The sequence below is a fragment of the Dipodomys spectabilis genome, unplaced genomic scaffold (genome assembly GCF_019054845.1).
Source record: "Dipodomys spectabilis isolate Male_0828 unplaced genomic scaffold, ASM1905484v1 ptg000118l, whole genome shotgun sequence".
Classification (NCBI taxonomy): Eukaryota; Metazoa; Chordata; class Mammalia; order Rodentia; family Heteromyidae; genus Dipodomys; species Dipodomys spectabilis.
In genome coordinates this window covers 2371545-2514488 of record NW_024870795.1, presented here as the reverse complement: position 1 = coordinate 2514488, position 142944 = coordinate 2371545, and the positions used below count along the sequence as shown (strand labels likewise).

Sequence of the window (142944 nt, the reverse complement as noted above, 5' to 3'; positions counted from 1 at the left end):
ATCTTGGGCAACTTCCTCCAGTACCCTGAACTTCCGATGGGCAATATAAGGTACTAAGGACTTCTGGTAGGGTCAAAGGCAGTATGCAAGCACACCTCCAGCCCTGGTCTCTGATACACCATAGGATGCTCAGGGAACAGAACTCCCTGTATCTCTGGAGGGCTGCTTCTCTCCCTCTCCCTTCCACTCCCTACCCCACCCCCCTCACAGGGGCTTCAGGGACAGGCATGAGCTGTCTGAAATGTCCCCATTGAAAGGCAGAGCTGTCCTCTGAGAAGGTAGGTCCCATGTTGTCAAAGGTTCTCCTTTTGAGAGAAACTGGGCTCCTGCTCCTCGTGTGAAAACTCCAGGTCTTACAATGCTGTCAGCACACACCAAGGCCCTTTACAACACCAGGAGAACCAAGCAAAACATTTTGACACATAAGTCATGGGCAGCTTCTGGTTTGAGCAGAGAATCAGCTAGAGGATTCGGCAGTCCATTTAATCCCTCGCTCCTGATTCCCTGATGCTACTCACCTGCCCCCCTGCCTCCCTGTGCCATCCCCTATGATGCTCAGGTACAGATGAAGAAACTGAGGCTTGGCGAGGTGAAGCAGTCTGCCAGGGCTAGAAACAATTACAGGTTTCCTAGAGAACTCGAAAGTTCCTCTAAGTTTTTTCAAGAGTCTGTAGGGAGTCAATGCCAGCCTCAGAAAGGAAAAGGGACTTATCATGGGCTATACAAACATAAACTGTTCAACTAGGGCTGACCAGGCCTCCTATTCTCTTCCTGGTCAGGGTGGACAGTTTTGTAAGGAACCTTTGTGCCAATCTGCCCAATCAAGGATGAACAGTGGGATCAACTTCCCAGGGCTGTGGCCAGAGGGAAACAGTGACCAGAGGACTGGGGGTGTGGCTTGGTGATATTGCTTTTGCTAGGCCCTGCATTTATCCCAAGCCCAGCACACAAAAAGTTAATAGAGACAAAGCCCTTGGGACCTTGGCTGGGGCTGATATTAAAGAGCTAGCAGCAATTGAATTTTTATGCTAATTTGTTTTTAGATCTTCATGGTCGGATTGGTCTTGAACGTTCCAATTGTGCATTTCCTCGGAGACTCCCAATAAGACTTTCCACTGACTCAGCCCAAGGGCCCTCCTCTCCTTATCACAGATCGGGCCAGCCCGGGCTCCAGAGCCCTCCCTCCCAGCACAGCAAGCCTCGTTCCAGCTCACAGGGCCCACTGCTTCCTGTGCATCATTGCCCAGCAACCCCAGAGAAGAAGATAGGAGCCAGGAAATATGGTCTCACCTGATGGATATGGACATCGAAGCCCCTGTCTCCTCCCAAAGGTCAGGCTCCTGTACATAAGAGCAGAGGGTTGGTCAGGAGCTCCTGAATCCCCGGGCCACCACATTCTATGAAGTAGAGAAATTACAGCACGTTGCCTTCTAGACCTGTTGCAAGGCTCCCATGAGAGAAAGCATCAAGTACTGAGAACAATTCTGGCATGCAGGGCTGAATATGGCAGCAGAACAGGACATCTTAGGTTGCCTGGCACAGTGTGGTTTATGCTTAATTCACACACACACACACACACACACACACACACACACACACACACGCACACACAGAGCAAACCTGGTTAGGGTCCCCCAATACTCTTTAAAATGTCCTGATTTGAGTTAGAGGTACAGCTTAGTGGTAGAGCACTTGCCTAGCATGCACAAGGCCCTGCATTCCATTCTTAGCACACACACATACACACACACACACACACACACACACACACACACACATGTCCTGATTTGGAAGGAAATTATGTGGTCACTCTGAGATAACTGCCTACTGCTGTTTAAACTATTGTCATTAATATAATAATAATAATTATTATTATTATTTCTTTGCCATCCACACCGAGTTTCCAGGAAGTGAATAGTTTGGCTCAAAATGGCTCCATAATTCTGTAACCCTTGGTGATAGTGGCCAGTCTCTAGAGATCCCACATCTCAGAATATTTTCCAACTAATATCTCATTACAAGAAGATACCATGGGTCCTGGAGCTTGTGTCCCCTCCCAAGGATACTCTAGGTATCCAAGATGCATGTGTCTCTCCCATAAATCCAGCCCTTGAGAACAGGTTACCCATTGGTGAGCCCAGCCCATAGGCTGAGGAACTGCCAGGGGGCAGATCTCGCGTGGGTAGAGGGCTCAGCAGGAGGTCAGAGGTTAGACTTGCAAGTTGAGATATTCCCCTGTGAGCCCAAGAGCCCTGGGAGACAAAGAGGAGAAAGGATGAGGGACCCAGACTGAGCTCTCTCTCTCTCTCTCTCTCTCTCTCTCTCTCTCCCTCTCTTCCCCCCCTCTCTCTCTCTGCCAAGATCCTTCATGCACGACCCGCAGAGACTGAAAACCCTACACTCCAAGCAAGCTTTCCATGTTGTTATGAAAGTCTGTTTGTCAAAGTCGAACATATTTTATTCCGCATTTTGTTAGCTTGATTTATAACCTGCAAATATTTAGACATATGGTCCGTGAACTTCCATCTGTACTGTTGCTGGGTTCCCCCATTCCCAGCTACCCTCTCTCTGCCTGGTCTCAACTGCCAAATGCTTTCCCGGGGCCCCTCCTGCGAGCCAAGCCCAGCGACTACAGAGGCACAGCCTGCCATCATGCTTCCGAAAACAGTGGGGAGCAGCAGATCAGGGTGAGGACCGACGCCCGCTGTTTGCCTCGGTCCCCTAGCCTAGCCGGGTGGGGTAGGTCCCTGCCCCCCCCGGGGGGGGCTGGGGGCAGGGGGAGCCTCTGCTTTCCCCTGGGAGATGAAATTCCCTTAGGTCTGAGCAGCTTGGGGGGGGGGGTGTTTGCAGACTTGGATAGGATGAGGAGGGACCTGATTAAATCAGTGGTTGGGGAAAGGGGGGTGGGGGGGCTGGCCAGACAACTCCTGTGGGTTATCTCGTGTGGAATGGCGCTCAGGGCTTCACAGAGATTCCATACCATTCATTGAGTCCACTAACGTGGCGGCCACCCCTGCCCCACCCACTATGTCAGACACGGAGCTGCGGGCTGAGTTTGGAGCCTAGAGAAGAAATAAAAACCAGCGCACAGAAAACCAAAGCGCAAACCAAGAGTCGGTGAGCGTCCTCCACAGAGAACTGCCCGGGCTGCTTGCAACCATCCCAGCCCCAGGGTGGAACGTCCACTTCTCCAGAAACCAGCCTCAGAAAGGTAGGGGGCTTAATCCGGCCCGTGCTGCCTCCGGAGCGCCCAGAATCTGCGGCTAACCAGATGCGAGGTTTCGGATTCCCCCAAGGCTCCGGGCCGCTGCCCCAACCGCCCGGAGCTGGGAGGCCGCGTCCAGCTCCCGGAAGGCTGCAGGGAGGTGAGTGCCAGGGAGGGCCAGGCCCGAGGGCTGGCCGGCCAAAGGCCGGGCGGGGCCGGGCCGAGTGGCCGGAGCTGGTCGGGTGCGCAGCCCCGGAGAGCCCGGAGCGCTAGCGCCTGGGTGCGCGCGCGAGCGGCGGCCGCGCTCGGGTCGGGCCAAGATCGGGCGCCGGCGCGGGGCGGGGGGCGCAGCGAGGGCGGCGCTGCAGTGCCCGGCGCGGCGGGCTGGGGGAGCTGTGCCCGCGGGTCCCTACGGCCCAGGCTGGGGACCGGGCAGCTGGGTGGCCGCGCCTGTAGCCCAGCCGGACTCGGCGGCGCGCGGCCAGGCGTGCCGGGGCGGGCTTGGGTCCCGAGTCTGACCAGCCAGTGAGGCCCGGGGTGGGGGGCGGGGGGGTGGAGAAGAAGCGCAGACCCGCGGGCCAGGACTGCCACCAGCCTGCCGCCGCCGCCGCCGCCGCCCCCGCCGCCGCTCCGGCCCGCCTCCGGGGAGGGTGTCCCGGGCCGCTGGGCCCGCCCAGGTAACCCCATCCTCGGCCCGCCCTCGGCCCGCCCCCCCGCCGCCCGCCCGCCCGCCTCCACCGCCGCCGCATCCCGGCTCCGGGGCGGCGCTGACAGTCTGGTCCGCGCCGGGCAGCGGGCGCAGCAGCGCGCAGGGCGGCCGGCAGGCACGGAGGCAGAGCCCCGCCGCGCGCGCCCCGGCCCGCGCCCGGCGCCGCGCCCCAGCCCGTCCGCGGGGCGCCCACCTGCCGCCCCGACGGGAGGCCCTCCGGGGCCGCAGCCGCCGCCCGGGGGCCGAGCGCCCGCCGCCGCACCATGAGTCCCCGCTCGTGCCTGCGATCGCTGCGCCTGCTCGTCTTCGCCGTCTTCTCCGCCGCCGCGAGCAACTGGCTGTAAGTTGGGCCGGGACCCGGCGGGGCCGGGCGGGGCGGGGCGGGGCAGCCCCTGGGGGCAGCGGCCGGTGCCAGGCGGCGCGGGGCAGCGGGCGCGGGGGGCGCCCGGCAGGTGTCTCGGCGGCCGGACGGGAGGCTCGCTCGCTCGCTCGCTCTTCCTCCGCCCAGAGCCTCCCTCTGGGGACCCCAGCTCCACTTCTGCTGGAGTCCGGCTTAGCAGCACCCACACGCTACCCTGGGCACCCGAGAGCGCAAAGGGGTGCGAGGAGCGGGGCGTCGGGCGCAGCCCAGCGGGGCTCCGGGACATAATAGCAGGTTAATCCCGAGGAGTCGGGGCGCGAGCTCCCCGCGCCCCGACGCGCCGCGCCGCCGGCCGCGCTGGAGACATGCAGGGACCTGTTTCAGCCTGGGGGGGACCCGAGCCAGGCGGAGGAGGAGGGAAGGGACCGGGACACCGAGCCTCTGAGAGCCCGCGGCTGTGCTCTAACCGGCGGAAGAAACTCCTTCTAGCCCCTGAGAAAGACAACAGCCCGAGCCACCTCCTGGCCGGTCTTGCCCACAAGGAGGGAGGGGGTGAGCGCTGGAGACCCGTCTTTCTCCTGGGCTGGAGCTGCGCTCAAGGCTCCCCGAATAGGGGTGCCGAGGTGGGAGGTGGGCGGGGGGTGGGTGGGGTGGGGGGGAGCGGGTTGCAGGTATGAGCTACAGAGCTGGGTGAGCTGGGAGCAAGAGGACGCTGCACTCCTTCATTGCTCGGCTGTGACACTTCCCCGTGCCCCAAGCTTAACCCTGGCCCCAACTTCTCCTGCCCAGGGCTCTGCCCCCATCCTCTGTGGGCAGCCAGTGGGGAGCCAGGCTTCCAATATTGATCTGAAAAGCACCGAGGTGGGAAGGGGGGGGATAGCCCACAGTGTAGCGGAGTTACCATGGAGACAGCGGGACAGGGGGGAAAAAATCTCTGCATCAAGACCAAAGAACAAATATCTCCCATGAAATTGCCCCGAGTACCAATGGCTGTTGCTCTGAGGTCATTGTGGCCAGCCAGGGCCCTGCACGCTGGAAGGAAGGCAGTATGTCGGTTGGGGTCTGAGCCACCCAGAGCTTGGGGGACTGGAGGTGATGTGGAATTCTCCCAGCTGTTCCGAGAGTGAGCCCAAAGTGGCTGGGGAGCTTTTGTTTTTCTTGGAGCCTTAATTTGATTAACACTTCAAGAGCAGTGGCAGAGCGTACAGAAACCAGGGCACCCACACCTCCTCCTCTGCCCACCCCCACCCCCCCAGTAGAGTCTGGGTTGCCTGAGAATTGGAGCTGGTTTGTACTTGATTGAGAAAGGGAGGTGTCCCTAGAGCTGGCTCTGAAATGCATGGGCTCGTTGCTGGCTGTCTCTCCAAGGCAGGTTGGGGAGGAACAAGAATTAGGTCTGACTTCCCGGGCATCCAGGGCAGTTGGCACGTATGACCCAGGCCTTCTAGGAACTCGCTAACATCTGTAGTAGAAGGGCTTTCAGGAGAAGCTCCAGTTCTTTGGCTCCCTGTACAAATGGGGAAACTGAGGCCCAGGGAGAAGAAACAACTTGTGAAACTCAGAGTTGAAGGTTGACCCCAGACAGGAGTATTTCCCCTTCCCTGAAGCTATTCCAAAGTTGAATCAGTAGGTAGAATGACCACCCACCTTCAGCCACATCCATGCCCAAGGCCCCCAGGTAAGCAGCCCCAGTGTTGAGGCTTCTGGGCTGGATTGCAAAGCACAGGAAGTTCCAGCTCAGCTCAGGAAGTTGGAGACTATGCCATGAGTGGGGGGGCAGGAGGGAGGGGAGAGGTTGGCAAACCTGTTCTCAAAACTGCAATGGTTCAGGATGTCCCAGCTTACCCTAACTTGGCTTTGAGCAAAGGTCTCTGCCCAGCCCAAGGCAGGAGGAACAGGGGCTTCCCAGGACCCTACCCAGCCAGAGAGACTCTGGAGGGAATGAGACCCTGGACACAGTCCACCCCCCACCCCCAGTCATAGCCACTTCCTTATGCTTAACCTGCCTTCATCTCCTCCATTTTCCCCTGGCCCAAAACTGGGGAAATTGGCATCAACCTAGCTCCCAGGAGCCAAAGGTCTAGGTATAAGGACAGGATAGAAGCAAGAGCTGGAATGAATGAGTGACCATGTGTGTGCCTCTTAATTGGCAGGTGACAGAAAACTGCCCTGGGCCCTGTTGGGACTGTCCCAGATCAGACTGGAAAACTCCCACCCAAGAGATGGACTTGGACTAAAGGCTAGAGAGTCATGACAAAAACAATTATCATAGTGACTCCTACTGCCAGACACAGGTGGCTTATACTTATAATCCTAGCAACTTGGGAGGCTGAGATCTGAGGATCACAATTCAAAGCCAACCTGGGCAGGAAAATCCTTGAGACTCATGTCTGATTAACCCTCCAAAAAAATAATCCAGAAGTGGAGCTGGGGCTCAAGTGGTAGAGCACTAGCCTTGGGCAAAAAAGCTTAGGGATAGCACCCAGGCCCTGAGTTCAAGCCCCAAGGCCAGAAAAAGAAAAAACCTACTATAGTGGTTTCAAATTCCACATTATAGATTGAAATTCCACATTATAGACAACATTGAAATTCCACATTATAGATGAGATGATTGAGAGTCACAGGAAGTCTTACCCAAAGCCACCAAGATGGTAAATGGCAGGGATGTCTGACCTAAAGCTGCCTCTAGAGGGATCAGCTTCAGACAGACAGGCAGCTGTCCATTTAGACACCATGATGGCCTTGTGTCTTGTTGAGGGTAAGCCCAGCTAGAGGCCTGGCCCCCAGAGGATGTCTGGCAAGGGACAAGGCCTGGGTGTCCCTGGACCTGGAGAAAGGCTTCCGTCCAGGGTAGATCCGCTGGCCAGTTTGCAGAAGCCAGGACTGCCTTTTGTCTTAGAGGGGTACTGGGCTGGCAGGGGGGCCAGGTGCCCTGCAGCCTGCAGCTGTTGGGCAGGACAGCACCTGGAGCTGGAAGGGCTCAGGAGCCTGAGGCTGGGCAAGCCCAGAAAAGCTGGCTGCTGTTGATTAGGCTCATGTCTGGCACCTGGAGTGAGCTGACAGCTTGTAGCAGCTCCATTGGCCCAGAGGGGAGGGATAAGGGATGCACAGTCCATGGTAGAAGGCCTGGCCTTGGCCCTGCCATGGATCCCAGCTCAGAACTGTTTCTGAATCATCCCTCCCACACTGGGGCTACAACCAGGAGTTAGGAGACTTGAGCTCCAGCCCTGTGCTACATGCTAAATTGCCTTGGAGAGAGAAGGTGGGAGCTCTTCTGTCCTCTAGGTCCTAGTCCTTAGCAGTTTGTTCTGAACCCCAAATGGAAGTTCAATGCTGAGATTTCAGCATTGAATGTTTGCAAAAAAGGTCAGAGGTGTGTTGAGTAGGGACCCAGTAGGAGAGGAGAAGGAGTCTCTGTCACATTTCCAGACAGGCTAGAAATGTGGCTTGAAGCTGGGTCTCTGGGACAGACAGCTCAGCTACTGCCACTGCCCAGCTGAGTGGCCTTGAGCTCTTGGAGCCTCAGATACTGCACCTGAAAAAAAATGGTACCCATTAGTGCAAATGGGCCATGGAAATCGGGAGGGAAGAGGGAACCCACGCAAGCAGCATGCTGGGCACAGTGCCAGGCACACCAATAGAAACAGCAGCCCTTGGCAGCTGCTGGGTGCTGAAGGCTGTAGTCCCCTCCCTGTCTATAGGGATGGTGGAGAGACATTGATAGGATTTGTTCTAAATGGCCCTGTCTGAATCCTGCTCTTCAATAAGAAACCCAGCAGGAGCCTCACTGAGCCAGAGAAATCCAGCATGGCTCACAGTCAAATCCTGCTGGCCAGAGAGATTGTTATATGGCACTCTCTTAAGTGCCACCAGAAGAGGCAAAAGAGACATCAGGCACCTTACTGGCTCCGATCCCTACAGGTATACATGGTCCGGCCAAGTTCCCGTATGCCTGCTTGCACAGGAACTATGCAACCCTTCTGGTCCTGGGGGAAAATAAGGCTCAGCATCAAGGGCACAATTCACAGGTCTGAGTGTGGGCATAGCCAGGCCAAATGTGTAGCACCAGTCCCCAAGGAAAGCTGTGGCCCCGTTTCCCCCAGAAAACACCTCATTAATTCCCAGCTGGAAAAAAAAAAACCTCTCCCTCCCCTCTGAATGGTCAAGATCTAGCTCCTCCTCAGAGCCCCTGCATGGCTTAGACAGTAACACCTCCAGTCGTTGACACCAAGATTTCTCCCTGGGAAAGGTCGGAAGGTGGCTTAGAGGAAGAGTGCCCACCTAGCATGCATGAAGCTCTGGGTTCAATTCCTCAGTACCACATAAACAAAAGGCTGGAAGTGGTGCTGTGGCTCAAGTGGTAGAGCTCTAGCCTTGAGCACAAGAAGCTCAGGGACAGTGCTCAGGCCCTGAGTTCAAGCCCCAGGACTACCAAAAAAAAAAAAAAAGACTTCTCCTGACTGTGGCTCCATATCTTTCTTCATCATGGGTCTGTCCTGTGCATTGTAGGGTGTTTTGCAGTATCCCAGGCCCCTGTCCACTGGATGCCAGTGACACACACACACACACATACACACACACACACACACACAGATGGCAATCAAAAATGTCTAAAGAAAACTGGGTGCTGGTGGCTTCCACCTGTAATCCTAGCTACTCAAGAGGGTGAGATCTGAGGATCAAGGTTCAAAGTTAGCCGAGGCAGTAAAGTAGAGCTATGACTCAAGTGGTAGAGTGCTAGCCTTGAGAGAAAAAAAAGTCCCGATAGCCCCAGTCCCTGAATTTTTAAGCCCCCAGACCAGCAAGGGGTGGGGTAGGGGATGCGGTGAGGGAATCTACAGAAAGCCAGTCCCTAGTGGCTCACACCTGTCATGCTACCTACTCAAGAGGCTGGGAGCTAAGGACTGAAGTTCAAAGTTAGCCTAGGGAGAAAGGTCCATGAGACTCTTACCTACGGTTAACCACCAAAATGCAAAAGGTAGAGCTGTGGCTCAAATGGTAGAATTCCAGCCTTGAGTGAAAAAGCTAAGAGACAGTGCCCAGGCCCTGAGTTCAAGCTCAGTACTAACATTTTAAAAAATGTCTACAGGCATTTCCAAATGTCCCAAACCATCATGGAGAATGAAGACTTGACAGGACGCCCATGGGCTGCTGACCTATCAGAGCCACACAACCATCCCTGCTACCGCCAGAGGAGGGGGCTGTGTATTCCTTCAGCCCCACTTCAGAGGTCCCAAGGGAGCCGGACTTGAACTTGACTTGCCGTCCCATGTTTGCATGCTCCGCCTGTAGAGATTCCTACTAACATAGCTCGGCAATGTGGCTGCTGCTCTCCGTGAGACTGTCACACACTGACCTCCCAGGGTCCCTGCTCACACCTGCCAGGTCCCAGGTGCTCATCCACATTGGGTAGATGCATTAAAGAAGGGATCTGTCTCTCCAGCCTTGGCAAATGGTGACCCATCTGCAAAGGCCTCAGGTAGGAAGGAGGGTCTGCCTCTCTGCTCTAGGCCCTGGTGATACTGAAATGCACTGTGGTGTTGACACAAAATACATCCCCCTCCCCATCCTCCAGCCAGGGCAGACCCTGGAGCCAGCCTGAGTCTTGCTCCCCCTTCCACTGTGGGGGCTAGGGGACCCGGGAGCAGGCACTGCCCCCCTGGGGGGGGGAATGGTTTGCTCAGGCAGCAGCTACCCAGCTGTCTACTACAGTTTGACTTCTTCCCTCAGCCCTGGCTTAGCAATTGAGCAACTCAGCAGGCATCTGACAAGACAGGGTTTCCCAAACCTGTCGAAACTCGCCTAACTCAGCCCCTGTGGGCACGTTTGGGAAGCTGAGTATTTGCACCCAGCCTCCTCCTCCTCTTGTTCCTCCTCTCGAGGAGGAAGAGATGGATCTGAGCCAACAGGGCACAGATTGGCCAGGGTGGGGGTGACAGCACCCGCCATTAGCCCCTCCGGGTCACCCCTCCGCTTGCAAGAGCGGCTTGCTGCTCTGCTCTGCAAACGCAGCTGGAAGGCGGAGCTGCGACCCGAGGTTGCTTCCCAGATTTCCACAGGAGTTGCCAGGTTTTATCTCTGAGTCCTGAGCTCCATCTTCTGTGATTCAGCCAGCCCCAAGAAGCCTCGCTCCCTGCGGTGACCTCCCCAGCACCCTCTTCCCCTGCAACCCCTCTCCACCTCCCCCATCTCCTGGCAAACACAAAACCAAACTCTGTCTTCAGAGTTCCCCACAACTCAGAACCCCTACAGCGGAGGGGACCTGGTCTTGAGAGAGGAAGGGAGGCAGGAGGGAGGGAGGGAGGCGCCCTGTCCGGTCCTCCCCACAGCTCACTCACGTGTATCCTTCTAGGGGCCCCTTTGCAGCCAGGGATTACCAGTGGCCTAAAGGGGCCTCCTTCTTGCTGGGACTCGAAACTGTCCTTCAGAGGCCATTTTTTTCTTTTCCTTTTTCTTTTCTTCAGCTTCATTTTACTCAAGGCTAGCACTCTACCACTCGAGCCACTTTTGGCTCTTTCTGAGCGGTTTCTTGTAGATAAGAATCTCACCAACTTTCCTGCCTGGACTAGCTTCAAACCCTGATCCTCAGATCTCAGCCTCCTGAGCAGCTAGGGTGACAGGCATGAGCCACCAGCCCTGGGCATAGATGCCACTTCTCACCGTTCCTAACATCAGCCTTGTGATCCCAGGATGAGGTCCTGGGAATTCATCCCAGGAAGAGCAAGCTGGAGAGAGCAGATTTTCCCCTCCCACTTGGGGTCCTCCCATCCTAGGATTCCAGACAAGTCACAGACACTACTAGAGGTGGGTGGAGGTGTAGGGAGGGAGGTCTGGGGACTCTGAGCCCCCTTATGCTGGACATCTACTGGGTACTCTGCTGGGGTCTGTGGGGGAGCCAAGAACTCCATCCTGGGTCTCTTGTGTCTTTCCAGAACTTTCCTGTAGCAGATGAAAGCAGACTTGCAGCCCCACACTACTACCCTTGTGTTCTGTGCAGGAGAGGATGAGCAACAGGGGCCAGGGAGGAGCCAGGAGCAGCCCACCAGCCCCATCAGGTGGAGCCACCAGACGCTAGGCAGGGTTGGCTGGTGATAGATGTCTCAGCTGGGGTGTTTACCCTTCCCTTTGTTTGTGCCAGTACCAGGCTTGAAATCAAGGCCTAGGTGCTATCCTTTAGCTTCTTCACTCAAGGCTGGCACTCTACCACTTGAGCCACACTTTTTTTGGTGGAGGGGGTGCTTAATTGAAGATAAGAGTCCGATGGACTTTTCTGTCCGGGCTGGCTTTGAACCTCAGTCCTCAGATCTCAGCCTCCTGAGCAGCTAGAATTACAGGCATGAGCCACCAGTATCCTGGCAGCTTGTCCTGCCTTCCATCTCACCCCAGACCCCTCCACCAGCTGGGGAGGACATTTCATTAGGTCAGAAGCCTCAAGGCATGAAAGGATCTCTGAGTTGGTCTGGGCAAAAGAAACGCTAGTTGCTGCCAAAATAGAGGGCAAGGTGAGTTCAGGAAGCACCTTAACCCTTTGACCCCCACTCACCCTGCAGAGACGCCCGGCTCTGGGAGAGAAGGAAAATTCCTACCTCCTGTGCCAGGGCTCAGGCCCTGCATTCCCAGGTCTGAGCAGCTTCTTGGCCCTGCACCAGTCCCCTGAGCTGGGAGTTAGGAAAAGGGAAGGGGGAGAGGTGCTCCCAAATAGGAAAAGCCCTCAGGTGCAGAAGGGCTGCCTTGAGAGCACAGGGAATCACAGCAGTGGGAGGAGGAGGAGGAGGAGGAGGAGGAGGAGGAGGAGGAGGTGGAAATGGGGGTGCTGAGCTGTCTGAGTAAAGGAGGCTAGGACTCCAAGGGAACATGGAGAGGGGAAGACGCCCTAAGTGCTGACACATGCAGGGCTGGAGAAGGCCTTGTAGTCCTCCACGGCTGAGGGAAGCACAGAGAGCCTTGGGGAGTTGACCTGGGTGTTGAAAGCCCCCAGCCAGACTCCTGCTAAGGCTAGGAGATGTGGGGGAGAGGCACTCCAATGCCCCATAAACCCACAGCCCACCACGTGACCACCAACAGCTGCTCCCCCTCCCCCAGGGGTTCAGGCTGGTGGTGGCATCTCCTTCCATGGCCCCAGAGCCACAGAGACCACAGGCCTAGGTGACTGTCCCTGCAGCCACAGGACCACCAAGATATCCCCCTCCCCTGTACTCCCTCACTCCTAAAAGTACCCCATAATTCAAAACATTTGAGCCACCTTGCCCAGATCAGTGTCTGGGGACACCAAACTGTACTGACCTCAGGGTCAAGGGTCACCTTTGGAGCTTGAGCACTCAGGTCCCCGAGCCCAGGAGCCAGAATACCAAAATGGGAGCCACTCCTGACTGCCTGTGCCACCTGTAGTGCACATCTCTTGAGCCCGGCTGCCCTCATGTATAAAGGGAAGAGACCACACACACACACACACATACACACACACACACACACACACACACACACACACACACACACAGGCCCAGCCACCCCTGGACTGCGGTATTGCAGATGGGTTGGTGCCTGTGCCTGCCGCCGCCTGAGGCTTCTGGTGATCTCTTATTCCCCAGATGGCAACAGTGTCCCCTTCTTGTCACCCCTTATCTCCCCGGTTCTCAAAGGGTTGGATCAAAATGGGTCCAAAGCTCCAAAAACCTGTTGCTTAACTCTGCAGACTTGCTTGGAGATTCTCTTTAAAGATCTGCAGTTTGAGGCAGAAGCTGAAGTGGCCCCCTAGGAGTGCCCAGCTGAGGAAAAGTGGTCTAAGAGGGCTGAGAGGGCCTTGCCAGGGATGGCAGGGGAATGGGGGGGGGGGGTACAGAGCCAGGCTGGAGGGCTGGCTGGGGCCCAGCAGAGGGTGCTGCGTGATAGACGGAGGGAGGGGAGGTGGACAGGATGCCCACCACGGGAGAACAGCTGGACAGCCAGTAACCCAGAAAGACCAAGACCCCGGACAGAGGAGCAGCGTCTCGCTCTCCATGGTACAGATAAACACGTGGAAACCCCAAGTTTGCATCGGGTGACGCAGAGATGAGACCTGAGCCCAGGCAATCATTCCACGCCTCGCATGCCCCTACCGCGAGGGATAAGAGACACCAAAGGGAACACAGCCACTCAGACTGTGGGTAAGGAAGCGTTCAGAGAGCTGACATGACCAGGGGATGGGATGGGTTCTGGGAGGTGAAAACCCCTCCTGTTCCCCAAGAATACCACCCTTGGTGCGGGCGGGGGAGGGTCCATCTGCTTCCACCTGCCCATGTCCCCCAGGCAGTCATCTGGTGCAGAAACCCCAGTTCCTCTGCCTCCCCCTCCTGCCTGCTTGGCCTCCTTCCTCCCTGAACTACAGGCACAGCCTTTCCTGAGGAGGCTCTAAATGTGGCCCAGGCAGGCAAGGAGGCCAGAAGGAGGGGGCAAGAGAGGCCTGGGCTGGTGTCCCAGCCCCCACCTGGATATCTGTAGAGCCAGGACCAATGGCCAGGACACTGACCCAGCTCTTCCCCTGCCTTCTTCTCTCTCCACACAGAGCCTAGGAAGAGCCACAGAGGTGCAGATTCTCCTCTAGGAATTTGTATATTTTATTTAAAAAAAAAAAAAAAAAGGCAAGCAAACCTGGAAAAGCTTGGGACAAGCCCAGCTAATTTTAGTTTCTAATGAAAACAGCAGGTGGCCAAGAGGATCTGATCTCCCTGGCAGGGCCAGGCCCTCCAGCCTCTCAGGCTGCAGGCACGGGTGGCTGGGGAGGGCCTCCTGGGAGGAGCTTGGAGGACCTGCAGCCCCTGGTAGAGAAGCCAGGCGGGCACAAGCTGGCAGCAGCAAGCAGCAGCAGGGGCGGCCTGCGCTGGTAGGGAGATCTGATTAATGGTATGGTCATGGCTAGAGTCCTGGGTGGCCGAGGCAGCAGATGGCCAATTGCTAAGCCTATACTCAGCAGTGGCAGGAAGAAGCCTAAACGCGACAGAGCAACCAGGACCTGAGAAGAAGCAGGCATAATCAGGGCCTCCAGAGCAGGCCCGGCCCAAAGGCAGTCATCACCCATGAGGCCCTGGCTCTCTCCCCCAGAAATGGCTTGTGCAGCCGATATTTGAGCCTGGCCCAGCTCCCAGGTCAACGAGTGGCACACGTGTCTCTGGGGGAAAGGTTGAGCCACTGTCAGGCACTGCGAGTGGATTCCAGAAGCCTTCAGGAGCTGTTGGGCTCAGCCCCAACTGCCTCCAAGCCCTCAGCAGCCCCATCCAACTCCTCACCCCTACTCCTTCCTGCCCTGAGGACTTACCTAGCAGCAAGTATTTATGTTCCGTGCACTGGGCAAGGACAAACTCGATTCGGGACAAGATGTCAGACCCTTAGCTGCCCAGAGCTGAGAGTCCTTGCTGATGGCTGCTTGCTAACTGTGGGACATTGGACAAGTCTTCTCCTCTCTGTGGACCTCAGCTTGCTAATCTCTAAGATGAAGCCAGGCACTAAGCAGCTACCAGGAAAGCCAGTAGACACGGGACAGGCAGAGCAAGTCCCCCACCCCAGCCCAGCCCATGCCAGCACTTCTTCAGCACTAGGCCGGAGTCCCTCAACCCCCAGAAAAGCCCCTTGGGTCTAGAAGGGAGAGGAGGAGGGGAGGTCAGGCCTCCTGTGCATGGGAGGGTAGCTGTTGTACCAGGGGAAAGCAGGGCTGGATGGCAAGCATTGGTGCCACCAGAGGCCATTTCTCATCTTCCCAGACTTGGACCCAGTGGTTCACAGCCACACTGGGGCAGCAACAACCCCGCACGCCTGCTTTGGTCATGCCAACCTGCCTCCAGGTGTGTTTCCGAGCCCAGGGCTCCTTAGAGCCATCTCCCTCCTTCAGTGGCAAAGGCACTAACTATCAGCCTGCCATAGGACCCACAATCTTGCTCTGCCAGTAGAAAGAGGAGCACCAGCTCCAACAGCAAGAAAGGCCACAAGTATTCCCATTCGTGGTGCCCATGACAAACAGGCTCTGGGTAGCTGGGGCTTGCACCAGGTCACAGTAGGCTGCTAGCTCCACCGGGCCTCCCACCCTGATCCTTCTGCCGATGGACCCTGCCATGAATGTCTGCCTCCATCAGGAGCCAGGGTCCAGCACACCAGACCCCGCCATTGGCGGGGAACACAGGCCTAGTTAGGGACAGGCTCATGCTGTGCTTCTGCATCAGAGGGAAAAAGCCCCCATCCAGTTCCCAGAGTCCACACCCAAGGAGGGGAGGAAAGGACCCACATTCACCTCAATCCCTGTCCCCTCACCAAAGGACACCAGGGCCTCATAAACGTGGACCTGGCCCACCGCCAGTAGCTGAGCTCTTGGCGCCCCCTGCAGGCCGAGCCCAACAGGTGGGACTGGCTCCATAGGCGGTCCCTTCCCTACAGCCAGAGCAGGGGTTCCCAGGCAGGGCTGAAGAACAGGGGCTCCCTCTTCCACATGCACCCTTCTACCTCACCCACCATCCTCCCGTGCCATCTCCCTTCTGAGAGGCTCACGTGACCTCTGAGGGGCCTGTCCAGGGCTCTACCAATCCTTGTACATCCTTTGTGTTGGACCTTTGTGTTGGACCTTTGTGTAGGGATTAAAGAGGGGAAAAGGGAGGTCTAGGAGACAAGAACACAGGGACAAGTTGAGCTTGGACTACTTTGTCTGTGATCACCCACCTCCTGGTGGCCCATCTGAGCTACCAGGGAAACCTCCACGGCTGTGACCAGCCAAGAGTCCAGTGCCCGGCCATACCCAATCATGGAGACCTCTGCCCCACCCCTCACTGTATGGAAAGCCACACTTGGTCCCACAGGCAGGTGGTGGAGGTGACCTATCTGGGGCCTGATGCCACCTTTAGGACAACAGGGATATGGTAGGTTGAGTCCCTCCGGCTCACCATGGACACTTATTCAAGACCCTTCACGCTTCTCAGCGGGGCCTGGGTCCCTTTTGTCCCAAACTCAGATGCACACCAAACCCCACCTGAAGTAGGGTCCAGGCATGCTCTTCCTGAAAACCCTGTAGATATTTCCAAGGAACAGTCGGATGCCAGAATCATCTGTTGGTCCAATCCACATGGCTGCTTCTGGCATACTTCCAGGGCTAGCTGGTGGGCCACCGAATGCACCTAGGCCAAGTTTCTTCAGTGGAATAAACTCGGTTCCTGGGGCTTCTGCCCTCAGTGTCAGCTCTAGTCCTTGACCCACATAAAAAAAATTCTGCTGCCACCTAAGGCCAGGACCTCAGACAAAGCCTGTCTTCCTCACCTGTTACTAGCTGTGACCTTTACACAAGGCAAACTGTTTGTCTAGGCCTCTTTCTCTTTAAAATGGGACTTCAAGCCAAGCACTGTTGGCTCATGCCTGTAAACCTAGCTACTTAGGAGGCTGAGATATGAGGATCTCAGTTCAAAGCCAATTTGAGCAGAAAGTCTGTGAGACTTTTTTTTTTGGTAGGTTATGGGGCTTGAACTCGGGGCCTGGGCACAGTTCCTGAACCTCTTTGTGCTCAATGATAGTGCTCTACCACTTGAGCCATAGCACTACTTCCAGCTTTTGGGTGGTTAATTGGAGACAAGAGTCTCACGCGGACTTTTCTGCCCATGCTGGCTTCGCAATCCTCAGATCTCAGCCTCCTGAGTAGCTAGGATTACAGGTGTGAGCTACCAGTACCTGGCTGGTGAGACTCATACCTCAAACTCATCATCAAAAAGCTGGAGATCGAAGCCGGGCTCTGGTGGCTCACACCTGTAATCCTAGCTATTCAGGAGGCTGAGATCTGAGGACTGTGGTTCAAGCCCAGGCAGGAAAGTCCATGAGACTCTTATCTCCAATTAACCACCAGAAAACTGGAAGTAGTATTGTGGCTCAAGTGGTAGAGTGCTCACCTTTAGTTGAAGAGCACAGGGACAGTGCCCTGGCCCAGAGTTCAAGCCTCATGACCAACAACAACAAAAAAAGCTGTAGGTTGAGTTGTGATTCAAGTGGTAGAGCACCAGCCATGAGTTTAAAAAAAAAAAACACCTGAGGGACAGAGCCTAGGCTCTGAATTCAAGCTCCAGGATCAGAACTAAGGATTAAATGCAATCATGTCAAGTATTTAAACACAATCCCGATGAAGTTTCTTAGAAGTTAGTTCTTATTATCATTATCATAAAAATTTCCTCTTTTTAGTAGAACTTTACTAATTTCTTTCTTGTTCATCACCAACCACTAATGACTAAATTTAAAAAACAAATATGGGTTCTTGCCTCATACCTCAGGATCCCCAGCTCCTGAGAGCCAGGAAGCTTCGGGGGCACAGGCCTGTCCCCTACACCAGAGGGAAGTCGAAGCCAGGACCAGCCGATAGGCATAAATAGGCTCCCTGAGACGTGGGTGTTACCCAAGTAACATGCAAAGCGGAGGTGGGCACAAGGCAGGGGAGACAGCTCTGCATGGCGCTCCTCTCCCTCTCCCCAGGTACCTGGCCAAGTTGTCCTCGGTGGGGAGCATCTCCGAGGAGGAGACCTGCGAGAAGCTCAAGGGCCTGATCCTGAGGCAGGTGCAGATGTGCAAGCGGAACCTGGAGGTGATGGACTCCGTGCGCCGCGGCGCCCAGCTGGCCATTGAGGAGTGCCAGTACCAGTTCCGGAACCGGCGCTGGAACTGCTCCACCCTCGACTCCCTGCCCGTCTTCGGCAAGGTGGTGACACAAGGTGAGCAGGGCTCAGGAGCAGTCCCGTGCAGCAGGCGGGGGAGTAGGGGCAGAAGCTGCCCTCATTTTACACCCGAAGAAGCAGAGGCTCATGTAGTGGACAGGACTTACCTGCCCCGGGCTTCTCAGAGAGTGAAGGACAAAGTCAGGCTTCCAACCCAGCTGGTGCTCTTCCCCCTTTCATACTCAGCTTTGGGTGTGGGATCCATCTCATGGACATGGACTTGTATGTTTAGTAATATACAGGGCACCTTGTCTCATGCCTGTAATCCTAGCTACTTGGGAGGCTGAGATCTGAGGACTGAGCCAGCCCAGGCAGAAAAGTCTATGAGACGCTTATCTCCAATTAACCAACCCCCCAAAATCCAGAAATAGAGCTGCCCTCCCTCAAGTGATAGAGCACTAGCTTTGAGCAAAAAAGCACAAGGACAGTGCGCAGGCCCTGAGTTCAAGCCCCAGGACTGGCACATGCCATGTGTACACACACACACACACACACACACACACACACACACAATGATGGGACAGCTCCAGCTCCCATCCTCTCTAGTTTACAATCCAGTGGGGGACAGTCATCCATAAGAGGAGTGGCTTACATGTATAGAAGAGTATGTGCCACATGTGGACCAGATGGTGTTTTAAAAGTTGTCATCAGCCCTTTGAGACAGGCTTCCATCCTGCAACTGAAGAATGAGAGGCACACAAAGGTCACATCCCACTTTCGCCCAAGGTTGCAGAAGTGGAAAGTGGCAGAGCTGAGCCCTGAGCCCAGAGGCAATATGCGGTGTGGGCTGTGCACACTCACAAGGAGGAAACACCACGGGAGACGTTTGGATGCCTCCCCTGGCCAGCACCGAGGAGGTGCTCAGGGAAGGCTTTCCCACGGAGGCAGGCCCTCAGCAGAGACGAGCAACATGGAAAGGCATTAAGCCAAAGGGAGGTGGGCCAAGCATAGAGGCTCTCCGGCACTTCCTTGAGAGGTACCAGGTCACTGGCCTGAGGCAGTGCCACAAGCCAGGTGCCTCTCCTCCTATTTCCTGAGCACGAAGCTGACCCTTCAGAGCCACCAGAGTCCAGAAGGTCCTTTGACTTGCTTAGGTAGCGAGAAGGGGTGGCCTGGGCCAACCTTTGTCTTGGCACCTGTAGGCCTGGATGGCCAAGGAGCCTGGCAAACCATTTGGATGTTGTTGGAAACCAGCTATGATACAAATCTGGAAGCCGTTCTCCTGGGAGCTGGCAAGGGCCAAAAAGGCACGGCCATGCCTTGCATTGCTGAACTTCACTGCTCTTGAAAAGCAGCAGAGAACATACCAGAAGCAGAGAATCTCCCAGGATGATAGTACCCAGGGATGCCTGGTGGGCAAGGCTCCAAGAGCTAACTTCAAATATATATATATATATATATATATATATATATATATATATATATACTGTGAGCATGGGAAGCCCATTGTGCAGAGTGGGTATGCAGCAGGGTTTTCTAAACCAGGTTGGTCATACCTCTGGGCCTTTGCACATCCTTTGTGTACTCAGTCCATTCTTAACCAGCTCAGTGGTTCCCTCTGCCCTTCCCCAACCCTAAACCTGTATGTCTTTTTTTTGAGATAGAGTCACCATGATAGCCCAGGCTGCCCTTTTCAATCCTCTGGCCTCAGCCTCGCAAGTGCTGATATTATAGGTACATACCACCATGCCTACTCTACCAGGCTGTGTGTGTGTGTGTGTGTGTGTGTGTGTGTGTGTGTGCACATGTACATGCATGTCAGTCCTCAGAGTCTGGGCACTGTCCCAGAGCTTTTTTGCTCAAGGTTACCACTCTACCACTTGAGCCAGAGCTCCACTTTATTTTAGGTGTCAGTCCTGGGCCTTGAACTCAAGGCCTGGTGCTGTCCCTGAGCTTTTTTCTCAAGGCTGGTGCTCTACCACTTGAGCCACAGCTCTACTTCTGTTTTTTTTTTGTTTTTTTTTGTAGTTTATTGGAGATAAGAGTCTCACAGATTATCCTGTTCAGGCTGGCTTCAAACCATTATCCTTAGATCTCAGCCTCTTGAATAGCTAGGAATATAGGCATGAGCCACCAGCACCAGCTTTTTGGTGGCTAATTGCAGAAAAGAGACCTAACTGCCCACAGACTTAACTGCTCACAGACTTAACTTCCCAGGTTGGCTTTGAACTGCAATCCTCATATCTCAGCCTCCTGATCAGCTAGGATTATAGGCACAGCTCTGAATTCTTACTGTGAGGAGTGGGGTCCTCTCTCTCTCTCTCTCTTTCTCTCACACACACATACACACACATACTTTTTTTTTTGCCACTTTCTGTTTTTATTTCAAACCTAGAGAAAAGTGGCAACAAATAGTACAAGGAATTGTATATACTCCAATCTCCAACCATTTTCATCTTAACACATGTACTTACTGTTTTACTTAGATATAGATACACATGCACTCCTTTGTGCAAGCCAGGAACATGCACTGTGTTTCAGTACCCCTGGACTGTAGTGTATAAAGTCTCCCTGCCTAACCCCACTCCTCCCCCATTCCCAGAAAGGCTTTTTGTGGGGACATTATTGGCTAGAGCACTACCATTTGAGCCACTCCCCCAACACGCCCCCCCCCCCCAGAGTCTTGATCTCTTCCCAGGCAAGGTGACAGCTCACAGGGCTGAAGGCTGGGGGGAGGACAGTCAGTGGACATCATCTAGTGACAGAAAGCAGGAGGGTCTGAGAATAAAAGGGGAAGTGTGATCAACACCAGCCCTCAGGACCCTGTGGACAGGTGCGTTTGTCACCTGTGGCAGGGGCTAGGAGAGGTCTACCCCATCAGCAAATTCTAGAAGCACTGTGGAGAGTCTGAGGTGGCTGAGTCAAGCTCCTGGGAGCTGAGACTGGGCTGGTCATCTCTTCCCAATAACTCTCCTCCTTCCTCTTAAAAAATCTTCAAAGATCTCCACTGAGCAATAGGAAAAGAATTCCATCCAGCCCAAAACCTGAGAAAGCCCCAGAGTGGTTAACGAGGCTTCTCTGAGCCTGTCCCCACTTGTCCCAGGACACCTCACAGTGCTGTCCCCAAGGCACAGTGACATAATGGGTGGGAAGTACCTGTGTAGGTGTTGACCCATTCTCACAGCTGACTATTGCGCTGGGCAGGCCTCTTGTCCTGAGCTCTCAGGAGGGAATCTGGTGTGTGCACACGCGTGCACGCACACACACACACACACACACACACACACGCAAACACTCATTGCCTGGCTGGGGAGGTGTGGCCTCAGCATGGAAGAGAGCAGAGCTGACAGATTCCTTGGGTCCAAGCCAGGGGTTACTTAGAGAAAGAAGAACAGGAGCCCAGTTGGTCGAGGGCCTGTCAGATCACCTAACAGATCACAGCTCTGAGCTGGGGATCCTGTTCCCCGCCTAGCTGAGAAAAGAACAGACAGGACCAAGACCCTGGCTTTACTAGTGATTGACTATGAGATCTTGGGCAAGGTCCACACATCTGGCACCAACCCTGTGAGGATTCAGGGAAACCGACTCTCATAGGTAAAGGGTTAATTGACACTCACAGGGCTTGGGGTGGGGCATCTACCATTGCTAGCATTTCCAGAGGTGTCCCAGCCCCCAACTGTAGCTCCCCCCACAAGCAGAGAGTCCACCCTTGTTCCAGTAAGCTGAGTGTGTGCTCCAGGCGAGAAGATAGACCATCTTTGGGATAGGTGGAATAGAGGGCAACGGGAAAGTGGTGGGTCTTGGCTAAACAGACATGAAGGGCCAAACGAGGGCTGGCCCTCAAGTTTTAGCTTCTGCCTAAGCCTTGTGCTTTGACCAGCACCTACCTACCTGCATGTGTGTGTGTGTGTGTGTGTGTGTGTACAGGATGGGGGATGGTTGGGGTACAAAGAGTCAAAGGTATGCTGACTGGCCTGAGCCAGATGGAGCGGGGGGGGGGGGGGGTCGGGGGCTGACAAAAACTCTCTTGCTTTCTTCCATCTTGAAGCAGTATCAGGCCTCTCTGTGACCTCCATCAAATCCCTTGTCCTCAAAGAGACCTCCGAGGACTGATATCCCTGCAGGCGGAATGGCTACATTGGAAAGCAGTGTAACACACTGTCCATCTGTCCACCCCAACTGCCCGTCATACTAGGCTGGACTGAAACATCCTGGCCATATGGCCACAGCCATTTACTTTTTGTTTTTGTTTCAGTACTGAGGTTTGAACTTAAGGCCTCACACTTGCTAGGCAGGCGCTCTACCACTTACGCCATGTCTCCAGCCCCTTTCTGGACTGGTGATTTTCAAAGTCAAGTCTCATTTGACAGCCAGGCTGGCCTGGGCTGGGATCTTCCTACTGGTGTTCCCTGCATTGCCTTGGATACATCACTATGGCTGGCCGTTAATAGGCATACACTGCACCCAACCTTAGCTAAGATGGAGTTCACATTCCTTTACACCTAATTGGCTTCCAACTACAATTCCTTGATCTCTGCCTCCTAAGTAGCTAAGAGTACTTGAGTCACTGTACCAGGCTCCTGGTCACCTTCTGATGTCATCAAATAAGTTGCAGGAGCTCTGGGGAAGCATACCTCAAGGGAAATCTCCAGGGTGCAAGTCCCCGGAGACCACAGAGACCACACATAGAAGACAACTGGAAGATAAAACTGCCTGGACAGTGTGAGACAAGCAGATCAGTGGACAGGCCTGGAGTCCCCGTAGTATGATGGCCGGAACCGGCGGTGGGGGTCTCCCTGCAGAGAGAGTCCAGTTGTCCCCATGTTAGAGGAAGGAGACAAGACTCAGAGAGGAAGGCCATGCTGCGTATGAATCTTAACAGGGATATGGCCCCCAATACTTTACTGCTCCCAGGTGCCCCACTGTCCCTTCAAGCCCAAAAGGCTGCCTGCAGACCCCATCACCTAACACTCTCCCTGAGTCAGCCTAGGAAATATCGGAGCTGTGATCATTCCCTGACCTCCACCAGACCCCGACCCACCTGGTGCTTGGGGATGGCCAGGCCTGGAGCTTCCTTTCTAGTCCATCTCAGCCTCAGCTAAATCGCTGAGCGCTCCTTCCTGCCTCACTGGGACAGGCAGACAGACAGACAGACAGGCCCCAGTTCCAGCTTCCACTTGGCCATTTGCTATGCTAAGGAACCCAGGCAAGCGCCCCGAGCTGACCTTTGCGTCTCTAGAATAGAGCTGACTGCCAAGGTTGTCTTGAGCCCTGGACAGCACGTGGAAAGGCCCTGGCACACATTGGGACCTCAGGAATAACAGCTATCACGTCTGCAGGATTGCTCTGAAGCCCTTGCCTGCCTTGGCCCCTTGAAAAGGATGCCATTGAGGCTAAACCCAGAGGACACACAAGAGAACTGGGAAGAAAAAGCTAGCAAGAAGAGCTGGGTGTGGAGAGGGTAGAAGCCTGTGGGAAGAGAAAAGGGCTGCAGGGCAGTGGCGGCTCTTGAGAGCTCTGCCTTCCCCTAGCCAAGACAATGCCGGCTTTCCTGCAGCTGGAGCACAAGTTCCTTGCCCAGGTGTAGTCTACCTACCATCTTGCTGGCAATGGCAGGCCCACCACACGCTTCCCTATGAGAAATCTCAGAGGAGAGCAGGCTTTGCTAGGTCCCCCGATAGACAACAAGCCTCCAGCCTGGGCACCTGGGAAGGAAGGAAGAACCCCAGCAGTCCAGGGGCTGGACCTCGGGCCGGTGGGAGAAGACTGGAGAGCCACTACCATTTGGGCAGAGTGACATGCCCACATCCTCCAGGTCCCCTGGGCCTCCTGCACGGAGCACAGAAATCACCTGCCCCCCACCCCTAGCAAAGAATCCAAGGAGCAAAGTGAGCCTATGCTGCAGCAGGTGAGGCTTAGGGTAGAGCCTAAGGAAACCCTTCTGGAGGTAGGAGGTGATGGATTGCATGCATGTCCCTGGTGCTCAAGGCCTTGGTCAAAGAGAAAGCTTTAGAGTCAGGATGCCTGAGTTCAGATTCTGATCCTGCCACTTCCTAGCTGAATGTGCCTCAGTTTCTTCATATATAAACCAATGGCTGCAAGTATTCGCTTTCTAGGGTGCTGTGAGGAGTATATAGACTACTAGATGGGCATGCGCAGTGCTGGTACACAGCTTTGTGGAAGATTCAATGATTATCTTCCCTTGAGTCTTTCTTTGGGACCATCCTCGAGCTGAAGACCACCCCAAACATCCTTGTTCCCTGAGGCTAAGGCAAAGGGAACCTGGAGTCCTACAGATGGGTGTTAGGTTAGGGAATGAGGCGGGGTGGGGGGGTCTCCCTCAACAACCTCACAAGGAAGAGAGCACCCCCAAAAGCCTTTACACAGCCCAGAGTGGGGCTGGGCCAAGGACAGCCCGAGAGTCAGGAGAAGCTGAGGAGGAGGGACCCCGCAGCGGGGAGGGCAGAGACAGCCCACCAGGCCCTTCAGTCCTGTCTCCTGCTTTAACTACCCTTCCCCCTTGGTCTTTGGGGCAAAGATTTGTGCTGGTTCAGGCCTGGAAATGCCAGAAATACCAGAGACTGAAGTCGTCTCTCTTTGGGCGGCCACAGTATAAAACCAACCAACATGAGCCTGCTATTAACCTCCATTAACTTGGAGAAGATTCCATCCCAGGCTGTCGAGGCCCCGTGGCTCCAGCCAAGCCCCTCGATGCTAGCCCAAAAAGGCCAAGCAGAGAGTAGGCAGTGGAGCGGGTGATGGGTGGTATCCCCAGCTTAAGGACAGCACCGAGAACAAGGAGTCCTGAGAGTTGGGGTCCAGCTGCCGCCCACCTCGGTGCCCAGCCTCAGCTGCCTCTGTCCACAGACAGGCACAGAGAGGCCGATTGTTCCCAGCTGACCACGGTGACTGCTCCCCAGGCAGCTGGGAGCACAGGCCTGGGTGTCACAGAGGTAATTGCCAGCCATGGGGCTGAAGCCTGCCCCCACCACTCCTGCGGATACAGACCCTGTAGCAAGACACAGAAGGACAGTCAGGACACACAGAGGCCCCCACAGGGCCTGGGAGAGGAGCAGGGTCTGCTGTCTGCTTGTACACACAACCCCACCTCACCCCCAGAAAGAGACTCCACAACAGCTACACCCCCCCCCCCCGCACCGTTCCTAGGAGGATAAAAACATCCATTCAGGCAGGGGAGGAGGGCCCACCCCAAAATAGCATCACTGAGCAGCCATGGTGAGGACAGAATCGCCGCAGTGGAGGCGGGTGGACCTGTGCTGGACCGAGGCCCTCTTCGGTGGCCTCCTGGCCCTGTGGTGGAGACCAAACCCTTCCTCTCTCTGAACCTGAATGTGGCTGTCGATACCCTGGGGGGGATCAATCTGGGGGCGGGGGGAGGGGAGGGGCAGAGGATGTGAGTACAGTAGACTCCCCTACCCACAGTAGAGTTAAGTAGTAGGAGCTGCTGTTATAATTCGCTGGATTTGATATTCAGCCATTTTCAGCAGTGGGCCCAGCTTGGAAGAAGAACCAAGGTGGGGGAGTCATAAAAGAGGTGCACCCCTCTGAGCCTGGAGAGCCAGCAGGCAGGCTGCAGTGTGGCCTCACAGCTCTGTAGCATCAGGGGCTAACTCACCTCCTGAGCTGGCTTGGACTCTCCTAAGATGGCCTGATTGTCACTCTTCTTCAGGAGCTGAGTGGGTGCAGGCCAGCTGCCAGCCCAGCCACATATAGCATGACAACCCACCAAACGTCGCTCTAAACCGGGGCCCACTGTGGGGAAGGCGCTCCGATCTGTATGTGTGGCGGTGTGGGCAGTGCCCGGGGCACAGGAAGTAGGTCTGGCTCTTGGGGGCATCAGCAGAAGCATCTACTCAGTCCCTGGCTTGTGGCTTCTGCCTGCTGGTTCCTCCCCTTCCCCCTTCCACCCTCTACCCCCACCCCTCCGTCTCCAGCACACAGCAGGCCCCAAAGACCCTTCCTTCTCCAGAAAGGAGGGTGTGGAGGAGCCCAGGACCCAGCCCTGCCCTCCTCTGCCTCCCACAGGGACTCGGGAAGCGGCCTTCGTGTACGCCATCTCTTCAGCAGGTGTGGCCTTTGCGGTGACCCGGGCGTGCAGCAGTGGGGAGCTGGAGAAGTGCGGCTGCGACCGGACGGTGCACGGGGTGAGCCCGCAGGGTAAGCACAGGAGGCGGTCAGGGGGCGCTGCGTGGGCCTTGGGCCCTGGTCCATACTCACCACTCCCTGTGGCTCTCACACCCTAGGCTTCCAGTGGTCAGGGTGCTCAGACAACATCGCCTACGGCGTCGCCTTCTCCCAGTCCTTCGTGGACGTGCGAGAGAGAAGCAAGGGGGCCTCGTCCAGCCGGGCTCTCATGAACCTCCACAACAACGAGGCCGGCAGGAAGGTAGGGGAGCCCTAGCCCCCCATGGCACGGGCACCGGGCACCTCCCTCCAGGGGCTGGGTGGGAGCAGGTATGACAGGAGTTAGGGGGTGGCGTTCTTAAGGGGTAATGGGCGTGCAGCCCTTCTCACACACATTTAAGCAGCAGAGCCAGGACTCCAACCCTTCTGTCACCCCAAAGCCTGCCCCACAGCATCATGTCTTCCAACACGGTGACACGGGGGTGTCCCCTCGGTCACGTCACACGTCACTCATGGGACAATGCCCTTCAGTGTTTCTCCTCCGTCAACTCAAGTGCCCCAGGGGTGGGACACTCATCTGTCCCCAGCCCTGCCTCCCAGGCCAGCATGGCATCCCATGAACCCTTCTGGTCCTGCAGCACCAGCCCTCAGGGTTCCCAAGGCCGTGGTGTCCCCTGATCCACACGTCCCCTCCCCGGCCTCCGCTGCCTCTTCCTGATGGCCCGTCTCCCCACTCTCTCCCCTCAGGCCATCCTGACACACATGCGGGTAGAGTGCAAGTGCCACGGCGTGTCGGGCTCCTGCGAGGTAAAGACGTGCTGGCGAGCCGTGCCACCCTTCCGCCAGGTGGGCCACGCCCTGAAGGAGAAGTTTGACGGCGCCACCGAAGTGGAACCACGCCGCGTGGGCTCCTCCAGGGCACTGGTGCCCCGTAACGCACAGTTCAAGCCGCACACAGACGAGGACCTGGTGTATCTGGAGCCCAGCCCAGACTTCTGTGAGCAGGACATGCGCAGTGGCGTGCTAGGCACGAGAGGCCGCACGTGCAACAAGACGTCCAAGGCCATTGATGGCTGTGAGCTGCTGTGCTGCGGCCGTGGCTTCCACACAGCGCAGGTAGAGCTGGCTGAGCGCTGCAGCTGCAAATTCCACTGGTGCTGCTTCGTCAAGTGCCGGCAGTGCCAGCGCCTCGTAGAGCTACACACGTGCCGGTGACTGCATCCAGCCCGCGCCCAGCAGTCACCCAACTGGCCCCGGGGAAAGGCCGATAATTTAAACAGTCTCCTACCACCTACCCCAAGAGATACTGGTTGTATTTTTGTTTGTTTTGGTTTGGTTTTTGGGTCCTCATGTTATTTATTGCCGAAATCAGGCAGGAGACCCCAAGGGCACCAACTGGGGCTTTCCCCAAAGTCTCAGCCTGTGTGGCTGCCACTGACCAAAGGGACTCTGCGCTTACCTCTGGCAGCCCCCATGGCCACGGCCAATCACTCAGCTGTTCACTCAGCTATGGAACCCACCAACTAGGGAGAGCAGGTGCCATCTTGATGGAAGATCACCTGGGGAAAATGGAGCTCAACACTCCACCCCACACATACCCAGGGACCCCTGGAAACTTGAGCCTGGTAACTTTGTCCCTCAGACTCCCTGGGAAGGGAAGGAATGGGCAAAGGCTCGTTTCAGCTCTCACCGGCAGCTGGAATCCAACCTCTGTGGCACCTTCCAGGCAGGAAGTGCAGCTGAGGCAAAGGGAAGCAGTCTCACCCCACAGCCCAGCCCACCCCAGCGCCCCCTCCTCCCACTCCCCAGACCCTCCTAGGTGTGAGGTTAGGCTGCCATCCTGGTTCACAGGTCCCAGCCCTGTGTGAGTCACCCCTCACAGTGCTGTCCTCTGTAAGGCAGAATGGAAATCTCACAGACAGACAGGAAAGGGCTGTGTACAGTCCTCCCTCCCATATCTCACTCACTTAACAAATTTATTGAGCAAATACTGTGTCACAGGCCCTGTACTGGGGCATCTCCCTTGATAGTCCCAGCAATCCTAGCAGCACACAAACACACCCTGTTTGTGGCAGGGGCCATGCTTGCTGGACCCCCATCCTGAGATGGGCAGAGGCCACTCAGGCTCATCCTTGGCCCTGTATCCAAAGACACAGTCACTGTAGGTCTTCTGAGGTTTGAACCGTCTTAGCCAAAAGAAAGGACCAGGGAAGCCAGAGGCCACAGGCTGGGCCAGAGCCCACATGGCCACAGAGGAAGGCAGGCTACGAGGGAAGAGGCGAACAGCTGGAAGGTGGCCTAGTGAAATCTTAGCAGCTGGGCCACTGTCACCTTCAGGACCTCCAGTTCTCTGGGGCCCCAGACACCGTGAATACTGCAAGAGATTCACCAACGGATAGCCCTAGCAGCCAGGACCTGGCCCTAGACACCTGCCAACTGAGGTGTGCCAGCCCAGCCTTCTGGGAACAGGACACACAGACTCAACTGCTACTTAGTTGGGCTCCCAACCAAGGAACTTGCTGCCAGCCTGGTCTCCAAGCTGCCTACCCACTGGGAGTCCCAGGCTCCAGGGCAGGGGTCTTCTTGAGCTCCAGAATCCCCTTTGGAGCTCTGAGACACCCCTGTCCCCCCGCCCCCACACACACACAAAGCTCTTGAAGGTGGGCTCTTGAACTCAGTGTTTGAACACCAAGTCCCAGATTCAGAAAATGGGCTCAGTCCTGCACAAACTCTCCTCTAGGCCTGGTTTGCGCATCCTGGGGTTTAGCTCCCTTACAGACAGGCCCTCATCCCCCAACCAAGCTCTCTGCTCATTGTCCATCCAAGGAGGCCAAAACCAAGAGAGATGCTGGGGCCACATCTGATGTGGGGAGAACCTTGGGCAGGCTGGCTCTGATATGGATGAAAGTTGAACTGACCAAGGGTTCCCACAGCTGCCCGGCTGAGCCCACCGTTCCTCTGATGGATTCAGTCCAGCTGCCTGCTTGGCATCAAGGAAAATATGAACCTTCACTGGCAGGGCCAAACCTGGACAGAGGGAACAATGGAGCTGCCCCCTTGGGGCCAGTATGGAGCACTCTCCTGGGAGTCCAGGCTGCTTGCTGGTCTGATGGGCACTGTCCCAGGAAGAAGTGAGAGGTGTGTGTCCAAGCACAGGCTTCCCTGCCTGCCTGCCAGGGAGCTCCTGGAAGCTGGTCCTCCAGGGGTTCTGAATGCTGTAACCACCTTCTAGGAACCGCTGCTGAGCCATCCTGCCTCTGCTGCCCAGGACAAAGAATCCACAGCCACAGGAAACGGGAGCTTCAGTGCACTTGCCCGGGTCCAAGCTGTCTCAAAGGAAGAACTGAAATAGGTCTGACAGAGCCCACACTCCTGGTTACACAGGAGCCTTGGAAACTGGCCGGAGGATCCACGTCCTGGCCCAGCTACTCTCCACCATTCTTGCTCCAAGGCGAATGTGATAACTTCTGAGGCCTAGAGCTGGATAATGCCAGCTCTGGGTGCTGCTACCCCCATGCCGCAGTCCCACCCCACCCTCTAATTTTTATACAAGGCTCCTTGCCATGTGACAGCCCATGACATAGTCTGATGCACGATAAAACGATTATTTCTTTATCTGGCAATTGTGGCAGTGACTTTATTATTTTTTACTAGAACAGGGTAAAAAGAAAGACACACAAAAAAATGAGTATTTACTAAATATATTCTTATAAAACACTGTTGCCTGTGTATGCTGGTAGCTCAGGCCTGTAATCCTAGCTACTCAGGAAGCTGAGATCTAAGGATTGCAGTGTGATGCCAACCCAGCCAGGAAAGTCAGTAAGACTCTTATCTCCAGTTAACCACCAAACAGCGGGAAGTAGACATGTGGCTCAAGTGGTAAATCACCAGCCTTTAGCAAAAAAATCTCAGAGACAGAGCTCAGGCCCTAGGTCTAAGCTCCAGGAACAGCACAAAAACAAAATAAGCAGAACCATTACCAAGCACATTCTAGACATGGAGACCTCCTTGTTTCTTTTGAACTGGTTTAAGGCCCACAAGGACTACATAGCTGCTCTCTGAAATTCCCCCATGAACATACAGCTGTTCTGTTTTTCTGAGCTGACATGACCAGCTATTTCAACCTTGGCCTTTCCAGGAGTACTGATGTGGAAAGGAGGATCTGGTGAAGTGGGTGTTGACAAAGGAAGTTGGAGTCAATGGAAAAGAACTAAGTTGTGCCCCGGGTCAAAGGAATCAAGGTCTGTCGCTGATGGTATGAATGGAACCAGCCAGAATAAGGACTTGGGTAGAGAACTATTTATAACCAAGCAAAAGCACCAGCCTAGGCTCCCTGCTGAAGAGACCCAGGAGCCCTCCTTCAAGTGTGTGAGCTCCTCCTTGCTAAGGGAGCAGGGGCCTGTCCCCACTCTCACCGCAGCCAGTGCACACAGTCCAGGAGCAGTTAAGAACTGTACTTGGCTTTCCAAACACTGAGTGAGTGACAGGAGAGCTGGAGGAAAGTGTTCTCAGTACAGCAGGGCACACATAGTTCTGTGCAGACGTGGTAGGAGGTGGTCTTCCTAAGGGTTGGTGGAAAAGCACACTGCATGCTCCAGTCAGGAACAGAGGTGGGAAGATCAGGAAGATGGCACCAAGAAGTGAAGGTGTCTGTGCTAGGCATTTTCTTTTTTTTTTTTTTTTTTTGGTCAGTCATGGGGCTTGAACTCTGGGCCTGAGTACGTTTCTGGGCTTTTTTTGCTCAAGACCACCACTTTAAGCCACAGCACCACTTCCGATTTTCTAGTGGTTAATTGGAGATTAGAGTCACACACGTTCCAGCCCAGGCTGGCTCTGAATCATGATCCTCAGATCTCAGCCTCCTGAGAAGCTAGGAGTACAGGTGAGAGCCACCAGCACCCAGCTCATGCCAGCCATTTTCTAGATTTCAAAAAGGTCTCAGATGTTGAAATCAGACCTGGGTTTGAATCCTACCCAATGCTTCCAATCTCTCGCTTGTGGATCCTTCATTAATTCATTCTTGGCCTCTCTGGAACATGTTTATCCATCTGTAGCATGGGGCTTCCCCCAACCACATGCTTCAAATGGAACTAAATTAAAAAAGAAATTTCTTGGGGGTAGTAAGATAACCTAAGTAAAGCTAAACAAATGGCAACCTTTATTATAGCAGTTATGGTTGCTATCAGATGATGAAGGGGCTAGAAGAGGGGATTAAATGGTGGGGGTGGGCAGAGACAGTGTGGACAGGCAAGGAGCGGAAGCAGACACCTGGCCTTGGCCCCAAGTCAGGTCGATCTAGAAGAGTCCCAGGTAGCAGAGGCTCACTGAGGCCAGGAGGCTGCCTCAGCAAGGTCAGGGCAGTGCTGACCCAAGCACCAGCTGGAGGAGCTAAGCTGAGGTGGACAGTGGGCAAAGAACAGGGCCAAAGGGTGCACCAGGAGTGGAGGGAAGAAGGTTTTCAGCACCCAGGCTGGGTTGGTGGTGGAAAGGCTGTGTCTATACTGCATCCTGGCACCTGCCCTGGGAGCTCAGGCCTGAACGTCTCTGGGAGAGGTGTGAAATACAGAGATGCCTGTTCCTGAACAGGCCTAAGGTTAACTCTAGCCTGCACAAGGGCAAGAACACAGGAACACAGGTAGAAGGGAAGTAAAGAAAGCAGGCAACTGACTGGAGCTAAGAAGGGCTAGAAAGTAAGTGAGGAAAAGACAGGATGGGAGGACACATAGAGGAACAGAGAGCAAGACACAGGAGGGACCAGTCGGGTGGGCAGTGGCTGAGTAAAGAGTAGAAAGTGGCAGGCTTCAGAAGGCCTCAGATTCAGAGGGGGAGGTGGGAGGTGCCTAAGAATAGGGGGATGGGGAGAGCGTGGCCTGGCCCAGGCAATGACTTCATAGGCATCTCCCTTCATTCCTTCCTGAGCTGCCAATCCTGGTGACCCCCTGCCCACATCTCAAGGGTCTAGGCCAAGCAGGCGCTGACAGGGGAAAGAGGGGGCCCTTCTGGGCCAGGCCCCTAAGGCTGGCATGGTGCCTGCTGGGGGAGGAGGGGACCAGAGGCCCAGCCGTTGTCAGCATCACCGGCCAGCACTTCGGAGGCAATTAGCAGCCCAGCTGAGCTAATCCCCCGCCTGGCGAGGCCAACACAAACAGGCCCAGGCCGGGTGCACACTCGCCTCCCTGTTTGCAGAGGGGCCCAGTGGTCCGCCAAGAACAACACCAGTAACCCAGGGCCTTCTCTGGGTTAAGAGCAGGACCAGAGTTTGCTGAAGGGCTGGCAGTGCCCAACAGAGCATGCTCTGGCCAGGTGCCCTGGCTGCCCCAAAAAGGCAGCCACTGTTCCCAAGCCTTGGGCCAGCCAGCAAGAAGAAGCTGGACATAAGGAGCCATGCATTCTGTTCCACACCCCACCCCCACTCCACCCATGCCACCTGTGAGGGAGAAGGCCCAGCTCAGGCCTGGGCCACCTCCACCAGCCTAACAACGAAGGCCAGGAGAGGCCGGTCCTAGGTTACTGGCTCCATGCTGGATACACAAGCTGAGAGCCAACTGACACCTGGGTCCCACTCTCAAGGAGCTGTCTACCGAGGGAACAGACCTTGGGGCAGGGCCCTGAGTACCCTCCAGAGCTGGTGGGGCTGAAGTAGAGCCCCATAACAAAAAAGACCAAGGGTATACTGCAAGAGAAGAAACAACCTGAGGCCTACACATTGACAAACTGGGAGGTGGTGCCAAGGAGGGCAGAAGGGACCTAGGGCAGAAGGGCCTCGTCACAAACTAGCCCTGGACCAGGAAGTGGCAACTCTCAGGGCTTGGCAAATTCAAATGAACCAACTCTAGGAGAGGACAGGTCACAGACAAGGCCTTCTCTCCATCCCCCTCCTCTGGGTTCCAGATCTATTTCATCAGACCTAGCCAGGCCTGGGAACACCTTCTCTGAAAGCCACCTACCCAGGGACCCCTTCTCTGCACGCTCCTAGCCCTCATAGTCTTGGCCAGTGACAAAGGGTACAAATGGACTGTACAGCAAACGACAGAATCCCTGAGTGGGCCGGGAGCAGCCGGGACATGGAACTGATGGTAACACTCAATGCTGTCCCATCTTTGGAGCACATCATCAACTGTAGGTCAGGCCCACACTAAGGCACTTAGTGGCATTATCTCAGGTGGGAGGCAAGAGCTAATGGCTGAACGTAAGTATTTGTTTCCTGGTGGCTAAGACAGCTAAACATCAGGTGTATGATTTATCTGCACTTTGGGATGAGGCTGGAAAGACTTCCTGAAGGATGAAGGATTCTGGTCAGGATGCAGTATGTCACTAGAGCCCACAAGTCTCCACTTCCCTCATCTGCCTTTGATGCTTCCTGGCCAGAGGGCTGCCAGCCTGGAGTTATCCCCTCCCAGCAAAACAGCAGCATCTATCCTTGTCTGGGCAGGGCTGGGCTGACCACCCGCCCTGCCTAGGACCTATAGTTGCTCTGCACACAGCTTTCTCTTTAGGCAGAGAGTGTGAGGGAGGCTGGAGTTGTACCCGTAGGGCTGACAAAGCCATAGTAGGAAACAGCGTCCATCCCCATAACCCCCTCCCCAGCCCCAATTGGTACAGTGAACACTAGGCCCATCTCCAAGCCTGACAGGTGGATTGTCAGGTTCCTGCCCAAAGCTGAAACCCCTTCTGGGCTATGCCACAGCTGGCTTTAGAGCAGCCAGCCTGACCCAAGGTACAGAGGAGGTGATTAGTCCTTTCCCCTTCAGTTCAGCCAAACAGGGAAGAAATTTTCAAAAGATCTTTTCCTTGGAAACTAAAGGAAAACAAATAGATCATACGCACACAGAAACAAGCAATCCCTCAGCCAGACCTTAACCAGCACCAAACCAGGGCCTTCTAGAGAGATGCTCATTTTCTTCCCTTCTTCAGGGAGCCTACTTTCAGCCCCAGGGCTGGCAGCCTGGAGCCTAAAGCAAGCCAGCAATCTCATCTGCAAAATCAGATACAAAGGTAGCCCCAAGCCAGGCTGGACCAGTGAATCTAAAACCTCAGCTCCCTATGTCATCCTCAGCCACACACCCACATTCTGTCTGTGGGAAGACCAAGTGAGCTGAGACACAGAGGAGCGTGCTCTGCAGACGAAGAAGGGCCACTAAGGATGCTGACAGTCAGGCTGGGAAGGTGGCTCAGTGGTAGAGCACTTGCCTTGCATGCTTGAGGCCCTGGGTTCGATTCCTCAGCACCACATAAGCAGGAAAAAAAATGGCGGAAGTGGTGCTGTGGCTCAAGTGGTAGAGTGTTAGCCTTAAGCTGAAGAGCTGAGGGACAGCGCCCAGGCCCAGAGTTCAAGCCCCACGACCGGACCCAAAAAAAAAAAAAAAAAGGATGCTGACAGTGACCTCTGCCAGAGCCCTGCCCCCTTCACTAGGAGTGAGGGAACACAGACAGACATGTGGGTGTGTGGAGTGCCACTGCAGGTTCCTGTCTCGCAGGTTTGGGCTGACACTAGGATCTGCTGGTTCTCCCTTCATCAGTTTTCTTTCTTTTCTTTTCTTTTCTTTTTTTGTCAGTCGTGGGGCCTGAACTCTGGGCCTGGGCGCTGTCCCTCAGCTTCTCAGCTCAAGGCTAGTGCTCTACCACTTGAGCCACAGTGCCACTTCCGGCTTTTTCTGCTTACGTGGTGCTGAGGAATCGAACCCAGGGCCTCATGCATGTGAGGCAAGCGCTCTACCACTGAGCCACCTTCCCAGCCCCCCTTCCTCAGTTTTCTAGAGCCACCTCCTCCTCCCTCTTTCCAGCACCTCCTGCAGCTCAGGCTTCCTCCTCCCATCCCCTTCTGGGACAGCAGCTGGAGCCACCTGGGAAGCTTCAGGAAGGGTGATGGTTATCACAGTCAGGACAGGATGAGTGGCTGCCCCTCTGATTCATCAAAGAATTAGGATGGATCCAGAGAAGTGATCAGGAGGATGTGGGATTGCTATGAATTCAGGCTGCTCCAATGCACAAAGAGAGACTGAGAGAAAGGCAGCACACTCCTTCAAATCAGAAGGGGCAGATCTTAAACCTCTGTGGGAGAAATCTCAGAGCTAAAGCTGCACAGATCTGAGTGGCACCCTTTCCTGACCCTCCCTGCCAGGTGGCCTCTGACAGGTTATCCCACAGAAGTATCAGTGGACCCATCTAGAGTGTCTCAGAGACTCCACTGAGACATGAACCACAGTGCAGGGAAGTGTCATGAAGTTCCCTTCACTTCTGACCTAGGTCAGAGGCCACAGCCAAATGTTTGATAGTGACACTCAAACCCAGGCATACCAACGCTCTCCTCTCAGAACCTAGGATGCACTCAGTACAGTGTGAGACTGCTGAGAGACTCCCATTCTGAACCATAACAGACCTCAGCTTTGCTAGGAAGATGGGAATGGTGAGCAACTCTCTCCAGTAAGTCCTGGACAGCTTACCAGTGCTCCTTAAGCAAGCAAGGGGTTCCCCACACACACCTGTGGCCCTGTGTACAAAACCTCTTACTTGTTCATCCTGGCATTTCAAAGTACATCTTGTGAATAAAAATAAATCAAAAGCTGGGTACTTGTGGCTCATGCCTGTAATCCTAGCTACTCAGGAGGCTGAGATACAAGGATCACAGTTAAAAGCCAGCCCAGACAGGAAAGTTTGTTAGACTTTTATCTCCAATTAGCCACCAGAAAAACAGAAGTGGCACTGTGTCTCAAAGTGGTAGAGCACTAGCCTTGAGCAAAAAAAAAAAACTCAAGGATAGCATCCAGGCCCTGAGTTCAAGCCTCAGGACCAAAAAAAAAAAAAAAAAAAAAGCAACATAATTTTAAAAGAGGCATTCTGAACTATACATACCTTGGTGCAACAGCTGATCTACTGCTCTCCTAAAATCTAGATTTTTCTGGAGTCAAATATTCCTAACTCTACCACTTCCTTGAGTTGTTCAGTTATAAACCAGAGAGCCATGTGAAGCTAAAACAAGGCAAAGCCTCAGCACACTGCCTGTCCCACAGCCTGGGCTACGACCACTGCTGCTAACATGAACAAATGTTCTTGTGAATCCTGCACCAACAGATGCCTGATCTAGACCCAAACTTCAGCTGGACAGAAGACACCCTTTGCAGACGAAAGGACTGGGTCCTGTCACAGGTCTATGCTTCCCACGGCACATGCCACATGCTCTCTCTCTCTCTCTCCCCCCTACACACACACACACTGTTGCTTACATGTTCATATCCCCAAACTATACAAACTATACTCTTTCAGGCTGGAATGTGGAGCTTCTATTTCCTCAGGGTTTTTTTTGGGGGGGGGGGGTGTGAATGGGGGGACAAAAGAAGTGGTGAATAAAGTTCGGATGAATTGAATACTGCAGGCTTAGGTGGGGAGGAGGGAATGGAGTACCACCATGTGTGAACATTAGACAAGTACAACACTGACTCCCTGGTGGACTACAAAACAGTGTGCGCATCCCTTAAAGTTGCAAAATGCTCCATCGCTGTGACTGCTAACTCTGAACCCCTCCTGAAGCCATTTCTACTCACTACTCTCCCTGAACTTCAGGAAGATGATTCCCCTTTTCAGGGCCCCAGAAGAGAGCCTTGGCCTGGTCTGTGACCCCTGGTTACTGCACAAGACCTCCTTGGAGAGCCAGCCCACACGGCTCTGTTATAAATGATGCCCTGGACGGTCATCTGACCCACTGTCTCTTGGTCTCCCCATCTCCAAGTTCCTGAAGTTTCAGCCAAAGACAACAGTGCAGACTCATTTCTTTGGGGCCCAGAATGGAAGGTTCCCCAGCACCTGGGAGCAGCTGGATGCTGGAACTCAAGGACTCATCGCCGCCGGTCTCTCCAATCCATGCCAAGTGCATCTGTAAACAAGCCTTCTCTGGGCTCCCTGCAGCTGCTCCCAAAGGGGTCTGAGAGAAACCGACTAGAATCAGGGCAGCCTACAGCTTGCTAGAGATCTGAGCCAATGGAGCCTGTCCTCAAAGATGGCTCCTGGGTACCACCAGGCTTGCACTCCTGGCCTTGTGCCCAGGACCTTGTTTGGGTTCACCAATGCCTAGGACTGCTGCCCTGTGCCAGGCTGCTGGGACCTCATGAACCATGAGGCTTGTGTCACACTGCTGTAGGTCCCACTTTTTTACAAGTTGGCAAAGAATGAGCTCGCTGGGGCGGAGATGCCTGGATGCCGGACTGTTGTGCGTGATCCTGTTTGCTATAAAACAGCCAGACATTCCTAGGACCTGGAATCACGCCGAGGCCATGGAGCTAGCCTTCCCAGCCATATATCTCCAGGCAGGGGACAGGCCTGAGACATCTGAGATAATAAAGACATGATTGTCTCAGCCCTGGGGCTTGTCTCCCTTTTGTCCCAGGGCTCAGCAGCCAGCAAGACGTTTGAAGACATCCTCCCCCTTCTCCTGGGAAAGTACAATTCATCAGATTCTACAGCCCCTGGGGTGACATTCCCAAGAACTCACCCTGGGCTGGGACTCCTACTCTCAGCTCATCAGAGAAGGTAACCAGGACTGTCCCTCAGCAGCACACGGGAAACAGTGTGGACAGCCGCCATGTGAGCACCACCAGAGTGAGCACTCCCATCACTCCATTCCCCAGGCACACACCTCTAGCTCTCACCTGCCCCATTAGGCATGCAGGGATTACTTAATCTAGAGATGAAGAAATTAAAGATCAGAGAGGGTAAAGGACTCTTCAAGTGACACCTATCAAGATGGGTGACATACAGAAATTACGTTTTACTGTAACTTCCAAGGTATAGGGAAAGCTTTCCCCCAGCCCCAATGTTCCTTCTTCCCTACTTTGAGTTTCTCCACTCCAAGCAGGAAAGGGATGTTTCCCTTTAACATCTGACAGGAAAAATTCACATGAGAAAGGCAAATTCAGATTTCTGAATCTAGAAGCCAAAGCCAAGGCTGCCAGCCTGGCCTCCTGTGAGTCACTTCTACCTCAGTCTGACCAAGTGATGGCAACAGCCTGTCACCAGCGTGTAACTTCACTGAGGATACACAGGGACATGAGAGGAGATAAGAATGAACTGGCCCAACCTGAGAATTAGTGGAAGGTTAATCCTGCCCAGTCTTAGACCCCACTGGCTGGGAAGGGACATCATCCATCCAAAAGTAAAGGAAGCACTAGACTTAAAACCAAAGGCTCTGGTTCGGCTATGACATCTTGTAAGAAGCCCTCTCTAAACCCATTTTCTCACCTTTAAAATAAGCACCTGGTCTGTGTACTGGTCTCATAGGCCTTTATGAAGATAAATAAGAAAGCATTTTATCACAGCTTTATAAAGAGATGGTATTATGATGCACGCAAGCTTTTTCCCTGTGGATCTCTCATTCCTCATGCCTCCTTCTCTCTGCCTTTCTTCTCTTCAAACAGCGGAACTCAGGACAGGATCAACACCATGCTGGATGCAAAGAGAGGCTCAACCTTCACATACCCTAGAGTACAATCCCCAGCACCAGAAAGAAACAAGAAAGGAAGAAAATGCCAAGAGGAGACTGAAACCCTATTAGGAAAATTACTGCTGTAAGATCATCAGAAAACAGGAGCCAGGAAGACCTGATTCCCAGTTCTTTGCAGGGCCAGACCTTCTAAGGCAGGAGGAAAACGGGGTTCCATTCACTTTTCTAAGCTTTTGACATGCCCAAGGCCTGGCAGCCCAGCAGCCAGGCAGCAGAACCTCAGCATGCATATTTCCCTCATTCAGCCAATCTTCCAAGGCTAATTCCAGCCTTGGATCTGGTAGGGCCACTAACTTCCATGCTTTTTCTATCTTCTACTCCTCAGGTCTAAAAACTAGGAAGGACAAAAGGATGCGGAAGACAAAAGGGCACTGAGAGAATTCAAACTCTAAGATATCTTCTGAAAGGCCCAAGGAAAAACTAAACATTCCCTTACTTCCCCCTTGTGGCAATCTTGGCTCAGAACCATGAGAATGTGGAAGCTGGTAGAGGATCCCAACACACATAGTCCAACCAATCAAAACTTGTCTATAGCCCTAAAATAAACTGATTGACTCTAAACCTCATCCCACACATGGACATTTTGCTGTTTCCTGACAGCCCAAGTTCAGTGCTGTGTGCATCGCAACAGCGCATGTCTGTCTACAACAAAGGATGTTTTGGTTTACAAATTCCCCAGGTATGGGCCAAAGTTTGTCTTATTAATTAATTTAAATAGCAGCTAAGGCGGATTTTGCCTAAGGTAGACAGCTTCATGAAAAGCCAGCGGGGTCTAGGGAGTAGGTAGCAATTACTAGAGAAATGGGAAACAAGAGCATGAGTTTGGGATGGTAGCAGACACTTGCAGAAGTGAAAATACAAGCTGCAGATGTAGGATGATGACACTCTGTGGACAGTGGCTCTCACCTTAGAATTTTTGAAGTCCTCTCAGGGCACTAAGAAAAACAAACTCAGGAAACCTCACTAAATCCCAGGTACGCGACCAGTCAATTGTCTTGCCATTTGTCTGCCACCTAGTGGCTGATAGGGATCATTACAAGCCCATCATTTTTTTTGGTCCATGGTACCATTTAAACAGCCAGGGGTACTGCTGGGTATTCACCCATTGCCAGTCTTCACAATGTTGAAAGTAGGCGGACTCCAGTTGTGTGTGATTACAGGTCCTGGAATTTGAACTCAAGGTCTGGGTGTGGTCTCTGAGCTTTAGCTCCAGCTTTTTATTTTTTTGGTAGTTTCACCGATTTTCCTGCCCAAGCTACCTTCGAACCATGATCCTCAAACCTCAGCCTCCTGAGTAGCTAGGCTTACAATTGTGGGCCACCAGCACCAAGCAGATTCTATTTTTTTAATGGAAAACAAAGGCATTCAAAAGCCACTTGGAAAGTGTCAACAGAAAATGTGATACTAAAGTCCTCTCACATATCACTGTGGGAAGGTAAAGAAAGCCTTAAAACTAAAGGTAATTTCAAAGTTTTCTATAAATCCCTACATACTCTAAATGGCTAGTGACCAACCTAGTCAAGCAGGTAACAGCAGAGCTTCCTCCAGCCCCAGGATACATGATACACAAATCACCCCATTCAGTTTCCCCAACTGAAAATTGGGAGCACACACATATGCACATGCATATGCACACACGTGTGTATCTGAATGTTCACTGAAACAAAGAGCCAAAAGATGGAAACAACTTGTGTTCATCACTAATAAGCAAAATGTGATATTTTCATATAATGGAGTGCTATTTAGCCATGAAAAAGAAGGAAGTGGTGGCAAATGCTACAATATAGTGAGTCTTCAAAACATGAGGGAAACAAGCCAGACATAGAAGATCATATATTTTATCACTGTTTACATGCTATATCCCAAATGAGCAAATCTATAGTGACAGAAGGTAGATCAGGGTTTTAAGACTAGAGGAAGAGATCAGGGAGTTTATGGGTACAATGTAAAGAAAATATTTTAAAGTTTATCATGGTGATAATTTTACAAACTAAAATCCACTGGCTTCTATGTATGTATGGTTTGTTTACTGATGATACTGAGGCTGGAACTCAAGGCCTCACAATTTGCTAGGCAGGTGCTCTATCACTTCAGCCACACCTGCAGCCAACTAGTATGTATCATGTAAGGAAGGTACTTCAATCATAGCTCCAGTAAAGCTAGTATACTTATCCTAGCTATCCAAAGCAAGAGGGCTGCTCTAAATGATCTCTAACAGCCCTTCTAGCTCTTTTTAGCGAAGTAAATCACCTAATCCTTGTGATTTCCAGCATTGCTAACTTGGCTGCAAGGGACTCAAAGCGGTGCTAAACCATCAGAGTAACTGCTCCCTCCCCACCCCCACCAAGCCCATATACTTTCCTTTTTTGGGGTTGGTTGTGAGACTTGAACTTGGGGCCTGGTGCTGTCTCTGAGCCTCTTAGTGCCCAAGATAGCACTCTACTACTTAAGCCACAGCACCACTTCCTGTTTGTAAGTACTTTACTGGAGGTAAGAGTCTCACGGGGACTTTTCTGCTTAGGCTGGCTTCAAACCGCACTCCTCAGATCTCAGCCTCCTGAAGTGCTAGGATTACAAGTATGAGCCACCGGCACCAGGACCATCTACTCTCAAGAAATGCAAGCCCTCCCTTCGCAGACATTCACACACTCGCTGACTCCAGGTGGCAAACAAGACAGATCTCTAAGTCTAACTTCCAATAAAATGGTTATGAACAAGCTCTCCCACCACTGTTACAGGGACTCTACTTGGCAGGCCAACCCCACTTACTGAGCCAGACATTCGCACCACAGCCTCCCCCCTGAATCCAGCTCTAGAACTCTCCTATTCCACTGGCTCAGTTTTCCCTCACTTTTCTGTCTTCCAAGAACTTGGTAGGCACTAGGTGGCCAACAATCTGGGGAGACCACAGGGAAAGAAGAGAGAGAACTGTTCGGTGCCTACAGAGCTCCTGTTTTCCTATAACGTGGTTTAACACTAGGTTCTATTATTCACCTAGAATAAAACTGAATTTCTTTCTATAGTAACTAAGTCCTAGCCTGTGTAGACAGTCCAGGCTGGCTCTACCAAATGAGCTTTATGTGACTTTGAGCAAGGAGCCTTCCTGCTCCATGTGCTACATGGTAGTGACCCCTAGATCACTGGTGAGCCCTTGGTTACCCCATAAGAATACCTAAGGCCCTTTATCAAAGCAGAATAGGAGGCTGCCATAAAGAACAAAGGCCTAATATGAAGAGAAGTATAGTTACCAGACAGCTGTGCAGACCTAAGCAAACTGGTTCCCTTCTCAGAATTCATGCCCCCATTTAAGTGTGATGAACTCCCAGCCCTGCTACTAGCTGGGAAGCTGTGGGGACATGCTGAAAGGGAGGACAGTACTGTACAAATGGAAACTCCACTCAATTGTCACACACAGAGCACACACTTCAGTGGCAACTGGGGTCTTAGCAGAGAGACTTAAAGGGTAGTAGAAGGCTGCTGGGACTACCTGGCAGACTACTGCCCTGGGCCCTGCCCAGGGAAACTGTGAAAAGTCAGTTTCTAGCAAGTGTGGGATCCAAACATATCTGTAATTGAAGTTGGCTCCCCTCAAGGTAATCCTCAACAGCACTTCCTACGTGTGTGTCCACTGAATCCTCACCAAAACTCTAACAGGCATATACCGGGAAAAGGCAAACAGAAAGTCTGTGCAATTGCTAATCAGTGGGCAGGACTCCAACCTGGCCCTGCATACTAGGACCATACTCCATAATGCCTCCTGTCCAACACACAAGCCATGGAGTAGTGTCCCTGATAAGCCAGGGGACCCAGGCCTGAACCCAATAACATCTATAGAAGTAGATGCTCTTCTAAGAGAAGTCCCTTCTGTCTAACTGGGGGATGCCATATGCCAAAGGTTAATAGGCATTAGTGCCATTAGTAGAAGATTCAAAAGCTAAAGTACTTTGCTAGTTAACAAAGCCAGGTCCAAATTTAGGTCCTTCTATACCAAAGTACGTATACTTTTTTCTACTATTTGGTACTGTTTCCTTCAAAATTAAGAAGCTCCAGCCATGTGCCTGTGGCTCACACCTGTAACACTGGCTATTCAGCTGAGATCTGAGGATTGCTGTTCAAAGCTAGCCTGAACAGGAAAGTCTGTGAGACTCTCATCTCCAATTACCCACCAAAAACAGCCAGAAATAGAGCTGTGGCTCAAGTAGTAAATTACTGGCATTGAGCAAAAAAGTTCAAGGACAGCACCTAGACTCTGAGTTCAAGCCCCAGGACTGGCACACACATAAAAAAGTTCCACAAAGAGCTGACAAAAAAATGACACTTGAAATGAATCACCACAGCAAAGTACTACCTACTTGATATAAATTATAAGAAGACCAAGATACTTAAAAGAAACATGTAAAAGGACCTAGTTTCACCATGGAACATCCTACTGAAATTTCCAAAAGGAAGTAATCTGTAAACTAGAGAAATATGTTGTCTGCTACTATTACAAAGCCTCCAGGCAAAAACCAAGTCAGCCTTTACTGAACACTACAATATATAAAACACTAAAAGTTGAACCAAACTCAGAGCTAAATCACTATCAATAAAAATCTAAATGTTGGTCAGGTGCTGGTGACTCACGCCTGCCCCCTAGCTACTCAGGAGGTGAGATGTGAGGATCATAGTTTGAAACCAGCCTAGGCAGGAAAGTCCATGAGACTCTTATCTCCAATTAACCACCCACAAACTGGAAGTGGAGCTGTGGTTCAAAGTGGTAGAGTGCCAGCCTTGAGCAAAAAAGCTCAGGAACAGCACCCAGGTTCAAACCCTATTACCTACCCCCCTACACACCCAAGAAAAAGTAAATACTGGGCAGAGGATGTGACATAGCGGTAGAATAAATGCTTAGTATTCATAAGGCCCCACATTCAATCCCTAGCACCCACAACCAAGAAAAATAAATAAAATCTAAATTCATCAAGAAAATCACTAAGCAAATAATCACAAAATTCATCAAGACTCAACAGATAGTTGTCCATGCCTATAATCCTAGCAATGCAGAAGGCTGAGATCTGAGAATCATGGTTTGAAGCCAGCCCAGGCAGGTAAGCCCATGACATTTTTATCTCCCATTAGCCAGCAAAAGCCAAAAGTGGAGGTATGACTCGAGTGGTTAAGCTGCTGAGTGCAAGGCCCAGTTGTAGCACAACAATCTAGTTTGTATAAATTTCTTTTAAAATATCTGTCAATGACTTGCAAGAACTTCCTAGGAGCTATAAGAAACTAGAGTGGACCCTGGACTGGTGGCATTCGATCTCTTGGTAGTCCCAGAGGAACCCATGGGCTCACAAAGCTCATTATTTGCTTGGGACAAGAATGCAATGATGAAGAGAAACTTTCAGGCCTGCATCAACTGTTACAGCTGTTTCATAGTAGCTGGTTTCTATTACAGGATTCTATGTCAGGTTTTGTTTAATCAAAATGAGGCACAAATCATTGGGGAAACTAAGGCCCAATAAAACCTTGGTGCCTCCACTAGACCTGGATCTAGAGCTCTTTCTAGCAGTGTTATTACTACCATAGGAAAAAATAAAGAGAGAAGACCAAACATCTTAATACAAGCAAAAAAAAGCAGAAACAAAGTTTAGCAAATCCCATCATATTTACAGATCTCATGGCCCATCGGGGACTAAGGGAAGAGTGGTCTCAGGATGAACTGGCATCCAAGGTGAAGAGATTTAAGAGCAGCAGAGGATACAAGTGCAAAGCCCTTACTCTGTGAAGTCATTCTCACAAGATGTCAGTGAGGAAGCCACAAGTGCTGCCACCCTGGACACGCTGCCAAAGGAGGCTCTAACTCTCCAATACCTCTGTATCTAAACATGAATTCTAGTCCTCACGGACAGAGGAAGAAAAGGCTCCAAGTCCCTTAGGATCTCATTAGACCAGTGCACCAGATGCTTCACACAGGGATGAGAAGCTGGCAGCAGGCTTCCATGGTGTGTCTAGAACTCTAGACACAGTTCTTACCTTATCAGAATTGTTTAGTGATAAGCTGCAAGGGCCTTACCCTACTCTTGGCAATGAGCTGAGGGACACTCACTCATCTAGCAACCTACATCCTAGAAACCAACAGGATTCCCTAATCTCGGTTTGACCTAAGCCAGCTATGATAATGAAAGTGAGAACACCTACTACTCTATCCATCCACCCTAAATGTGGGGCAAGCCAATGGGAGAGTCAGGTTTTAGAGCTGGCTTCCATTCCCCAGTCTTGGATACTCATCCAGGCCTCGCCTGCACACCAAACAAATGGCTCTGCCAATTCACTGGGCTGCGCTAATGAAAACAAGGGCAGCTGGGCACTGACTCTAGGTGCAGACTCCAAATTCCAATCCTAGTTCCCTCATTTGTCTCTGAAGCCTTGAACAAATTACTTAACTCACCTGGAAAATGAGGACTGCTGTATGGACTGGTTCACACAAAGGCTTAGGAGCCCAGAATAAACTTTTGTTGTTGTTGCTGTTCACTTTGTTTTTGGTGGTACTAGGGCTTAACTCAGGGCTTATTGTTTGCTAGGTAGGTGCTAGTTACCAGATCAGCCATTTCTCTGATCCTTTCTGCTTTACTTTTCAGATAGGGCATCACTTCGTCCAGGTCTTCCTGAATCATGATCCTCCTCTTCATGCTTCTAATGTAGCAGAGATGGGGAGGGGTCTCGCTAACTTTTTGCCCAGACTTGCCTCCCATTACAATGCTCCCAATCTTGGCCTCAAGTAGTTTAGATTACAGGTGTGAGCCACAAAGCCTGGTCTATTTTTTAAAAGATCAAATAACAACAAAGACACCTCCTTAAGATATTCTAAATGCTGTTTGTGGTGCTGGGGATCAAACTCAGGACCTTGAACATGTCAGGAATGTGCTCTGCTATTGAACTCTATCCCCAGACTTTTCAATGTAAGGGTGTGTTATTCTCTAATGATACAATTGATTCTAAAGCTCCCTCACCAAATGCTGCTACTTATTTATCCTTGCACATGAAACCTTTTTGAGTGCTTTTATTTTCTTGGCAACTGGGAGGTGCTCAAGCTGTAACTTCAGGCTTTATAATTAGCCACATTTTTTTTTTGTGACCAAGCCCATTACCCCTATCCTCATGTAATGGTGGTGTGTATGCACATGTGTCTGTATGTTAGGCACTGCTGGAGGAAGAACCAAGGGCCCAGTGCTTGCTAAGCACTCTACCACTGAGCTACAATTCCAGACCTAAAATGTCACCTTTTTAAGAAGCCTCATTCTGATTCCTCATCTCCCCATCCCTAAATAAATGCATATTTAGCCATGTGTGTGTGTTCAGAAACTTCCTCCTTATTAAACTACATTGATCTAGGTTGTTATCCAACAAAGGATCTGGGAACAAGGGAAAGCACACAATTGGCCTGATTTCCAGAAGTATCTTGTATCCTCAGAAGATAAAAGTAATTCCAAAGGGGAAGCATTTGGAGCTTTTTACAATGTACTGTGCACAGAAAGTACTTCTATGAAATTGGTTCTTCTTAAAGGAAGCTGTAAACTATGTTGAGCTGTAACATTCTAGTTCTCAAAAACACTGAATCTGGCTAGAACACTTCCCAGCCACGCTACCATTCAGTGATAGAATGCTTGCCTTGCATGCATGAGGCCCTGGTTCCATTCCTTAGCACCACATGAACAGAAAAAGCTGGAAGTGGTGCTGTGGCTCAAGTGGTAGCACACTAGCCTTGAGCTGAAGAGCTGAGGGACAGTGCCCAGACCCAGAGTTCAAGCCCCACAACTAATCAAAAACAAACAAGCAAACAAAAAACAACAACACTAAATCTACATTCCTGAAATGAACTAAAGAATACACAAAATCTCTTACAAACACCTAAGAGCACATCACAATGTCAGAACTTCTTCACATATAACCTAGTCTTTCCATTGCAATGTAAATATGATGCTAAATCTTATATGTTAATGCTGCATAGCATTGTTGTTTATTTTTTAAAAATCTCAGACATATGATATGTTACCATGATTCCTAATTCAGTGATGTAGCAGCTCTGTGGACAGTCACAGACATTTTCAAGATTATAAAGCTAATAAGTAGAATCAGGGCAATTACTTCCCTGGGGCAAATGCTACCTTAGATTTTAAATTTCCATCGTCTGTGACTCTCCAGACTAACTCTTAACATTTCCTGAATAACCCAGTGGTCTCCCTGGTCCACCAAGGTATGGGCTCAATCTCTGTTTCTTTCTGCCATTGACCTAGACCCTGTAAGGTGTCCACATTTAAACAGAGTGCACCTTGGATAGAATCACCAAAGTTCTAACTTAAAATTCATCACTAGGCCAGGTTGGTGGGACATGCCTGTAAATCCCACATACTCTAAAAGCAGAGATAGAAGTTCTCAGTTTGAGGCCAATCTGAGCAGACTAGCGTGGGCAGAAATTTAGCCAGATCCTATCTCAATAACAAATAGATGTGGTGCCACACAACTATTGTCCCAGCTACTCAGGGAATGGAGGTAAAAAGGATCATGGTCTAAGGCTGATCCCAACAAAAGTTTAAGACCATACCAGGAATGAAGGATCCCTCAAGTAATGGACCATCTGCTAAACAAAACTGAGGTGAGAATTCAATCCCTAGTACAATTTCTTTTAAATCACCATCAGATGGAGATAATCTTAATTATCCAAGAAGCTCATAGGCTATGTCACTGAGAAAAAAAAAAAACCCACAAAGGAGTCAAGTTTAAAATTAGCTCTTTTAAAATAAGCAAGATCTAGGCACCAATGGCTCATTCCTGTAATCCTAGCTACTCAGGAGGCTGAGATCTGAGGATCACAGTTCAAAACCAGGTTATGCAGGAAAGTCCATGAGACTATTTTCTCCAATTAACCACCAAAAGCCATAAGTAGAACTGTGGCTCAAGTGGTAGAGTACTAGCCTTGAGCAAAAGGAATAGTGCCCAAGCCCTGAGTTCAAGCCTCAGGCCCAACATAAAAAATTTTAAATAAATAACCTAGTATTGACCAGGTTTTCCATCTTCATAAGCTATGTTCCAAAGTCCATAATCAAACAGTAAGAAAATGTGATTCAAGGCTAAAGTTTAATAATACCAAGTATATGTTTTTGTTTTGTGCTCATACTGGGGCTTCAACTGAACCTCACATTCTCACTTGGCTTCTTCATTCAAGACTAGCCAGGTGCCGGTGGCTCATGCCTGTAATCCTAGCTACTCATGAGGTTGAGATCTGAGGATCGTGGTTCAAAGCCAGCCTGGGCAGAGAAGTCTATGAGACTCTTATCTCCAATAAACCACTCAGAAAACCGTAAGTGTGCTGTGGCTCAAGTGGTAGAGCACTAGCCTGAGCTGAAGAGCTGAGGGACAGTGCTCAGGCTGAGTTCAAGCCCCATGACCACCAAAAAAATAAATAAACAAATACTCGCACTCTGTCATTTGAGCCACACTTCCACTTCCAGCTTTTTGCTTAATTGGAATTAAAAGACTCACTGTATTTTCTGCCCAACCTGGCTTCAAACTCCCATCTTCAGATCTCAGCTTCTTGGAGTTACAGGTGTGAGCCACCAGCAACACTATTTGTAAACCCCCTCAGGCACACACTCTCCAGTTCTTGCCTCTGAGAAGACTGGCCATGTGAACACACCAGTTTATAGCTATACCACAAATCAAGACATAGAAACTAAACTACTCAATCAAATGCTAATTCATCATTAGCAGGCTAATCAACAGAAGCAGCAGCTACATGTTTAATCATTCAGACTTAAAAATCAATCTAAAATTACACATCCACTGAAGAAACGAACCATAAAAAAATTAAATAATTGGCTGGGAAATGTGGCTCAATGATAGAGTACTTGCCCAGCATGGTATGAAGCCCGAGCTCGATTTCTCAGTACCACATAAACAGAAAAAAGCCTGAAGTGGTGCTGTGGCACTAGCCTTGAGCCAAAGAAGCTGAGAGACAGAACCCAGGCCCTGAGTTCAAGCCCGATGACAGGGAAAAAAAATTAAATAAATGCCTAACACCCTGCCCAAAACTGACAGAAAAGGACTCCCTCTCCATGCATAGTCAAACAATCTGTAGCAAAGAAACAAAGTAGCCCTGTGTTTAGGTTAGTAAGAGACTTCATTTCCCAGAAGACTAATTTACTGTTGGAATTGATTCAATTTAACATTCATTTTTAGCACTAACTTACACGACTTGGAATCTGATCCTGTTTACTTTTCTGGATGAATTAAAATATACCTGAGTAGAAAAGACACCTGTCTCTAAGGAAACCTATATAGTACACTTGTCTTAAAGTTATTTGGGAAATAAAGCTTTCTTCTATATTCTAGCTTTGCCATGAAACCTTAGCCGACCCCAGCAGTTCACAATCCTGCACTCTCTCAAATGCTCCCTAAGTAATTCTAATATTTAGGAGTCTACCCAACTATCTCAGTGCCCGATACCAGGAAGATTACTCAGTGCCCTTTGTAAACCAGCTTTCTGATTGAGAAGTCAAGAACTGGACATTGGCTTAGAACTACAAATTTTGGAAACCTAAGTTCTCAAAAGTAATGCTTCAGAATTGCTCTAAAATTCACGTCAGCTATAAAAGAAGTCTGAAGACATCATCCAGTGCCATAGTTCTCAAGCCTAAAATCACATTTAAAACAGGTGGTGGGTCTTAAAGAAGTGATATGCTGCCAAATTACTTGCTTAGTTTGTTTTGTGGAACTGGGGGTTGAATTTAGGGTCCTAAGCACACACTCAATTTTTCCTCAGCCCCTTCCCTCAAAATAATTTTTATTAAAAGTTAAGTGAAGCCGGGAGCCGGTGGCTCATGCCTGTAATCCTACTCAGGAAGCTGAGATCTGAGGATCAGAGTTCAAAGCCAGCCCAGGCAAAGTCCATGAGATTCTTTTTTTTTTTTTTTTTTGGGGGGGGGGGGTCCCATCGTGGGCCTGAACTCTGGGCCTGGGCGCTGTCCCTCAGCTCTTCAGCTCAAGGCTAGCGCTCTACCACTTGAGCCACAGCACCACTTCCAGCTTTTTTCTTTTTGCTTATGTGGTGCTGAGGAATCGAACCCAGGGCCTCATGCATGCAAGGCAATCACTCTACCACTGAGCCACCCCAGCCCTCCATGAGATTCTTATCTCCAATAAACCAGTCGAAAACCAGAAGTGGCAGAAGTGGCACTGTGGCTCAAACGGTAGAGAGCTTGCTTTGGGCTGAATAGTGCAAGGACAGCACCCAAGCCCAGAGTTCAATCCCCACGACTGACAAAAAAAAAAAAAAAAAAAGGTTAAGTGAAGCTAGGCACCAGTGGCTCACAGCTTAATCCTAAGCTACTGAGGAGGGTGAGATCTGAGGATCATGGTTCAAAGCCAGCCCCAGGAGGAAAGTCCATGAGACTCTTTCTTTTCTCCAAATAACCACGAGAAAATGTAAGTGGCACTGTGGCTCAAAGTGGTATTGCACTAGCCTTGAGCAAAAGAGCTCAGGAACAGTGCCTAGGCCCTGAGTTCAAGCCCTACAACCAACGGAAAAAAAAGTTAAGTGATACCCAGACATCCCATATACAAACACTGACTAAAACTAACCCCAAGTTTTATCTTCCTATCTAAAAATTATGTTCCCTAGGCGACATTCAGACAAACTTTTTGAAAGTATAAGAGTTCTATCACAAGTGTGTACAATGGTCTGCAAACACAGTTATCCCAAAGTCCTACCTGAGAAGCTTTTAAAAACCTGAGTCGGGTGTGGTGGTATACACTTGTAATCTCAGTACTTGAGAGGCTGAAGTAAGATGATGGAGTTTTGGGATATGGCTCAAGTGGTAGAGCACCAGCCTTGCAAGCATGGAGACCTGAGGTCAAACCCCAATAATGCCTTGAAGAGGAGGTGGAAGAAGAGGAAGAAAAGAAAGAAAAGGAGGAAGAAGTAGTAGAGGAAAATGGGGGGGAGGAGGAGGAAGAAGAGGAGGGGGAGGGGGAGGAGAAATAAGCCGCAGCAGCACTGCAAATTTCAGCACTATAAAGCAGTGGGCAATTATGCTGAAGTCTCCTGATATCAACCTCAGAGACTGAGACTCAGAGAATTCCACAATACAATATCCTACCTGGTGACTGACAGCTGTCTACAGCTCGTTCAATAGAATGCAACTAATTATGGTGCTGTACTCTAGTTCAGTAACTAAGAAGATGAATGCTTAGCTTTGTCTTAAAAATCCACCATTTTGCCAGGTAGTGGTAGCTCACATCTGTAATCCTAGCTACACAGGAGGCTGAGATCTGAGGTTCTCAGTTTGAAACCAACTTAGGCAGCAAAGTCTATGAAACTTTATCTCCAATTAAACACCAGAAAACCAAAGTGGAGCTGTAATTCAAGTGGAAGAGTGCTAGCCTTGAGCAAAAAAGCTCAGGGACAGCGCCTAGGCACTGAGTTCACGCCCTAGGGACCAGCACAAAGGAAAAAAAAATCATTCTACTTCAGAAAAAAAATGCAATGAATGACCCAAAGTCTACAACTATGACATTGCATTAATTTTAGGGCTTCTCTTACATTTTGGCCTCAATAATCTGAAAAGTAATTTTAAACGCCCCATGCATCCTTTGTTAGATATATTTCACATTTCTCTGCAACACAGGGCTTTAATGGGTCATTGGATGGATGTAGCACCTGTAATAGGCAAGTATCTACTTTCACAAAAACTTAACAGTTCTGTCAAAAAGATAGTTGTGCTGTTCAAATACCTGAAAGAAACAGGACAAATGTGAAGAGAAAAAAAAAAAAAACCCTAGAAGAGGTACATACAGCAGGAAGGCTTTGGAGACCAGAACAGAGCGCCAAAGTGCAAACCTAGGCCAAGTTAGACAGCACCACACACCAGAAAGGGGAAGTCAGGGACATGGACACAGTGTTTCCACCATACACGTGTGCAGTCCACCATACACGTGTGCAGTAACAGCCAAATCGCCCAATTTCCTCACTTTACCTCACCAAGTGCAAAATTAAGGGGCTACAACAGAAGCTATTCCATGATTACAGCCTGAGGACTATAGGCGTACAAATGGGCCCTGCCCAGTTGTTCTTCTGAGCTTATTTTAAACCCCAATTGCTAAGTATGATGTGTAATAACTCACCTCCACAACTGTGCAAATGTGCATTAAACAAGAACACTACATCTAAGGCAATAGTACTAACCTAGTCAAAGTAGTTGTGCATTTACTGTGATAATCATAGCAAAAGACAGCCAAATGTTCTTTTTAAAAAAAACCTGGAATATCACTATAACATGTAAATGTCTCTGAATGCTTTCCTAACTGGTACAATGGTTTCATGGGCTCCAGTGGCCCAGATGCCCACTAGGGGCTTCAGTGACCATCTATAATGTAGCACGTGGGCCTGAAATACAATGGAAAGAGTCCCCAGTGGAATATTTAAATGAAAGTCCTTACCTCTATGCATGCTTACATCCGCACTGCTTGAAACTGTTAATTTTCTCCAATGTCTCCAATGCCCAGTACAGAAGGTGCTCAATAACTGACAACTGAGTATATGTCACTCACTGTAGGTACACACAGCAAGCCTTTGGCTCTCTTCGAGCACTTCAAAGTAGGATGAGACAACACAGTTATTCAAGGAGTAGCTATCAAAATCATAAGAAAAAGAAAATTCCTTCTAGAAGTCAGGAGAATCTACTTTACTCTCTGCTAAATCTTTAGTACCATAAATGCTTAAAAATATTTAACATTATTAGCTGGGAACCAGTGGCTCACCCCTATACTCCTAGCTACTCAGGAGACTGAGATCTGAGCATCTCAGTTCAAAGTACATCTGTAAGGCTTTTATCTCCAATTAAGCACCAAAAAAGCCAGAGCTGTGGCTCAATTGGTAGAACACTAGCCTTGAGCAAGAAAGCTCAGACAGTGCCCAAACCCTGAGTTCAAGCTCCAGGGCTGGTACAAAGGAAGAAAAAAAATTATTAAAATTACCAAGTGACTATAAAAATGACTGAATGGCACTAAGACTTACACCTATAATTCTTGCCTTTTGATATCCTTTGGGCAATTCAATATGAGAAATTTTCGACATGCTTGATCTTTTCCTCCCATGCTTTTCAGGCAGCTGCTGCTTCCTGCAGGGAAGCTCCAGAAACACAGGTCCACCAGGCACCAGTGGCTCATGCCTGTAATTCTAGCTACTCAGGAGGCTGAGACCTGAGGATCACAGTTCAAAGCCAGCCCAGGCAGGAAAGCCCATGAGACTCTTATCACCATTAAAACACCAGAAAACTGGAAGCGGCACTATGACTCAAGTGGTCAAGCAATCACCATGAGCTGAAGAGCTGAGGGACAGCGCACAGGCCCAGAGTTCAAGCCCCACAACCAACCAAAACAAAAACAGGTCCCCAATGAGCCCAATCTGAAGCCCAAAGGCATACCTAACTAATCAGAAGTGAGAAAAATAAATGTTTAATGTAGTTAAGGTACTCTCCATATGGTTTCTAATGTATCGTTATTAGAGCAATAGCTAATAAAATGAAGCTTAAAAAAAAAATAGTGGAGGCACTATGGAAGACTCAAGGCAATACTTAAAAGTATTCAAATGGTCCTTAAAACAGGATGGTTTAGTGAAATCTTCTATATAATTATATCACTATGTTCCAAAGTTGGGTGATTTCAGGATAAGACTTACAGAGAACAAGGAAGCTCAAATAGGAGTGACTAAAAGTCACTTTCCTCATATAACCAATCAGAAACACTCTCATCAGCTCTTCCTGATAGTAAGCTGCTACTTCAGGTGGGATGCTAAGGCTTTTGCCCACTGTTACATGACAAATTTCCACCAAGAACTAAGTTTCTTTCAATCCTTCTTGAGTGGGGCTGTTGTATACTGAGTTTCTTAGCACCTAGAACCCAAATAGCCACCAAAAATCAGGGGAAAAGTGCTATTTTATCCATTCTGTGAAAATAACAATTATACAATCAATTCAATGATGAGATTATTTAGAGAAAAAATGCTCCAACTTCAAATGTACACAAATTGAAGGTATTGATTATATGAAAACATGAGAAAAAACACCTTAAAATCAAGGAAATACTACATTTTTTTCCTTGTACTATCTTTTCCTTGTACTTGAAACAAATATACTCCTCAAATGGCAAAGTACTCTAAGACTGAAGCCTTAAGCAAGGTTCCAGAGGCTCACTCACTAGTTACTCACTCCTAGGTACTCAGATTTGAGATCTGCCAACCTGGATAGAAAGTCTATCAAGACTCTTATCTCCAATTAATTATCAAAAAGATGGAGCTAGAGGAGTGGATCAAGTGGCAAAGCCCCCTTTGAGTATAAAAAAGCAAAGGGAGGGCTCAAGATGCTAAGTTCAAGCCTCTGTACCAACGTGCCCACGTACAAGCACATGCAAGTGCGCGCGCGCGCGCGCGCGCACACACACACACACACACACACACACACACACGGCTTTAATAAATTAACAGTGCCTACTTCGAAGATCTTCATGTAAAACACATTTTAGAGCAGTAGTTAAATACTAATACTGTACTCAACTAAGTTTTGTATTATTTTTCCCAATCCTGGGCCTGGGCACTGTCCCTGAGCCTCTCTGTGCTCAAGGCTAGCACTCTACCACTTGAGCCACAACACCACTTCCAGCTTTTTCTATTTATTATTACTGAGGAATCAAACCCAGGGCTTCATGTATGCTAGGCAAGCACTCTACCACTAAGCTACATTCCTAGCCCAGTACTGTAAATCTGGCCACCACAAGCCAAGTATCATCACACTATCTGGACAGTATCTGTCATCTGCTAAGCCAAGACTATAAATAAACTTGCTCAATGGGGGGGGGGGGGGGGAGAAACAAATAGAAAATCATGTTGCCATCATCAATTTGCTACCTACCTGTTTTTCAGATAAGTAGAAGTCAAATTAAAAGTATTTCAGTAGAAAATGTTACCTTCAACCAATCCCTTGTCACCCTTGTTCTTCTGTGTATACCTAATTACCGAATAAACTCCATGAGCTTGGGCTGGGAAGGTAGCTCAGTGGTAGAGCGCTTGCCTTGCATGCATGAGGCCCTCAGTTCAATTCCTCAGCACCACATAAGCAGAAAAAATTAAAAAGCCGGAAGTGGCGCTGTGGCTCAAGTGGTAAGAGTGCTAGCCTTGAGCTGAAGAGCTGAGGGACAGAGCCCAGACCCAGAGTTCAGGCCCTATGACCAGACCCCCCCAAAAAATAAAAAAACAAAAACATGAGCTGTTTTATTTGACTTACGCCATCTGAAAGTCATGTACTCATCCAATGACTATTTTTTAGAACCAAATTTTGGCTCTACTCTTAAGACAGCAAAATAATCAAGGGCCCATAATGTCACTTTACTATAAGTTGGTATATACGTATTTCTGCTCTCAGGATAACATAACATGACCCAGGTACCTCTCCCTAGTATGGTCAACAAAGAATAAAATACACTGGTGTGGCTGATGCCTGCAATCCTAGCTACTCTGGAAGCTGAAATCTGAGATCTCAGTTCAAAGCCAGCCTGGCAGAAAAGTCTGTGAGACTTTTCCTTCCACCAAACCTACCAAAAAAGCCAGAAGAGGAGCTGTGCTAGCCTTGAGCAAAAGAAGCTCAGGGACAGCACCCAGGCCCTTGAGCTCAAGCCTAGGACTCGGGGCGGGGGGGGGGGGGGGGGGGGGAGGACACCTAGTGAAGCTTAGATCTGTATCTTTGTTGGCCAATCCCAAGGAACTCCACTTAGTTCTAGCACAGTATGGAATCATGCCAAACATTATTCCCCATAGGGAAGCTATACTTAATTATCTTAAAGTTCTAAGACTCTCATACAGATCTGTAAAATGTCCTCAGGTAAATATATCCTTCTTGCCACCAAATGAAACAATTCAAGTCTGGCAGAGTGGCTCAAGTGGCAGAGTACCTACTTAGCAAGAAAGAGAGAGACCTGAGTTCAAATTACAGTAGTGCCCCCCCCCCCAAAAAAAAGATTCAGATTCACAAAACAGGGATCTAGAATCTGAGTCTTAATAGTTTGGGACAACCACCTAGAAGTGGCTGCACTCTAATTAATAATCAAGTTTGAGGACATTAATGCAGACAATTGAGAAACTGGCTGCCTTCCAACTAAACTGTGCACTAGAGTATGCTGATTTCCTTCCAAAAACATGAGCAACAAGCAGTGAGGACATTTTTGCACCGAGAACAACATTATGGCCTAAGTATATAAAGGAAGGAGTTTTAGAGCTGCAGACAACACTTAAGGCAGAAAACATAAACCTGAACATTAAGAGAGAAAAACATTTCAAACTTATTGCCAGAAAAGAAGTAACACTTTATAAATTCTTATCCCAAAATTTGCTAGCATGCCTGTAATCCTAGCTACTCAGAAAGCTGAGATGTAAGGATCGCAGTTCAAAGCCAGTCTGGGCAGGAAGTCCATGAGACTCTTATCTCCAACTAACCACCAGAAAACTGGAAGTGGCGCTGTGACTCAAACTGGTAGGGTGCTAGCCTTGGGCAAAAAAGCTCAGGGACAGTGCTCAGGCCCCTGAGTTCAAGCCCCATGACCAACCAAAAACAAAAAAGTTAGAAATTGATGTTATGTAATAAGTTCCCACTCCTAAATATCTGAAAAGTAAGAGGCGGAGGGAAAATAACAACCCTCAGGCTGGCTTGTGAAGGGTTTTGTTTGTTTAATACATCTGAAAAGAACGCATATACAAAGAATTGAGACATGAGAAAGCAATGGTTCAATACTAATGAATCTACAAGAATTAGGATTTAAGGAACGTGGAAAAGATTACCTAAACATTTTTAAAAATTGGAAACTGCAACTGAAATAGTCTGATAAAATCCCTATTAACACTTATAATAAAAGAGTCTTAATAAGACTCTTTGCCATTTTAATTAAACCGGAGAGCTTCAGCAGGTTGCTCAAGGGTTCCTTATATGCAAGACAGAAAAAAGGGATTCCCCTGACTGGTCCCCATGTTGGTTAAGTGTTGCCCTTCTACCGGCCCCAGCTTCTCAAGAAGCAGGCCTGGCAGCCTCATCACCAGAAAGGATGCCAGTCATCCCACAGGCATCTGTCTTCCAGCACCCCTCTCAGAGTTTCTCTGTGGGCCAATCTTCAGCTGGCTTCTAGGAAGACCACACACTACTGACTTGCAAATCTATGCTAAGTACATAAGACAATGACTGACAAGAAAAAAAAATATGTAATGAAGTCAATCAATTTGGTGTGTTTCAAAAGGTGCAATACTTTTCTTCACTTATGAGGTAAAAGAAGTTAGAAATCACTTCCCCCTCAAAAAAAAAAAAAAAAAAAAAGCAAATGGCAAACAGATTTCCTTGGAAGTCACAGTCACATACAGAGTGCATCCTAGAAAAGGGGAGGGCAAGACGGCTTCCACCCACTTCCATGAGCTTCATCAAACACTGGATCTACTCAAGGGTGGAGAAAAAAAGGCAACTTTCAAAAAGGAGTATGTTACTAAATGAGGCATTTACTATACTCCTTCCTAAGAGCACCAGATGGGGAACACATTTTCTATGCTAGATCTAGGAAGTGGAATGTGGAAATAATCCGTCTTCCTCCCCGAAGAGCTGTCCACTGGTTAATTTCTTTTTTTAAAAAATACTAAAAAATGAATCCCACACACATGACCCCCACCCCCCAAAAAAGTCTCTAAAATGTCCCAGATTACTGTCTAAAATGGAACCAGGGAGCAGCTTCAACAATTCAAAATTAGTCTGTTACAGTCATCACAAGCATGCCTTGCTTTTAAACAAACAAAAAAGTTTTTTTTTTGAAACAACAAAAACTAGTACTGATCACTTTCTGACAATACACAATTATCAAAATTAACTAGTAGTTGGAAGGCGAAGGGGGCATACCTACGGGCCTTGTCTCACATGAGTGCATGTGGGTAGGTGCAGGGCATTTGTCATTATTGCAGAAACAAATTTTAATTTTTAATTTTAGTTTGATTTAAACATTGCTTTTAGTATGATGCCGACACCAGCTGTGCAGAAAGGGCTCTGAAGAGATGTTCATAGCAGCACACACCTGCGGCTCTTCTTCGGTTCTGGAGGCTCCAAGGCAGCCAATATTGCTTCATCAAACACATTCTTTAGGCCTTTCTGAAAGGGGTAGAAAGAAGAAATGGGCAGTCTGATTTTCAATATAATACAGCGAGTGTTCAAGCTTAAGACAGTCAAACCCCCAAGAGTGGGCAAAGGAACATTAAAAACAACCCTAAATCTTAACCTAATAATCTCACATCACCAAGTTACCGGAATAATTCAGCAATGTAGGAGTAGATATTCATGAGTGAGCCAGTGGTCCTTTGAGATGGCTTTTTGTAAACCAATGTATGTCACAAGAAGCAAATAAGCACAGTGTCACTTATTCATTCATACGAGTTTTGTGATGTGTTGCTGAAACTTTTTACATAGAAATAAGGGAAGCAGCTCTGCATTCAAATGAAACAGCTGGATGTCACACAGGACAGAGAGGATGCCAGGACAGAGGCATCTATATTATATGGAAGGCACAGGCAGAGACAGCATGGATATGGCAACTGCAAGAGATTCACTTTCAACTCCTTGTATCCCAACTGAGCCAAGGAATTCTTGGAAGCAAAGAAGTAGGTACCTGATACATAATAAAGTTAGAATCAGAAAGTGCAACAGGAATAAAGCTTCATCAGGCATTTATACAAACAATTGTATACTTTTAATTTCAAAATTTAAAGGTGACCACAATTGTATGTTTCCCTCACAACAATAAAATCAGAAGCAGGAAAGTATAAAGATGGCAACTTTACATTTCAACATTACAAACCTTAAGTCAGCTGTTAAAATGGATGCTATTCTTAGAAGATAATAACAAAGAATTCATAAAGCAGTAAGCAGATACATCATTATCTTCCCCACCCCAGACTGACAAATACTCCACTACAGCACAAAACGGCCAAAGCAATAGCAACACAAAGTTTCACTGCACAAAGGAAAACCAGAAAAGAATCCTCCCTTCCCCATTATACTCTACTAGCAAGTCACCCTTTTTTTCATAGTTTATCATGCAATTACAATTAACAATTCATCATGAGTAAAATGATGTTTGTGTTACTTTCTCCATCTAGAACTAATTATCTAGTATTAAACTTTTCTTGTTTTCTCCCAGTAGACATTTTTAGTAACAAGCCATGTTCCCTTTTGCAATAGTAATCCAAACCAAGAAGCTCTGAGCATCAGGCAACTCAAGCAGCAAAAAGTTAAACAAGTCCAACTTGACTATCGATCACAAAAAAATATTCCGTAAGATATTGCATTAATTGATCAAAAACTAATACAGAGTTGTTCTAAGGTGGTGAGTAAAAAGACGCAGAGGCTTGCAAACAGGATGGTTTTATTCCTTTGTTTTTAAATGATCTTTCTACAGTGGTGGGACAGGAAGCAGCAGCAAAGAGGGAAAGGAGAAAACAGTTTAGAATATACAGCACTTCCTTTTGGGTTGAGTTTCCGGAGGCTCGAGGGCAGCTAGGATAGCCTCATCAAACACATTCTTCAGACCTCTCTACAAGACAGAGGGGAGGAGAGAGAATAGCAGCCAGGTTAGAGGATTAGAAGACTAGCAGATACAACAGCAGTCCGGGTTAAGTGAGCTGAATTCACAGAAGCAATGTTTTTTAAGAAAATTAAATGCCAAGATGCTAGAATAGTCAATTCAAGAGTATCATCATCTCAAAAGAAGGTTAACTGAGCAAGCAGTTTTTAAGAAAATGTAATATCTTAACTTCTACAATAATCACAAACTGACATTAGCGCGGAAAAACTTTAATAATAATGCCAGGAGAGGAAAATTGGGTATGTACAGCTAAGACACATGATGGACAATTAAGTCTTTTGAGTTCTCGATATTTCTACAGGTAAGAAGGGCATACATGTTGGAAATAGATTTATCATTTCAGGCTTGTGTGAATTCAGCCCCTGAATAACTGAAGGACACAAACAGCAGACTAAGAGGCATGCCACATGTTTCTCGGTTCAGTGACATATCTGGATGGGATTAATCAGCATTTCAGAGTAGAGCAATTTCCCAAACAAAAAGGTTCAGACATTTAGGACTGTTTACTGTGCAACAGTAGCAACTGGGGAGGAATTTAAAGAAGGGACTCTAGAAACAGCATACACTTCAGTTATTCAGCAATGTTATTAGAGCCAGTATCCACCACCCAAGTCATACAAAAACAAAGAATGGGGTCCTAGAATGGGTTTTTAGCAAGCAGTCCAATGCTTTACGATGTCTGCATGGGTATCAGAGCATAAAGCATGGAGTGAGAACAAAGAAAATTGTCACATCTACAGGTATTAAGATGGAGAAATGCACTTACACCTCAGCCAGAAACTCCAAGCTGACTGTGACTCTGTAGCAGTAGTACCTTGGGCCCAGGTCTATAGACTCACCTAAACCTGAAGCCACAGGTTTACCAACCAAACAGGTTTCACATGTTTTTTATGTAACAATGTGATCACAAGTAAAAATGTACTCGAAGTCCCAGAACATAATTCCAACAATTAAGTGCCAACCACAAACTACCCCAGGTGTTGTTCACTCTTCATACCTTACTCCATCTGTGGCATCCCAGAGGAATGGTAGGTACCCACCATTCCATTAGATACAAGATAGATAGATAGATAGATAGATAGATAGATAGATAGATAGATAGATAGATAGATAGATAGATAGATAGATAGATATAGATAGATAGATAGATAGATAGATAGATAGATAGATAGATAGATAGATAGATAGATAGATAGATGAAAAATCAGTAATTAAAAAGACAAAGAAAACAGGCAGCAGTGGCTTATGCCTGTAATCACACCAACTCAAGAGGCTGAGATCTGAGGATCACAGTTCAAAGCCAGCTTTGACAGGAAAGCTCATGAGGCTTTTATCTCCAATGAAAAGCACCAAAAAGCCAGAAGTATATTTGTGTCATAGAGTCTTGAGCAAAAAAAAAAACTCCTCAAGAACAGTGCCCAAGCACTGAGTTCAATCCCCAAGACTGGAACAAAAATGAAACAAAACCAAAAAAAAAAAAAAAAAAAGGAAAAAAAGAAAGAAAAAAGGGACAAAGAAATTTTAAAAAGTTTCCTTCTCCCTATATCATTTACATAGAAATACTATAACAAAGTAAAATTCCTCTACAATTTTTTTCTATGTGTCTAGGGTTAACTCTCATAGTCAAATATAAAAGAAAGAAAGGAGGTAGAGAGGGAAATATACTTTATAAGGAAGAAAAGAAAAAAGGATTATTAGAAATTAGGTGTATCCCAAAGTAAGAAAGATAATGGTGGTATATTCAACATGGTCTACTTGTCTCCATTTCCTCCAAAGCAAATCCTACCACTTGGGAGACTAAACCCTGCCCTTCGTACCCAGCAAAAGAAGAAGATGAAAATTCCTTCTTACTTATGGAAGACAATCAACAAATGTCCTATGAAACAAAACTAAGCTTGGCTTTATCCACTGTTTACTTAAAGGAAGAGTTTAGTTTTACAAGGAGAAACTGGAATCCTACAAAACTACAGGCTCCATTTCCTATATACTCCTCCTCTAATTTTTCCTAACTTCTGGTAAGAAATTAGGAGAAAAATGTACTTGCCATATAACTTTTTTAAACTTCCAATTCTTACACTATAATGATGGATAGAGGGCTTTGGGCCAGCCTAGGCTATACCTTGACATTCTTTATCGTTCTCTTTTTTCTCTCTTTCACTCACTCTCTCATACACACACAAACACACACACACACATGCACACACACACAAGGAAAAAGAGAACTCACAGTTCTCTGTGAAGCAATTTACACATCAACCTATTCACACACTAAAAATCATGCTTCACAGAAGCACCCAACTACCTAAAATAAGCTCTTTGTCAGTGACCTAAAATTAGGTCAACATGGCCTACTTGTCTCCATTTCCTCCAAAGCAGCCCTATCTCAATAACAGAGGACATTCAAAGATATGTGTTCGCCGGGCGCCGATGGCTCACGCCTGTAATCCTAGCTACTCAGGAGGCTGAGATCTGAGAATCGCGGTTCAAAGCCAGCCCGGGCAGGAAAGACCGTGAGACTCCTATCTCCAATAAGCCACTAGAAAACCAGAAGTGGCGCTGTAGCTCAAGTGGTAGAGCGCTCGCCTTGAGCTGAAGAGCTGAGGGACAGCGCCCAGGCCCAGAGTTCAAGCCCCATGACCGACAAAAAAAAAAAAGGTATGTGTTCTTCTACCCTCCCCACATTGACACACTTTTCAGGAGATGGTTCTAGAACACAGAGAAAAGCATCAAGTTTTTTTTTTGTTTTTCATCTCAGTCTGTACAATGTGAGGGAAGATGTGAACCATTCTGAACTTTTTTTTTTTTTTTGGGTGGTCGTGGGGCCTGAACTCTGGGCCTAGGCGCTGTCCCTCAGCAATTCAACTGAAGGCTAGTGCTCTACCACTTGAGCCTCAGCGCCACTTCCAGCTTTTTCTGCTTATGTGGTGCTAAGGAATCAGGGCCTCATGCATGTGAGGCAAGCGCTCTACCACTGAGCCACCTTCCCAGCGCCCCATTCTGAACTTTTAAATATCTACATTTACCATGGGGTTATACTGACAGAAAAAAAAAAAGAAAACAATAACTAGGCTTTGGGGAATGTGTCTAAATATCTAATAGACTGCTGAGTGCCAGTGGCTCACACCTGTAATCCTAGCTACTCAGGAGAATGAGATCTGAGGATCTCCAAGCCAACCTAGGCAGAAAAGTCCTCAGGAGACTCATCTCCAATTAACCACTCAAAAACCAGAAGTAAAGCTCAAAGTGGTAGAGCACTAGCCTTGAGCAAAAGAACCCAGGGACAATGCCAATGACCTGAGTTCAAACCCCAGGACAAAAAAAGAAAGAAAGAAAGAAAATCTAATATATTAATCCTTGAAGTTTCCTGTGGATTATCCAATTAAACATAAAAGTTTTATCTTTTAAAAAGCCAACACAGCACAGCTCAGTACTTATTAGGTACTGAGGCCTATATTCAAAACATCTAGTGAAATTTCAATGTATACATTTATAGGTGCCACAGTATAAATATAATCAAGAATACAAGTGTCAAAAAAAATACTAAAAGTAAACAATTACTTGAAAAAGCATAATAAATATAAATGACTTCAATTATCAGTAATCTCCATTTTAATTAGGCACACCTATTCATTGTTCAAACTTCACAGGACCAGCACCAACAGACCTTAAGAGTGCTGTGCTAATTATTTCCGTAATACTTTCTTTGCCCTGAGAACAATACTCAATGATTGGCTATCCAATGAAGCTAGAGAAAACTGAACTACACATACTAGTAAAAATTCTCACACAGCTGGGCACTGGGCTCACATCTATAATCCTACCTACTCAAAAGGTTGAGATTAAGGATAAGGTTCAAAGCCAGTCAGGGCAGAATAGTTCACATGATTATCTTAAATTAACCAATTTTTTAAAACAAAAAACAAAAAACTGGTTTGGAGTTATGGCTCAAATGATAGAGCATGAACCCTGAGCTAAAAAGGTAAGAGATATTGTGAGTTCAAGTCCCAGAACACCAAAACATAAAATAAACCTCACACTCACTGTTCCCAGTCCTCAGTCTAAGTTGCCATCAAATCCTAAGAGTTCCAGTCATATCACTTAGAAAGAAAAGTCCACATGAGAAAAGAATACCTCCAAAAACACACGAATAAGATGGGCACTGGTGGCTCACACTGTAATCCTAGCTCCTCAGGAAGCTGAGATCTTAAGAGTCCTGGTTTAAAGCTAGCCTGGAAAGGAAAGTCCTTTATCTCCAGTCAACAAAAAAAAGCTAGGGGCTGGGAAGGTGGCTCAGTGGTAAAGCGCTTGCCTTGCATGCCTGAGGCCCTAGGTTCAATTCCTCAGCATCACATAAGCAAAAAGAAAAAAGCCAGAAGTGGCGCTGTGGCTCAAGTGGTAGAGCGCTAGCCTTGAGCTGAAGACACACACACACACACACACACACACACACACACACACACACACACACACACACACACACACACACACACACACACACACACACACACACACACACACACACACACACACACACACACACACACACACACACACACGAGAATGAGCACGACTGGGTGGGAACTATAGCAGAAATAGGCAACACAGCTTTCTTTGATGTAAAAGTCTCGAATACTGACTCATCCTCTGCTTCTGTGAATTACCCCAGAAAAATCAGCAAGAGGAAAAAATATCTAAAAGAAAATTCAAAGCCGGAAGCCAGTGGCTCACACCTGTAATCCTAGCTACTCAGGAGGCTGAGATCTGAGGATCGAAGTTCAAAGCCAGCCTGGGCAACTGGGAAACTCCCCATGAGACTTATCTCCAATAAACCTCCAGAAAACCAGAAGTGGCACTGTGACTCAAGTGGTAAAACACTCAATTTGACCTGAAGAGCTCAGGGACAGCACCCAGGGCAAGAGGTTCAAGCCCCACAACCAACCAAAATGAAAAAAAAAAGAAAAGAAAACTCAAGGGAGCAGCACTCACCTGTCATCTGGTCACCTGTCTCAAGCGTCACCCAGTAAAACTGCCAAAAATAAAGGACCTCTACCTCTGTCTCTGAGCTCCAGCTGGAGCGCCCATGACATACAACCCCCCTTCATATCAACACCAGAAATGGTTTTCACATGGACCTGCATTTGACAATTGTGCTTTGAGGGATGAATCTGCAGTTCCTAAAACTCATCTGATCCCCTAGAGAGACATTTCCTTGTGTTGGTATCAGTTTCCTCTGAGATCTCTGAACACTGCAGCTTCTTTAATCTTTCCATAGGCATTGTGTGACATGTATATAGTTAATGTGTGAAAGACTGAATTATGATCTGAGGGCTAATATTAGTAAAGACTGGACCAAAAATCCTGCATTACCAATGGTTTATGCCTATCAAGTGAACTCAGTAGAATTTGGCAAATTAAAGCCAATGAAACTGAAATAAAATAAACTTAAGTCTCTGGGCTGGGTGGGGGTGGAGGGGTAATTCATATCCTTACTTTTTGAACTCTGGGCCTAGGTACTATCTCTGAGCTCTTCAGCTCAAGGAGAGTGTTCTGCCACTTTGAGCCAAAGCTCCATTTCTGGTTTTCTAGTGGTTTATTAGACCGGGCTGGCTTTGAACCGTGATCCTCAGATCTCAGCCTCCTGAGTTGCTGGCACTCGGTTATCCTTACTTTTTAAGTATCTACAAACATGTGAACCTCTCACATAAGGGTTTTGCTTTTGGCCTTGCCTATGTCAAATCATTCAGTAAAGTACAACATGGGAGCTTATCAACATGAGAGCTTTAGAAATGAACAGTGGTTTCCATAAAGAGAGACCTCTGGTAAAATAATCTACAATGTGAAGCTGATCACATTCTTCCTGAGCAGCTTTAAGTATTGTTGACCACTGTAAGAAATAATGTCCATATCCCAATGTTCCTAGACATACTCAGCCACATGGAATCACTCCTTCCACACAACTCTTACCTGTGTAAGTGCAGAACACTCCACATACTTGACAGCCTTCAGATCACGTGCCAACTTTTCAGCAGTCTCTGGAGTAATAGGCTTCTGTTTGTTCTTGGCAAGTTTCTCAATAGTGGAAGGGTCATCTCTAAGATCAATTTGGGTCCCAACAAGCAGGAAAGGAGTCTTTGGACAGTGGTGAGTAATCTCAGGCACCCACTACAAAGGAAAGGTATTTCAAACACACCTGTGTTAATAATGTACAAAGTTCTAAAGCACTACTTACAACAGGCCAAAAGAAATTCTATGACCACCTTTTATAGAGGAAGAGTATCTAACCAATTTACCTTTTCTTTCACATTTTCAAATGAAGACGGAGAAACCACTGAAAAACAGACTAGAAATACATCCGTTTGTGGATAACTCAGTGGTCGTAATCTGTCATAATCTTCTTGCCCTAAGAAATGAAGTTAGAGAGAAAAATCATCAATTGCATCTTACTATCTTCATAGCATTAAAATGAAGTCAGCTGACAGATTAAGCAGCTTAACAGCACACTGAACATTAGCCATAGAACAATATCTCTAATAAAATGGCTTAGGTCCAGGAATGCAGCTTAGTGGAAGACTGTTTGCCTAGCATGCATGAAGCCCTGGGGTTCAATTCCTCTGTGCCACATAAACAGAAAAGGCCACAAGTGACCCTGTGGCTCAAGTGGTGGAGCACTAGCTTTGAGCAAAAGAAGCTCAGGGATAGTGCCCAGGCCCTGAGATCAAGCCCTAGGGTTTGGGAGGGTGGAGAGGGGCAAGGGAGGGGAATGTGGCTTATGTATTATTTGGACAATATTTTCTCTCAGATAATTTTACTTATGTCAAGAAAATTGTTGTTCAGCCAGTGGCTTATGCCTGTAATCCTAGCTATTCAGAAGGCTGAGATCTGAAAATTGAGGTTCGAAGCCACCCCAGGCAGGAAAGCCCCAGAGACTGTTATCTCTAAATAACTACCAAAGCGGCCGGAAGTAAGCCCAGGCCCTGAGTTGAAGCCCCAGGACTGGCCAAAAAGAAAAAAAAAAGCTGGAAGTAGAGCTGTGGCTCAAGTGTTTAAAGCACTAACCTCGGCAAAAAAGCTCAAAGACATGGCCCAGGCCCCAAGTTGAAGCCCTAGGACTGGCACACATACACAAACAAAGTTTTGCTACTACATCTGGGCTCACATCTGTACTAAATAAAAACAAATACCTACAAATTAAATGTCAGATGCCAGTGGCTCACACCTGTAATCCTAGTGAGATCTGAGGATCAAGGTTTAAAGCCAAGCCAGGCAGGGAAGTCCATGAAACTCTCATCTCCAATTAAAACATCAAAACACTGGAAGTGAAGCTATGGCTCAAGTGATAGAATGCTAGCCTTGAGCAAAAAATCTTAAGGATAGCATTTAGGCCCTGAGTCCAAGCCCCAGGACTGGCACTCAAAAAAAAAAAAAAAAAAAATCCAAGCAATTCAAAAAGAACTGAATAACAAAATTCCAAGAGATATTTGTATACCAATGCTCATAACTATTTACAATAGCTAACCATGAAAGCAAGTCATATATAGCAATCATAAGATGAGAATGGAGTGTCCATCAACTTACAAATGGATAAACAAATTCTGCTGTATTCATGGAATACTGCTCAGCAATAAAAAGAAACAACTGTTGACACACCTAGCAAAGTTGGCTCTTGCAAACATTATGTTATTTAAAAACAGTCAAACATAAAATATTCAGATGCAGTCCTATAACCAGTAGATCTGTAATTGTCTGGGGGCAGGCCATGGTCAATCCTAGAACCAACAGATCTGTAATTGTCTGGGACAGGTCATGGGAGGAAAGGATTGACTGCAAAAAAGGCACAAAAAACATTTAGGATTATAAAATACGATATCTATCTTGATTATTGTGAAGGAATTAATCAAATTTAATACTTGACAGGAATGAACTTTACTGCATTATTCATCAGTACAACTTTTTAAAGTATCAATTAAAAATGCCAAGACTTACAAAAATGAGCTTTACAATTTGAAAATTTTTAAGTTAATTTCAACCACAAGTAGCCATTCATAAGTTGTTCTTTTCTGCATAGAAATTGCCTCCAGAGGACACATATACAAGGGGTGGAGGGGGTCTCTCAACTATTATTTTCTCTATTTTTTAGGTTTCTTCTAACATACTGTCTAGGATATATAAAGCTATGGTTCAATTCTCAATAAGGTCCGAACCTGTGCTCATAATAACAGCACTCAACCACTTGAGCCATACCTCTAAGTTTTTTTGTTTTTTGTTTTTATTCTGGTCTTAGGGCTTAAAACTCAGGTCCTGGGTGGTGTTGTCTTTTAGCTTTTGTGATGAGCCACAACTCTACCTCCAGCTATCTGAGGTAGCTACTGGAAATCAGAATCCTTTGTACAACTACTTTAAAGGTAATAAAAATAAGACAGGCACCAGTGTTTTGAGCCTATAACCCTAGTTACTCAGGAGGCTGAGATCTGAGGATCATGATTCAAAGCCAGCAGCAGAAAATTCATCTTCAATTAACTACCAAAAGAAGCTGGAAGTGGAGGTAGGGTTCAAGTAGTAAAGCACTAGCCCTGAGCACAAAAGCTTAGGGACAGCCCTGGCCCTGAGTTCAAGCCCCAGAACCAACACTCCCCCCCCCCCCCATCTGCAAAAAAAAAAAAAAAAAGATAATACAAAACATTATAAAAGAAATTAAGTTTTTACCTGCAGTATCAAAAAGTCCAAGAGTATATGGCTCTCCACCAATCATAACCGTGACTGCATAGTTGTCAAAAACCTAAAAATTTTAAAAGATACTTTGTTAATATGTAAAGGGCTACAGTAGCTCAGAAAGGGATGAGGCAATTCCTAAGCAATTATTTGCTTCTTAAGATTTAACATTAGTGTATCTTTCTTATACAGTCAAAACATCGAACTAAGCCCTTTGGTGAGTTGAATGGTTGCTGGGAAGAGGGACAGAGGATTTGTCCTGGGATGTATGCTCTATCACAGCAGCCTAGATAAAGAGCCACAGAAGTAGTAGAGGTATCACAATAGTGAGTCCTCAAGCTACAGATAATGATACTTAGGTATGAAATTTCTGTGTCAATGTTCAATCTGTATTTCTTCATAGAGCTTCCTTTTAATCTAGAATTAAAATCTCCTAGATTCATGATAATCTTGTTTTTCCTTACAGGGTCCCAGAAAGAACCTTGTTGCAAACAATCCCATGTGAGACAAATAAAGCAATCCAGGAAAGTGTCCAAGAAAAGGCTCACAGATTATTTGTTAAGAATTCCAAGAATAACATTTGTATTGGGCTTGGAAGTGTTACTCAGTAGTAGAGCACTTGCCTGGCATATGCAAAACTTGGGCTTGTTCTCCAGCACAAAATAATAAATTCATGTAAAGAAGAAACCACATGATCTCTAAGGCTTCTTCTTTGACTAACTGCTTTATTTATAATTAGATCATAAAACACTTAACAAACTCAATATATGCTACTATTGGTTATACTAAGTTATTTGTGAAAGTGGGAGATGATAGTGCTAATGGAAAAGACTCATCACACTAATTCATGGATTCCTTTGAATCACTTTGGAATCAAAAGGCAATGTCTTTAGATACAACTGTAGTTTTGTCCATTTGCAATTAAATTAATTTTTTTAATAATTGAGACTTTTTTTTTAAAGAACAGTGTTTTCTACCATGGAAAAGTGTACTGCATTTGAAGATCAGTCTTGCTTATTAACCTTTTAGCTAGCTACTTTTAACTTCTGGTTCATGTTTTTATGCCTTGCAAACAAAGATGGAAACAGGGTAAAAAGGAAATGATAGTTAAAAGTCAGTACTTGTTAACAAGAACCATAAGAGAAAAGGAAAAAGAAGAAGAGGGGGAGGAGGAGGAGGAGGAGGAGGAGGAGGAGGAGGAGGAGGAGGAGGAGGAGGAGGAGGAGAGGGGGGAGGGTGCTTTTAAGGTCTCAAACTACATGTTTTCTTTTTTTTTTTGGACTGGTCCTAGGCACTGTCCTTGAGCTTTCTGTGCTCAAGGCTAGCACACTCTACCACTTGAGCCACAACTCCGCTCCACCCTTATGTGGTTAACTAGGGATAGAAGTCTCACGGACCTTCCTGCCTGGGCTGGCTCCCAACCATGATCCTCAGATCTCAGCCTCCTGAGTAGTTAGGGTTACAGGTTTGACCCAAAAGTGCCCAGCTACAAGTTAATTTCTTAAGTCATGCTCAAGAAAATAGACTCAAAAACAGCCTTCATTTACAACCTACATTTTACATGTATATAACCCTACATTTACAACTATATTATAGGACTGGACAGAGAAGCAGAAAAAATCTCAAAGTGGGACTGTGAAGGTGGCTCAGTGGTAGAGTGCTTGCCTTGCATGCATGAGGCTCTGGGTTTGATTCCTCAATACCACATAAGCAGAAAACGCTGGAGGTGGCGCTATGGCTCAAGTGGTAGAGTACTACTCTAGAGCTGAAGAGCTGAGGACAATGCCCAGGGCCAGAGTTCAGGCCCCATGACTGGCCAAAAAGAGAGAAGGGGAGGGGGAGGGGGAAGGGGAGGGGGGAGGGGGAGGGGGGAGGGGGGAGGGGGAGGGGGAGGGGGGAGGGGAAAGGGAAAGGGAAGGGGAAAAGGAAGGGGAAAGGGAAGGAAAGGAGAAAAATCTCAAAGCAACAGTGGGGGCATCTATATAGTTCAAGCTACGCTGGAGAATAAAGTAGGAGGATCACTTAACCCCAGAGTTGAAGGCCAGCCTAAGCAACTTAGTGAGACTTCATTTCAAAAAATGAACAAATACCAAAATTCAACTTAAAAGAAGAAAGAAAAAGAATCAGAAAAGTTATGGCTCACTCCAGGTTTTTATGCTAGTATTTGATTACTTAACTGTCAAAACCAAGTTAGACTTAAAGTCAATCCTCATAAGAGATAAATAATATGTATCATCCTTCACAGCTCTAAATTTCTATCCTTCTACAAATGAAAACTTTCAATTCGTGGATGGGCACAAATACGCATTTCACACCAATTCCATTCCCATAATAATTTAAATAGGTACTATGAATAGATTACTCACTTCACTGTCATTTATCTGACTTATCAGGCTCATTTAAAAAAACGTATTTTAAGCCGGGCGCTGGTGGCTCACGCCTATAATCCTAGCTACTCAGGAGGCTGAGATCTGAGGATCACGGTTCAAAGCTAGCCCGGGCAGGAGAGACCATGAGACTCCTATCTCCAATAAACCACCAGAAAACCGGAAGTGGCGCTGTAGCTCAAGTGGTAGAGCGCTCGCCTTGAGCTGAAGAGCTGAGGGACAGCGCCCAGGCTCAGAGTTCAAGCCCCACGACCGACAGAAAAAAAAAAAAAACGTATTTTAAGCTGGGCACCAGTGGCTCATGCCTGTAATCCTAGCTACTTAGAAGGCTCAGGTCTGAGGATCACGATTCAAAGGCAGCCCAGGCACAAAAGTCTGTGAGATTCTTATCTCCAACTAACCACTCAGAAAACTGGAAGTAGCACTGTGGCTCAAGTGGTAGAGTGCTAGCCTTGACCTGCAGAGCTGAGGGACAGTGTCCAGGCCCAGAGTTCAAGCCCCATGACCCACCAAAAAAAAAAAAAGTATTCTAGCCAGGCATCACTGGCTCCAGCTGCTCAGGAGGCTGAGACGTGAGGATCATGATTCAAGCCAGCCCAGGCAGAAAAGTCTGTAAGACTTTTACGTCCAATTAACCAGCAAAAAGCTAGAAGTGGAGTCAGTCACTGGTGGTTCATGCTTGAATTCCTAGCTACTCAGGAGGCTCGGATCTGCCAGAAGGAAAAGACCATGAGACTCACCTCTAACTACCAAAAAAGCAGGAAATGGGCCTGTGGCTCAAGTAGTAGTGTACTACTAGCAAAGAAAGAAGGAAAGAAGAGAGAAAGAGAGAGAGAAAGAGAGAAAGAGAGAAAGAAAGAAAGAGAGAAAGAGAGAAAGAAAGAAAGAAAGAAAGAAAGAAAGAAAGAAAGAAAGAAAGAAAGAAAGAAAGAAAGAAAGAAAGAAAGAGAAAAAGAAAGAGAAAAAGAAAGAGAAAAAGAAAGAGAAAAAGAAAGAAAGAGAAAAAGAAAGAAAGAGAAAAAGAAAGAAAGAGAGAAAGAAAGAAGGAAAGAGAAAGAGAGAGAGAGAGAGAAAGAAAGAAGGAAGGAAGGAAAGGAAAGAGGAAGGAAGGAAGGAAAAAGCAAGCAAGTAAGCAAGCAAGCAGGCACTGAAAAAAAAAAATCGAAAGTGAAGCTGTGCTCAAGTTGTAATACAACACCAGCCTTGAGTGAAAAACATCAGGAAGACAGTGCCAGGTCCTGAGTTCAAGCCCTAGTACTGGGCATGCATGTATGCACACATACATACATACCTGCATAACCTACATACATGTACATAACACACATAAAATATAATGGAGTAATTTTAATACTAAAGTACAAGATCTACGTAACAGCCTAAGTCCCTTGCAACTTCAAAAATCTCTATAAATCTTCTTCCTGTACTCCTGAAGCTAACTCATCACTCTTACCCTGCAACACTAAAAATGGATACTTCCAACTGAACATAATTACCAAATATTTAGTCTATGTTCACCTGCCTGATAAAACTCCTACATCTCTCTGGGGTAACCTAAAGTATTCATACACTTCCTTCTCACTTCCAAAGAGGATTAGTCCCACATTTATCAAGTTACAAACCCTACAATGGCTCGGTCTCTTCAGACCATCCCAACTACTCTCAGTACTGAAAGGACATGTTATGCATTGTTCATAATTCCACTGGGTTGATCAAGGGGTAAGACTCCCAAAGGCTGTATTTTGATTACAAAATAGGTCTTCTCTTCGCTGTTCCTAGGTCCTTGTTTGGAGCTCCTTTACGGTTACAGGGAACAGCTCCATTAAGTAAATGGAGACACACCACTTTCTCTGAAGTTATAAAACACCTTCATCCCAGGAGGCACCAGGGGGAAAAAAATTCTTGAATTCTAAGATGTACAGCATAGTTCTTCAAACTGAGAACAGCATTTTTTTTTTTTGGTTGGTCGTGGAGCTTGAACTCTGGGCCTAGGCCCTGTCCCTCCGCTCTTCAGCTCAGGCTAGTGCTCTACCACTTGAGCCACAGCGCCACTTCTGGCTTTTTCTGTTTATATAGGGCTGAATAATCAAACCCAGGGCCTCATGAATGCAAGGCAAGCACTCTACTACTGAAGCACCTTCCCAGCCCAACAGCATTCTTCAGAATCTTATCTACTGGAGTTTTGACTTCCAGCACCTCTTGCAAATCCTTGTATCACCCTTTTCCACTGATTCTCAGCTGTTAAAATGAATATAATTTGTCCATAAATGGTCAAGATCTTTAAACATAGGAAACAAAGACAGAAAGAAAATTTTCAATACACACAGAGAAAGTTTTCAAAAGTTATCAAATGCTACATTCACTAATAGAGGGGAAGCATTTATACTTACAGTTGGTACATATTCAGATGGAAATTTATTTGTTGTATAAGATATCAGGAGACATGTTTTACCAACAGCACCATCGCCCACAACTACACACTTAATTGTCTGCATGGCAGAAATAGTTTTGTATCCACTTTAAATAATTCAAAGTTGATGATGACCTACAAAAGAAGATTTAAGATATTTATTTTATGTATGTGGAGATATACATACACATATATGTAGTTTTTCTCCTTTAACTAGCAAAAGGTTTCATTAACAGCATATAATAGAATTAGAAATGACTACTATGGCTGAAAGGGTCTAAAAGGAGAAAGTCTGATACTCAAAGTCACAATAACAAGGTCAAATTTCTAAGTTTCTGATTCCTGGTTGTTTCAACTTCTAAAAAGCCCAAAGTGGGGCAGTATATTTCTTTGTACAACAAAAGCATATGCAGCTTGGCAAGTAATATTGTGAAACCTTTCCTTCATATGTACACACATATACATACACATACACACACATATATGTGCACCTGTATGTGAAACATCACAAATCAAGAGCTGCTTTACTTAGAGCTTCAGGAATATGGTCTATAAACAAGCAAAGCACATTTCTACCACCCCATTCCAAATATGAGTAACCTGAGGAACTCGCCTCAACAGCTGTTGGAACATCAAGTTGCCTAGTTCACTAGTTCAATATTCATGAATATTGAGGGTACCTTGAAATAATTATTGGCCTTTTTCTTTTGATAGCACTGGGGTTTGAACTCAGGGCCATGCTTTCTAGGCCTACCATTTGGTAGATTGTCTATCATATGAATCCCATAATCAGCCTTTTTAGTTATCTTTCGGATATAGTCTCAGGGCTCAGACTTTTTACCCTTAACAGCTTACAACCACAATCCTCCTACCTATGCCTTACACAGGGCTAGGACTAGAAATATGTATGACCCTGACTTATTTGTTGGGATAAGGTCTCACTAACTTTTTGCCTGAACTGGCTTTGAACTGTAATAAGACCGCCTGCTCCTGAGTAGCTAAATTTACCAGTGTGAATTACTGTATCCAACTCATCAGCAGCCATTTCCCTCAAAACTTTGAGCCAGGCACCAGTGGCTCACACCTGTAATCCTAGCCACTCAGGAAGCTGAAATCTGAAGATTGTGGTTCAAAGCCAGGCCAGCCAAGAAAGCCCACGAGTCTTCTCTCCAATAAACTACTCAGAAAAAGCCAGAAATAACTGTGGTTCAAGTGACAGAGTAGTAAGTAGCCTTGAGCACAAAGAGGCTCAGGGACAGTGCCCAAGCCTTGAGTTCAAACCCAAGGGCGAGAAGGAGGGAAGGAGTGAGGAAGGGAGGAAGGAAGAGAGGGAGGGAGGGAGGGAAATTAGGGTAAAAAGAATCTTAGAGAGCCAGGCACCATTAGCTCATGCCTGTAATCCTAGCTACTCAGAAGGCTGAGATCTGAGGATCAAGGTTTGAAGCCAGCCCTGTCAAGAAAGTCCAGGAGACTCTTATCCCCAATAAACCACCAGAAAACTGGAAGTGGCGCTGTGGCTCAAGTGGTAGAACACTAGCCTTGCGCTGAAGAGCTGAAGGGCAGTGCCCAAGCCCAGAGTTTAAGCCCCATGGCCGACAAAAAAAAAAAAAAAAAAAATCTTAGATTCAATTATACTTCAAAAGTGTGTGTGTGTGTGTGTGTGTGTGTGTGTGTGTGTGTGTGTGTGGTAACTTTGTGAACTGTTAAATGAACACAAAAATTGTATCATAATTGCTAATTGTATCATAATTGCTAATGCAGCAATCAGGAGGCAGCCCTGAGTTCAAACCTCAGTAGTCTGGGGCAGGAGTTCAAACCTCAGGAGTCAGGGGCATAACAAAAGAATGTGAAACTACATAAGGGAACTGTTAATTTTTTCAGTATTTAAAAGAAAAAAAAAAAAAAAAGAAACTACATAAGGGATTAGTTAGGGATGGGTAATCAGAGGAACTATATATACTCTCACATTACTCATCAAAACTGTCTGGATTAGAAATGGTGATTTAGCTCAATGGGAGAGTTCTTGTCTAGTACAGACATACTGTTTGATCCCCAGTAACAACAACAAAATTCCTTTAGCTGGGCCCTGGCGGCTCATACCTGTAATCCTAGCTACTAGGGAGGCTGAGATCTGGGGTTCTTGGTTCAAAGTCAAGTCTGAGATTCTTATCTCCAATTAACCACCAGAAAACCAGAAGTGGCGCTGTGGCTCAAAGTAGTAGAGTGCTAGCCTTGAGCAGAGAAACTCAGAGACAGCACCTATATGAAGGCTCCTAAGGTGGTAGAATGGAAATTTTAACCCAAGTCATCCAACTCTCAAGTCTACTCTTAAATCTTTCATCACACTTCCTCTACTTAAGAAATGGCATTAATGAAAACAAGTATAAGCCGGGCGCTGGTGGCTCATGCCTGTAATCCTAGCTACTCAGGAGGCTGAGATCTGAGGATCGTGGTTCAAAGCCAGCCCGGGCAGGAGAGACCGTGAGACTCCTATCTCTAATAAACCACCAGAAAACCGGAAGTGGCGCTGTAGCTCAAGTGGTAGAGTGCTAGCCTTGAGCTGAAGAGCTGAGGGTCAGCACCCAGGCCCAGAGTTCAAGCCCCACGACCGACCAAAAAAAAAAAAAAAACAAGTATAATCACTGCATTAAACTGGCAACTACAGGCCCAAGAGAGTTGCCAGCAACCAAAAGCGGAAGTCAAGGGGGGAAAAAAGGAAGTAAAAAGTAGGAGTTAAGTTCACTTCCTGTTTCTTCACCTTGCAGAAAACTGCTGAATATTATTGGAAGGGAGGCAAGAAGACAGAATTACTAAGAGTTTGCTCTTCCCTTTTCTATTTCTCTACAAATCTTCCCCTTTTGGGGGGTGAGGGGTGTCAGTAATGGGGCTTTTGAACTCAGGGCTTGAACACTGTCCCTGAGCTCTTTTGATCAAGGCTAGATCTCTACCACTAAGAGCCACAGCTCTTCTTCCAGTTTTCTGGTGTTTAAATGGAGATAAGAGTCTCATAGACCTTCCTGCCTGGGCTGGCTTTGAACTGTGATGCCCAAATCTCAGCCTCCAGGATTACATAAACCTAGCACCCAGCAAGCCTTCCATTTTTTAGGCTTTCTAACCTGACGCTCAACAATTTGTTGGAAACTGATTGTGGGTACCTTGCTAGATTCTGGAGTCTCACTGGCTATAACAATATGCCACTTTAATCTTCATGTGACTCCATCATCCCTTGTCTAAATATGAAGACTGCAATATGTAACCTTCATAAATGACTAATTATTTTTTTTTGGTAGGTCATGGGGCTTGAACTCTGGGCCTGGGTGTTGTCCTTCAGCTCTTCAGCTCAAGGCTAACACCCCTATCACTTGAGCCACTTCCAGCTTTTTCTGCTTATGTGGTGCTAAGGAATTAAACCCAGGACATCATGCATCAAGGCAAACACTCTACCACTAAGCTACCTTCCCAGCCCTAGATTTATTATTTATTATATATAAAATGCTAACATCAGCAACTTAAAGGAAACTTAAGTCAGAATATTAGTGTATCCAATGTTCCCTTCCAGTTAAAATAATATGGAACTGCTAAAGCATGAAAACTGTCATTACACCACCCAGAATGGTGGAGCAAAGTTATTTCACACCCGTAAGTAAATATTACACCTCTCTAATTGTAATCTTCATTTGCATCACTTAGAATTAGGATTGGGCAATTTACATAATGAAAAGATGATTCTGCCAGCCATAAGGGAAAAGAGCTATGAAATATCATGTATCTATCTTTCACCTTCTTTCCCAGTAATCTACCTCTATGAGACAGCAAAACTAATCCTAGTATCTTCTAAATTCCTATACCAGTCCTGGGGCTTGAATTCAGGCGCTGTCTTTGAGCTTCTGTGCTCAAGATTAGCACTCTACCACTTAAGCTACAGCTTCACTTCTGGCTTTTTTGGTAGTTTACTAGAGATTAAAAATCTCACAGGCTAGCCAGGCCACTAGTGGCTCAAACCTATAATCCTGGCTGCTCAAGAGACTGAAATATGAGGATTACAGTTCAAAGCCAGCCTGGGCAGGAAAGTTCGTGAGACCCTTATCTCCAATTAACCACCAAAAACCCAGAAGTAGAACTGTGGCTGAAAGTGGTAGAGTGCTAGCTTTGAGCAGAAAAACTCAGGGAGACAATTAAAAAACAAAGTTTCACAGGCCTTTGCCCTTCAAACAGCAATCCTCAGGCTACTCAGCCTTCTGAGTAACTAGGATTACAGCCATGAGCTACTAGTGCCCAGCTAACATTTTAGAGATCCAATTACCCTTTAACAATTTCAAAGTTAAAGTCCATGAAGCTGTATGACCTAGATCTAAAGAGCCTATTTGAACTCTGTTTAGTATCCTTATTATTGGCTGGCTCCCAACTAAATTCTACCAGAAACAACCCCTGGGAAAAGAGTTTGTACTGAGAGAGGGGAGGATCTCAACTACAGATGTGCTATGATTCTCAAGCCCCAAGGTTCATTTCAGGCAAGTGTAGCAAGTGTATAAAAAGATATGAGATTAAGTATTTGCTAACAAATGTGTCTTCCAAAAAACTGTATTTTCCTATTATTATACCCCTTACGAAATTATGTTAAGAATTACTTTAGTAATGTGTTAAGGTACAATAAAAGGGCAAGTGTGTATCTTTGTAATTCACTATGTCTTCTGTCCCCAGTTTCTAGCACAGGGCTCAAAAAAAAAAAAACAAAACTAGAAATTACTGAAAGTCTGTCTCAGTATTTACAACAATAATCACACCTGAATTTACACTAATAAGCTTAGAAGGGGCTATCTGCAAGGAAATGTGGCAGGTCACCAGAATAAGTGATTGGAGGACTGTAACTTTCAAGCTCATCCACCAAAGCCCCAGGGAGGAAAAAGGAAGAATGAAGATGGAGTTGAAGAAAACTGACCAAGGCGATCAGGAAAGCTTGTGGGTTGGTGAACTACTGAGAGCTCTCTTACCTCATAACGCTATTCTTCATAACAGAGTGCCTGCGTAGCATGCATGAAAGCCCTGGGTTCAATTCCTCAGCACCACATACACCAAAAAAGCCAGAAGTGGCGCTGTGGCTCAAGTGGTAGAGTGCTAGTTGAGCAAAAGAAGCTCAGGGACAGTGCCTAGGCTCTGAGTTGAAGCCCCAGGACTGGCAAATAAATAAATAAATTCTGATTCTGTGTGTTCTAACCAAATACTGAACCACAAAACCCTCCAGCTGGTCAGAGATGGGGGCAATACTGACCCCCATCTCTAGCTAGTGCTTTAAGTAAAGACAGTCTTGTGAAACTGAATCCTTTAATTTGTAGTTCTTAGGATTTAATTAACAGAAATGGTCACATTTCTAACCCTACTCAGGAGGCTGCGATCTGAGGATCTTGGTTTGAAGCCATCGTAGGCAGGACTCTTATCCCTGCGACCTACCCCCACCTCTCCACCAAAAAAAAAAAAAAAAAAAAAAAAAAAAACTACCAAAAAAGCCAAAAGTGGAACTGTGGCTCAAGTTGTAGAGTGCTAGCCCTGAGAAAAAAAGCTCAGGGACAAGCCGTAAGAGGTCAAGCACCAGGACCATCATCCAAAAAAAAGGGGGGGAAGCTGGGAAGGTGGCTCAGTGGTAGAGCGCTTGCCTTGCACGCATGAGGCCCTGGGTTTGATTCCTCAGCACACATAAGCAGAAAAAAAAAAAGCCAGAAGTGGCACTATGGCTCAAGTGGTAGAGCGCTAGCCTTGAGCTGAAGAGCTGAGGGACAGTGCCCAGGCCCAGAGTTCAGGCCCAAGGACAAAAAAAAAGGTATACAGAGGGAAACACATTATTTTCATAATTTGTCCCTAAAGTAACCCATTTTCATCCTTAGGATAAAACAGGACTAAAACTAGTGAATAATGTCTCAACTGTATGCCTTTTTTTTTTTTTTAAACCAATCCAACAGAACTAGACTCACTACAGAATGAAATAGAAAAAAAACAAAAACAAAAAAAGGGACCAGGTATGTTGTCCCCACCTACTTGGGAAGCAGAGAGGTAAATCGATCACAGGCCTAGGCTTTCCCCAACAAAAGCTTGAGAACTTATCTGAAAAACTAAAAGAAAAGGACTAGGGTAGGAGCCTATCAAGTGCAAGGGCCTGACTTCCATCCCTACTACTGTTAAACACTAATTAATTAACTTAAAAGATCAATAATATATTTCTCTTGTTAACCAAGGGTTAACTCAGGCCTTGCAGCATTCTAGCTCTCCCTGCATGCTCACTGCTGGTACTTCTACTACTTGAGCCACTCCCCTGCTAATATTTTGCTGGAGTGTCACAGACTATTCTGTCCAGGCTGGCTTCAAACCTTGATCATGCAGGTCTCAGCCTCTTAAATAGCTAGGAATACAAGCATAACTCTGTAAAAGCAGTGCCCAGCTTCCACTCATTTTTGAGACTCATCTATATAAACCTTTGCTATAAGCCACACTAGTAAAATATAGCCAAAATCTCTATCAACTGGCTGATCCAGAGGTAGAGTTTTTTTTTGTTTTTTGTTTTAATTTTTATTTTTTTTATTGTGAAAATACTGTACAGGGGTTACAATTACATGGGCAAGATGAGTACATTTCTTATCAAGCATTGTAGCCTCCTCCTCAGAGGTAGAGTTTAATCATCATCATGATCATCATCATCAACATCATCATCATCATCTGTCCACCTAATTAGTTTCATTTTTTTCTTTATGTGTTGTAGTTCTGGGGATCTTGCCCATAGCTGATACACAGCCATATCCTCCACTTTGTGGAGGAAAAAAGTTCATGTCCTCTTGGGCAACAAGCCTGGTAGGTACATAGACAATATACAAATAATTACCACCTCCATAGTCTTCCTTCATGATAGCACTGACAATGGATATCCTTATACATAATGTTTCCCATTCTGGCCTCCTAATTAAGGAATGGCTTCTGGGCATGTACCTAAGGAGGCAGAAGCAGAAAGCTCTCAAGTTCCAGGCAGGCTTGTGCAACATAGAAAGTCTAAGGCCAGTCTGGACTACACAGTGAGACCCTGTCTCAAAACACCAAAAAGCAAACAAACAAATGGAGGAAGAATGGCAACATAATTCTTAGTTACATTCATACATACAAAATCCATCCCTCTTAAGTTTCATATAAAAACCCAGAAACAAAAAGAGTATTTAGCTTGTTCCAGATCCCATATATGAGTTTACCACAGCTCTGAGGTCTAGACACTCTAGGGGGAATAGTACTGAAATAGTTAAGACTAACATCTATCCATCTTAGCCAGACAATACAATTAGCTGTTAGCCTAACGCCACTTAAATTACCCAATAAGATTTAGTACTTAGTCAAAGTCTCTCCTCTATACACATTATCTCTGAAAAATTTGGGATTTCTGGCCTTACAACTCAGCCTACTTCTGCTCAACTTTCCACCCCAAAATGTTACCTCTCTACGGATTCCCTAACTATGATAGCTGTCAATAATACCACAAGCAGGGCGCTAGTAGCTCATGCCTGTAAGACTAGCTATTTAGGAGGCTGAGATTTGAAAATTTCAGTTGAAAGCTAGCTATGAGACTCCTTCCTCCAGTTAACCACCAAAAAGCTGGAAATGGAGCTATAGTTAAATAGTAGAGCACTAACATTGAACAAAAAGGCTCAGAGACAGTACTTAAGACACTGAGTTCAAGCCCCAGAACCAACACCACACACACACACACACACACACACACACACACACACACACACACACACACACACACACACACACACACACACACACACACACACACACACACACACACACACACACACACACACCACAATTTCTTGACCTAATACTGTGGTCTGAATGTTTCTCTCCAAAATTCATGGTGAAATCCTAATCCCAGCAGTAATGACATTAGAATGTGAAGTCTTAATAGGTGGATAACCATTTATGTAATTAATATGAAGCCATCCCCCACCATAAAACAAATCTGCAAGCACTTTGAACATCTCATCTCAGCTTCCAGAACTATGAGAAATAAATTTCTGTAAGGGAGAATGATAGAAGGGTAATGACTGATTGGGATACATTTACACACATGTTAAAATATCACAATGAACCTCTTTCCTTGTACAATAATGCAAATTTGTTGTTCTTCTAATCCATAATGTTTTGCTATTAGCAGCCCAAATCTATTGACGATAGCTACCAAGACAAGGCTATTGTTGGTTCTCAAAAGTATCTCATTTAGGTCTCTATGCTCTAGCTATACAGGTCTCTTTATGTCTTCAAATATGCCAGGCCCTGTCCTGCCTTCAGGTCTTTAACACTACTTGTCAGGTACAATGTACATATCAATACTGTTTGTTAGGTACACACAATGAAATCCTAGCTACTCAGGAGGCTGAAATGTGAGGACCAAGATTTGAAGCCAGGACAGGAAAATCCATGAAGACTCTTATCTCCAATTAACCACCAAAAAGCCCAAAGTGGAGCTGAGGCTCAAGTGGTGGAGCGCTAGCCTTGAGTTAAAAATCTAAAGAAACAAATATGCCAGGCCCCAAGTTCAAGTCCCAGGACAGGCACAAAAATGAATGTTCCTCATTGTTTTCTGCTATTTTATTTTTTAAATATTGCAAAGCAAGGAGTTTAATAGAGAGGATACACCATTAAAGGAAAACAATAGGCTTCAGCTAAATTGCTAAAGAGCCAGGTTAGAGCCCAACACTTCCAACTCCCATGCAGGAAATGACTCCCTTCTCTCTCTTTTTTTTTTTTGTCCGTCGCGGGGCCTGAACTCTAGGCCTGGCCACTGTCCCTCAGCTCTTCAGCTCAAGGATAGTGCTCTACCACTTGAGCCACAGGGCTACTTCCGGCTTTTTCTGCTTATGTGGTGCTGAGGAATCCTCCAACCCAGGGCTTCAGGCATGCAAGGCAAGCACTCTACCACTGAACCACCTTTCCAGCCCCTTTTCTCATTGCTTTTAAAGTGACTGATTTGTCATCCATTCAGATCTCAGCTCCAATCATGGTGTCCTCAGAAAGTACTCTCCTGACAACACAATCCCGAGTACTAGCTACCTCCTCCCTTACACTTATCATATTACCCTGGTTATGACCTCCTTTTATGGCCCTAACCTATAATTGTACCATTTGTAATTGTGCAGTAAATGAGACAGTAAAATAAAATGAGGAAATCTCCAATGAGTCCATAAAGGCAAGAACCCTGATATATGCTCAGAAAAGTGTTCACTATCCATGAATAGGTATTCACTCACTGAGTGAATCATACAACAGTTGTGCTTTTCTTGTTTTGAGACAGGAGCTCTCTATGGAGCCTAGTCTCAAATTCACAATCCTCCTGCTTCAGCCTCTGGATTACTGGGATTATGGGCATGTGCCACCACAACAAGCTGTCATGCTAATTTTATTTATATGTGCTTGCATAATTTCTAACTGATTTTAAGCCCAGAAAGGGGGGGGGGGCCCCCACTGGGAATGTGGTTTAGTGGTACAATGCTTGCCTAGCATGTATGAAGCTCTTGGTTCGATTCCTCACTACCACATAAAGTGGCACTGTGGCTCAAGTGGTAGAGCACTAACCTTGAGCACAGACAGGCTCAGGGACAGTGCCCAGACCCTAAGTTTAAGCCCCAGGACTGGGGGAAAAACAAATGGACCATTTTTTTAAAATCTCCTCCTAAGATGCCTAATATAATAGTGAGCCATACATTAAGGGAAAAAAGAAAAAGGAGTTGGGGACATGGCTCAACTGCTAAGGAACCAGCCTTAAGCAGCAAAAGCTAGCAAAAGTGTACAGCCCTGAGTGCAAGTCCAAGTACTGGCACAAACAAAAAGGGGGAAGGAGGCTGGGAATGTGGCTTAGTGGTACATGCATGCATGAAGCCCTGGGTTCGATTCCTCACTACCACATAAACAGAAAAGGCTGTAAGTGGCACTGTAACTCAAGTAGTAGAGTGCTAACCTTGAGCACAGAGCGGCTCAGGGACAGTGCCCAGGCCCTAAGCCCCAGGACTGGCAAAAAAAAAGTTAATGACTTTTTTTTTTTTTTTTGTCGGTCATGGGACTTGAACTCTGGGCCTGGGTGCTCTCCCTGAGCTCTTCAGCTCAAGGCTAGGGCTCTACCACTTGAGCCACCACGCCACTTCCGGTTTTCTGAGTGTTTTATTGGAGACAAGAGTCTCATGGAGGGCTGGGAAGGTGGCTCAGTGGTAGAGCACTTGCCTTGCATGCATGAGGCCCTAGGTTCAATTCCTCAGCACCACATAAGCAAAAAGAAGAAAGCCGGAAGTGGCGCTGTGGCTCAAGTGGTAGAGCGCTAGCCTTGAGCTGAAAAGCTGAGGGACAGCGCCCAGGCCGAGTTCAGACCCCATGACCAGACAAAAAAAAAAAAAGAGTCTCATGGACTTTCCTGCCCGGGCAGGCTTTGAACCGTGATCCTCAAATCTCAGCCCCCTGAGTACCTAGGATTACACGTGTGGGCTACCGGCGCACAACCAAAGTTAATGACTTTTAAAATGATTTAGTTGAGGTGGCTCAGTGGTAGAGTGCTTGCCTTGCATGCCTGAGGCCCTGGGTTCAATTCCTCAGCACCACATAAGCAAAAAGAAAAAAGCCGGAAGTGGCCCTGTGGCTCAAGTGGTAGAGCTGAAGAGCTGAGGGACAGCGCCCAGGCCCAGAGTTCAGGTCCCATGACCGGGCACCCCCCCCCAAAAAAAAAAAAAAGATTTTGTCTTTTCTGTCTTCTTTGTTTATATGTCTTCAGGAATGTAAAGGTAGGCACAGAAATGGAGGGATGAAGGGTAAACAAATGCAGCAATGGTACTCACTGGACCCTACCTTGAAAATGACTATACAACTTATGGGTAGGATGGGAAGGAACAATTGGGAGACAGCAAGGGAAGGGGTGACATTCTAAAGGAAATGTACTATGTACTCTTTGCCTTACTTATGTAATTATAACCCCTCTATTTTTAGCATTTTCAAATAAAAACTGGAGAGGGGGGAAAAAAAGAACTTTTTTAGGGGCTGGAGATGCCTAGCATGTATGGGATCCTGGATTTGATTCCCCAAGCACTTAGGGGGAAAACTTGTTTTCCTTTTTTTTTTAATCTCATTTCCACTTCTAAGTGTGTGATCCTGGCAAGTTATCTCACCCTTATATTTTTTTTCTGATGTACAAAATAACATCTATGCTGGCAGCAGTGTCTCATGCCTATAATCCTAGCTATGCAAGAGGCTGCGATCTGAGGACTGCAGTTCAAAGCCAGATGTAGAAGTCTGTGAGACTATTATCTCCAATTAACCACCAAAAAGTCAGAAGTGGGGTTGTGGCTCAAGTGATAGAGTGTTAGCCTTGAGTAAAAAAAAAACCTCAGGGATAGCACAAGGCTCTGAGTTCAAATCCTAGGACCAGCACAAAAATAAATAATATCTAATTCTCAAAACTGCTTTAAAGATAAATGAGCTAGGGACTGGGGAGGTAGCTTAGTAGTAGAGTACTTGCCTAGCATACATGAAGCCCTGGATTCAATTCCTCAGTACCACATAAACAGAAAAAGCCAGAAGCATCGCTGTGGCTCAAGTGGTAGAGCCTTGAGCAAAAGAAGCTCAGAGACAGTGCCCGGGCCCTGAGTTCAAGCCCCAGGACTGGCAAAAAAATAGATAAATGAGCCAATGCATATAAAGCAACTAGTATACATAATTGACACCTGTTATGTCCAATTAAAACTCGGAGAAACCAAAATTAGCCCTATGACAAAGACCTGTAACTACTGCTGTTAAATAGAAGCATCTAAACACTATAAATAAGAGGAAACTCAGAGCCAGGTGCCAGTGGCTCACTCATAGCTGTAATCCCAGCTACTCACTGAGGATGGCAGTTCAAAGCCAGCCAAGAGCAGGAAAGTCTGTGACTCTTATTGCCCCCCCCCCCCAAAAAAAAAAACAGAAATAGCACTGTGAGTCAAGTGATAGAGCACTAGCCTTAGGCACAGAGACTCAGGGACAGCGCCCAGGGCCTGAGTTCAAGCCCCAGACAAAAAAATAAAATAAAAAAGGAACTCCGAAATATCCCTGCTTCTACTTGACATCAACACTTTCAGAAATACTCTGAACTTACAAAGCAGTTTAAATATCACATGTGCCTTGGCTACAGGGAGGAGGAACATTACCTAAAGGTTGTAACTCACTTATATTTGAAGAAGAGATAAAACATTAATCACTATAAACAACAGCAGGATATTTAAACACATATTATAGCAATAAAGTAGATAAGATAGGAAGTTGGCCTTGAAAGGCTTTCAAGACATTTCAGTAATCAACTGCCAAAAAGTACTATAATGCTCATCCTACATCACTGAGTGTGTTAGTGTTTCTAAGCAGAACAGGTTAACACTTGTAAGTGCAGTCATCTCTGATTACTACAAATTTACATTATACAAATGCCATAGGTGTTCAGGAGTAATAAATATGAAAGAATAAATCTCTACTCAGATGATGTATCAGGAAAAAGGCTGCCAAGTAAGAGAAACAACAACAAAGGAAAGAATTTGAATCACAGACTCCAAAATCTAGGCAAATAAACATTAACATGGATGAGGAACAGAAAGGTACAACTTCTTTCATGTCCATGAACAATAGATTTTTGTTGTTTTTTAGGAATAGCAATATTGTACTTGTATTCCAAGGTAGACTGTCAAAACTATCCCTAATAAAGTTTAAAAAAAAAAAAAAAAAAACAAGCTAAAAACAGTAATAGGGCCTGGTAGGGTGGCTCAGTGGTAGAGCACTTGCCTTGTATGCATGAGGCCCTGGGTTGGATTCCTCAGCACCACATAAGCAGAAAAAGCCGGAAGTAGCCCTGTGGCTCAAGTGGTAGAGCACTAGCCTGGAGCTGAAGAGCTGAGGACAGTGCCTAGACCCAGAGTTCAAGCCCCAGGGCCAACAAAAAAAGGAAAGTACTGGGCTGGGAAGGTGCCTCAGTGGTAGAGCGCTTGCCTTGCATGCCTGAGGCCCTGGGTTCGATTCCTCAGCATCACATAAGCAAAAAGAAAAAAGCCAGAAGTGGCGCTGTGGCTCAAGTGGTAGAGCTCTAGCCTTGAGCTGAAGAGCTGAGGGACAGCACCCAGGCCCAGAGTTCAGGCCCCATGACCGGACCCAAAAAAAAAAAAAAAAGTACTGTAATAATCCAAGACAAAATGAAGGTCTACACTGGGGTAGGCACATGGAAATGGAGACAAAACAGGTGATCACATTGAAGGTGGAGGGCCTGTGTAAGGAAGAGTAAATTCGGAGGAAGTTTTATAGTCTGGGAAATTAGAAGAGAGGTTTGTATCTTAAACTGAAGAAATTAGAAGAATCTTAATTAAGAACAGGCCTGATTCTTGTTTTGTTTTTTTTTTTTGTCAGTCATGGGGCTTGAACTCTGAGCCTGGGTGCTATCCCTCAGCTCTTCAGCTCAAGGCTAGTGTTCTACCACTTAAGGCACGCACCACTTTCAGTTTTCTAGTGGTTAATTGGAGGTAAGAGTCTCTGGGACTTTCCTGCCAGGGCTGGAACTAGATCCTCAGATCTCAGCCTCCTGAGTAGCTAGAATTACAGGAGTAAGTCACAAGCACCCAACTCAGGCCCAATTCTTATCTACACAAAATAAGCTTTTTAGAATCTGCACAAAACAAATTAGTCAAGTCGAGCAATGGTGGCTCTCACCTGTAATCCTAGCTACTCAGGAGGCTGAGATTTGAGGATCAGGGTTCAAAGCCAGCTCAGGCAAAAAAGTCCATGAGACTCCTATCTCCAATAAACCACTAGAAAACTGGAAGTGGCACTTTGGCTCAAGTGGTAGAGCACTAGCCTTGAGCCAAAGAATGCAGGGACAGCGCCCAAGCCCAGAGTTCAAGCCCCAGGGCCACCAAAAAGAAGAAATCAAGTGTCAATCTAAATCATAAATGCTGTACACAAAGCACATATTTTAAACATAAAACACATTACTTAGGAAATAATGTAAAATGAAAACAAACTGATAACCCTCTGAAAAATTACCAGATGTTGTGCCAACTACAAAACAAGCCATGATATATACAGAGACTTCCTTGAATTGTATCTGCTAAAACAAAATTACCCACATGCAGAATCTTACACAGTTTGTCTTATAAAGTACAAGCCATTTTTAAGGGACTATCAAATTCTGAATCAAAGCAATCTATATATTTTGTTAATGGACTAAACTTCTATAGAAGCATTCAAATATATTCTCCAAGAAATCAATCCACAGTAGTTAGGGATGTAGTTCAATAATGATTGTTCGTTCAACATGCATGAGGGCCTGGACTCAACCACCAGCACTGGGAAAAGAAAAAGGAAAGGTAAAAAAGTCAGGTATGGTGGCTCATGCCACTAATCCCATAAACTTGAGAGGCAGCCATAGGAGGTTCAAAAGCTGGACACCAGTGGCTCACACCTGTAATCCTAGCTATTCAGGAGGCTGAGATCTGAGGATAGAAGCTGAAAGCCAGACTAGGCAGGAATATCTGTGAGACTTTTATCTCTAATTAACCACTAGAGCACTAGAGTGGCACTGTGGCTCAAGTGGCAAGAGTGCTAGCCCTGAGCAAAAGAAACTCAAGGACAGTGCCCAGGCCCTGAGTTCAAGCCCCAGAACTGGCAAAAAAAAAAAAAAAAAAATCCATTCAATACACAGAACATGAATCTAAGAGACTACTTAGGAAGAGAAGAAATAAGTGGGGGGGGGGGGGGGGGGAGTATCACTGAGAAGGGATTGGACTAACAAGGAGGGTGAGAAAAATGAATATGGTCAAAGTATATTATCTGAATGTATGAAAACAGAATAAAACCTGTTAAAATTTTGGGAGGAAGAGCAGAAAGGGGGAAAGGAAAGTATTAGAGGATGTCAACTTTTCCTCCCGAAAGTAGTAGGTAAAGATTTGATTTCAGACAGGTGGAGGGGTGGCTCCAGTGGTAGAACATCAGCCTTGAGTGAAAAAGCTGAGTAAGTGCATAAGGCCGTGAGTTTAAGGCCTGGTGTGAGCACAAAAAGCAAAAAAAAAAAAAAAAAGGTTTGGTGTCAGGCAAAAATAAAAACTTACAAATTATACATTTCTCTCTCTGAGCAGACAACCTTCACTTAATTGCACTAATAGCATATCTGTAATGCCGAGCTGCAGGACAAGTCTTAACAGAGATCTATACTCTTCAATGCAGCACTTGCCTACCAGGCACTGTAGGAAAGGGCTGAGGAAAAACCAGGACCTGCTCAGGAGGTGAAGAATGAGATGGCGGAGGGGCAAGTTACCTTCAGACAACTGTCTTGCTCCCAGGAAAGAGAAACACGCAAAGCTTATATCTAGATTCTGGGATGGTAAAGAGTTGGAAAGCTAAAAAGTGCAAAACACATTATAGCTCAGCTCCCTTTGAAACAGTTTTTTTTGTTATTGTTGTTTCTGATGGTGCTGTAGATCGAACCAGACAGGCCTTTCATATGCTGAGCAAGCACTCTACCTATGAACTGTATGAACTGTATCACCAGCCCCAAAATAAGCTTTATAATCTTCAACACATTGTCACATTTACATTGAATTAATCTTTGACCAATAATCAAAACAGTAATAGATTTAAAGAAATAAGTCAAGCCGGGCACTGGTGACTCACGCCTGTAATCCTAGCTACTCAGGAGGCTGAGATCTGAGGATCACGGTTCAAAGCCAGCCCAGGCAGAAAAGCCTGTGTAACTCTTATCTCCAATAAACCACTAGAAAACCAGAAGTGGTGCTGTGGCTCAAGTGGTAGAACACTACCGCTAGCCTTGAGCTGAAGAGCGCAGGGACAGCGCCCAAGCCCAGAGTTCAAGCCCCAGGACTGACAAAAAAAAAAAGAAGAAGAAGAAGAAGAAGATAAGACAGGCCGAGTGCCGGTGGTTCACACCTCTAATCCTAGCTACTCAGGAAGCTGAGATCTGAGGATCACAGTTCAAAGCCAGCCCGGGCAGGAAAGTCTATGTGAAGACGCCAATAAACCACTAGAAAACCGGAAGTGGTGCGGTGACTCGGTAGAGAGCTTGCCTTGAGCTGAAGAGCCCAGGAACAGCTCCCAAGTCCAGAGTTCAAGCCCTACAACTGACAAAAACAAAAAAAAAGGAAGTGGTGCTGTGGCTCAAGCAGTAGAGCGCTCGCCTTGAGCTGAAGAGCTGGGGGATAGCACCCAAGCCCAGAGTTCAAGCCCCACGACCAACAAAAAAAATAAAAAGAAGACAGTCCCACATAAGACTTAACTCCAGGGGCTGGGAAGGTGGCTCAGTGGTAGAGCACTTGCCTTGCATGCTCGAGGCCCTGGGTTCCATTCCTCAGCACCACATAAGAAAAAAAGCCGGAAGTGGCGCTGTGGCTCAAGTGGTAGAGTGCTAGCCTTGAGCTGAAGAGCTGAGGGACAGCGCCCAGGCCCAGAGTTCAGGCCCCACGACCAGACCCCCCCCCCCCCCAAAAAAAAAGACTTAACTCCAATCTTGGTATACAAAGTTATGCCTTTCCCCAGCTCATTTCTCTCAAATAACTAGTAATACTGAAATAATACACAAAATTATTTTTCTGTTTATGGTTTTGACTTAAAAAGAAACAAAGACAACCTTTAGGAACTGTATACCTTCATTGCCATATGCTACATGCAAATAGGAGTGATGGGTACCAGTGTGCCCTGAAAGTTGGGATCTGAGTTTTTCAGCATGGAAGAAGGGGATTTGGGTCAGTATGTATGGCAAGGAAGAAAAAGCAAAATCACACAAAGAATTTATAGCTGTGCACCAGTAGCTCATGCCTATAATCCTAGCTACTATGGAGGCTGAGATCTGAGGACCATGGTCCAAGTCCGTCAAAGCAGGGAAGTCTGTGAGACTCATCTCCAATTAACTAGCAAAAAGCTGGAACTAGCCTTGAGAAAAAAAATCTAAGGAACAGAACCCAGTTCCTCAGTTTAAGCTCCAGGACTGGGGCACTCGCTCCTCCTTCCCCCTTTTTTCTTTCCCCCCACCCCCTCAGGCTAGAGGTATACTTTGGTGGTACAGACTAGAATGTGACAGGTCTTGGGTTTGACTTCCAGCATGGCAAAAAATAAAACTGTTTATTATAAACTCTACAATAAAATCTAGAACAAGTAGTTACATGACAGAGATGGTTTGATTCCACTTCAGAAAGTTTTAAAACTTAGCTCTTGGGGGCTGGGAAGATGGCTCAGTGGTAGAGTGCTTGCCTTGCGTGCATGAGGCCCTGAGTTCAATTCCTCAGCACCACATAAGCAGAAAAAGCCGGAAGTGGTACTGTGGCTCAAGTGGTATAGTGCTGATGAAGAGTTGAGGGCCAGCTCCCAGGCCCAGAGTTCAGCCCCCATGACTGACATCCCCCCAAAAAAAAAAAAAATTTAGCTCTTCTCAGTCAGCATTTAGCTAGTAAACCAGTGATTGCTGTAGTAATAGCCACTGGAACCAGAGATAGTCATCATTCTTCAAGCAATTTCATTCTCTTAATCTTCCCACTCTTCATCTGTTTTGAAAAAGATTTAAAAATAAACCAAAAATACTACAAATAGTGTGAAATCGCCAACCAACACAGCAAATGGATTATAGCTGAGATCTTGCTTGTGCTTTCTTCTACTACATGTATCCTCTTCTCATATCCCTCAACACTAACACAGTATTCTTTGATTCTACCTCCACTTCTTCTGGTTTCATCTGTTCTTCATTGAATTGCTCTCACATAACTCTTCTCTTTCCACAAAGAATAACGAATAATGATAATGAACATGGCTTTGTATCCAACAATAGACAGCTTCAGATTGCCACTTAGGATAGAGAATGGGCACTAGTGTGTGTGAGACATTATCTTCCCATTCTCCTAGAGTCAAGGGTCCATACAGCCTCTACCCAATCAACACCAGCCTCTCCTTGTACCCCAGGGTGACAGATAGTATTTTTCAGTGAGTGCTTGGTTTAGAGAAGTTGAAAATCATTACTTTATAGCACTTACTGTAAGTAGTAGTGATGATAAAATTCTAATACACATAGACTCTCTCTCTCTTTACACACACACACACACACACACACACACACACACACACACACACACATATGGAACTTACTGCAAGAAGATAGTAATGATAAAATTCTAATACATGTAACAGTTCAAGGAAAAAGGGCAAGTCAAGCATGGTGATGTATACCTGTAATCCCTGCACCCAGAGGGCTAAAGCAGAAGGATCTTGAGTTCAAGGACTGCCTGGACTATATAAAGAGGGAGAGCTGGCCACGGAGGCTCATGTTTGTAAACTCAGATATTCAAGGCAGAGATCAAGAGAATTATAATGCAAGGCCACCCCAGGAAGAAAAAGTTAACTGAAATCCTATAACAAGGAAAAAAAGATAGGCATGGTGGTTCATACCTGTCAACCCAGCTACAAGAGATATAAATAGAAGGATCAAAGTACAGGCCAATCAGGGTAAAAATCACAAGACTCTATCTGAAAAATAACTAAAGCAAAAAGGGTGGGGCATGGCCCAAGTGACAGAGTGCTCGCTTAAGCAAGCATGAAGATCTCAGTTCAAATCCCATTATCACTACAAAAACAAAAAACAGGAGAAAAGGAGAGGGCAGGAGTTTAATCCTTGAGAAATAGAATTTTCTTTTCAAGACAGCAGCTTTAAAAGACTAGCTATTAATCAACATTTTCCCTCAAGACTGAAGATATAGTTTACATTAGTAATGAAACCAACTTTTTACACTGGACCAGCTTAACAACAACTCTGTGTTTCATCTAAATTTTCACAACCAATATGAAGTCTCCTGATATACAGTACTGTCACTGTTCACAGCAATTAACTTTCTATAAAATGACATTTACATTCAAACAGATAATTCATATACTCCACTAGAATGTGATTATGTATTACTAAGTGGTTGGTAGCACTTTAAGAATTTATACCCTACAACACTCAGTGCAGGCACCAGTGGCTCACACCTATAATCCTAGCTACTCAAAAGGCTAAAAAACAGAAGAATCAAGGTTGAAAGCCAGCCTGGGCATAAAAGTCCTTAAGATTCCATTCCAATTAACCAGCAAAAAGCAAAATTGAAGGCCACAAGCAGGAAAACCAAGCAAGAACACTAAGTCTTGACTTCAAAGTCTGGTCTTTCAAACCCTTCTTCAAAAAGAAAAACCCTGATAAGCTCCTGATAATGAACACAGAATGAGGTGAAACTCTAATTCCTTTAAAATCCAAACAGACTTTAGATTCATTTGCAGATTATAATTCTTAAAATAAATTGTGATATACCACTCAAAAGAAACCAAGCTATATTTCAGTAAGGAATAACCAAGGGCTAGGAGCCAGTGACTCACACTTGTAATCCTAGCTACTCAAGAAGCCGAGATCTGAGAACTGAGGTTTGAAACTAGCCTGGTCTACCATACAGACTCTTTCTCCAAATAACCACCAAAAAAGACAGAAGTGGGGTTGTGACTCAAGTGACAGAACTGTAGCCTTGAACAAAAAAAAAAAGGGGGGGGGGGGCAGCATCCAAACTCTGAGTTCAAGCCCAAGACTGGCACTTAAGGGGAGGAAAACAAAGGCTCAATGCCTATGTATCGCTTAATATATAAAATAATATTTATCAAAGTGAACTCCAGGAAATGGAAACAAGAGGGGTTTTTTAATTTTATTTTTCTCGTTTGTTCCTTATCTGTCTTTGGGAGAGCAAGGTGTGTGGGGGAGGAAGGGGGGGTAACAGAAATGGAGGGACAGGCTGGGCACGGGTGGCTCAAGCCTATAATCCTAGCTATTCAGGAGACTGAGATCTGAGGATCATAGTTTAAAGCAGGAAAGTCTGTGAGACTCTTATCTCCAATAAACCACTCAGAAAACCGGAAGTGGTGCAGTGGCTCAAATGATAGAGTGCTAGCCTTGAGCTAAAGAGCTAGACATCGTTCAGGCCCAGAGTTCAAGTCCCATGATCAACCAAAAAAGAAAAGAAATGGAGGGACAAATTGAACAAATGCAGCAGTGGTACTCAGAAGACACTGTTGAAAATAAACTACACAACTTGTGGGCAGGGACAAGAGGGAAAAACTGGGAGAGAATGAAGGAAGGGTGACTCTGTCCACAGAGAAATGTCCTTTTACCTGACTTATGAAACAGTAACCTCTCTGTATTTCACCTTTATAATAATAATTTAATAATTTTTTTAAAAAAATAGCATTGTTGGGGCTGGGAAGGTGGCTCCATGGTAGAGTGCTTGCCTCGCATGCATGATGCCCTGGGTTTGATTCCTCAGTACCACATAAGCAGAAAAAGCCAGAGTGGTGCTATGGCTCAAGTTGTAGAACACTAGCCTTGAGCTGAAGAGCTGAGGGACAGTGCCCAGGCCCAGGATTCAGGCCCCACGACCGACAAAAATTAATAAATAACATTGTTAGCCGGGTGCCGGTGGCTCAAGCCTATAATCCTAGCTATTCAGGAGGCTAAGATCTGAAGGTTGCCATAAGCAGCCCAGGCAGGAAAGTCCGAGACTCTTATCTCCGATAAACCACCAGAAAACCAGAAGGGGCACTGTGGCTCAAATGGTAGAGCCCTAGCCTTGAGCTGAAGGACAGAGCCCAGGCCCAGAGTTCAAGCCCCATGACTGACAAAAAAAAAAAAAATAATAACATGAGGAGGGCTGGGAAGGTGGCTCAGTGGTGGAGCGCTTGCCTTGCATGCCTGAGGCCCTGGGTTCAATTCCTCAGCACCACATAAGCAAAAAGAAAAAAGCCAGAAGTGGCGCTGTGGCTCAAGTGGTAGAGCGCTAGCCTTGGGCTGAAGAGCTGAGGGACAGCGCCCAGGCCCAGAGTTCAGGCCCCACGACCAGACCCAAAAAAATAAATAAATAAATAACATGAGGAACTTGGAAAAATACTAATTCTAGTTCAGTAAGACTGGGACAGAGCCTGAAATTTCTAATGCACTCCCAGGTAATACCTATGCTGCTGGTTCCAAAAAACCACATACTGCCTAACTGGTGTCCACACTTTTGTGGGGTTTTGCTTTGTTTTGTATGTGTGTGCCAGTAATGAGGCTTGAACTCAGGGTCTCACGCTCTTGCTTAGCTCTTCTGCCTCAAGGCCTGTACTCTACCATTTCAGCCGTATCTCCACTTATAGTTCTTTGCTGGTTACTTGGAGAATAGTCTCACAGTCTTTTCTGCCTTGGCTGACTTCAAACCATCCTCAGATCTCAGCCTCTTGAGTAATTAGGGTTACAGGTAAGAGCCACTTGGTGACTCCTTTGCTTTCATGATACTGATAGAAGGCAGAATGTAAAGGAGACAACCCCTACCATTTAAATTTTTTTATGAATCGTAAGATTGGTTTTTCAGGAGAAGTGGTTACTAAAATGTTTATCCGTGGTTTAAACATAACTTCTCAAAGGTAAATGGTGGCTCCAAGAGGTTGGTAGCAGAGCAAACACCTATGCCAGACAATATAGCTAAGTACTGAACCTATGTCAACTGACTTAAATGTTCTACACTGTGAGGTAGGCACTACTGCTTAGCCTTATTCTACAGGAGCTAAAGCGAAATCACAAAGACAGTGCCAGTGTTAGACTTCAGGCAGTCTGGCTTCAGAGAGGAAACGATGTAGTTCTACACTTTTATTCACTATAATAACACTGTATCTCTCAAGATAACAATTAAAAGAGAAAATAGAAATAGCTTACTTTTGAGAATATGATGTAAGTGCTAAAGCACAAGGTGTTAAAGATGAGCCAAGCACTGGTGGCTCATGCCTATAATCCTAGCTACTCAAGAAGTTGAGCTCTGAGGATCGTTGTTTGAAGCCAGCCCAGGTAGGAAAGTTCATGAGATACATCTCCAATTAACCACCAGAATACTGGATGTGAAGCTGGGGCTCAAAGTGGTAGAACGCCAGTCTTGAGCAAAAGCGCTCAGTGACAGTGCCCAGGCCCTGAGTTCAAGCCCCACAACTAACAAAAAAAAAAAAAACCAAGGTGAGTAATAGCCTAAATCAGAGATTCTCTTCTGGTGACATAGTACCATACATTACGAATAATAGCTTATGGCAAGTACTGGATTAAAACATTTTTTTTGGGGGGGGAGTCCGGTCGTGGGGCCTGAACTCTGGGCCTGGGCACTGTCCCTCAGCTCTTCAGCTCAAGGCCAGCGCTCTACCCCTTGAGCCACAGCGCCACTTCCGGCTTTTTTCTTTTTGCTTATGTGGTGCTGAGGAATCGAACTCAGGGCCTCAGGCATGCAAGGCAAGCACTCTACCACTGAGCCACCTTCCCAGCCCTAAAACATTTTTCTAAGACTGGGACAGGGACATTGGTGAAGCCCCAGACCCTGAGTTCAAACCTTAGTACTGCCTTTTTTTTTTTTTTTTTTTTTTTGGAGGGGGAACAGGCCTGGGGCTTGAACTCAGGGCCTGAGCACTGTCTCTGAGCTTCTTTTGCTTAAGGCTAGCACTCTAACACTTAAGCCACAGCACCACTTCTGGCTTTTTCTGTTTATGTAGTAGTACTGAGGAATTGAACCCAGGGCTTCATGCATGCTAGGGAAGCTCTACCACTGAGCTACATCAACAGCCCCCCAAAAACTTTTTAATAAAACGTAAGAAAGAACAGGATTCTGATGATAAAACATTTGGTTTCACTTCAGGGAATAACCAATTTGAGAGCAATGTCCTAGAGGTGATCAGTGAAGAGTTCTGACATCTGGGGCTTACAACTGCACTAACAGACACAGCTGAAATGGCACTAATGAAAATTGCTTTAGTGAAACTACTCTGGACTAAAGAAATGAGTAAAAGTAGAAACTCTTAAGAGACAAAGCATAATGTGATCAAGAACTTGATACTGTAGAGGGAAGGAAGGGCCAAAAATATGCTACTGGTAAATAAAGGAAGATAATAACATTAAGTCTGGGTACTTTTTAGGAGAGAAAGCTTGTCAGCAGAAGATTTTCTAAGTACAGAAAATTGTCCACAGAGGCACCTGCAGAAGTCACTGGACCAAACAGATGGACAAGGTCAAGCAAGAGGAGATTGGTAATCATCATTTCAAAGAGTCCAAATACAGATATGGCTGATCAAGCACCAAAGTTGCCTCAAGAAACACAGCACAGACTGGGAATGTGGCTTAGTGGTGGGATGCTTGCCGAGCATGCATGAAGCCCTGGGTTCCATTCCTAAGTACCACATAAACAGAAAAAACTAGAAGTGACACTGTGGCTCAAGTGGTAGAGTACTAGCTTGAGCATAAAGAAGCTCAGGGATAGTGCCCAGGCCCTGAGCCCCAGGACTTGGGGGTAAGGAAGGAGAGACAAGCATAAAGGCTTATGGGATATACACAGAAGGAAAATGTTAAAACTTCAAACATCAAATATGCAAATATTTGACAAATATTTATTAGGGCCTACAATTTGTTTGGCAGTATCCTAGGTGTTAGGAGTAAAAAGGTGACCATGCCAGACTTCCTGGCTTCCTGGAACTTACATTCTAATAGAGGAAACTCACAACAAATATTTTACAAATAGAACACTGTAAAGGCATTATCCTCAAAGCTTAGACTGGATGGAGCACTTTAACACAGGAATATATAGAGCTATTTATGAGAGACAAGTAAACACAATTTAACTTTTCCTGTCCTTCAGAAAAAGTCCTGCAGCCTAAAGTGATTAAATTGTTCAGAGAGAGGGGTGGGGGGGAAAGAGGAGAAGAGAGGGGAGGGGATGGGAAGGGAATGGAGGAGAGGGGAGGGAAGGGGAGGGGAGGAGAGAAGAGAAGGAGAAGAGGAAGAGAAGAGAGGGAGGGAGAGAGAGGGAGGGAAGGGGGAGGGAGAGAGAGGGAGGGAAGGGGGAGGGAGGAAGGGAGAAGGAAGGCAGAAAGGCAGGACAGGAAGGCAGAAAGGAGGGAGGAAGGAAGGCAGGCAGGCTCTACAACATTAGAGAAATACATTTCTTTTTCTTCTCTTCTCACTAAGCACCCAGACTGGTCTGTAACTCACTGTCCTCCTGCCTCAGGCTGCTGAATGTGCTGGGATTACTGCCATGAGCCACTGTTATATCTAAAAATAAAAATACAAGCCGGGCACCAGTGGCTCACACTTATAAGTCTACAGACTCAGGAAGCTAAGATCTGAGGATTGCAGTTCAGAGCTAGCCAGGGCAAGAAAGTCTATTAGAAACTCTTATCTCCAATTAACCACCAAAAAGCTGGAAATGGAGGGGTGTTAGTGGTACACTACTAGACTTGAGCAAAAAAAAAAACTCAGGGACAGCACCCATCCCTTAAATTCCAGCCCTAGGAATGAGGCTTAAATAAATGCACAATTTAACTTCTACTTTAAAAAAAAATGTTTATACTATTTCTCAGAGAAGCAAAGTAAATTATACTTCAAAGTTTTCCAGCTATTGGAGCAAAAAAAAAAAAATTGTATTAATAGACCTTTTTGTTGTTTTTTGTCAGTCCTGGGACTTGAACTCAGCCTAGTCACTGTCCCTGGGCTTCTTTTGCTCTACCACTTGAGTCATAGCACCACTTGTGACTTTTTCTGTTTAGGTGGTACTGAGGAGTCATACCAGTGCATGCTAGGGAAGCACTCTACCACCAAGCCATATTCCCAGTCCCATCATTGCACCTATCTTAAAAATAACTACCAAGCTTTTCTGACAGACCATGAAAAAAAATCTTGAGATTAGCAAAAACTTAAGAGTTGGTCCTAGTGGATCTCACTGGTCATTAAAATGATTTACTACTCTACGCTATAACACCTGGCCTGGATTCCTAATATCAAATTTTCTAAGTACAAATATCTTTCCTAACATTAAAAGGTTTTAAGAGCTTTAACAGAGGATGTACTTGGAGATTTTGAAGAAATTACTGGAAAAGAGCTCATTGTAATACCAATCTCTTATTTTCTGTCTGAAGTCTAAACACTGTAAGTTCAAGCTATTGTATTTTAAAAGATACAAATTGGAGTATGTAGAAACTCTTAAATATGGATGACAAAAAAAATGTCAGTATATAAGTAACCCAAATTTACATTCCTAAAATAAGACACCACATTAAGACTAACAAATTTGTTTCACAAGATTCAGGATCCACCCCTATCCAATGGTCTGTTAACACCTAAACTTTACAGAAGACTAATTTGAATCTACCACTCACGTTAGCTGATCTCTACAAAAATGAGCAACAGTAGGATAATGCCTGTCCCAATATGAGCCATCTTTGTGACAGTACATCCATTATATACAACTCGATCTCATCTGGTTTAGTGTTAGTATCTTTGTATGCTACTAGACCCTAGTCAAAGAGATACAGAATTTTGGATGCACCAAGCATTCTAAGAAACAAAAATTGTGATTTCAAAAGCCTAAAAATATTGTTTTCGGTTAAAAATATCAAAGTAGATTTTAATGACAAACTGAAAAGAATATTTTAGGATGCAACTCTTAACTAGCAAAGAATAAGCAGAAAAATAACACAGCTTTGCCACAGAGAACTTGAGTCAACTTAGGCAGACTGTTTTCATCAAGTAAGCCATAGAGGAAAAGTCAATCAAGGAACGTCATTTTGGATCAAAACATTGCTCTCACAAATAAGTTCCTTCTGTCAAGGTAGACCTTTCAACTTAATGCCTACGTGAGGCCCTCGCACAAACCTAACCCTGAGATGTTAAGACTTTGCTGTATTGGCGATGCATGTGAGGCAGTCACTAACACAGCAGGTGACATTTCAAAAAAAAAATCATCTCTGCAAGCGACGTGATGGGAAGCTAGCAGGCAGAGACCCACGAAGCCGGCGAGCCGCTGTCTTAATTTGCTAAGTCTCTGACTTGTAGGAGTTAAAACTCTCCCCCCCTTACACTGCTATGACGTAATGCTCCACACTCCATGTCTCTTGGACTTAAAGGGGAGGGTGGGGGGAAAAAAAGAAAAAAGAAAGCGAACAAAGAAAATTTCCTCCTAGTAAGAGGAATTAAACCAGCGGCCTCGCCGTGGCCTCCAGGGGGAGGGTCGAGAACTCCCCGCCTGGGAACCGCAGCCGGTAGGCCGGGGCAGAGTTTGGAGGGAGAAGCGGGTGGCAGCACCGGGAAGTCGACTCCGGGCGGAGATCGGGAGTCCGGAGCCGCGGGGCGCAGGCGGGCCTCCGGGCCGAGGGCGAGGCGCCGGACTGCGGCGGCGGAGGGGCGCGTGGCGGGCCGGACCGGGGCAGCCGGCGCGAGCCCCCGCCCCACCGAGACCGCAATTCCGCTCCCCTCCCCCGCCCGCCGCAAAATGTCCGCGGCGGCGCCGGGCGAAGCAGGAAGTTCAAGCCCAGAAGCAAGAGGCTGAAGCCGGCCTCCGACACCAGAGGCCCGAGCTGATCCTCCAGGCGGTCGCAAGCGGCTCTGTGGACTCCCGGTCCCCAAGTCCCGGCCCGGCCGCCCCGGAGCCCGCGGCCGGCCGGAGGGGGAGGGGAGCCGGCGGCGACGGGATGGGTGTGACCCCTTCCTTCCGCTGCCGCTCGGTGACAGCCCGGCCCGGCCGCGCCTTCGGCCGGCACCCGGAGTCGCGACTGCGCTCCTCCGGCCGGCAGGGCGGCCCGGAGCCCCCCGCGGCCCCGCCGCGAGCCCGCCTCGGGCTTCTCAGAACCCGGACCGGCGCGAGCCCAGCCGCGGTCAGACGCGAGCTCCGAGTGTCCTCCGCCCGCCTCGGTGCTCTCAAGCCCCGGGCCTGCGGAGACCAGAGCGCCTTCGAGGGCCAAGACAAGCAGGGGACCGCGCGGCGGGAACGCAACGGCGAGGATAGCCGCTCCCGCGGGGAGCCTCGGGCCCCGCACTCACCTCAGCTTCTCCGCCGGGGCGTTGGCAGCACTGCGCGGGGTCTCCTCGCCTGCCGGACAGGGGCACGCACCTGACGTCAGCACGCAAGAGACGCACGGTTGGGCGCCCGCGGAAGTAGGAGGGACCATGAGAAAGACAGGACTGGGACTGGGCGGAGGTTAATGCTGGCTCCGCCCACCCACCGCGCACGCGCTGGACTGCAAGTTTTGCACTCTTGGGTTTGCGCTCATCCCCAGCTTCCCCCGGCTCCTTTTGTAATTGACTCTGAATCAGGATATGCACCGAATCGTCACGAACGTTTATTTATTTATTTTTATTATCTTAACTAGTTGTACAAAGGAGTTACCGTTTAACAAGCAGTCTATGAATACTGTGCATCTTGGTCAATGTCACCGTTTTCAACATTCTCATCTATCCTTCCCAACCTACCCTTTCCCTCGCTTTTCTTAGGATTTTGTAGGCTATCCATTGAATTCTTGACCGCATTCTCTTTCCTTCTCTGCATTAGTCTGCCCATCTACCCTTGACTCCACCCCACTCCACCAGTTTCCTGTGGGGTTTTTTTGCTTGTTTTTGCCAGTCCTTGGGTTTGAACTCAGGGGCCTGGGTAACAGTCTACCACTTGAGCCACAGCGCTACTTTGGGCTTTTTCTGTCTTTGTGGTGTTGAGGAATCCAAACCCAGGGCTTCATGTGTGGTAGGCAAACACTCCATCACTAAGCCACATTCCCAGTCCCTGGTGTTTATTTTGAACTTTGACTTGCCTTTCTAAAGAATTGTATGATTTGTGTTCTCCCTTAAATTTGATATCACCCATTGGATTTACTGTTTATTGTTTTATTTTGGTTCCTTGTGAAGGAAAAGTATCATTGGGGGTCTTGTTTGGGGAGAGGGTTTGTTTTTTGTTTTTGTTTTGCCAATCCTAGGGCTTGAACTCAGGGCCTAGGCACTGACCCTGAGCTTCTAGTGCCCAAGGCTAGCACTCTACCACTTGAGCCACAGCACCACTTCTGGCTTTTCCTGTTTATGTGGTACTGAGAAATCAAACCCAGGGCTTCATATATGCTAGGCAAGCACTCTACCACTAAGCCACATTCCCAGCCCTGGAAGTTTTATTTTGTTGTTGCTTGTTTGTTTGTTGTTGCTTCTCAAAAACAAGTCAATCCTGACTGAGGAGGTCATACTGCAAGAGTATGCCCTGTTTTCAGGTGGTGGGCCCAAGAGCTAAATACCACTCTTCTCATCTCAGCACCCCTGACCACACAGATTTTCTTTGGAATTATAGACTTGATTTCCACCACCAGGTCTTGTTTCGATGGTCTGAACCTTTCATTGTTGCCTCCCAGCCCTCAAATATCACTGCCTTCCCACAATATGCTAACGTCTAAGTTCACAACACCTGCTTATTAGCTCTTCCATGCTAGTGTGCTACTGTGCTTCAGAGAATAGGGATCTTCCCTGTCTTAATCTCTGTTTTCTAATGTCAGAGAAAAGTAGCTTATCTTAAATCAGTTCACTTATGGCTGGAAATATGGCTCAGTGGTGTGGAGCCCAGAGTTCAGATCCCAATAATATGAAAAAATTACAATAGTTTACTTATGGATTACTGCCACTCTTTATGTGTGAGGCTTAACTTTTCACTCAAGGCAGGTACTGGACCATTTGAACCACAGCTCCACTTCTGGCATTTTGCTTCTTAATTGGCAAGAAGAGTCAAATGGAGTTTTCTGCCTCAGCTAGCTTTGAACCACAGTCCTCAGATCTCAGCCTCCTGAGTAGCTAGCCCCAGCTGTGAGACAAGGAGAGTTCATGGTCCAGAGTTCAGCCTCAAAGTGGAAGAGCAGGGAGAAGGTAGAAGTGCAAGGCCTTGAGCTCAAGCCCCAGTGCCACCACAAAAATAAATAAAGTTGCTTTTTTTGCCAAACCACTTTTTCTTTTCTTTTTAGGGTATTTTTCAGAGAGGATCAGCCTTAGATCACTATCCTTATATTTATGTCCACTACAAATACAAGTATGCACCACCACCAGGTCTGTTGAAATGAGGTCAAGCTAACTCTTTGCCTGGGCTAGCCTCAAACCCATGTCAACCTCACAAATAGCTGGAATTACATGCATGTACCACCATACCTGACTAACTACATTTTTGAGTGTTTACTAAGGGCAGAGTGCTACAGTAACTAATTTAGTATTGCCACCTTCTTACTTAAGAATTATTACTCTCTCTCTTGGGCTGGGAATTTGGCTTAGTGGTAGAGTGATCACCAAGCACGCATGAAGTTTTGCGTTCAATTCCTCCGTACCACATAAACAGAAAAGGCCACAAGTGGCGCTATAGCTCAAGTGGTAGACTGCTAGCCTTGAGCAACAGCTCAAGGCCCAGGCCTCAAGATCAAGCCCCAGGACTGCCAAAAAAAAAAAAACTATTACTTCATTTTATAGTTGCTTAGAGGTATTAAGGGACTGGTCTGAGGCCACCAAACCAGATAGTAGCAAAGCTGGGACTTATACTCAGGAAACTGGCTATAGTTGTCCACTACAATATCATACTACCTAGTAAGTTTATTTAAAAGAAACCATGAGAAATGAGAAATGTTTAAGAGAATCAGTCCTAGTGCTACCCTTAATGAACTGTAAACATTTTGTGCACATCTTTCCAGACTTTTTCCTATGGAGATACACATTTAGATAGAAAAAATAAGGCTATAATCTACTTTTCTCTCTTAGAACTATATAGTGGTCTGGTGTGGTATGTCAAGCCTGTAATCCTAGTTATGAAAGGCAGAGATTGTAGGATCATGGTTTGAGGCTAGCCTAACAAATAGCTGGTCAGTGGTGTGTTTCTTTCATCCCCAGAAACATCAGAAAACTGCAAAAGTAGGATCTCATAAAGCAAAATTCTGCCATGCCTATTCTGTTGCTGAACCTGTGGAAAGATTCCCAGTTTCAGAAGGACATGGGGCAAGTTCACCAAGAGGGGGGAAAACAAAAAGACAACCTTACTCCCAGAGTGATTTTTGGGGGGGGGCATTTACCTAAAGCACTTTATGAAAATCAGATTCTGGTTTATTTGGCACTATTACAAGATTCAAACTACCCAGAAGTAAAAGGACTGGAAGTAGCAGAGGCTATGCTTTTAGTGGAATTCAACTACCTTTGTGGTGGTAAAATTCTAGTGTGTCATTTTGTGCCACCAGAAAAAGTAAGTGGAGAACTTTTTTTTTTTTTTTTGTCAGTTGTGGGGCTTGAACTCTGGGCCTGGGCGCTGTCCCTCAGCTCTTCACCTCAAGGCTAGCACTCTACCACTTGAGCTATAGCGCCACTTCCAGTTTTTCTGGTGGTTTATTCGAGATAGGAGTCTCACGGTCTCTCCTGCCCGGGCTGGCTTTGAACCGCGATCCTCAGATCTCAGCCTCCTGAGTAGCTAGGATTACAGGCGTGAGCCACCAGCGCCCGGCAGTGGAGAACTTTTTGAAGAATGGAATGTTCCATTTTGTTATCCCACATATCCAGCAGTGAAGTGCTATAATCAGGACAGGAATTTTGTACAAAAGATACAGATAGAGATGCAATTTAAAAGGAAAGAAAACTGGGCTGGGAAGGTGGCTCAGTGGTAGAGCACTTGCCTTGCATGCCTGAGGCCCTGGGTTCGATTCCTCAGTACCACATAAGCAAAAAGAAAAAAGCCAGAAGTGGCGCTGTGGCTCAAGTGGTAGAGTGCTAGCCTTGAGCTGAAGAGCTGAGGGAGAGCACCCAGGCCCAGAGTTCAGGCCCCACAACTGGACCAAAAAAAAAGGAAAGAAAACTTAGGAAGAAATTAGTGGCAAAAGGAAATGATTATAGTTTTTCTCCATTGGCTATATCTAAATGAAAGAGTTCAACCATGCCTAAGGAGGAGAAAAAAAAATTGCTTCAGAAAGCACCCCCTGAGAAGTATATGGATAGCCAGGGCCCCACCCCAGTTTATACACCAACATTTTTGGAGAAATGAAAATTAGAAATGGCTGAACTGAGTGATAAAGATGATGAAATAATTTTTAAATAGCCTGTGTCCAGTGTGAATGAAGAAATAAAAGAGATTCCAACCCCTACATGATTTGGGGGAATGGAGGCAGGGGAGCAGTGGGGGGAGAGATAGATGAAGAGAAAGAAAAAGCAATCCATGATTCTGAGTGCATTATGCGTAGCATGTCTTATTATAAGGGCTGACTGTTTTATATGATGTACAGTGAAATGCAACTATTCATGAGAGTTTGGGAGCAAAAAAGATAACTTCATGTCTGTAAAAAAAAAAAAGTCAGTAGTTTGACTAATCTGCACTGTGGAACTATAGGGGTGCATTCTAGCCTGCAGGAGTGGGTCACACTTTGCCTGTCCAGGTCTCTTCTTTCTGACCACACAGCTCCCTTAGCTGACTCTGCACAGAGGGATCACTGGTAACTTGAAGTGCAAGAATAAACCGCAGCCCCACCCTTCTTTTTCTTTTTCTTGCCTGTCCTGGGGCTTGAACTCAGGCCTGGATACTGTCCCTGAGCTTCTTTGCTCACGGCTAGCACTCTACCCCTTGAGCCTCAGTGCCACTTCTGGCTTTTTCTGTTTATATGGTATTGAGAAATTGAACCCAGGGCTTTATGCTAGGCAAGTGCGTGCTAAGCAAGCACTCTACCACTAAGCCATATTCCCAGACCATAAACTACATCCCTCTACTATATAAATTACATCTGAGGAGGTGCCTGACTATCTTCATGGGCTGCCCATCTCTTACCCCAAAACATTTCAAACTCCCCACATCTAGTAGCTAAAGAGAAATGAAATTACATGGAGAATATGAAGAGAGTTCAAGGGTTAAAACAAATTCAGAAATGCAATATTTTCACCAAAAATGTTAGTTTCTGGTAGGCTAGCATGAATCTGATATTTCCATTCTGAGTCATCGATAGAATTCGAGATTCAATAAACAGCAAATAAAGTTGTTTTGTTTTTTTTTTACAAATTATTTTTGTAGAACATGTTTAATAAACATGTGATTATTAAAATATGGGAAATAGGGAACTTTCACTAAGTTTTTTTTTTTTTTTTTGTCGGTCGTGGGGCTTGAACTCTGGGCCTGGGCGTTGTCCCTCAGCTCTTCAACTCAAGGCGAGTGCTCTACCACTTGAGCTACAGCGACACTTCCTTTTCACTAAGTTTAGTAAACATATTAAATAAGCACAAAAAATTTTTTTTGTGCAAGTAGCACCTAGGAGAGTTGAGGAATAATACCAAGTGTCTTCACCTTCCAGCGTGTGTTTTATATTTGCTCATCAGGATTCATTAAAATGTGTTTATTTTATTTTATTTTATTTTGGGGGGGGGTCTGGTCTTGGGGCCTGAACTCTGGGCTTGGGCACTGTCCCTCAGCTCTTCAGCTCAAGGCTAGTGCTCTACCACTTGAGCCACAGTGCCACTTCTGGCTTTTTTCTTTTTGCTTATGTGGTGCTGAGGAATTGAACCCAGGGCCTCATGCATGCAAGGCAAGCACTCTACCACTGAGCCACCTTCCCAGCCCAAATATGTTTATTTTAAAGTAAATAGTAGCCGGGTACTAGTGGCTTACGCCTGTAATCCTAGCTACTCAGAAGGCTGAGATTTGAGGATCACAGTTCAAAGCCAGCCCAGGCAAGAAAGTCCATGAGACTCTCATCTCCAGTAAACCACCAGAAAAAAAGGAAGTGGTGCTGTGGCTCAAGTGGTAGAGTGCTCGCCTTGAGCTGAAGAGCTAGACAGTGCCCAAGCCCAGAGTTCAAACTCCATAATTGACAAAAAATAAAATAATAATAAAATAAAATAATAAAAATAAGAATAAAATTAAATAACCAATGAAGAAAGAGGCTGGAGGCATAGCTCATGTGGTAGAGCACCTGCCTAGCAAGAAAAAAATCCTGAGCTCAATCCCAAGTATCAAAAGGGGGAGGGGGAAAGAAACTTCCATTGTGAACATCTTTCCCAGCCAAACAAAATATCATTGACAAAGGCTGCATTCTGTTGTGTGGGCCTACAATATTTATCCAATCTCCCACTGTTGGAATTTAGGTTGTTTTGGCTATAATAAATTTCTTATCTATGCTGGGGATGGATCGCAGGACCTTTAGCAGGCTAGGCAAGGATTCTACCACTGAGTTACAGCAAAGATTACAATAAATGTTTGACTCTGGGGAAAATGCAGAAACTTAGTGTCTTCAATCTGAGTAAAAAATGCTAGCTGTCTCCCTCGCAATGACCTTTCCTTCCTCCCTTCTTACAATTCCATGAGTGTCCCCACACAATGTCTGCCCTTTCCTCCAGCAGCGGTATCTAGATGGGGTGCCACCCAACTGTTTGGCCTTTCCTGCCTTTATTCAGAGGACAAGGACTCACTTAGCACTTTGTCTGCTATGTGAGGTGGCAGTCAGAAGGTCACTCCCTGACCTTTCCCAGCCCTGAAGTGGACTCCATCTACCCTGTCCTTGACTGCCAGCCCAGCCTCTAGCCTTCCAGTGCCCTGTCCCCACTGTCCCCTGTCTACAGCTGCCTTATATTAGCAGATGGGACAGCCCCTAGGTCATCTGCTCCCTTTCACCTGCAGTCCCTTCCCAGGGTCTACTCCTTCTCCCCCAGTAACATCACTTCATTTTCTCCCAGAACATCTTCTGTCCCCTCTCTCAACTCAACTAGCTCTGGGAGAGATAATCCTATCCCATTTGTAGGAATGGACAGGTAAGCTGGGTGCCTGGAGCTCACACCTATAATCCTACCTACTCAGGAGGCTGAGCGCTGAGGATCATGGTGTTTGAGGCCAGCCTGGACAGAAGAGTTCATGAAACTCTCCAATTAAGCACAATAGGCAGAAGTGGAGCTGTGGCTCAAGGAGTAAAGCACCAGCCTTGGGGTGGGGGAGTGGAAACCTGGCCAGGCACTGATGGCTCACACTTGTAATCCTAGCTACTCAGGAGGCTGAGCTCTGAGGATCAAGGTTCAAAAGCCAGTCCAGGCCAGGCATCGGTAGCTCATGACTGTAATCCTAGCTACTCAGGAGGCTGAGGATCATGGTTCAAAGCCAGCCTGGGCAGGAAAGTCCATGAGACTCTTATCTCCAATAAACCACCAGAAAACCAGAAGTGGCACTATGGTTCAAATGGTAGAGCACCTGCCTTGAGCTGAAGAGCTTAGGGACAGTGCCCAAGCCCAGAGTTCAAGCCCCACAATCAACAACAATAAAAAAAGCCAGTCCAAGCAAATCCATAAGACTCTTACCTGCAATTAAGCACCAGAAAACCTATCTGCAATTAAGCACCAGAAAACCAGAAGTGGCTTTGTGGCTTAAAGTAGTGCTAGCCTTGAGTGTAAAAGCTCAATGCCCAAGCCCTGAGGAGTTCAAGTCCCACAACGGACAGAAAAAAAAAAAAAGGAACTCTGCTTTAATGCATTTCAGCTATTGTGGCTTTCATCTTCCTACATCTCATCTGCAATTGGGCCATTCCCCTTCCCAAAACCCCTTGGTATTTTATCCCATGTCTTCATTTCACCAGGCATCCCAAGTTCTCTGTGATAGTACCACATGCCATTCCAAAGTTATTCTACTTTCCCAGAACCAACAGGATGTAAGTAGATAAAAAGATAAGGTGTTGGCTCACAGTTAGAGAGTCTGGCAAGTCCCAAGGATCTGCCGGATGAGTCAGAGAGCTGGAGATCCAGGAGACTCAATGGCACAGTCCACATTCAAGTTCTCAAGACCAGAGAACTAGGGAAGAGGGTGTCTCCATTTTAGACCGAAGGACACTAGGCCAGAGTCAGTGTTCATTTTGAGACTGAGACAAATTTTCTTCTTACTTGAGGCATGAGGCATGCTCGGCTTTTTTTAATTTTTTTTTTTATTTTTTTAGGTCCTGGGGCTTGAAGTCAGGGCCTGGGCTCTGTCCCTGAGCGGCTCTGTGCTCTAGGCTAGCATTCTACCACTTGAGCCACAGCGCCACTTCTGGCTTTTTTTGTGTATGTGGTACTGAGGAATTGAACCCAGGGCTTTATGCATGCTAGGCAAGCACTCTACCATTAAGCCACCTTCCCAGCCCCCAGTCAGCCCTTTTGATGTATTTTTTGCTCAGGTTCTGGGCTCTTCCCTGAGCTTTTTTGCTCAAGGCTAACAGTTTACCACTGAGCCACAGCTCCACTTCCTTTTTTTTTTTTTAAAGCTCCTTGTAGCTAAGAGTCCCATGGAGTTTCCTGCCCGGGCTGGTAATACTCAGATCTCAGTCTTCCGAGTAGCTAAGATTACAGGCATGGGCCACAAAAGGGCTGTGCCAGCCCTTTTGTTCCTTTTAAGAGGGCCTTCAACCGAGTAGATGACGCCCACCCACATAGGGATCTGTTTTACTCAGACTATTGAATCAAATACTAATCTTATCCAGAAACACCCTCACAAGCACTCCCAATTTAATGTTGGACCAAACTGCTCCACATAAGTCGACATAAAATTAACCATCACACCTTCCATCACATGTCTTATGTCTGGCTAGACTGAATTATTTGTAGCATGCATATGGCTACCATGATTTTTTACCTCTGGTCCCTGCTCAGGGAACTCCCCTTGCCTGAAATCCCTTTCCTGCTCATCTTATTTGTCAAGTCCCCCTTTCTTCTCAGCTTGGACCACACCTTTTATCAGCATCCTGTGTCTTTATCCTGATGTCTACCTGTGTGGATTTGGTGACTCCTTATTCTTGTCTCTTCCAAGGACTGGCCTGAGCCTCCACTGCTCAGCCCTCCCTCCCAATCCCAGACAACCAGTCTTTCCTCTGATACTTTGTATTTAAAGCATGCTGTACTGAACTCACTTGAATCTAGGCTAGGTCACTGGGCGGCAAACAGGCAGGGATGTCATCTTACTCATCCTGTACCTTTTCACCTAAGTTCCGGCACACCGCTGGCCTTGACCTCAAAAATGTCTGGTAAATGAGGCTGGAGGTACAGCTCAATAGTAGAGTGCTTGTTTAGCATGCATTAGGTCCTGGGTTCAACCCACCTCACATCACACACACAAATAAAATAAAAATAAAATAAAAGCTTTTAATGTTCATGCATGAAATAATACCCTCCTTCCACAAAGCCAGCTCTGCATCACACAGCCAAAAGTGGTCCTTGCCTTTTCCAAACTCCCAGAGTACTTACTGCTGGGAGCTCTTGGCTGGCCTGCTCTTCTTGGATCTACCCAGGCTTCCCCAGCCCACTATTGGCTCCCAGGGACAGCCTTAGCATGGGATGGGAGGTATCTGTGTCCCTCACAGACATAGATCCTTCTTTTGTTTTGTTTGTGCCAGTCCTGGAGCTTGAACTCAGGACCTGGGCGCTGCCCCTGAACTTCTTTTACTCAAGACTAATATTCTACCACTTGAGCCGTAGCTGGACTGCTGGGGGTTTTGTTTTTGTGGGGTTTTTTTTTTTAATTTGGTGGAAATAAGAGTTTTACAGACTTTCCTGTCCAGACTGGCTTCAAACAGGATAATCAGAACCTAGCCTCCTGAGTAGCTAGGATTACAGGTGTGAGAAACTAGTGCCCAGCTTGATATTTGAATCTTAAAATACTAACCACTAACTACTGGCTAAATAGGAGCAACGTTGGCTGCATTTGGTACCAAATACCAAATACCAAATCCAGCTGTATCTCTCTCCTCCTGGGCCTGCCAGGTTGGCTAAGGAAGATGCTCTATGTAAAAGAGACTCTCCCTTGTACTACACACTCAGGATCTACAGGAGAAAATCTTGCAACGTGTCTCACAGGCAGCAGAACTACAAAGAAGCGGGCTGGGGGTTTAGCCCAGTGCAAGGCCCTGGGTTCATTCCTCAGCCCTGGGATGAACTTGTGACTTTGAAATTATGTAATCATTTAATCACAATCAAAAAAAAAAAAAAAAAAAGAACCTCGGGGAAGGGAGGGAGGGAGGGGATGGTAGGGGGAAAACAATGGAGGGGGTAACAATGTTCAAGAGGAAGTGTACTCATAACCTCACTCATGTAACTGTAACCCTCTGTATAGTAGCTTTACAATAAAAATAAAAAAAAAAAAAAAGAACTACAAAGAAGCAAAGTGATTACCATAAGAACCCAGCTTCTAGCATCCTCTAAGGGGTAACATCCTGGAAAGGCTGGGAATGAACCACTGGCAGCCATCCCACATTGGTGATCATTAGGTGTCTGCTTCATAATCATTCATCTCATTGTATCTTTGCTTATGTGCTTCTCTCACATGTAATGTTTCACTAAAATAAAGGTTAGAAATAATGAGAAAGTCAGTGAAACTCTTATCTCCAATTAACCACTGAACAGCCAGAAGGTGAGGTCTGGCTCAAGTGATGAGAAAGTCAATCAAAAGGCCCAGAATTCACACACACACACACACACACACACACACACACACACACACACACACACACACACACACACACTAAGCTAAGGGGGAGGGGAGTCTCATTTTTGTTACCAAAAAGCTGCTGCTGTTTAATTGTTTTCAGATAATTCACATTCTGGTCACCCCAGGCTTTTCACAATTCCATCCTTGCCAGGAGTCTCATCCAGATGTGCTCTCAGCCACCCTTTCAGGGCTGAGTACAAAGCCACTGCCTGCACCTGCCGTAGCCCCCTCCTCCACTTGTGCCCACATTTATGCTTATCCTGAGACCTGGATGCCTGTGGGAATCAGAGAAAGGAGAAGAACCTGTTTTCTGCTTGCCTTGTTCTAACTGGCCCAGGCTTGTCCTCCTGCATCTCAGCCACACATCTGTGTTGGAGGTAACCTCTGTCACTGGAGATTTGCTCATAAGATGGGACAGAGGAGAGAAAGAAGTCAGAAAAACAATGGAGCACCTCTATCCTCATCCTGTAGGATTTAATTAGAACCCACAGGCATGTGGTACAATGATCAAGTTTTTGTTTGTTTGAGGTTTTGTTTTATTTTGGGGGAGCCTTGGGCTCTTATGTGGCTTTCCTGCTCACAGCTGGTGTTCTACCCCTTGAGCCATGCCTCCAGTCTGGCATTCTGCTGGTTAGTTGAAGACCAAGTCTCCAATTTTCTACCTGGGCTGGCTTCAAACAGTAATACTCCAGATAGCTGCCTCCTAAATAGGTTAGGATTACAGGTGTGAGGTTTCCTTGGCACCTTGGTTGCCCAAGGATATCTCCCCACTTGACTCCTTTAGTGGCTTCTCCTGGCCTTGGGATGAAATCCCAACCTATAGCATACAAAGCCAACCCTCAGCAGCTGGCCTTTGTCCACCTCTCCAACCTCATCTGGACCTTGAACTCACTCACTAGGCTCCAGTCAAGCTGCTTTCTGGTTGTCCTTCAACATAATGATCTTGTTTTGCAGCCTCAGTATCTTTGCATGCCATTCTCTCTATGCAAGCCTGCTCCTTACCACATGCTGGTCTTGGCTGAAATGCCACTTTTTCTTTCTTTCTTTTCTTTTTTCTTTTTCTTTTTGGCAGTCCTGGGGCTTGAACTCAGGGCCTGGGCACTGTCCCTGAGATTCTTTTGCTCAAGGCTAGCACTCCACTACTTCAGCTGTAGCACCACTTCTGGCTTTTTCTGTTTATGTGGTACTGAGGCATTGAACTCATGGCTCATGTATGCTAGGCAAGTATTCTACCACTAAACCACATTCCCAGCCCAAATGCCACCTTTTCAAGAAGATCCTCCCCTCTTATTTTTTTAAATAGTACCCACTCTCCCCCATCACCCTGCACTGCCTTATTGCCTTCATTGTACTTACCATTATTCCAAATTATCTTGCTTCATTTTCTTACTATCCTCTCACTAAAGTCAATTCAAGCTGGGTGCTGGTTGCTCACTTTGTAATCCAAGCTACTTAAGAGGATGGAAGTTTGAGGCCAATGCAGACAAAAAGTTCATGAGACCCAGTGCTCAAATGAGAGCTGGGCTCAGTGGTGCATGTCTCTCATCTCAGCCTAAAATAGGCAGATCACAGCCCAGGCAGTACCCAGGCAGGAAGTGAGACCCTATCTCAAAAATAACCATGGAGTCTTTAGTTCCTATTTCCTACATGGGGAGCAGGGAATGTTTATTGTTTTTTCTATTTTCCTCCACTCTTACCCTGTTAAAAATAAATTCTTAGCCAGGCAGTGGTGGCTCATGCCTATAATCCTTGCTACTTAGGAAACTAAGAACTAATGATCATAGTTTGAAGCCAGTGGGGAAGGAAAGTCCATGAGCACAAAAGCTCAGCAACAGTGCCCATGCCCTGAGTTCAAGCCCTAGGACCAGCACACACACACACACACATACACACACACACACACACACACACACACACACGCTAAAACTTTAAATAAAATAACTTGTGCAAGAAAGGGCTCAAAGTGTGGCTCAGTGGTACAGTGCCTGTCTGGCAAGCATGAGGTCCTGAGTTCAAGCTCCAATACAGAAAAAAAAATGTAATGTCAAGAGCTTCCTTGATCACTGCAAGTTCCATGCAAGAATACAATGCATGGGGCTGTGAAGGTGGCTCAGTGGTAGAGTGCTTGCCTTGCATGCATGAGGCCCTGGGTTCGATTCTTTAGTACCACATAAGCAAAAAGAAAAAAGCCGGAAGTGGTGCTGTGGCTCAAGGTGCTAGCCTTGAGCTGAAGAGCTATGGGACAGTGTCCAGGCCCAGAGTTCAAGCTCCATGACCAACAAAGCAAACAATCAAACAAAAAGACTACAATGCATACTGAATAAATATCAGCTGAAGAAATTCAATGAAATGAAGGTACAATCTCTAAAGAATTGAGACTGCTTAGTAGGACAAAGTATTTAAAAGAAGTGCCTGACAGGGTCGTTTGAGAATGTGGGGGAATTAGAAAACCAGGGTGTTCACTGTAGTTATAGCAAGCATTCATTAAGTTCTTCCGGTGCCACAGGCTCTCTCCTAAGTACTTAATATGTATTAGCTGTGTGTGTGTGTGTGTGTGTGTGTGTGTGTGTGTGTGTGTGTGTGTGTGTGTGTTTGTGTGTGTGTGTGTGTGTGTGTGTGCTGGTCTTGGGGCTTGAACTCAGGACCTGGACACTGTCCCTGAGCCACTTGAGCCACAGGTCCACTTCCAGTTTTTTGGTGATTAATTGGACATAAGAGTCTCACAGACTTTTCTGCTCCAAGTGGCTTCAAATTGATCCTCAGATCTCAGCTTACTGAGTAGGTGTCAGCCACTGGCACCTGGCTATATTCACTCTTGAAGTTCACAAGAATTCTGATGTATAGCAACTATTCATCAAAAAAAATCAGGCATGGGGACTGGGAAGGTGGCTCAGTGGTAGAGTGTTTGCCTTGCATGCATGAGGCCCTGGGTTCGATTCCTCAGCACCACATAAGCAAAAAGAAAAAAGCCGGAAGTGGCGCTGTGGCTCAAGTGGTAGAGTGCTTGAGCCTTGAGCTGAGGAGTGCAGGGACAGTGCCCAGGCCCAGAGTTCAAGCCCCACAACCGACCAAAAAAAAAAATCTCCTATGCTCAAAAAAAAGAAAAAATTAGGCATGGAGAATTTGTTTACTAGTGCAGCTAGAAGGTAGGAGGTAGGCCTCAAACCAAGAGCTGACCTGGGAACCTATGTCCTACTGAATTAGGGTCCAGCTGGGCCAAGAAGGGCATTGCAAGGTTCTGGAAGAGAGAACTGGTGTGTTCAGGTGCACTAGCATGGCAAACAGGATGTTCAGGGCTGGTAAACCTCACAGATGGAATGTGGAGAATGAAGAGCCAGACACAAAAAGATTCTATTTGCAGCCGGGTGCAGGTGGCTCACACCTGTAATCCTAGCTACTCAGGAGGCTGAGATCTGAGGATCACAGTTCAAAGCCAGCCCAGGCTGGAAAGACTATGAAACTCCTATCTCCAATAAACCACTAGAAAACCGGAAGTGGCACTGTAGCTCAAGTGGTAGAGCGCTCGCCTTGAGCTGAAGAGCTGAGGGACAGGGCTCAGGCCCCATGACCGACAAAAGCCCCATGACCGACAAAAAAAAAAAAAAAAGATCCCATTTGGTTCAAAATAGACAACACTGTTCTAGGATCATAAAATCCATACAGTGGTTCTCTTTCAGGAGATTCATGATTGGGAGAGGGCATGAGGAAGGCCTCTAGAGGTTCCCAGGCTGGCTATGGGATCTTCCTGTCTCAGCCTTCCAAGTAGCTAGGACTACAGGTATATGCCACTATGCCCAGCTGGATAGATTTTTTTTTTTTTTTTTTGGTCGGTCGTGGGGCTTGAACTCTGGGCCTGGGTGCTGTCCCTCAGCTCTTCAGCTCAAGGCGAGCGCTCTACCACTTGAGCTACAGCGCCACTTCCATATAATGTGCTGATTTTTCCCAGTCATTATTTTTGGAGGGGGGGGGGTCCGGTCATGGGGCTTGAACTCTGGGCGCTGTCCCTCAGCTCTTCAGCTCAAGGCTAGTACTCTACCACATGAGCCACAGCGCCACTTCCAGCCTTTTTCTTTTCTGCTTATGTGGTGCTGAGGAATCGAACCCAGGGCCTCAGGCATGCAAGGCAAGCGCTCTACCACTGAGCTACCTTCCCAGCCCTCCAGCTGATATGCTCTGATATAGAAGGTAGATATAGAGATGTCCACTTCTGACAAATTCATCTAACTCTTTGTTAAGATTTATGTATTCTTTACAGGATGTAGGCTATATTTAAAACTTGCAAAATTCAAGATCTTTATGGCAGCAGTAATGGGAAGGAAGGAAGGAACGAACGAAAGAAGGAAGGAAGGAAGACAGGAAGGAAGAGAGGGAGGGAGGGAAGGGCAGAAATGTGGCTTACTGGAAGAGTGTTTGCCTAGCATGCATGAAGCCCTGGGTTTGATTCCTCAGTACCAAATAAACAGAAGAGGCCAGAAGTGGTGCTGCAGTTCAAGTGATAGTGCTAGCATTGAGCTAAAAGAAAACTTGGGGACAGTGCCCAGGCCCTGGGTTCAAGCCCCTGGACTAGGGGAAAAAAAAGAGAAGAAAAGAATACCCCATGTGTGTGTGGGGGGGGGGGGGGCGCACTTCTTAACAAGTCAGAATGCTTCAGAATCTTAATAATGAGATTTGATGATCATGGAAGAGCAGCCAGGAGAGGGAGAAGGAGAAGCAGGAAGATAAAAATAGGATTTGACATGTAGAAACCGGGAAAGAGAAGATGTGCCTGAGACTCTCAGAAGAAAAGAACAAAGAAATAGCTGAGAAATCCTTACTGAATCCTCAAGCAGGCAGATTCAGATACCTCAGTTATTACAGAGATTCACAGGGCTATAATAACCTTATCTGGGAAAGAGGAAGGGACAAGACAGACTAGGAACTAAAGCTGAGAGGTAGCAGGACTTATCTGAGACCCATACCTCCTGAGGAGGGGAAGTGATGGTGACTAGAAACTTCCCATTTGTGCTTCGGAGGCAGGGCTCCAAAACCCTGAGCCTTGGTCTCCTCCACTAGGGGTGGAGTGTGGGCTCAGAGGAAGTGAGGAGGAGGAGCTGCCTGTTTTGGCTGGCTAGTGGCTTCCTGCCCAAGACACACCCTGCTTCAAGATCACCCACCTGAACTTTCCAAGTGGTAGCTAAGCATGAAGAGTCCCTGAGCTTTCAAGCAGGACAAGCCAAGGGAAGTTTACCTCTCCCCACTGCAGAGTCAGTGCTGCTGAGAGGAGGAAGCCCCGCCCCTTCTGTCAGTTTTATTTTTACCTATATCCTCCCCCTTCCACAGGAAGCAGTAATCTCACCCCTTGCTGATTCCTCTAGGTAACTTCAAGAGTCATCTATGAACTGAAGTTTGTCTTCACTTGAAGGAAATGCCTGAAATCAGGAAGCAAACACCCGGTCTCACAAAAGCCAAACCATTTTTTTTTTTGTCAGTCATGGGGCTTGAACTCCAGAGTTCAGCCTGGGTGCTGTCCCTCACATCTGCAGCTCAAGGCAAGCACTCTACCACTTGAGCCACAGTGCCACTTCTGGTTTTCTGGTGGTTAATTGAAGATAAGAGTCTCTCAGACTTTCCTGCCTGGGCTGGCTTTGAACTGTGATCTTCAGATCTCAGCCTCCTGAGTAGTTGGGATTATAGGTATGAGCCACGGGCAGGCGGGCAGCCCCAAACCATTTCTTGAGGATCAACCTTGTATAGGTGCTGGCTTAGATGCCAAGAACAGAGAGAGTTCCTGTCTAGAAAGTGCACAGTTGGCCAGGGCACTCAAGCTAGGACATGTCCACAGCATCCTATTTAACAACCATCTATGGTACCTTTTGTATACAAGAGACTTGCTGAAGGAACAGGGATTGGCAGGGGACTCAAGGGAAGGTGTTACAGGAACATATAGGGGAAGGGGCTACACCTGTTGTTCAAGGTTACAGATCAGGGCTGGGGAGGTGGCTCAGTAGTAGAGTGCTTGCCTTGGATGTATGAGGCCCTGGGTTCGATTCCTCAGCACCACATAAGCAGAAAAAGCCAGAAGTGGCACTGTGGCTCAAGTAGTAGAGTGCTAATCTTGAGCTGAATTGCTGAGGGACAGTGCCTAGGCCCAGAGTTCAGGCCCCACGACCGAAAAAAAAAAAAAAAAAAAGGTTACAGATCAAGAAAAATCTTCCTGAAGGTGACCATGTCTATCCAGGTCAAAAGAATGAAGAATGAGCACTGGGTTGTAGTTCCGTGGTAGAGCACTTGCCTAGTATATGAGAGGCCCTGTAGAAGGAAGAGAGGAATGGGAGAAGGAAAGGAAGCAAGGGAGAGGGAGAGAAGGGTGAAGGAAAGAGGGAAGAAAAGAAAAGATACCCACGGTACCAGCTACTTGGGAGCTGGGTCAGGACTAGCTGGATCAACATAGTGATATCAGAAGATGGGGGGGGAGGGGAAGGGAATAATAGAAGGAGGGGGGAACAACAGGAAAGGGAAAAAGAATGAGTAGGAGTAGGCTGGCAAAGACTGGGGGTTGCCAAGGGAAAGGACATTCTGGGGCACAGGAAATGTCCAGCGAATGCCTGGCAGTGGGTGGGAAGAAAATGTTGAGTAAAATAGTGAAGTCATTGTCAAGTGCCTGTACTCCGCTGCCCTGGGGAACTGAGCATGTGTCCTGCTCCTGGGAAGGCCAGCTGTACTGGGGTTCTGCAGCCACCATCCTGAGGAGGGTTCATGTTCCATGGCCCCCTCATCCCTGGAGCTGGTCTCCTCTCCAGCAGCAAGCGCCTGACATCTACTCACTGGCCAAGGAGTAGCTGCCCAACAGATGACATATTTTTTTCCCATGGCACCAGCTAGCTGCTGGAACTCTCCGATTACCTGTGCTCCCAACCTTGTTTTCACCAGCGACCAACTAGCAAGAAGAGTCTTCAAGCAGCTGAGACACCGTGGGTAGAGCGGGCTGGTTGCACAGACAGCACAATGACCCACCTCTGGAAGTGCACCCATTGTGGGTGATTCCTTGACTCCTGGACCCCTTGAAGCACTGGAGCCGCTTGGCTCTGACAGTGAGGCAGTTTGACCTGTGACAAGGGCATGGGACTAGGGCCAGATGAACTGGAAAGGGACCTCAGCTTCTTCACTTACTGGATTTGTGTGGGGGTGAGGACTCTCATCTATAAATTCGCTTCCTTGCAAAGAGCTGGTACCACAGGGTTGACAGAGACAGCTCTGGGTTCAGGAGGCTGAGCCCTGCTTGTCACTCATGTCTCCAATCCTCACCTGTGCTTCAGAAGTTTCACTCCAGGTGAAAATCAGTGACTCCACCTGTTTTATTTTTTCTAGTGGTAGTGAGGATCGAGCCCAAAAACTTGTATACTAGGCAAGCTCTCTGCCACTGATCTACATCCCTGCCCTGTTTTTATTTTTTTTTTTGGTCATGGAGCTGTCCCTCAGCTCTTCAGCTCAAGGCTAGCTCTCTACCACTTGAGCCACGGCACCACTTCCAGTTTTCTGAGTGGTTTATTGGAGTTACCTGCCCGGGGTGGCTTTGAACTATGATCCTCAGACCTCAGCCTCCTGATTAGCTAGGATTACAAGCATGAGCCACCGGCACCCGGCTTATTTTTTTATTTTTTGGCCAGTCCTGGGGCTTGAACTCAGGGCCTGGGCACTGTCCTTGAGCTTCTTTTGCTCAGGGTTAGCACTCTACCATTTGAGCCACAGTGCTACTTCCAGTTTTTTCTGTTATGTGGTACTGAGGAATGGAACCCAGGGTTTCATGCATGCTAGGCAAGCATCCTACCACTAAGCCACATTCCCAGCCCCCTTCTTAATTTTTATTTTGAAAAAGGATCTATCTAAGTTTCCCAGATGGCCTCAGATATAAGCCTTCTGTTTCAGCTTCCTGAGTGCTGGGACTACAGGTGAGCCCTACTGTGCCTGGCTTGACCTTATACTTGTTCTGGAAAACTACATAAGCATACTGAAAAAAAAAAAAGTTCAATTAAAAAATCTGTGTTGATAGCCAAAGGCCTGTAAGATTACCAGGCAATGAAGAAATACATACCATAAGCCATGTATAAGACATACCTTGTATAATAAAAATGTATGATCTTCTAAAAAGACATAAGAAACCATTAACAGGCCAATAATGTGAAAGGGGTTGGAACCACGGCTCTACTGCCTAGAAAGCACAAGATCTATGCCAGGCTAGTGGTTCATACCTGCAATCCTAGCAACTCAGGAGCTGAGATCAGCCAGCCTAGATGAGAAAGTCCATGAAACTCTTATCTCCAATTAACCACCAGAAAACTGGAAGTGGGGCTGGGAATGTGTCTTAAGTGGTAAAATGCTTGCCTACCATGCATGCAGCCTTGGGTTCAATTCCTCAGTACCACATAAACAGAAAAAGCTAGAAGTAGCATGGTGGCTCAAGTGGTAGAGTGCTAGCCTTGAGCAAAAGAAATTCATGGGGGCTGGGAAGGTGGCTCAGTGGTAGAGTGCTTGCCTTGCATGCCTGAGGCCCTGGGTTCGATTCCTTAGCACCACTAAGCAAAAAGAAAAAAAGCCAGAATGGCATTGTGGCTCAAGTGGTAGAGCGCTAGCCTTGAGCTGAAGAGCTGAGGGACAGCGCCTAGGCCCAGAGTTCAGGCCCCACGTCTGGACCCAAAAAAAAAAAAAGAGCTGAGGGACAGCACCCAGGCCCAGAGTTCAGGCCCCATGACCAACAAAAAAAAAAAGAAAGAAAGAAAGAGAGAAAGAAAGAAAAGAAACTCAAGAACACCCAGGTGTTGGTGGCTCACACCTGTAATCCTAGCTACTCAGGAAGATAAGATCTGAGGATCACAGTTCAAAGCCACCCTGGGCTTGAAACGTCCTAAGACTCTTATCTCCAATAAACCACAGAAAACTGGAAGTGGCGCTGTGGTTCAAGTGGTAGAGCGCTTGCCTTGAGCTGAAGAGCTGAGGGACAGAAACCAGGCCCAGAGTTCAAGCCCTATGACTGACCAAAAAAAAAAAAAAAGAAAAAAAGAAAGAAAGAAAGAAACTCAGGGACAGTGCCCAGGCCCTGAGTTCAAGCCCTAGGACTGGGAAGGAACGAAGGAAAGAAAGAAAGAAAGAAAGAAGGAAGGAAGGAAGGAAGGGAAGAAAGAAAGAGCAGGCAGGCAGGCTGGCAGGCAAAGAAAAAAGAAAATAAAGACAGAAAGAGAGAGAGAATGAGAAAGAAATGAGAAAGAAGGAAAGAAAGAGAGAAAAAGAAACTGGAAGTAGAGCTGTGGCTCAAGTGGTAGAGTGCTAGCCTTGGGCAAAAAAGCTTAGGGAAAGTACCTCAGCCCTGAATTCAAGCCTTAAAACCAACAACAAAAATGTCAACAGGTGCTGAGGATATAGCTCAATGGTAGAGCCCTTGAGTAACATGTGTGAGTCCCTGGGTTCTACCCTCATGGAAGGATGGGAAGAAGAGAGAAAGAGAGAGAGGGAAAAAATGTTCTAGGAGCTCTGAACAGTGGGATTATGGGCCATGTTTTTCTTTTTTTTTCATATATTCCCTGTGTCAATAAATCTAAGTTTTAAAGTTTTGTTTTGGTGCTGGTCCTAGGGCTTGAACTCAAGAGCCTGAGCGCTGTCCCTAAACTTTTTTGCTCAAGGGTAGGGCTTTACCACTTTGAGCTACAATGTCACTTCGGTTTTCTGGTGGCTAACTGGAGGTAAGAATCTCACAGACTTTCCTACCTTAGGTAGCTTCGAACCACAATTCTCAGATCTCAACCTCCTGAGTAGCTAGGATTACAGGCTTTAGCCACTGGTACCCAGCTGAAAACCTTTTTGGGTAGCATTTCTAATAGGTTATTAGCATCTGGCTAGTAGAGGCTACGGATGCTGATAAACAAAACACCATCCTCCACACAGAATAAATCCCCACAATAAAACAGCATCTGACTCTTCGAGCTTGAGGAATGAATTCAGGTTCCCCGAATTCAGGAAACTCACTGTGGCATCCCTGAAGTAACATTGCACACCTGTAAACTCAGTTTTCACTTGCATCACTGCAGCAGCTGAGCAACCAATGCAGGCAAGTAAATTCCTGATCACCAGGACTCTCCGACTCCTACAGACCAATAGGAGTATCTCAGAATGCCAAGAACAACCTGGAGTCTTAGAAATATTCTGACCTAGCCGGGCGCTGGTGGCTCACGCCTGTAATCCTAGCTACTCAGGAGGCTGAGATCTGAGGATCGAGGTTCAAAGCCAGCCCGGGCAGGAGAGACCGTGAGACTCCTATCTCCAATAAACCACCAGAAAACTGGAAGTGGCGCTGTAGCTCAAGTGGTAGAGCGCTCGCCTTGAGCTGAAGAGCTGAGGACAGCGCCCAGGCCCAGAGTTCAAGCCCCATGACCGACAAAAAAAAAAAAAAAATATTCTGACCTGATCTGGGACACTAATTCTTTTGCCAAGGTTCAATCTTACCATTCAAATCTAGAGATGATAAAAAAGCCTGTGTTCACCTGTGTTCACCAGAGCCAGTACATGCCCTGGTACTCCCACACCTCTGCCCAAGGCAGGCCTATCTCTTCTAATCTACTAAATGCCATTCAAATGTTACTTCCTCAATTTGGTTGTATTCTTTCCTCTCTGTTTTTAGTGTTTATTTAAATATAGGAATTTTTTTTCCTACTGATATTTTTGAAATCGAATACCAAAAGAAAGAAACACTAGTTTTACTCCATCATTTCTAATAGTATTTCTGAACATTTCTTCTCAGAAATTCCATATTTCCTGGTTTTTCTGCCTGTGTTCTAGCCCTTAGAAGAGTCCTGAAGGCATAGGAATTCCTGAACAAACACCAGCACAACAAGGGTGAATCCTATCAGTGAGCTAAGGAGCTCCACAGTAGAGGCCAACTGTGAACTGGCACCTAGCAGGTTATAGGAGTGAGATTTACAAGCGGCGGGCACACAGGCTCCTGCTCAGGACTGGGAGGTGCGGGGGCAGTGGCTGCTGTTTACTTTGTGTGTCATAACCAGTGCCAAACTGTGTTTCAGCCAGGAGAGCAAGGCTGCCCAGTATATTGGGCTGGGCTGAGCTGGGCAGGGCAGGGCAGGGCAGGGTAGGGTAGGGCAGGGCAAAACAGTGTCAGCCAGCTCTGGGCATGTGCTGTCTCCAGAAGACAAGCAAAACAAAGGGGGTGGGAATGGAGAAAGCAGTTCTAAATGTTGTTTACCTCTTGTGACCTTGATTTACCCCTTTCTCAGTTTTGTCCCACTTAAATCCTGGTCTGTTTTCTGGCTCAGCTACAGTTCTCATCTCCAGCTTGCACTGACTCCTGAGCATTATCTCTCCTTTCTTTAAGGCTACTAAAAACTACACTGATCAATCACCATAAGACATTGCTTATGAAGACCAAACTTTAATAGGTCAGGGACTTCCTAGTGAGCTGCTGGTGGGGTCATACAAGCTTCCATCCATGTCCCTAATTTTGAAAGTGAAAACTGATTGCCTCACTGAATACATAAAAACAGTATGGCTAAAGCTTATAACAAAGTACCAAAAAGGAGGCACTGTAGCAGAAGAAAAACAAGCTCTTGGGAGGAGGGCGGCAGGCACAGACCAAGGGTTCTGAGCAAAGAGACTCCTGGAGTTCACGGAAGGAAAGCTGCCTCAGCCAAAAAGACGTTGGGCCATGGGCAGCAGGATTCTTATTTCAGCCAGTCAAAGGCAAGCTCAGAGGAGACGGAGGTTCAGGTTTCCCATGGCTGCGGTGGGATCTGGCACCAAAGAGTGCCTTTGCTTTACTGTTCAGTGGACAGAGCATGCAGCCATGGGGGTCAGCCAGTGATTCTGACTCAGGCTGACATGGCAGCACTCGCAATCTCAGCTCTCTGGCACCACAACCCGGTGCCCTGATCTGTGTAAGCATCAGGGCTCAGCCACTGTCCAGCCCACTGTCCAACAAGCCCCTGGAGAGGTCTGAGGATATGCTCTGGCCCAGCTGCGTCCTCCCAGCAGAACTTTCTGAACCTGGAAGCTTGGCTAAGAGGATTCTGAGACCCTCAATATAGTCTTCAAAGGGGTCTGGGCCTAGGAAGCCGGTATTAGGACTTCAGTCTCCTCAACCATGTCCTTATTTGACTACTCTGGTCTTCTCAGTTTCTTTGCACCTCAGGGTAACCTTCAGTCTCCATTCTGGAACTCTGGGGAAAAACCACTTCAGATTCCCAGGCACAGAGAAATGTCAAGGTCAGCAACAACCGACCACAAAGACTGTGAAACCACCCTGAGCTCATGGATCTGGTCCAAATCCAGGTTCCCGCAGCTCTTTAAAGTGAACAAGGTTTCTTAATAAAGCTGCTGAAACTCTATTTTTGCTCTCCTCTTGCTCGACCAATTGACACAATGGAGAAAATGTGTCAATGGTGCCAAAACAAGAAGTATAGATTTTATTTTATTTTTTTTTTGTTGGTTGTAGGGCTTGAACTACTCTGGGCTTGGGTGCTGTCCCTGAGCTCTTTAGCTCAAGGCAGGCACTCTACCACTTGAGTCACAGTGCCACTTCCAGTTTTCTGGGGTTAACTGGAGATAAGAGTTTCATGGCCTTTCCTGCCCAGGCTGGCTTTGAACAGCGATCCCCAGATCTCAGCGTCCTGAGTAGTTAGGATTACAGGCATGAGCCACCAGCACCCACCTAAGTATAGATTGTTAAAGTAGGAGAATACTGACCTTACTAAAGAATCTTAATACATTTTCCACATTATGGTGTATTTTACATTGAACAGAAGGAATTATAAAGTTGGGTGCTAGTGGCTTAATGCCTGTAATCCTAGTTACTCAGGAGATCTGAGGATCATGGTCCAAAGCCAGTCTGGGCAGAAAAGTCCCCATGAGACTCTTTATCTCTAACCATTCAAAAAGTGAAAAGTGGTGGGGCTGAGAAGGTGGCTCAGAGGTAGAGTGCTTGCCTTGCATGCATGAGGCCCTAGGTTCGATTCCTCAGAACCACATAAGCAGAAAAAGCTGGAAGTGGTGCTGTAGCTAATGTGGTAAAGTGCTAGCCTTGAGCTGAAGAGCTGAGAGACAGCTCCCAGGCCCAGAGCTTAGGCCCATGAATGACAAAAAAAAAAAAAAGTGGCGCTGTGACTCAAAGGGGTAGAGCCACTGTCCTTGAACAAAAGAGCTCAGGGACAGTGCCCAGGCCCGAGTTTACCGCCCCCACCCCCCAACAACAACAACAAAAAGGAATTATCTAAGCATGGATGAAGAGCATTAAGGTCATAGGTATTTGTTTTCTCAAATCATTTTTTGGGACAACAGTTCCCAGGTTCCTAAAACAATTGGTGGCTGAGCACCAGGGATTTATACCTATAATTCTAGCTACTCAGGTTGCTGAGATTTGATGATCCAGACAGGGCAGGAAAGTGTGTGAGACTTTTATCTCCAATTAATCACCAAAAAAGCTTTAGTGGAGCTGTGGCTCAAGTGATAGAGTGTTAGCCTTGAGCAAAAAAAGCTCAAGGTTAGTGCCCAGGACTTCAATTCCCAGGACTGACATTAAAAATATTCAGAAAGTAGAGGTGTATCTCTAGTGGTAAAGTGCCAGCCTTAAGTAAAAAAAGCCTAGCCAGCATGCAAAGCCCTGAGTTCATACCTCAGTGGAGTGAGGGGCGGGGTGGGAAGCATTTCACCTAAAGCAATAGACGAAGAGGTCTGAAACAGAGGAGAGAGAAGCCTATCTACTAAACAGCGAGTCCTGTCAGAGTCTCAGTGCTGCAGATTTCCAATCTAGGACCAGCACTATTAAAGCAGCTGTAGGAAGCAGGGTTAAACAAGTTAAATATCTATAAAACACTACATCATTTGGGTTAGGGCTCCAGTCCAAAAGAAGGGTTATTTACAAGAAAATCACATCCTATGTTATTTTTCTTCAAAGACAGCACACTCAAATGACAGCAGAAATGACTAAATTCTCACATCAAGAGTTTGTCCAAAGGGTACAACTCAAGCCAGGCGCTGGTGGCTCACACTTATAATCCTAGCTACTCAGGAGGCTGAGATCTGAGGATCATGGTTCAAAGCCAGCCCGGGCAGGAGAGACCGTGAGACTCCTATCTCCAATAAACCACCAGAAAACCAGAAGTGGCACTGTAGCTCAAGTGGTAGAGTGCTCGCCTTGAGCTGAAGAGCTGAGGGACAGCACCCAAGCCCAGAGTTCAAGTCCCACGACCAACAACAACAACAACAACAAAAAACCTCTGTCAAATCTGTGTCCTGGTAACAACTAGCAAATACTAACAATCACTCTTCAGATGACCTATCCCACATTAACTACTTATCATCTCTAAAGATTCTGACCCAGCTGACTGCTGGGGTGGCTCACACGTGTAACCCGAGCGACTCAGGAGGCTAAGGTTTGAGAATCTCCATTCAAAGCCAGCGAGGGCAGGAAATTCTGTGACTTTTTTTTTTTTTTGGTCAGTTGTAGGGCTTGAACTCAGGGTCTGGACACTGTTCCTGAGTCTCTTTGTGCTCAAGGCTAGCACTCTATTACTTGAGCCACAGCACCACTTCCAGCTGTTGTGAACAGTTTATTGGAAATAAGAGTCTTACAGGGACTTTTCTGCCCAGGCTGGCTTTGATTTGTGACCCTCAGATCTTAACCTTCTGAGTAGCTAGGATTACAGGCATGAGCCACGGGTGCCTGGCTTGTGAGACTCTTATCTCCAATAAACCACTCAGAAAAAGCTGGAAGAGGTGTTAAGGCTTAAGTAGTAAAGGGCTAGCCTTGAGCAGAAGCCAGCTCAGGAAAAGTACCCAGGCCCTGAGTCCAAGCACCAGGTCTGAAACAAAAACAAGATCCCCTGACCCACTTTCTTAGATATTCTTAGAGTATTATAGCTCTCACATTATCTGGGCTTTTGTTCACTCAGAGGGATTGCTACTAAACCTGTGGTGAAGAGAAGGGCAAAAGCTGCACACTCACAGTAGGCAGAGTTCAGAGGTGCTTGATCTGGAACTCAAGAGCAGGAGACTTGGTGTAGTGATGTAAGACATTGTTTGGCCTTTACAAGGTAGAGCAGTGTGCACACTGTGTCCTCTGCTCCTGCATTTGTATCCTTGGTCACAGTGAGGCTGGAAGCCCTGTTCTGTGTCCCCAGTGTCAAGACATTATCACCTGGTTGAGCAGACCAGTGGAATTTACACAGCATGGGCGGGATGTTTTGTTTGCTTTGGGGGGAGGGGGTGGCCCATGAGACTGCCCAGGTCCTTTGTGTCCTTTGACTTCTAAACATGGAGTCTTGAAGGATGAAAAAATAAATAAATAAATACATACATACATACATACATACATAAATGAAAGGTAGGGCAGACAGTAGGAGGTCATTAAGCATTGAGGTGTTGTCCTCATTAAAGATGGACACTGACCTCCTGGAACAAGCTAGTTGTCCTTGAGAGTGAGTTGTTTTCAAAGAGCAAGGCTGGCATCTCCTTGCTCTCTGGTTTCCCATGTGGCCATGTGAGCTCTTGATCCTGCACAGGTGCTTGTCACTGTGATGCTATCAGCCAGGGAAAGCAGAACACATCAGAGTCAAGCCAATGGCAGCAGCAAACACCCAAACACTGTGAAATAAATAAGCTTGTCTTCTTTATAAAGTAGCCAGACTCTCATATTTTGTTGTAATTTTTTAAAAAATCAGACTAACAGAAAGGCTCAATACCTATGTGCATCTGATCATACAAAACAATAAACTCCAGGGCTGGGAAGTTGGCTCAGTGGTAGAGCGCTTGCCTTGCATGCCTGAGGCCCTGGGTTCGATTCCTCAGCACCACATAAGCAAAAAGAAAAAAGCCGGAAGTGGTACTGTGGCTCAAGTGGTAGAGCGCTAGCCTTGAGCTGAAGAGCTGAGGGACAGTGCTCAGGCCCAGAGTTCAGGCCCCACGACCGGACCCAAAAAAAAAAAAACAAAAAACTCCAGGAAATGAAAATAATTTTTTAAATGTATGTTCTTTTTAATAATTTTTATTGTGGGGCTGGGAAGGTGGCTCAGTAGTAGAGCGCTTGCCTTGCATGCATGAGGACCTGGGTTCGATTCCTCAGCACCACATAAGCAAAAAGAAAAAAGCTGGAAGTGGCACTGTGGCTCAAGTGGTAGAGTGCTAGCCTTGAGCTGAAGAGCTGAGGGACAGCGCCCAGGCCCAGAGTTCAGGCCCCATGATAAACATATATATGTATATGTATCTAGATACATATACATATATAGTGCTAAAGGTGATGCACAAAGAGCTTACAGTTATATAAGTCAGGTAACAATTTTTTTCTTTTTTGCTGTTTTTGTTTTATTTTTCTTCTATTTGTTCATTTATATGTCTTGGGAGGATAAGGGGAGGCACAGAAATGGAGGGACAAAGGGTGAACAAATGCAGTAATGGTACCCACTGAATACTATGTTGAAAATGAACTATACAACTTGTTGGTGGATGGAAAGAATGAGAGAGCAAGGGAAGGGGTGATATTGTACAAAAGGAAATATACTTTTTACCTGACTTATGCAACTGTAACCCCTCTGTACATCACCTTTAAAATAACAATAAAAATTTTTAGAAAAAAATCAGACTAGGACTGAGAAGGTGGCTCAGTGGTAGAGTGCTTGCCTTGCATGCATGAGGCCCTGGGTTCAATTCCTCAGTACCACATAAACAGAAAAAGCTGGAAGTGGTGCTGTGTCTCAAGTGGTAGAGCGCTAGCCTTGAGCTGAAGAGCTGAGGGACAGCACCCACGCCCAGAGTTCAGGCCACACGACCAGACCAAAACAACAACAACAACAACAAAAAATCAGACTAGTACAGTGGAAATAGTTAATCAAAGAAGGTTGACTACAATATTGTAAAAAAGCAAAATATTGGGTATAACGTTAAGCGCTGTCAGGCTGTAAATGATGACAGAAAGCACTACCAATCATTTGATATAATCGTATGCAGCCTTATAGAGAATGAAGTAGGCAGGAATGTTTGTTCTTGCTCATAATCCCAGCTACTCAGTAGGCTGAGATCTGAGAATCTCAGTTAGAAGCCAGCCTGGGAAGAAAAGTCTGAGAGATGCTTATCTCCATTTAAAGGGCAAAGAGCTGGAAGTGGAGCTTTGACTCAAGTGGTAGAATCTTGGCCTTGAGCAAAAAATCTGAGTGCACCCAGCCCTGACTTCAAGCTCCAGGATCCAATTTGTAAGCCCACAAATAATTTACCATCCATACAGAATATGCAGATCAACAAGTAGATGATCCTGAGAAAATTAGAAATACTTATGCCTAAGTATATGTAACTTGATAGATGGCAGACATTTTCTGGAAGGTAATCTAATTAATTGTATGTACTTGTGAAGATGGGAACAATAGAGGAGGGAAAGTTTTCACTGTGTATCTTTCTGTATTCTTTTCATTAACTGCAAGTGTGTGTGACTCACAACCACTTAAGAAGGAGGAACAGGAAGTGGTGCTGTGGCTCAAAGAGCTCAGGGACCTCGCCCAGGCCCAGAGTTCAAGCCCCACGACAGACAAAAAAAAAAAAGAGGAGGAAGAGGAGTTTCCCTTCCTACCTAAATCTTTCCTAATGAAAATACCTAGCCCACTTACGGGTGTTTTCCTTAGGAATAGTCTCAGGTGTCAGTGGACTCATTTTCAAGGTTAGCTCTGCAAGGTGGAGCAACCATACAAGTGATTCACTTCATACACCTATCAGTTTTAGTTGGGTGCTGGTGTGCCTCAGGCCTGTAATCCTAGCTACTCAGGAGTCTGAGATCTGAGAATCAAGATTCTAAGCCAGCCGGGGCAAGAAAGTCGATGAGACTCTTATGTCCCATTAATCTGAAAAAAGAAAGAAAGAAAGAAAAAAGCCGGAAAGGGAGCTAAGGTTTAAGTGGTAGAGTGTTAGCCTTGAACAAAAAAAAAGCTGAGGGACAGTGCCCAGACCCTTAGTGCACACGCACACAATACACAACCTTACCAGTTTTAATGCAAAGCTCCCCTTCCTCACACACACAAAACAGTGCAAAACTCCAGTTCCCTGCTTGCTTTTTTTTCCTATCCGACTTTGTTGGGAGCGTTCCACACCCATCCTCCTCGACAGGAGTCTAACTTTCCAGGTTCAACTCACAGCTGCCCCAGCTGTCTCCATGAACAGCGACAGCTGCGGACCAGTTGTTGCACGTTGGCCTCTCAGATAACCTCCCCCTCGCTCGATCCTCCCAACAAGGCCCTGGGTAGCTGCTGTCACCCGCGGTCACCGAGACAGGGCACCTGCTCGCCAAGTCTGAAGTGCTGCCAGGGCCCACGGGCGCACAGCAGCCCCCGCCCGCCCCACGGGCGCCGCCCTGAGGGCCGAGGCCGAAGCGGAGAAGGGCTTCGGGAAAACCCCCTTATGGACGCAGAGCCACGCCAGGCCGAGGCGCCGCGGGTCCCACGGGCCGAGCCTCCCCGCCCCGTGGGCTCCCGCCAGGGCAGGGGAGCGGGAACGACTCGTTCACCTGCACAGGTGCCGGGTCAGGGGGCGGGAGAACCGGGGTGGGAGGGACAAGCCAAGCCCTGTCACTCACTACCCACACCCGCACTCGGGGATGGAGCCGTGGGACGCACCGCCGGAACCGGAAGTCGCTCAAGACCGGAAGTTGGCAGGGCGGAGAGGTGCGAAGGACCGGGCTACTCTAGGCTTCGGCGGTGTTTTGCCACTCGGTGGTTCTCGCTCTTCGGTGGTCGCGCGCGCGCGTGGCTCCTGTGGCGCGGGGCCGTGGCGTCGCCTCGGCCGCTTTCTCCTGGGTGGGGGATGGACCGTGCTAGTCCTTCTGAGCCGCGTTTGGCCCCTTGCAAAATGGGAAGAGACGAGTGAGCGAGAAGAGGGAAGTGTGGGAGCCCGCGCCCCGCCCGGAGGTTACACGCTGGGGCCTTTGCACGGCCTCTGGGAGGCGGAAGGCCGCCCGGGGGGGGGGGCGGGCTGCCCGGCGTCCGCTGCCGTCGTGCCAGGCTCGGCCAGCCACATAGGCCCTGCCTCAGTGTGCCCAAACGGCCATGAGTTAGGCCCATCGGGGATGGACAGCCTGCCCCAGGACGGGCCTGTGTACATTAGGAAGCTCAATCAGCCGTGGGGCCTCTATCCCAAGTCTTCCCCGTTGCTCTCTGATGAGGCCACCAGCCCTAAGCCATGCCGACCTGCTGTGGCAGATCCGGTGTAGGCCTGAGCTCGCAGGTTGAAGGGCTCAGGCAGGGAGCGCAGAGGCTGCCTTCCTTGGCTCTTTCCTGGAGGAGTCAGTTCTCAGTTGTCCCATCCCTCTCTCCTTCCACCTGGCTGATCAAATGGAGTGGACTAGAGGATTCCAAAGCCCCCTGAGGACTGGGGCACCCCTCCACCCGGGGCACCCCAGCGCCAGTGTCCTTGGGGAAGTTCACACTGCCATTGTAAAGTTCTAGACAGCCACAGCCCCGCCACTAGATCAAGAACCAGGACCCTTTACGCAGGCTGTCCTCTACTAACATAGCAGTGGGTGCCCCTCCTCAGTCACCCCTACAATCAGGTGTCCACCCCGTACCGCTTCTCTCAGCCTTGGTTTCCCCCATTTGTAAAATGAGATGGTGGACTAGATCCCCAGCTTCCGACAACCCTGTCGGGAAAGAGGAGACTGCGACACTGTGGCTTCCAGAACAGCTCCGGTTTTTAGTCTTAGAACTTATATAAAAGTATATAAGTATGTTTAGTCTCTTTGTAAGATGATTGTGACATTCAAGGTTAAACTCATATTCTGTACTTTGCCGCTGCCACTTAGCTTTCTTTCCCAAGCTTTTTTTCTTTTTGTCCGTCATGGGGCTTGAACTCTGGGCCTGGGCGCTGTCCCTCAGCTCTTCAACTCAATGCAAGCGCTCTACCACTTGAGCCACAGCACCACTTCCGGTCTTCTGGTGGTTCATTGGAGATAATCTCACAGCCTTTCTTGCCCGGGCTGGCTTTGAACCACAGTCCTCAGATCTCAGCCTCCTGAGTAGCTAGAATTACAGGCTTGAGCCACTGGCGCCTGGCTTTCTTCCCCAGCTTTCTGTCCACTCATTGCTGCTTGTACACTGGCCTGCCTGCCCACCCTTCCGCCTGCCCTTCCTTCCTTCTTGTACTCAGGCCCTAGGTGCAGTCCTTTAGCTCTTTTGCTCAAGGCTAGTACTCTCCCACTTGATCCAACAGCTCCTTTTCTGGATATTTGGTGGTTAATTGAAGTCTCACAGTCTTTCCTGCCTAGGCTGGTTTCAAGCCATGATCTTCAGATTTCAGCCTCCTGAGTAGCTGGGCTAACAGATGTGAGCCACCCAATGTCCCGCCACTGGTCCCCTTATTTTGTAACCAGACAAGCTCCTCTTCACTTCGTTTGCTGGTCTCTGCTTGCAGTGTGCTTTCCTGACACCTGTTCACCAAGGTTTCCGCTCACACATAGCTGGTATCACTACCCCTGTGTCCACCTGCCCCCAAATACCCATCCTGTCCCTTTGGAGCCCATTGCGCTGCAGAGTTTTGTTGTTGCTGTTGTTTTTACTGTTCCTGGGTCTTAAAATAAGAGCCTTGTGCTCTCCCTTAGCTTTTTTACCCAAGGCTAGCCTTCTACCACTTGAGCCACACCTCTACTTCTGGCTTGTTCACTCGTTTTGATGACATTGTATCAGATAAAGGACAACGGTTCCATTTTATCACCTCAGTGGCACAGCCATCTTTTTTTTTTTCTTTTTCTTTTTTTTCCAGTCGTGGGGCTTGAACTCTGGGCACTGTCCCTGAGCTCTTCAGCTCAAGGTGAGCCCTCTACCACTTGAGCTACAGCGCCACTTCTGGCTTTTTCTGAGTGGTTTATTGGAGATAAGAGTCATATGGACTTTTCTGCCCAGGCAGGCTTTGAACCACAATCCTCAGATCTCTACCTTCTGAGTAGCTAGGATTACAGGTGTGAGCCACCATGCCCAGTTTTACCTATTTATTTTCTACCTCATACTCCACAGGCAGGGTCCACAAGGCCATGTTACTAAACATAAGCTTGAATCAGTAAGTGAATGGAAAGGAAGAGAAGTCTCAACTTTTATAATAAAGCCAATGTGTCAGAGGGCAAGGGACTCTGCTGTAGTTTAACAGGGTAAGGAGCTAGGCATGGTATGCTTGCCTGTAATCCCAGCACTTGGAGGTAGGGGGTAAGAGTAGGATATTGGCTTGGGCTACATAACAAGACTTTGTCTCAAACAAAGTTAGGCTTATTTCCTAGATGTGGCAAGAGAAACAGAACATGAAAAAAAAAAAAGTGCAGTATCTCCCCAAAGGAAGAAACAGGGTCTAGGAGAGGTGGGGTTGAGGAGTAACTGAGGTAAAGCAGTGTTCTTGGCCCCAAGTAAACCGGTTATATATGAAGAGCTTAACATGTGGCTTGACCAGAATCCAGCCTCAGAGTTCTGTTTCCCTGATCCCACAGAGTTAAGATAAATAGACTGTTGTGCTCAAAAACCCCTCTGTGAAGTTCTGCACCTGGGCTGCAAATCTAGGCTACAGCTCTGACCCACTAGAGTGGGAGGCTCTGTGCCACCGATGTGATGTCCAAGAGCTCAGTGTCTAATTTTAGAGAACAAAGATTCTCAGCATTACACCTTTGGTGTTAAGAGATTCTTTTCTCTTTTGGTGATGCTGAGGATTGAAGTCAGGGTCCTGTTGGCGCCCTACAAATGCTCCACCGCTGAGCTCCATCCCCAGCCTCAACGAAAGACAGTTTGTCCGTTTACATTTGATGGGAATGTCTGATGTCACAGTCATCTAGATATAAGAACCACTGAGACCTCTGATCTTCCTGTCTCCCCATAGCTCCCTCACCCTAGACTGGACATCACTGTGGGTCCCCATTGGAACAGGGCCAGGTCACAACCACTACTTGGGGTGACCCAGCCTCCTAGTTGGATTGTGGCTCTGCCAAGGTTGGACCATCTTCCTCTGCCTCTCATTCCTGACAGTACCAATAGGTGCTCAGCCTGTCTCCTTGGAACCTAATTGTTGACAGGTTCTCTTTTTTGTTGTTCTGTCCCTAAGCTCCTTTCTTGGCTCAAAGCCAGTGCTCTAACACTTGAGCCACACCATTTCTACATAAGAATCTCACAAGCCAGGCACTGGTGGCTCATGCCTGCAATCCCAGCTACTTAGGAAGCCGAGATCTGAGGATCATGGTTCAAAGCCAGCCTGGGCAAGAAAGTCCGTGAGACTCTTTTTTTTTTTTTTGGGTCCGGTCGTGGGGCCTGAACTCTGGGTCTGGGCTCAAGGCTAGCGCTCTACCACTTGAGCCACAACGCCACTTCCGGCTTTTTTCTTTTTGCTTATGTGGTGCTGAGGAATCGAACCCAGGGCCTCAGGCATGCAAGGCAAGCGCTCTACCACTGAGCCATCTTCCCAGCCCTGTGAGACTCTTATCTCTAGTTAACTACCAGAAAACTGGAAGTGGTACTGTGGCTCAAATGGTAGAGTGCTAGCCTTGGTCAAAAGAGCTCAGGGACAGTGCCTAGGCCTAGAGTTCAGGCCCCACGACTGACGAAAAAGAAAAAAAAAAAGAAAATGAAGGAAGGAAGGGAGGGAGGAGTGAGGGAGGAAAGAAAAGAAAAAGAATTGAATTAATTAAACGGTTGGCAGTTTTAGGCCAGACTACATGACTCTCTGCTGCCCACGTGTGGTGACCAGAGGGCATAGCAATCCCAGTTTCCCCCCTGAGGCTGAGTTTTCAGCGTGGGGGCTTTGCTAATCCATGGGAGTGTGGGATTATGCACTGCCCTTTCTCCTGAAACTATTCTGGAAGGTTTTCAAAGGGCACTTTTTTTTTTTTTTTTTTTGTCGGTTATGCGGCTTGAACTCTGGGCCTGGGCGCTGTCCCTTAGCTCTTCAGCTCAAGGCAAACATTCTACCACTTGAGTCACAGTAGCACTTCCAGTTTTCTAGTGGTTTATTGGAGACGAGTTTCATGGAAAGCTGGGTGCCTGTGGCTCATGCCTGTAATCCTAGCCACTCAGGAGGCTGAGATCTGAGGATCACAGTTCAAAGCCAGCCCTGGCAGGAAAGGCCTTGAGAATCTTATTTCCAATAAACACCAGAAAACCGGAAGTGGTGCTGTGGCTTAAGTGGTAGGGTGCTAGCCTTGAGCTAAAGAGCTGAGGGACTGTGCCCAGACCTAGAGTTCAAGCTCCATGACTGACCAAAAGAAGAAGAGGAGGAGGAGGAGGAGAAAAGAGAGAGAGAGAGAGAGAGAGAGAGAAAGAAAAGTTTCATGGACTTTTTTGCTCAGGATGGCTTTGAACCACAATCCTCATATCTCAGCCTTCTGAGTAGCTAAGAAAGAAAGAGTTTCATGGACTTTTTTTTACCCAGGATGGCTTTGAACCACAATCCTCATATCTCAGCCTCCTGAGTAGCTAGGATTACAGATGTGAGCCACCGGTGCCTAGCTTGAAGGGCACTTCTTGACCCTGGGGGAGAGGAGAAAAAATGTGGGGCTGTTTGTGATGTGTGGCGTCAGAAGATGGGAAGGGGTGGCAGAGGGGGCATTTTAGGAAGTATTGTTAGCAGGCAGTAGTGTCTTCTGCCTGTAATCCTAGCTACTCAGGAGGCTGAGATCTGAGGATCACAGTTCGAAATCAGTCCAGACAGAAAAATCTATGAGACTCTTACCTCCAATTAGCCACCAAAAAGCTGATAGAGCTAGAGCTCAAATGGCAGAGTGCTAGCATTGAGTGCAAAAGCTAAGAGAGAGCACAAGGCTCTGACTTTAAGTCCCAGAAAAAAAGAAAGAAGAAAGAAGAGAAGGAGAAGGAAAAGGAGGAGGAAAAGGAGGAAAGATCCCTTATCATTTAATAATTTCATTTCTTGAAATATGGGTAGGTAGGTAGATATAGATATTGATATCTCAAGGCTGGGGATGTAGTTCAATGGTACAGCTTGCCTAGCATGAGCAAAGTCCTGGGTTCATCCTCAGCACCACACACACACACACAAGTAAATATTGTATAAACCTGTCTTTGTTGGGACTAAGTCCTTTTCCTGGATCTCAGGAGTCCCATGAAACAAAAGATTGCACTGTTTTTGTTTGGCTTTGTTCTTTTTGTGCCCATCCTGGGGCATGAACTCAGGGCCTGGGTGCTGTCCCTGTATTTTTTTGGTCAAGGCTAGTTCTCTACCACTTGAGCCACAGCTCCATTTCTGGCTTTTATTCCCCTGGTAGTTAATTGAAGATAAGTCTTATGGGCTTTACTGTCCAGGCTGGCTTTGAACGGAGATCTGCAGATCTCAGCTTCCTGAGTAGCTAGGATTACAGGCATGAGCCATCAATACTTAGCAGCTGCACTGCTTGTTAGGTTGCTTTCGTTGGCATATATGGGGTCTTTCAGGCCTCAACACCTTGCTGGGCTGCAGCCTTGGACATTGGGTCAATCTGTGCCTGCAGATCTATGCCTATGTCTCCTCTTCATGCATCCAGGGCTTGCCTCTGCATTCCCTACCCAGAGCTAGCCATGAGGCATGTAGCTAGTCATGGTTTAATATGATGGCTCACCCTTGGCAGGTAAGCTAGTTACGGTTTAATGGATGGCTTTTTTTTTTTTTTTTGTCCTAGGACTTGAACTCAGGGCCTAGATGCTGTCTTTGAGATTCTTTTGTTCAAGGCTAGCACTCTACCACTTGAGCCACAGCACCACTTGTGATTTTTTTGGAGACAAGAGTTTCATGGAGTTCTGTATCCAGGATGGCTTTGAACCACAATCCTCAGATCTCAGTCTCCTCAGTAGTTAGGATTACAAGTGTGAGCCACCAGCCCCTGGCTCTGGATGACTCTTTATAAATAAGGAGATACTTCAGAAGAGCCGTGTCTGCCTCCCCCTCTGAATCCTCTCCTGGAATAATAAATGTTTGTTTGGGGCTGAGAAGGTGGCTCAGTGGTAGAGCACTTGCCTTACATGCATGAGGCCCTGGTTTCGATTCCTCAGCACCACATAAGCAAAAAGGAAAAAAAAGCTGCAAGTGGAGCTTTGGCTCAAGTGGTAGAGCGCTAGCCTTGAGCTGAAGAGCTGAGGGACAGCGCCCAGGCCCAGAGTTCAGGCCCCATGACCAGACCCCCCCCAAAAATAAATAAATGTTTGTTTGTTGAATGAATGGGTGAGCATAGTTCTCCCCCTCTCCAGCCAATCAAAAGGCAGAGGATATATGGTCCCTCCCACTGTCCCCATGAGCCTCCCCAGAGCTGATGGAGCTGGGTTTTCTGCAGAGTGGAGTGGTTTTATGCTTGCATTGAGAAGTCACTAGTATGTGTGTGAGGGTATACACGTCTCTGGGTCTGTTTATACACGGAAAGCCCTGTGTTCTAGCACTCCTCATGTCCCAGGCTAACTAGGCTGACTGAACACCCCTCAACGGCTCCCTTCTTTCCTTTTCATCCTCTTCTGAGAGGGGGGGGGGGTCCACTGTCACCTCTGCACTTCTGTTTTGTGTTCTTAGGAGGATGTCAGAGGAGAAGACATGAATCAGTGCAGAAGAGGACTCAGTTTGGACGTTCTGAAAGCTCTTTATTTATGAAGGAAGTGGGGTCAGCACAGCCAGCTGGGCCTTGGTGCTAGTTGTTTGCAATGGTCTGGAAAAAAGCAAGAGTGGAAAGGAATAGTCTAGTTAGAGCCAGGTACTGTAGTTCACACCTATAATCCTATCTACTTTCAAGCTAAGATTGTGAGCATGGCAGTTCTAAGCCAGCCTGGGCTTAAACTTGAGGCCTGGGCACTATCCCTGAGCTTTTTCACACAAAGCTAGCACTCCACCATTTGAGCTACACTTCTACTTCTGGCTTTTTTGGTGATAAATTGGAGAGAAGAGTCTCCTGGATTTTCCTGCTTAGGCTAGCTTCGAATTGCAGTCCTCAGATCTCAGCCTTCCAAGTGGCTAGGATTACAGGCATGAGCCACCAGCACTTAGTGCTGTTCATGAACAATATCAGTGACCTGTCAGATCACCTGTTCCCAGATGGGGTCTGAGCTCTTCCCTGTCACAGCTGTCCCTACCCTTCAGCATTATTGTCCACTTCCCTCTCTGTGCGCCCACCAAGTGGCTCTTTGCACTGCATCCCTCTCCCTCTCCCTTTTACTCTCTCTCCCTCCCTCCCCCTCCTCAAGAAGGACCTGCTTAGCTGGATGCTGGTGGCTCAAGCTTGTAATCCTAGCTACTCAGGAGGCTGAGATCTGAGGATTGCCATCCAAAGCTAGCCCAGGCAGAAAAGTCTGAGACCCTTATCTCCAATAAACTACTTAGAAAAAGCCAGACATAGTGGTAGAGCACTAGCCTTGAGCAGAATCTCAGGGACAGTGCCCAGGCCCTGAGTTTATGCCCCAGGACCAGCAGAAAAAAGAGGAGGAAGAGGAGGAAGAGGAGAAAGAGGAGGAGAAGGAGGAGGGGAAGGAGGGGGAGGAGGAGGAGGAGGAGAAGGAGGAGGAGGGAAGACCTGCTCCAGAGGAGACACTCCTAGCCACATGCTGAATTCAGAAAGTACAACAGGGCTTGAGAGCCCCACCCAAAGACGACTCTCTTTTCTCTGGGCCACAAAACATCTCTAAGCCCTCAGGAATGCTCCCAGGACTTCCCTCCTGGCCCTCCTTCCAATCTGTGCCCTTCCACCCCAGTCCTTCCAGCACCCTGCTCCCCTCACCTCCTCAATCCACTTGTTGAAGGCTGAGACCCGAGTGAACACCGTGGGCTTCTTCTTGGTGTTGCAGCCAAAGGCAGACACAAAACTGGTCACTCCATGGACCTCCCAGGTGCCGTCTTCAGCAGGGCAGTTAAGGGGTCCTCCGGAGTCACCCTGAAATGGTCAGACAGGAAAGGGGCTGAGCTGTGACTGAGGGATTGCTTCTAACTTCAAGGATTTCATTAAACTCACTCCTTATTTGAATCTCATCTATGAAATGAGGTAAACAGCCATCTGTCTTATGAGTTGGTATGGATTAAATAAGATACTGGCCTGGTGCAGTCCCTTGCACCTGTAATCCCAGCTACTCAGAAAGTTGAGATTGGGAGAATGATGGTTTGTGGCCAGTTCAAGAGACCAGATTTCAGCAGAAAAGTCTGGGCACGGTGGCATGAGGCTGCGGCTGTCATTCCAATTCAGATGGAAAAGATAAATAGGAAGTCAGAATGCAGGCTGGCCCAGGCAAAGAGCAAGATCAAAACATTCAAAAATAACCAGAGCAAAAGAGGGTTGTAGGAGGCATGGCTCAAGCAGTAGAGCCAAGCCCTGAGTTCAGACCCCAGTCCTACACACACACACACACACACACTATTTTTATTTTTTGTCAGTCATGGGGCTTGAACTCTGGTCTTGGGCACTATCCCAGCACTCTTAGCGCTCTACCACTTGAGCCTCAGCGCCACTTCTGGTTTTCTGGTGGTTTATTGGAGATAAGAGTAGTCTCATGGACTTTCCTGCTTGGGCTGGCTTCGAACCATGATCCTCAGAGCTCAGGCTCCTGAGTACTAGGATTACAGGAGTGAGCCACCAATGCCCAGCCACACACACATTATTAATAAAATAAGATAAAGGATCTTGGGGGCTGGGAAGATGGCATGCATGAAGCCCTGGGTTTGATTCCTCAGCACCACATAAGCAGAAAAAGCCAGAAGTGGCGCTGTAGCTCAAGTGGTAGAGCGCTAGCCTTGAGCTGAAGAGCTGAGGGACAGCGCCCAGGCCCAGAGTTCAGACCCCACAACAGACAAAAAAAAGAAAAAAGATAAAGGATCTTGGCCAAAATCTAATAAGGTGGAGGCACTTGGAGAATGGTAGTTCCTTTTCTTAGTACAACAGTTAATCTGATGTTATTCTTTATACTCATAATACAATGAAAGCATTTTTTCACAGGCTTTGGGATTGAATCTAGGTTCTTCTGGGCAGGCAGGTGCTCTACTACTCTAGCCACATTCCTTTCCTTTGCATTTGTAGTTTGCTTTTGATATAAAGTCTTGGTAACTTTGATTAGGTTGGCTTTGCATTCAAGATCCTCTTGGCTCTGTCTCTACAGTAGCTGACATCACAGGCATGTTCCACTATGCCTGGGTGTAGGGGCTTGTACTCAAGGCCTGAGTGCTGACCCTGAACTTCTTTGTTTCAGGCTAGGACTCTATCGCTTAAACCACAGAACCATCTCTGACTTTTTTTTGGTAATTAACAGGAGATGAGAGTCTCATGAACTTTCTTGCCCAGTCTGGTTTCGAACCACAATCCTCACATCTCAGCCCCCTGAGTAGCTAGGATTACAGGCTTGAGCTACAGGCACTGGGCAGCAGAAGTACTCTTTTTTCTTTTTCCTTTTTTTTTTTTTTTTTGGTCAGTGGTGGGGCTTGAACTCTGGGCCTGGGCGCTGTCCCTCAGCTCTGCAGCTCAAGGCTAGTGCTCTACCACTTGAGCCACAGAGCCACTTCGGGTTTTCTGAGTGCTTTATTGGAGATAAGAGTCTAACAGACTTTTCCTGCCCAGGCTGACTTTGAACTGTGATCCTCAGATCTCAGCCTCCTGAGTAGCTAGGATGACAGGCGTGAGCCAGTGCCCGGCTAACAGAAGTACCCTTAATGTTTATTTATAACTTCAGAAAGACAATTGCACCGCATTCCAGGTCACAGGGCCAGTGTCTCTGACTCTACCACTGGAGAAGCCTGAGGACAGGAGCAGGCGAGTGACATGTACAAGTCAACCAGTGTGGGAGCCAGCTGAGAGTGGGGAGCTCCCGATTCTACCTCTAGAGATGACGCCGACTTCCTCTTCATCCTGCCTGGCCCGGGGCTGAATGAGGTAAGCGGGCAAGATGCCTTCTCTGCCCCTCCACCTTGGACAGATGGCTGCGCCCCTTGTACCCTGTGCGGCAGGTTGAGAGTGGACTCACGTTGCAGCCAGAGCGAATGTCGCCGCCAGCACAGACCATCGTCTTCTTCACGCTGAAGCCCCACCAGTCCAACCTGGAGCAGTGAGCATAGTCCACCACGGGCAGCAGTGCCTGCTGAAGCTTGTCAGGGAGAGGCCCTTTGGCTATGGAAACAGAGAACACTGAGTAGGGAGCTCAAGTCTAGGATCCCCTGCTTTTCTGGCCTGCTGTGGACTATATGATCTTCTCTCTCTCTTTCTCCCTCTCTCTCTCTCTCTCTCTTTCTTCATTTCTTTTTCTTTCTTTCTTTTTTCCTTCCTTCCTTCCTTCCATCCTTTCTTTTTTTTTTTTTTGCCACTCCTGGGGCTTGAACTTAGAGCCTGGGCACTGTCCCTGAGCTTCATTTGCTCAAGGCTAGCACTCTACCACTGGAGCCACAGTGCCACTTCCAGCCTTTTCTGTTTATATGGTACTGAGGAATCAAACCCAGGGCTTCATGCATGCTAGGCAAGCACTCTGCCACTAAGTCACATTCCCAGCCCAACTTGCAGCTATCTTGCATGCCTTCTTTTTCTTTCTTTCTTTCTTTTTTTGTGCTAGTCCTGGGGCTTACACTCAGGATCTGGGTGCTCTCCCTGAGTTTTGTGGGTTTTTGTGCTCAAGGCTAGTGCTCTACTACTTGAGCCATAGTTCCACTTCCTAATTTTTTAGTAATTTAGTGAAGATAAAAATCTCACAGATTGGGGCTGGGAAGGTGGCTCAGTGGTAGAGCGCTTGCCTTGCATGCCTGAGGCCCTGGGTTCGATTCCTCAGCACCACATAAGCAAAAAGAAAAAAGCCGGGAGTGGTGCTGTGGCTCAAGTGGTAGAGCGCTAGCCTTGAGCTGAAGAGCTGAGGGACAGCGCCCAGGCCCAGAGTTCAGGCCCCACGACCGGACCAAAAAAAAAAAAAAAATCTTACAGATTTTTTTTTTGTCAGTCGTGGGGCTTGAACTCTGGGCTTGGGCGCTGTCCCTGTGTTCTTCAGCTCAAGGCGAGGGCTCTACCGCTTGAAACATAGCACCACTTCCGGTTTTCTAGTGGTTTACTGGAGATAAGAGACTCACGGGCTTTCCTGCCCAGGCTGGCTTTGAACCGTGATCCTCAGATCTCAGCCTCCTCAGTAGCTAGGATGACAGGCGGGAACCACCCAGATGTCCCATTCAACTATCCATGATTGGGAGGATGGGGGAGAAGGCTAGGTCTGGAGGGGAGTGAAGGCACAGTGTGAGAACTGGACTTGGGGAGACCCTCTACACCCCCCCTCCCACAGGGCCTGCCCTTCTGCCACTGTCCCTGTGGTCAGCTAGCAGGGCAACACTTACTGGAGAGACGCCCCCAGCCACTAATGTAGCAGGGTTCTCCATTAGGTAAGATGTCACCAGCAGGGGGGAGGCGGGCAAGCTGGACTTCTTCTCCCAGCTGGGCACTTCGAGAGAGCTTGACCAGGGCGATATCATTGCTGGGAGGGAGGGTGGGGAGGAAAGGAGTCAATCAGAACCTAGGCCTCCAGCCCCATACTCTACCACTTGAACCACAGCTCCACTTTTGGCTTTTTAGTGGATCATTGGAACTAAGAATCTCATGGATTTTTCTGCTAGGGCTAGCTTCAAACCTGTATCCTTAGATCTCAGCCTCCTGAGTAGTTAGGATTACAGGCATGAGCCACTGATACCTGACTGGCAATGATCCTTAATGGCTCTGCTTCTACCCTTGGCTGGGTGTCACTTGAGCCCATGTCATGGAGGAAGTGTTGGGGAGCCCAGGCCCCAAGCCTGAGAGTTTACTCACCCGCAGGCCACACATTTATCATTCCACTCGGGGTGCACAAAGAGACCTTCAGGGTTGACGGGGATCACCTGCTCAGGCCCTTCCTCCACAGCCCGGTCATACTCACCCAGCACCACCTGATAGGTCAGCAAGGACCTGTCAAGAAGCGAAGTCGGTATGGGCCTGGGGCCAACCTCCCTTCTTGCCATAGCCATGCTTTGGTCTCATGCAGGGAGGGGGCAGATGGGATGACTTACGAGATGCAGTGTCCTGCAGTCAGGACCCAGTCGGGGGCGATCAGGGTGCCACCGCAGGTGTGATGGAAGGCCCCTTCCTTCTCATACTGCAGGGAGACCTGGAGGCCAAGGAGCACAGAGCCTGGGTGGCCTCAAGCCCACTGGAAGGATGGCCATCAGCAGACTGGTAGGTTCCACACTGTACAACTGTTTCGAGCAGTGCACAACCCATACCACTGCTCATGTGGGCCCTACCACTTTTTCTCTGGGTCATATTTTAATCTGCCAAAGCTGCCCCACCTTAGGCTCTATGGCCTACCCTCTAGGACATCCCTAAATTTTCTTTTTCTCAAGAACCCTCCATGACTCCCCCTTCTCAAATCCTCTACATTCTCTTGCATGTCAGATCTTTCCGGGTTTCTCGGAACTGCCTAAGCACAGCTCACCCCCGGTCCTCTGCCTCTCTTCTCGTCTCTACACGTGTTGATTTTTCCAAAGTTTCTAGGAGAACAAGTGTTGGCAAATTCGAATCTATGAGTCAGATCTGACTCGTGACCTATTTTGATATTTTATTTTTGGCCTGTGTCGGTACTGAGACTTGTTTGGCTTTTTTGCGCATGACAGTGCTCTACCATTTGAGCTTACACCCTCGCTTCTAGTTTTTGCTGATGAGTTGGAGATAAGAATCTCATAACTTTTTCTGTCAGGGCTGGCTTTGAGTCATGATCCTCAGATCTCAGCCTCCTGAGTAGCTGGGATTATAAGCATAAGCCACCAGGGCCAGGCTTATTTTTGTTGTTGTTTTCTTGTTGCACTGGAGATAGGACCCAGGCCTTGCATACACCGGGCAAGCTCTTTACCACTAAGCCACTGAGCCTGATTTTTTTTTTTTCCTTTGCTGGTACTGGGTGTGATCTCAGGGCCTCGTATTTGTTTAACTGGTATTCTACCATCATTTGAGCCACACCTCCAGCTCTGCTTTTTGGTGGCTATTTTGGAGATGCAGTCTAGAGAACTTCCCTGACCAGGGTCGTCTTGAATTGTGGCCATCTAGATCTCAGCCTCCTGAGTAACTAGCCTTCTTATAGATGGTAGCCACTGATTCTACTCTTGGGGTTTTTTGTTTTTCTTTTGGTTTTGGTTGTGGGGACTGAACTCTGGGGGCCTTGGCGCTGTCTCTCAGCTCTTCAGCTCAAGGCTAGCACTCTACCACTTGAGCCACAGCGCCACTTCCAGCTTTTTCTGCTTATGTGGTGCTGAGTAATCAAACCCAGGGCCTCATGCATGCAAGGCAAGCACTCTACCACTGAGCCCCCTGATTCTACTCTTAAATTGCAAACAGCTGAGCAAGGGTTATAGCTTGAGCTGGCAAAGTCCCCTGGCTTTAGGGGATAGAAGTGGATGTTGGAAAGGAAGTGATGGGGACTGGGCAGCATGTGTGCAGACCTGGGGACCTGGAGCCCAGGGACGGCCTGAGAGCAGCGGGTATTCCTCTTACCTGCCAGGGCCAGCTGTAGGGGACAGCATCCTCACCATTTACCACACGGCCAGAAGGGTTGTAGAAACATCGACCATAGCCTGTTGCTGAAGGAGAGAATAGAGGTGTCATTCAGCCAGAGGGTCCCCAGAAGGGAAGAGGAGACCAGAGTTCCGTAAAGAGCAGAGGCTTTGTCAGGCGCTGGTGCCTCACACCTGTAGTCCTAGCTACTCAAGAGGCTGAGATCTGAGGATCACAGTTCAAAGCCTGCCCGGGCAGGGAAGTCCGTGAGAATAAACCACCAGAAAACAGGAAGTGGCACTGTGGTTCAAAGTGGTAGAATACTAGCCTTGAGCAAAAGAACTCTAGGACAGCACCCAGGCCCTGAGTTCAAGCCCTATGACTGAAAAAATAAACAAGAGAAGAGGCTTT

General features: G+C 47.2%; 3 protein-coding genes across 3 annotated transcripts in view; 1 reads left to right on the top strand and 2 right to left on the bottom strand.

Annotated features, from left to right (window-relative positions):
* Positions 1–4127: 4127 nt before the first annotated feature.
* Wnt4 (Wnt family member 4) lies at positions 4128–27383 on the top strand. Its single transcript, XM_042688592.1, has 5 exons — positions 4128–4254; positions 17740–17975; positions 25965–26096; positions 26183–26325; positions 26811–27383. The coding sequence occupies exons 1-5, from the start codon at positions 4178–4180 to the stop codon at positions 27276–27278; spliced, it is 1056 nt and encodes a 351-aa protein (XP_042544526.1). The 5' UTR covers positions 4128–4177; the 3' UTR covers positions 27279–27383.
* Positions 27384–56518: 29135 nt separating this feature from the next.
* Cdc42 (cell division cycle 42) lies at positions 56519–99770 on the bottom strand. Its single transcript, XM_042688464.1, has 6 exons — positions 99656–99770; positions 72728–72882; positions 67948–68020; positions 65535–65644; positions 65209–65406; positions 56519–57755 (listed from the first exon to the last, which is right to left on the bottom strand). Exons 2-6 carry the CDS (start codon positions 72830–72832, stop codon positions 57666–57668), a joined length of 576 nt encoding a protein of 191 aa, XP_042544398.1. The 5' UTR covers positions 72833–72882; positions 99656–99770; the 3' UTR covers positions 56519–57665.
* Positions 99771–135644: 35874 nt separating this feature from the next.
* LOC122115256 (proproteinase E-like) overlaps positions 135645–142944 on the bottom strand; it is an 8286-nt gene continuing 986 nt past the window's right edge. Inside the window, exons 2-8 of the mRNA XM_042688648.1 lie at positions 142534–142619; positions 141057–141154; positions 140821–140955; positions 140355–140491; positions 139013–139155; positions 136789–136941; positions 135645–135726 (exon numbers count right to left, since the gene is read on the bottom strand). Of these exons, the coding sequence (XP_042544582.1) occupies positions 135709–135726; positions 136789–136941; positions 139013–139155; positions 140355–140491; positions 140821–140955; positions 141057–141154; positions 142534–142619 (770 nt within the window). The 3' untranslated portion in view covers positions 135645–135708. The remainder of the gene's footprint in view (positions 135727–136788; positions 136942–139012; positions 139156–140354; positions 140492–140820; positions 140956–141056; positions 141155–142533; positions 142620–142944) is intronic.

Excerpts from the sequence above, each read along its gene's own strand:
- Wnt4 (XM_042688592.1), top strand. The coding sequence starts at position 4,178 with ATGAGTCCCCGCTCGTGCCTGCGATCGCTGCGCCTGCTCGTCTTCGCC. Across the intron at positions 26,097-26,182 it reads GCACGGGGTGAGCCCGCAGG|GCTTCCAGTGGTCAGGGTGC; the intron begins GTAAGCACAGGA and ends CTCACACCCTAG. Across the intron at positions 26,326-26,810 it reads ACAACGAGGCCGGCAGGAAG|GCCATCCTGACACACATGCG; the intron begins GTAGGGGAGCCC and ends CTCTCCCCTCAG.
- Cdc42 (XM_042688464.1), bottom strand. The coding sequence starts at position 72,832 with ATGCAGACAATTAAGTGTGTAGTTGTGGGCGATGGTGCTGTTGGTAAA. Across the intron at positions 68,021-72,727 it reads CATCTGAATATGTACCAACT|GTTTTTGACAACTATGCAGT; the intron begins GTAAGTATAAAT and ends TAAAATTTTTAG. Across the intron at positions 65,407-65,534 it reads TTGAAAATGTGAAAGAAAAG|TGGGTGCCTGAGATTACTCA; the intron begins GTAAATTGGTTA and ends TTTCCTTTGTAG.